The sequence below is a fragment of the Diadema antillarum genome, unplaced genomic scaffold (assembly GCF_040938485.1).
Source record: "Diadema antillarum isolate AM-2024a unplaced genomic scaffold, OU_Dant_1.0 seq00001003_RagTag, whole genome shotgun sequence".
Lineage (NCBI taxonomy): Eukaryota > Metazoa > Echinodermata > Echinoidea > Diadematoida > Diadematidae > Diadema > Diadema antillarum.
This window is the reverse complement of record NW_027271841.1, coordinates 369,632-513,810: the sequence shown is the minus strand read 5'-3', so window position 1 is coordinate 513,810 and position 144,179 is coordinate 369,632. Positions and strand designations below refer to the sequence as shown.

The 144,179-nt window shown below is 39.1% G+C and overlaps 3 protein-coding genes across 3 annotated transcripts; 1 reads left to right on the top strand and 2 right to left on the bottom strand.

Annotated features, from left to right (window-relative positions):
- Positions 1-9,394: 9,394 nt before the first annotated feature.
- On the bottom strand, positions 9,395-20,809 carry LOC139742504 (ankyrin repeat and MYND domain-containing protein 2-like). Its single transcript, XM_071653039.1, has 10 exons — positions 20,692-20,809; positions 18,306-18,370; positions 17,136-17,274; positions 16,316-16,489; positions 15,706-15,791; positions 14,624-14,832; positions 13,919-14,054; positions 12,927-13,055; positions 11,620-11,782; positions 9,395-9,520 (listed from the first exon to the last, which is right to left on the bottom strand). Exons 1-10 carry the CDS (start codon positions 20,729-20,731, stop codon positions 9,411-9,413), a joined length of 1,251 nt encoding a protein of 416 aa, XP_071509140.1. The 5' UTR covers positions 20,732-20,809; the 3' UTR covers positions 9,395-9,410.
- Positions 20,810-23,602: 2,793 nt separating this feature from the next.
- On the top strand, positions 23,603-40,526 carry LOC139742491 (all trans-polyprenyl-diphosphate synthase PDSS1-like). Its single transcript, XM_071653028.1, has 10 exons — positions 23,603-23,761; positions 27,317-27,360; positions 28,098-28,230; positions 28,649-28,782; positions 29,620-29,758; positions 30,443-30,554; positions 36,222-36,331; positions 37,504-37,698; positions 38,810-38,890; positions 40,110-40,526. Exons 1-10 carry the CDS (start codon positions 23,603-23,605, stop codon positions 40,248-40,250), a joined length of 1,248 nt encoding a protein of 415 aa, XP_071509129.1. The 3' UTR covers positions 40,251-40,526.
- A 14,225-nt stretch (positions 40,527-54,751) lies between these two features.
- Positions 54,752-107,300, bottom strand: LOC139742503 (uncharacterized). Its single transcript, XM_071653038.1, has 4 exons — positions 107,202-107,300; positions 71,365-71,803; positions 58,807-58,991; positions 54,752-55,222 (listed from the first exon to the last, which is right to left on the bottom strand). Exons 1-4 carry the CDS (start codon positions 107,298-107,300, stop codon positions 54,911-54,913), a joined length of 1,035 nt encoding a protein of 344 aa, XP_071509139.1. The 3' UTR covers positions 54,752-54,910.
- Between the last annotated feature and the right edge of the window lie 36,879 nt (positions 107,301-144,179).

Here is a 144,179-nt window from a genome sequence, read left to right as displayed (position 1 = left end):
AGCCATTACATATCACAGAAAACATCTGCTCATAAAATTGAATGAATTGAGTGAATGAATGAGCATCTGATAGTGATGATGATAATGACCACAATATCAATAACAATAATACATGTAGTAATAAATATAAAAAAAAATAATCAACATGTACATAAAACTTTTGAGTCCATATCCACTTAATGAGTATCAGTGTTGGCCTCTATTGTCATTCAATGTGGGTGCCCCCGTACTTGGTTCGGTACCTGCACCCCCAGTACACGCACGCACGGTGTGCACACACACACGCAAATAGACTTGCAAAAATAGTTTGGGTTTTTTCGAAATCATGCACCTACAGGTTGGCAAATCTTGCACATTGACTGCAGCATGTTCCATTTACAATGTTTGTGACTACATTGTATTCGCCGGGCATGCCCTGCTGTTGGCACTGTTACATGTGAAACATTCTGTCAATGAATAAAGCACCAAGTTAGATGGTAGTCTTTTACAGGCACATATGCTGCAGATGCACACTTGGTATTGCCCGATCCTACAATCAAATCCCTACTATGACACACTTGGGGATTTAGCAGTGCACATCGACACACAGCTACATGCAGTGACTTGGTTGTACTTTTTCTGAAAATGCATAGTCAGATTACATGCACTTTGTCATTCTTCCCTCTCATGGGCTGGCACACATTTCAAAGTTCAATTGAGGCAAGTAATACCACCATATTTTCATCCCCTGATTTTTTAAAGTAATTCACAGGCACATGTGGGAGTAGTGCCATGTGATTTGGTGAGAGTTGACTTTTATGTATCAATGTTGCACAGTCCCACACGTCAGTTTAATTGGCATCAATATGTTTACAGCAGAGTACATCATACAGCTAGGAAAAATAATTGTTGAATCAACCTCGTGAAAACAGGCTTTTACCCAGGACCTGCACGTTTTTCCCAAGTCACAGATAATTTGGTATAAAGTCAAATGCAGCCTTGCACAAAAGTGAATCAAATGGATATTTTTACTCTGTTTCATCTAAATGTACAGCTACCTTTCCTTGCATGTATTTATGAACTTCATATGCCTAAGAAATTTTGCTGTCTAATCCAGCGAGTATCCAATACAAGAGAAGATAAGAATTATCCATCCTGGACATTACGATATGACAAAAGTCTGAAAGTGATATTCCACTGGCAAGACCTATCTTTCGTGATCTATGACCTTTACAATAGACATCCAGTCTGATGGTAGATGGTGCTGAAAGTTCATTATGATGTCACATACCTTGTGTTAAAGCTGGCAAGAAGTGTGCTTTAAATGGCAACTATCAGTTTTAAAGGCAAACATTATTCTCAGAAGCAGTGCAACGGCAAACATGTCACCTCCTGTTACATTCATGAATACCTGGATTTATATATCAGTCTCAGCAGACACAGCGTAGTCTGTATGCAATGGCAGTAACACATATTATGACACTTAAAGGCAACTAGTTTTCATAAAGCCAGACTTTGTCTACTTGTAACACATCATGACATGCTCATGTCATTGAAACAGTGTTGAAAAAAAAAAAAATGAACACAAATGTGTACCGAACCACAGATATACTGATAGAGGAACAACACAACATATGAAGCAATAAATACAATCAAAAAAAGTTAAAACTTAAATGACAACATTTACCCTTGGTTGAGATGTTAATTTCAATGTCAGATTCCCGATTGATAACAATCACCTTACTTCCTACAGTGCATCCTAAATGCAACCATATTATTCCACAAATAAAAATGAAAAGAAATGTGAAGAGTAGGGATAATATTTGTGCACACACCCAAAACAACATCCACAAAATTAATCATTCCATCAAAGATCAAATAAAACTATGCATGACAATGCATTTCTGCCAAATTGCACAATGCAGCTTTAAACATTTACCAAGACTAGTTAATGATCGCCAATATTTGCCACATTTAATCTTCAAGAAATCATTGAACTTCCCTACACAAACTTTTTTTTTAAAACTTGTGAGTGGTAGTGTGTACACTGCTCATTACATGTACAACCTGTACATGTAGGTGTAACATAAGCACACACATAGTACAGAAAAAATAAGTTAACACAAAATATTTATACACGTTAGCTGCTTTGACAAATAACAGAGATAATACATACACATTTAACTAATAAAAAAGCTCTTCCTCAAAGCTATGTGGTCTTGTTTCAGATCAATAGTGTAACTTTGAAAATGACTACTTACTGAACTGTATAAAGTTGCATTGCCTTCTGCTTTGATGGTATGAAAGAATACCAAAAGTGCTTATCTCCCATAGCATATCAAGGGTCTGTGGTCATTCCTTCTCCTAATGTTACATTCCCACTATCACAATTTACACCACAATTAAAATCGTGGATATAATCATGGAGTATTCATGGTGATCCTATCACATCTTTATTTCAATATCAGATCTTGACTCAGTCATGTTAATCATGTTGATCAAAGGAGAGTTTTGGATGTTTTACAAACATTTGCATGATCAATGCCATTAACTGTAAATAGTGATCTTTGCATCAGATTATGTTGGATTGTAACAAGGTGCGATAGATCGCATTTAATCATTATCTAAATCATGGTGATTAGGATCAACCTTTAGACAAGATAGGCATCAAATGGGACATAAACTTTAAATTTCTGTTTTAAATCATTATCTAAATCATGGTGATTAGGATCAACCTTTAGACAAGATAGGCACCAAATGGGACATAAACTTTAAATTTCTGTTTTGGATGTGCCATTTTCCCATTAACATTGTGATAGGGTCTTACAAAATCAGCACTTGGAAATAAAGTAATTTAAACAAAGAGCATCAAATGAGTGTCCATAATTTATATTAAGTGATGTGTAGTTTTACATATAACAGAATTAAGAGGTTACCCTTCCTTGAAAAGAAAACTCACACATATTCATTTCTGTTAAGATTTTCAGTATTAGTTTCAAATTAAGATATCTAATACAAAAAGAAAAAAAATATTACATTTTCTATTTCTCCTAAATCACTGCTTTTACCTTTCTTTTTATGAGTCTGTTAAACATTGGGAGATCATTTGATTCTAAATTAAGATCTTTTAATGAATCGTAAGTTTAGTGATGACATATATCATTTCCAAAACAAATAGAAATGTATCTTATATCATTGCAATTTTTATAATTGAATATAATTAATCTATCCATCCATGGAGGGAAAAGGGGAATAGAGTCTCAAAATAGTAGTGTAATATCTTCAACGTATAACTCATATTTGCTTTTAATTTACATCACCTCTCTTCAGTAATACTAAATCTTAGTTTATCAATAGTTATGGTTGCTTACACTTTGATAAAACAGTATGTGACACCACAGTGTTAACATGAATTCTACATTTAAATACAATTGAATATAATTAATCTATCCATCCATGGAGGGAAAAGGGGAATAGAGTCTCAAAATAATAGCGTAATATCTTCAACGTATAACTCATATTTGCTATTAACTTACATCACCTCTCTTCAGTAATACTAAATCTTAGTTTTCCAATAGTTATGGTTGCTTACACTTTGATAAAACAGTATGTGACACCACAGTGTTAACATGAATTCACACATTTAACTATGTTTTAATTCAATTTCAATAAATCATCTATTCAAAGGACACTATTGAAAAAAATTCTGACTTTACCATCATCTATTTCTCTTTACTTTTAGCCTTTATTCTGTATGAATATCCAATACTTGTATGTACATGTATACAAAACTGTCAATGTATCCGAGATACATCGACAACATATTCACAATTTGGCCACACAGCTAGAATGACCTAGCAGCCTTTCACAAGGCATTCAACAAACACAACCTTAACACCCAAATCACGATGGAGTGCTCCAGAGAGAAAATCCACTTCCTGGATGTCAACGTATCTAGGAATAGGAATATGCTTTCTACTAGTGTGTACATCAAACCCATGGATTCTTTCACCTAGCAGGAATACAATTCGTTGCACCCTTTGCACACAAAGCAGTTAATTGTTGCGCACAGCCAACTACTCAGATACAAACGCATCACTTCTGACCCCAAAGTGTTTGAAGCAGATGCTATAAATCCGAGGAAACATTTCATCATAGGGAGGAGCTATCCAGTTCGCCTTATAAACAATGCCCTCAAGAGGGTCAGCAAAAGACGCAGAGATGACACCTCTTCAGCACTAAACCCAAAGATGGGCAGACCGAACGTATCCCTCTTGCTACCACATATCATCCACAGGTCCGAAAGTTTGCTTCCACTACCAAGAAGGAATGGGCAAACATTCAGCAAGACCCCAAACTTTCCGCAGCGTTGGGCGAACCCCCCTACATTCACAAAGACAACTGCTTGACAGAAGTACTAGAAAGAAGGTTCCAACATGAAGAAAATTCAGCATTCGTGCCATCAGAGCCATGAAGATCAGCACCAGACAATTTTCTTGCATCTGCATCTCCTGTCTGCTGATGGAATCTATTGACAAATGTCAGAATACAAGTTACATCGGTCCATCTCTGCAGCTTATCTCGAGGAAACAGATCAAGGAAAGAGACAAAAGAGTATGTACCTCAAAGAGATGTAAATCTGTGTGTATGATAATGTATGGTATATTGCTTTAAGAACCTCCCTTATATCTTATGTCTGATATTGAATTACTTAAATATTATAAAGAAAATATTTAACTACTTTAAAAAAGATATTAACAGTCACACACAAACACACACATACAGTGGTGTCCTCTATGTGACATGTATGATGTTTAATGTGTACACTGATTAAGTTTCAAGTACATAGAGACTTATACTTGTATTATGTGGTATATAAGATGTTATCATTATTATTATTATCATTATCATTATTATTATCATTATTGTTATTATTATTGTTATTATTATTATTATTATTATTATTATTATTATTATTATCACTATCATTATCACTATCATTATTATCGTTATTTTTATTATTATTATCATCATCATTATTATTGTTAATGTTATTTACTGTTAGAAACTGAATTATTCTCTTTTAGCATTTCTAATCCAAACAGGAAACCTGTGCCCCGTTGCATAAAACAGTTACCGCTGCGGTAAGTCACAAATCAGCGGTAACTTTACCGGGTAACTTTACCGTAGCTCTCAGGGGTGTGGTAAGTCAGCAAAAACTGCGGAATCTATGTCATTCCATCATGGCAGCCATATTGTATGCCTTGGAGCACCGCCGCGCTATAAGATGAGAGCGGATTTTCCGAGATAGGAGGCATCCTCTGGACCTGTACACCGACGAGCAAATGCTCAAGGTGTACAGGTTCAGCAGGCATGGATGCCTGTCTATAATCGACCGTATAACGGAGAGACTTGAACATTGAACCCGAAGGAACCAGGCAATTCCACCAAGCCTTCAAGTGTTCACAGCACTTCGCTTCTATGCAGGTGGCTCTGTCATGGATGCAACAAGTTGCATCCATGGCATCCACAAATCTACAGCATCGTGAACAATAAGAAGAGTCTCTCTGGCATTGTGCAACATCCGGGACGAGGTAAAAAAATTTTATGATTAATTTCAATATCAAATTCGTCTACAGAGGTCTACCATAGTAGGCCTACTCTACACGTATTCTATCATTACGACTACTGCCTATGATACATACTGCAATGGCCACGGGTGCAGTACGTTGTTGCGTAGGTAACCCTATGGCATGGCCTAGACTAGCAACGCCAGAATTATGCAGAGTAAGCCGAACTGACAAGCTAAAAAGTTGGCAAACTCAATGTAAACATCATGCAGCATGATTTCATATTCATAAATTCAATAATATCGTACTTAGAAAACTACTTTTTATCTCTTAAACAATTACTCTAGTCTTGTAACACTAACTTTAACAGTTCGTTAGGGGGGGGGGATGAGGGGTTATTCCACTCAACACTAACGTTACTGTTTATAATGTTGATGTTGTTACACTGAGTTCTAACGTTACTAACGTAGAATCTACAACATCATGTATGACGTAACTCAGTTAGATATCTAACACAGTTAGGCACAGATTCTACTAGCGGGGTAAGCCATCTAGATCTACTTTTGCATTTATTTCTAAACAATGATAGAGCCTAGAGGAGTAGAGTATCTTAGACGTCTTCTCTAACCTGTTAGCGCTGGGTTAACTTTTTATAGTCTAAATTTTACTGTAAATTTAGTAGACAATCTAACTGTTAGAATACAGGTAGATTCTACTACTGTATATACTATACCACTACTAACGTTAGAAGAAGTTAGAACCCTACCGATACTGTCACTCTCTAGGGACCAGTAGGGTATCTTACGTTACAGCCCTAACAGCAACCAGCAGCCCCAAACGCATAGCGTACTACAGTACAGCCCTAACACTCAAGTGTTAGTTATAACACTAACAGTAACACTTTGTTAGAGTAGTAGACCCCTATACCTTCCGGTAAAATTCTGACATTAGATTCTAAATCCCACTGTCAACTCGAGCTCGCAACATTTATCTACAGACAACTTCAGTGTGATTTGGCAGATTTCTAAAATATTTGTAACTACAAAGTACAACGACTGCACTGGCGTTGGCCGAGTTGAGCTAAGCACACTACCGGTATCTACGAGTGGGACCAAAGCCAGTGTTTGGTAGACTGAACACGGTAAACAGCCAGCGTTAGAGCTGTAAATTTTCGAGCAGACAATTGAAACAAGAGTGTCAGGTGCTATATGCGTCTCCAAAATGACAATTTAACAGGGAAATCACTTTTGTATCACATGAATCAATGATACTAATATTACTATTTACTTACGTTCATTGTAGCAAGACTAGCCAAGAGCAGAACTGCCGGCGTTTACGTGTATTAGTAACCATGAGTGGTGTTGCAGACGACTTCCGACTGCATAGCATAGACTGCACGATTTGGTCCATAGCGGAGCAAATACTGTGCGATCAATGGGATTTGTGTGTATTTTCGCCCGCCTGAGGCTCGTTCAAGAATATTCCAACTGCCAATTACATTATTTTACCGACGGTAACCTAACATCGCTTTTATGCAACGGATTTCATCGTTGATGCTAGGCTACCATCGGTGGTAAGAAAAATGATGGTAACTTACCATCGTTTTTGATGGTAAGAAAAAGTTTTATGCAACAGGGCACTGAACATATCATCCCCACTGATGACTTAACAAGTCGACAACCAAGACACTCAAAAACTCTCTCGGCTCCAGACAAACAACTTACTAACGAGAAACCTTCTGACACCTCAAATGAGATAGTCAATACGTGCATTCTTTCCATGAAGAATATATGCCATAAGCACAGGCTTCACACTACAGCATCACTGCTTGGCTGCTGAAATACTACCTCTGAAATTCCTCTGGACACCATTAAATTCCTTCATAATGACCCACATGCAGCTGCAAAAACCAAATGTTTTGAAGCTTCCGAATCTTCATCTCCTCAGCTCTCCCCCACAGGGCATGGATCCTGGGTGGCTCTCATTTATGACGACAGGTGGTACCCTGGCGTAGTTGAGGGCATCACTGGCTACAAATCTCGTTCATGCAACCCACAGGGTCATCCAATTTTTTTGTGTGGCCACCAAAGAGAATGAAAGATGTCATTCTACAACAGGAAGTACACTATCGCATTGACGAGTCATCACTTCCCGTATCTCAGGAGCATTTCGGAATTGACCGGCTTATCGTCGATATAATCCAAACATTAAAGAACAGCATTTCAAACATAACTATAGATGCCTGAAGCTGCTTCTGGACAGAAAATGTATAGCTATTACATGGCTTTTCGAACTTCAATCTCTGGAGAAGAAAGTAACATACTATGTATGATAAACTCATCACACAGTGTTCAAATGAAGATATAGTATTATGTCACATTATTCTATAACAGTGGAGTGGAAGATCTTAAATTCAAGTATTGAATTCAAGTTCATTCTGTCCTAGAGACATTTAAATTTTGGTGTTATTATATTTAACATTCTTTAGCTTGTGTTTAGGTAACTACAGTTACAATTACTGTTGGAGTATAATTAGCATTTTAGTAAAAGTAAAATTACAGGGTATCTTTACTCGTTACTGATGCTGGAGTCTAGTACCAATTGTTACCAGCAAGTCAAGTTCAAAATATGGAGTGAAAGTAATTATCTCCACACATTAAAATGACTGAAATCTGGTGATACCTATTATCATAATGTTACTTCCTATGTATGTTTTGTACATTGTATGCACTGTCACAGACTAATTTCTACAAATTTTAGGGGTAAACATTATGAAAAGAAAGTGATTTTGTCAAAATGTCACATTTTAAGTTTTCCTTCTGCAAATACTTGCATTTCTTTATTTGATCTGACTACGATTTTAAGTCCATATTACAAGCACTAAACAATTATAAGGATGGAAAGAGAAATCAAATATTTTTATGCTTATACATTAAGAACTGAGAAAATTTATCCTCCATAAAATCTGTTGCACTCTTCATTTTACCTCTCTGTAAGATTAAGATTATTATTACTATTATTATCATTTTATTTTATTTTTCAAGTTAAATGGGAGCTCTAAAACATTTTTCCTCTTAAAATACCAACTATTAAGTACAATGTCCAACATTTCATAGCTCAAAAAACAATTATAAATTTTAGCCACTTTGTCCCTCAGTTACACCACTGATCTGAAGCAAGACCATACATTCTTGTGCTTTTCACACTGTCACACTAGGCTGTTCAAATTGTGAAGATTTTGTTGAACAAGATGTACTTAATTCTGACACATTTCAAGTTTGTGAGACTGATATGAGCAAGGGTAATTTGAAATACAATTCTCAAGCAAGGGCCCTAGCCTCTCACTTTTCCATTTGCATAAACATATCTAATCATTTAGAGGAGTTGCCAATATTTGTAAAAAGTTATTACATGGAAAAGTTAACAGAGAAAATATTCCCCATACTACTGGACAAAACTCAGCAACACCAATGATATCCAGTACTGAACAGAAATTAGACACACTGTGAACAGAAGATTAAATAGAAGTAAATTGAACACCACAGATGCTAATGAAGAGTGAACCCAACAACACAATAAATACAAAAAGCTGTCACAGAAGTAGCATTGTCATCCCGACAGCATTTTGGAAATGTTTGTGAAGAATTTGCTTGTTGCTTTCCCAGTCAAAACCCACTCACCCAGTCACACTGTCTACTCTGAGGTCCCACGATGGCGCCGATCAAAATTGTCCAACACCCGAGAGAAGCCACATTGTGACCTCATTCCCACAGGACGTCCCAAGCCAAGGTGTGTCTCATTGCACCAAACTTCAGGTTCCTTTCAAGTCCATATGAAAGGGGGGGGGGGGGGGGGGGGGGTCTACCCTACCGTTGTTCCTGCAAGCTGCTCAGTCACCCCTTGCACTGTTCCATCTTCAGAGGAGGTCGGCTTGTCACTCTCGCTTGTTTCTTGATTCTTTTCATCAGTACCTAACAATGCATAAAGGACAACCAATGAACTTACAATGATAGCATGGAATGTTGACTTTCAGAGAAATTGCTAATGATAAAAACAAGTTTAGAATTATAGAATGCATGAAGCATAAACATCCTGTGTGATGCAAAAACATGTATGTGGAGGATGCAGGCGCTGTGTAATTCTTGGGAAGCCATACAATCTATGATACAAGAGCTCATGATCATAAACAGGACATTGCAACAAGTATCACAATACAGTGGTCACCGCTTAATCAGAGAAAATCAGGAGGGGCAATTCCGCAGTTAGGTGGACATGACATGGATAAAAGAAATGTGCCTCTTTACCTTACTCTTTAATCTAGGTATCAACTAATGCCATGGATGTTCACCAATCATTAAGGTCTTTCAAATTCAGTAGATTTTATTTTTCGTATTTATTGATTTCGCGAGATCTTAAACCATCATTTAAAATGTACATGTGGGACTGGGGATGCTAAAATTCACTTAAATGCAAATTACAGTGGGTTCCTTTAAAATATTTTCCTCAAAGTTTTGCTAAAGGGTAAAAGATGAATACATTTAAATACTCCAGAAGTCATGTGACATTTTGTCAATTACAAAAGGGTGAAATGACCTGCGGAATTACTACGGACAAATGTAACGTTACTAACCGTAACGTTACTAACCATGCTTTTGGGGGTCTAGCTAGGAAATTATTGGTCGAACTGCTAAAAAACATTGTGTAAACATTTGTTATGATGCAATAATTGAAATTTATGCAACACTTTGTTTGAAGTAACTTGAATTTTTGCACACTTTTTGTTACAAGACATTGATTTTTTTGTCATGTCCTTTTTTCGTAACGTTACTAACCAGCCCTTGTAGTTGCCATAGCAATTCTAATATTTCTTGGATTGCATTCATTCTTTTCTGTATCATAAACCTGGGAGGGATGAACATGTTTTTGACATAATTTTGACTTAAAATGAATAAATTGTAATTTAGTAGTAAAAACAAATATCTAAATTTGTTCAAATGTAACGTTACTAACCGCGGAATTGCCCGGAGACAAGTTTTTCTCCCGTTTTTTTTTTTTCCCTGTGCTCCTGCTTAAGCAGTGGCTGGTACTGGCCTATGCAAACCACACAACATGAAGCCTAGTCTGTGGTCATTACACCAAATCATGCAGTTATTAAACCAACTGATAACCATCGCAAAAAACTACACACGTTTTGACACGCAAACACAAAACACCAATAAAATAATGCCTCCGGCACCACTTCGTGACGGAGGCATAAAAAGACAAAGCAGTCTCATAATTTTGGCAAATGCATCATCGAAACAACCCTTCGATTATTTGATTTAAAAAAAAAAAACCTTTTTAGAGCTCATAGTACACATCAAGTCACAATGCCTATGACCCTACCACTGCAGAAAAAGAGGCGCACTATTAACTTGAATGTGTTAACAACATACACACAATAACGATGATTGTAATGAACACATTTTTCTGATATTCAGGCCTCCGTCTCACGCTGTCTGTCACACACACACAGACACACACTACATACATACTATGTACAAACAAGGAGAGCAAGGGCCGCATGTAAAGGTGACTCTCCGTATCGCACTAAAGGGCTGGTAAGCGCAGGAGTAGAATCTAACGATACTCAATATGACCACCTGCTCTACGTCCTGCTGCATAATGGCAAATGCTTATAATGTAGATTGTGCAATAGGCATAATCTATCTGAAATTGGTTAGAAAATAACCCTGCCGGGAAGGAAAGGATATCCCAGTGATTATTTCTGAGGATTTACTTTTTTTTTTTTAGACATTGATGACAGACAATGGAAGTTTTCCAGCCAGGCTATGTCCCGATAAGGTGGTTTATGGTTCCAATTAAGCGGTGGAAACATCATGTGAAAAATCTGATACATTAAGTTTTGTTGCACTTCTGCGGGGTTCCCACTAAAGCGGTTCACAAGTAACGGGCAAGCACTGTAACCCACCTTGAGCTGCATGGATAGCCAAAGACAAGCTGCAACTCCACCTTCACCCACATGAATATGACCCATGCATTGCCATGGCAACCCCTCCTTCCCACTCACCATTCAGTATCTCCTCCCTCTGCTTGCGGATGATCTCCTCCTTCTTCTCCCGCTGCTGCCGTTCCATCTCCATCTCCTCTTTGTGCTCCTGGGCCAGTCGCTTACACTGCTTCTTGTGGGTGAACCATTCCAGCTTCTGGCACGTCTGGTCACAGTACATCACCTGCCAAGGTCAACGAAGATCACAAATCAACCAACTGCGAGAGGATAGCAGGATAGTGCTTCTCATGTTAGTGTTATCAATCCTCCCTCTTTTGTGGGTTCAATTTGAAATTAGCATCAAACATGTCTGAAGCTTGTATTAGACGTCTATAGTCTGTTACCAGGGACATTGACTTGAAGTTGCACTGCATTAAACATTTATTATTTAAGGCTAAATTGCTGGAAGATATTTAGGACTCTATTTTGACTGTTTCGAGCATTAATAAGAAAAAGCTTTCAATGCAACAAAATGTAGATTCAAAATTGTTAAAATCCCTTGCAATATCCACGTTATATGTGGATTTAAGTTATTGTTCTTTTCAGAGGAGTAAGACATTAGTGCAGAGACAAACAAAAGAATAACCAATACTGCTCTCTAGCAGAGAGTGATGACGCTTTTGAAAACAACACCAGGGCCACCGGTAATATTGTGGAGAAAAAAAACAACAACAGAAAACACTATGAAATACACATCCTGTCAAGTCTGTATTCGCCTGGAGCTCTACAGGATGATGCAAAGATCTGTGACTTTACACTCACACTATTAATTAGGATCTAATCATAGCATGATTACACTGTCTATGTGTGGCCAAAGTCAAATTAGAGAGTTACTTACTTTTTTTTTGGAGGGGGGTGGGGGCAGTTAAGTGGGACAAATCTGAAGTGAAGACATCATCACTTCATCTAATTTGCATATTTGAATATGATCCCTACTACTGTCCACGAAAGACTTTGAAACCTGCAAATTCACTATCAGTTTTATTTTTCTGTCTGAATTTTGAAAGAATACCATTCTCAAATGTTAATTTTGCTGAGTCTACAAGAGTCCCTTTTCATTATGAACCTCACAATTGCAACTTTCATGTAATCATTACATTCAACACAGCAGAAACTAGATATCGACCACTTGGCTGTGAGGCCTTCAATTGTTTATCATGGTTACAACAATCATAGTCACTTGGAATAATCGTACACCTCTCTATCAAACAATACCATAATATCTCTTAATCATACTTTTTCTTCACTCAGTTGTCTCGTGAAAAACAACACTGGATGATTAGGCAACCTGGATGTAATGTTAACATCTCTGTACACTGGGGACTTACTGCTTTGCAGGCTGAACATTTCTTACTGGCCTTAGCCTCTCCACACGTGTTGCAAGGGTTGGGGACCTCCAGGCTGCGTGCCCCATTCACTGCCTGGGTGATTATACCAAGCGCTGTTGGGTCGTCACCCTGAATTGACATGCACACAGAAACAAACAAAGATATTTACAGCAATGGTTTGATAATTTTATGATTATTGCATTTTTTTTTTTTAATTTGCCAATTATGATGTGTTAGGCAATTCTGAGAATGATAGTCACCTAAGGCTTTTAAAGAGAAAAAGAATCAGCAATTACTTTGTTGTCATCTTAAAAAGCCCACTAAACCTGGTTCAATGCATTTCAGAAAAAGAAAAAGAAAATATATATATACAATAAATAAATAAAAAATTATAAAGGGGGAAGCGGACAGGAAAAAACAAATTTGACAAAAGTTCACTTATCACATAACAGGCAGATGTAACATGATGTTAGACCCTTCGTGGAATATTGGAAAACATCTTCATCCTATTCTTCCTTATCAACATGGATTGCATTTTGTAATGATACTTTGGGTGTGGTTTTGAATACATAAGACCACTAATTTATGTCTTATGTAAGAACAAAATGTACGTCATGAATGGACATGCAGCTTGTTTACAATTTCTTTGAAGGAGGAATGACGCATGACCTTTGATGACGAAACCCTATGCATGATATGGCTGCACATTCATCAGTCCAAACACAAAAAAATGATTGATTAAAATTTGCAGCAAACATTCAGAGAAAGCAAATAGAAAAGTACAGTACATTTCACCTCCTAAGGTTAGGTGGCATTAAGACTTCGATTTGACATTTGACATAGAAAATGCCATCTGCATAATCATGTTCAGTTTAAATAAAAAGGGCTTGTCAATGCACGTCAAAACATTGATGTTATTATCGCTTCTGCTATATGTTCAAGTGTAGTGCAATTACGAGCAACTGAGCAGGAATTTGAACCATTGTACTCACTACTTTGACGTTAGCAAGATTTCTGACAATCTGGACAAAGAGCTCGCTCTCGTGGTAGGGAAATTCCCGGATGATCTCACGCAGCATCTTCTCCATGTTCAGCCGCGCTCCATCACTCTCCCTTGCTCGCAAGAGGCTGATGAAAGCACAGAAAGGTACACAAAGGGTTAGAGGTCAGATATAACAACTATGATTGTTCAACCTATTTTTTTTTTAAGTATCAATATTCAATATCGATTCAATTCATTTCTTACTACTCATATAATGTTACACCTAGAATAATAACATTAATTCTTGAACCTTGTCAGTAATAAAGAAACAAAAGAATAAACATACATAATATCATACACAGTAATCATAACAATAACTGGTCAAAACCGGAATCGGGTTGTACAAAGAGAAGTATGACGGAACCTACATAAAAGCAAGTTTCTTGGGCTGTAAGCCCCAAATAATCAGTGTTTATAAATGAGAAACGGAGATTGGATAAGAAGTTCAGACCAGATAAATTAATAATACCAAATGAAGGATACGAGGAATGCCTATATGATAACAACTATAATTAAATCAAATAAAATACAATCAAATTTGTCTACTAGACTCAAGGATTCTGAGGAATTTAAATGGCAAAAAAATGTACATCTACACTAAGTTTTGAAGAAGATTGGTTCAGAAAGACAACGGTTAAAGTGGTTAATTTCTTACAACTTGACAAATTCATTTGTTCCATTCTCCTTCTCCATATTCCACTTGTGGCACTGTCGGACGACCTCGCCTAGGTAATGCATCTTGACAGCGAGGACGTCGTTGGTGTCCGATGCCTTCATCTGCCTTTCGCAGATGTGCTCAAGGACCTTGCCCACCTTGTATGCCTCATTGAGGAGGTTCTCATTCCTCTTCAGGTATAGGACGATCTACATGGCACACACAAAGTTGCATCAAATGGCATCGACGCATATTAGAAAGAATACGTTTTGTTTTCGATGTCAGAACTGGATGAGGGACACAGATTCTAATGTATAGTCAAACTGCTGGTATGCAAGTGCAATTCATGATGAAATCACTTCCTATGACTTTTACCTGCCTTCCTAAAGCATTAGTGCTGGCTGATATTCCCTCAGCAATTGCAGACTAATAAATCAGACGTACAGTTTTCTTTCTTTTTTTCATTACAATCAGTGTAATATATCATCCCTAAATACTAACTATCATTTAAGTCACAGGCTACAGTTCATTTCATCATCACTTGATAAGACTAGAAAAGCACTCAGAGAGTGCAGACCTCTGCCAAGCAGCTCACTTCCATCCATATACACATGGTGATAATCGCCAAATTTTCCAATGATAAAGGAGCCTTGAGTTTACGTACCTCATCAGCTTCCTGCATGCTGCGCGGTGCCTCGAGCAGAGCAAGCGTTTATAGTTTGTGTATGCAAACCTCAAAATACGCGCAGCTTGAACTCCCAAGATCACTGACCCTATCTGCCAAAAGATAAAAAATCCTTCAAAAGTTCATAAAAATTCCCAGATCACTACCAAAATATAATCATCTGTTCCTTGTGACATTTTAAACTTTTCCTGAAAGTGTCATCCAAATTGGTGCACAAATTTGGGGTTACTAGGCAAATAAAAAAATAAACCAACCCTGATAAAAAACACAACCTCCTTGGTGGAGGTAAAAAAGAGAGTAAAGTAGAAATTTTGAAACAATGGAAATAAGAAATGTGTGAATAAGGAAAGCAAGCCAACCACTGAAAGGCAAATGCTGCCAGCAATACAGGCATTACCTTTACTGGGTTGAGGTTGTGCATGAGCATCAGTTTGTGCAGGCTGGGGGCAAGAGCTGGCGGTAGTTTGGACTCCTTCTCAAAACCTATCATAAAGCGTGAAACAAGATCAGAACACACACATGGTGAAGGAGTACGATATGATGACACACCCTATATCAGGGTATCAACAGTTCTGCTCACAAATCCAAGATGTGGTCTCTAGCTCTGATTTTTTTTTCTCAATTCTTTTATGTTTTCTCAAATGCATAGATACGTTATAGCAGTGTTATGCCCTCTACAAGAAATATTATTATCATGTAATGTTCTGAAATTTCAGGTATCCATCAGTCTGCACAAAGCAGTTGAACCATCATTACACATATCCAGGGAGAAGGGTAGCAATTTATCCTTCAATTATCTGATAACACAGTCTAAACACAAGTCTTCATAATTTGAAAGCATGAAGGACAAAAGATATGCATCTAATCATCTTCACTGACATTATACATCCTGTCTGTAAATATTTTTTTTTAATGTGTTGCTACAGGAGAGCTTCCACCATTACAATGCAGCACTGCTTAGAATCACCCAAACAGTCACCCAGTCTAATCAATCAAATGCAGCCTACCTCTGGGCTTTGTATAGTAGTCGAGTTGCTCGCGATCAAAGAAGTTGTTGATGATGCTAACACATGCATGCTGGCCAACAAAGGCAGCCATCTGGGCAGCTGTGCGACCTACACTGTTTGTTGGTGATGTCTTTGCACCAGATTCAAGCATGAGGCGGGTTACTTCTGTGTTACCTGGTACCAGACAACAACAAAAAAACACAACAAAAAACAGAAAGATTAAAAAAAAAAAACACTACCACTGTTCACATCAATTACCCAAACTCTTGCCTCTCTCAAGAGCATACCCATTTCTACATTCACATTGCAGTCCAAGAAGTTATACAAAAAATCAACAACATATTATTTTCCTTGCTCTTGAAGTGTTATATGTAGCAGTGGGTTACAAGGATAAATCATGTATGCATGTACTAGTAACTCCATGATCTGGCATCCTACCTCAGGCTGGAATGGCTTTCTTTCAACATTAAGATTGCGGTTACTTGGACATAGATACACAAGAAACTTGACTATTTTCCCCTTGCTTGTCCTGTCCTTATCTTTTCAAATATATTTCCAAGTAAAAATTATGCAGTCTTGATAAAGACCTCTCTACTGAGTTTGAGGTGCAATAGATACCTGAATCTTTTACAATTCCACAAGCAAAGATGAAATGAGTTGACACATAACAGGAACTACATATGACACACATTGAACCCTTTTAACAGTACAGTGTATGCTGTAACTTTGCTCTAAGTAATCAGCATGATTTCAACAGATCTTTATGCGGGAAATATTTCAAAGGGTGAGCTCGACGATTTAGAGAGCAAGGGAGACTTACCAGAGAGGGCGGCAAACATGAGAGTAGTGTAGCCATTTTCATGGTGGTTTGCATTGACATCGGCCCCATGGGCCAACAGGAGTTCACACATGGGAACATTGCCCTTGAATGCAGCATTCTGTAGTGGAGTCATTCCATGCTGTAGTGAGCACAACAAAGATAATGGTGGATGTAAGTTCAGTGATATTGGGGGAGGGGGAAGTGTGGCAATCCCTCTGATGTACTTTTCTGCTTAGCCAAAAGTCTTCAAGATCACATACAATTGTATGTTATTACATGAAAGTCATTTTACTTCATGCTAAACAAAAATAAATAAATAAAAAATCTAAATGGGGAGATGTAGTTTCTTATGCTATGAAGCCATAATTTGCAGTTTATAGTAGACAGACCTAAATACCAACTATGTTGCTTTTGCAACCAGAATATTTGGAATTGTAAACTACAAATATTGCAGCTAAGTAGGCAATTACTTTAAGGGATCATATCTTTTTGGTTGAGACCTAATTTAAGGCTTCTGAAAAAATGAAAATTAGTTTTGAAATGGCTGAGATATCTAAAACAGAGCAACTGCAATAAAGGTAGGACTGACAGGTATTTTATTAGGATCAGTTTGTTTTATTTTGTTTTTCTTTGTTTTCAGTTTGCTTTTAGCCATTTCAAAACTGATTTTTCATCTAGAATAAATTTTGAACTCCTCATAAAATGGTATGCTCTGTATTATTTCATTTAAAAGTGGTTTCTTGGTATCTCACAAAAATTAAAAGCCCAATCCTCATCTCCACCAATACTATACCATCCCCATAAAATGGACTAGGATAAATGGTTACCTTCTTCTTGGCTAATAACATAGTAAAAGCAAGTATTGCAACATAAAATACAATAACCCAAGAAGAGGCTGTTCAAAAAAAATCATCATTCTCAAGAAAAAATTGTGACATTCTGTTCATCACCTCTAAAATGACAAGTGAGCAACTAGTGCTTACTTTGATTATGACACTCTACCATTCATAGTTACAGCTTTATTTTTATCATTCTATCAACACACAAAGTTCATCAGAGGCAGGCAGTATTGATTATTAATGCTTTAGAAAATGGCATCAGTCTGGAGGCTAAATATAAACAAAACATATTAATGTGATGGACCAGCAAGTGAAGTTTTCCATTACTTACATCATCCACACAGTTGACGGACACATTTGAACTTCCAATCAACTGCCTCATCATTTCAGTGTCACCTAGTGCACAGAGGAAACAAGCATCACAACTTTAAATGGAGCATGCACAAGACATGAAAATTGTTCCAGTTCTCATCACATTTGCAAAATATTCCCAGAACAGCATGGCAGCAGAAGTGTATACAGCATGAGACAGTAACTAAATGATGAACAAGCCTCTCCCCTGACCCAACATAACGTCTCGGCACAATTTATGCAAGTAGTACACTATCAGACAGTAGAGCCCCTCACCCACCCCAGCCATGGTCAATCCTCATCAAGTAATAGCTGCACAGAAACTATTCAATTTTGAACAGATGGTCCAATTTTCCTCAAACTTTCACTGTAGGTTCTACTACTAGTAATGTTATAACCCCAGGGTGCTATATGTGTTGCTGTTGCTGGTGGGGTTAGTAATATTATTATCATTGCATTCAATCAAACCACCTGTATATCATTATAGTTATGGGTAAACTCGGCCTAGCGGGTAAACTCGGCCCCCAGCGTACGCATAATAACAAGTTGTAATGCGCGCGCTGGGGGCTGAATTTACCCGCTAGGCCGAGTTTATACCCATAGAGTGAACTTGTCCTTAGAATGTACATTACACAGCTCAGTCAACGGTCATTGTCTCTGGCAATAGACCTAATCAGTTACACAGATTCTAAAGTTTACTAGTTTTAAAGACAAAACTTATCTTCAAAACAAGCCTCCACAACTGCTCTTTCCACAAACAAGAACATGCGTCATGTGATTTGCAGTGAAGAATGGAAATGGGAAGGCTGGTTCAATATGCAGCGCGGCGCACAGACCGCAATTGGAATCTGTAGATCGTATAGGAACTGAACAGTACAGTGACAGCCTACAGGGTATAGTTGGACCTACTACTACTCATCGACCGCTTTTTGAATGAATACCTTGTATCTTAGAAAATATCCCTCATTTTCACTTTAATTTCATTCCACTCAAGGCAGAAAATATCGCAAATTCATATCCTGAGCTCAGATTGTTGACTCGTACCGTATGCGCGAAGTTCTTGGCAGCAAACACAGGTGACATTTTTCACTGTACACCGGCGCAAGCTCATCATGTTAATCGACCGCCTGTTTTCTCATTGAAAAAACGTAAATCCAGTGAATGGGCAAATATGTGTTACCAACAATTATGTGTATTACTATTATGAGGATTTTCTTCAGCTCTTTTTCCTCCTGTTTCCTCATGTTATTTACCTGTATCTCTCTAATTTTTCTTGATTTGTATTCATGTTCGAATGTTCCAGCGTATTGCGCCCTGTCCCGCGCATATTTGTTATTTTATATGCGAGAAAGCCATTGCGTGAGAGTGGTCGATTAAAATAAAAAATAGGTGGTCAATGAGTAGTAGACTTACATAGTTATCAGAAGGTAGCAAAATTTGAAGTATTTAGGGCCAAATCGTGATATCGGTCCCCTCTCGTTTTGCGTGTGCGTTTCCACTAAAAAGACAGTCTATAAAAATGCCAAAAATGGTCATGATGGAGGCCGGAGGCCGAAAGAAGTCCCCGGCTATGACGAAATTCTGAATGGCGGTGAATGGAGTGGGGACCTATTTCTCGATAACGCCGTATTTAGACCATTTAGATACATCAATTTGCATGATATTAGCTCTTCGTACTACTATTTCAAATATGGATCTAACACACTGAGTACTGGTAACAGTTAAATCTACCCATCATCATTACTTAAACGTTTAAAGGGTGTGTACAGTTCTGGTCGAGGTGAGGATTTAGCTCTTGACGTTTTGTGAGATATTCAGAAACCACTCTATGAGATGTCAAAGAGCATGCAATTCCAAGGGGTATCAAAAGTTTGTGCCAAGATATCCAAAAACAAGGTGAAACAAAGAGATCCTAATAAAGTTGTGGCCTGTAAATTACTGTAGGCCTAGTCTCTTATTAATATTATTATCATCACTTTTTTGGATATCTCAGCCATTTGAAAACCAATTTTCATCAAATAAACGTTGAATTCTTCTTAAAATTACATGCTCTTTCATATTTCATAAGAGATTTCTCATTATCTCACTTAGGAATGTAAAAAACATGAATCCCCATCCTCGGTCGCCTCGTATTCTATCGCATCGCGGAGCTCGGAGGTCGAGCGGCGGAGAGCTAATATCAGAATGTTGTTAATGTTATTGTGATCGTGAATAATCCTGCCTGGCAATCGTTTACACTACCACTGTGGTACTGTTACTATAATAATTTGGTTACTAACGTTACTATCGTGAGCGACACATCTGACTTACCGTATCCACTTGTTAATTATCAAATTTTAATCATTCGCTACGAAAATGTTTCTTACCAGCCTGTATTCTTTCGAAAAGTTCCTTCTTGGCTTCCATCTTGTTAGATTTGGCAGGATCGCACTGATTTCTCGGTTTTCCAACGCTGGGTGATAGAGCTCCAGTGCATAAAATGTAGTGTTGCTCAACCTTTCTGTGGATTCTATTCGCGCACAGCTAGTAGCTAGCTAGCTAGCTCTTACGTACGTTTACACAGAGCGCGCGATCGAGCGAGCTGCGCGCGTGCGGCGCATGCTGCCTGAGGAAGATCGTGAAAAACAACGTTGATAATGATAAGGCCCAATGATCGGTCGGGTTCTCACTGTACGTGCCGTAGGGTAGGTCTTCACTGCTTACATGCTCTCGTGCTTCTTCTGCTTTTGCTGTCTCCGATCGCGACCGACGACAGCAGGAATTTTCTAGAATGTTGTATCGCGCATTCTTGTTCGGATACAAGTTTACACACGGAATATCAATAGTACAAAGTATTGGAAGTTGAGATATGTCCTTTATGACTCCATGACCTTTGACCTCGTGACCCCCAAATTTAATCTCTTCTTTCTTATTCTGTAAGTTTGGTGAAAATCCGGTCATCCCGCAAGTTATTGGGAGATTAGGCCATAGCTTACGTTGTCCTTAATGACCCATTGGTGACCTTTGAACTTCTTTCATTCATTCCTTGTTTTTTTTTATTTTCATTTCCAAACAATATAATGCCTACATGGATACACTTCAAAACGTCAAAAATGATAGTATATTCTTGTAACATATAGTGTCACATGATCAGTAGGATCACATTCTGTACATAGATGGAAATAAAATACTTGAGGGCTGCTAAAAGCGAACATAACAATAGCCAAATACAATGTAGCTATAATACCAAACTTGACAAAACTTTGACCTCATGACCCCCATTTAATTGTTTCTTTTTTTCCCTCACTATCGACCAAAGTTAATTACCCTGCAAATTTTGTGAAAATTCGATCGTCCTCCGTTCTCGAGTTATCTAGGCCTATGGGGTATAGGCCTATAGGCTATAGCCTACCGGTACACAAATTTATGAGTATGCATGAGATAAACATACATGCTGTATTGGTAAACGCACTCTCCGCCGGGTGTAGCTAGCCATAGGTTTCACCTCCTGGCGGAGATGAATTTCAGGCCGCTCAGAAGGTGAGTAGGTCTACAGCTGTACTTGAATCTAATGATGTGATACAGGTGCGGAGTAAACGATAGCTAATACAATGTACTTTCAACATCCTACGTGCTCTAGCAAAATGTAGGCCTTGTGGATCCGGGAAATGTGCACTAGTTGACGCCGAGAAATGTGCAAACGTATAGGCCAATGACGGAAATCTGTGCAAACGGTCACTTTTGCCGGGATATGTGCAAACCATTCACTTCACCGATATTGTGTATCAAAAGATAAACACTCAATCACTCAATCAAAAATAAAATCTGTCTGTAGCGGCCACCCGCCGTATAGGCCTATAGGCCTACCTATGACCTCTAAAAACGATTCCCTCCGAGAGAAAAGGCACTGTGCAAAGGAACCTGAGGCTATAGCGGCCACCTGTCTATAACATCCATTTTCCATCTCCTTTGGTATGGACAGACAGGTTTTACTGAATTAGGGCTTCAATCAAATCTGTCTCTGCATCCAACTGCTTAGTCTACAAAAGCATACAGCTGCCACCTGCCGTATACGCCCACTAAACTATATAGGCCTAAACAATTCCCTCCGTGAAAGAACCTGTATATAGCGGCCTCCAGTATTTGTAACGACCATTTTTTACGTTTTATTCGGTTATAGAGAAGGAGAATTTATATGTGACCAAGGTCGGGGATTCAGGTGCCCTGAAGTCCCCCCCCCCCCCCCCCCCCCCCCCCCCCCCCCCCCCCCCCCCCCCCCCCCCCCCCCCCCCAAAAAAAAAGAGAAAAAGAAAAAGAAGAAAAAAACGGGAAAGGGGGAGGGCAATTCAAATAAATTGAGATTTATAAATTACTATAGGCCTAGAAATGGTGCTTCCTGCCAAGTTTAGTGAAAATCTGTCAATCGGACTTTATCAAGAAAATATAAATGGTGAAGGTTCACACACCGCTTTGATATAGAGTTTATCTACCATCTTTATATACAAAATCGACGAAATATAGTAAATGATCACACATTTCCCGGCGTTTGCACATTTCCCGGTTCCACATGCCTATAGGGCTCCTACCATTGAGCTCTTTTCTCTTCCATTGTTCCAGTGATGGGGGGGGGGGGGGGGGGGGGGAGGGGGTGGGGGCGTGTGACTATAAGTGCTCTTTGCAGACCTACATACAAAATTTTACTTCTATATTCAGTGGCGGATCCGGGGCGCACCGGGCGCCCCCCCCCCCCTCCTAGATTTTGTAAAGATGCATCCCCTTTACGGAATTCCTGGATCCGCCCCTGTTATTCAATTATAACCCTTAAAACCTTTGAATATCCTTCAGAGTAATGGCAGACTGGATTTATACTTGCTGGAGAGTATGAATTTGAGAGGTGCTCCTCACATTGAATTTTCATGTCTTTCTCTTTGACTTTCACATGCTAGTAAATTCAAGAGAAGTGTTAGGGATAATAATTGAGGCAATCACTGGTCTGCTGTTTGATCGTAGGTTTTTCTTCACAAACTGTGGAATGTAGGGCCTGCGGGCCTATAAATTTACGAACTTAAGTAAAAGAAAGCCACTTAGTCAAGAAATCATCACATAATTATTTTCCTCATGAGCTTAATGATGTATGACTTAAAGATATAGGCCCTAGAATACTAGTAGATTTAAAGTGGCTATACTTTTTATCGGAGACAAAGGGCAAATCTCGCTGGATCTTGACACGAGATGGCGAAAACAACAAGGTGTTGTCTGGGAAAAGACTAGTGGTGTGTGTTGGGATGTTACATCAACATGGCCGCGCTCACAAGTCTAACCGGCGTCCGAAGGCTGACGAATATATGTTGGGGTTTGCGGACAATTCGCGCTGTAAAATTGGAGTTTCCGAACAATCGGGGCCTACATTCGTGTGATTCATGTAGACTGTGTGGCTCTGGAACCCATCACTTCTTGGTAAGGATTTTATTGCCTCATTTAAGGTCTGAAATTTCGATCATAGTTTCCGAACGTGCACGCTGTTCGTGTATGTTACACACATGTATGTACATGTTTGCCTTCGTCTTAGCCCGGCCCGACCAGACGCCGCCGTGCAGATGCAGAGCTTCGCACGGCGTTTTTTACAGCGACTGGGCTGTGTATTAAAGGGATTGTACAGTTATGGTTGAGACCTAATTTCAGGTTTCTAACATTTTTTGGTGATATAATGAGAAACCTCTTATAAAATGTGAAATAGAATGTAATTCTATGAGGAATTCAACGTTTATTTGATGAAAATTGGTTTTGAAATGGCTGAGATATCAAAAAAAGAATGATTCTAATAAAGTACCGTGGGACCTAACCCCGGGACGCTCCGTATACACAGTTACACACTGTGGGAGCGTCCTGAGTCAATAGAGTGCTATATCGGTAAGCTTGAAAAACATACACAGTCTGTCACAGATTTTCGCACCTCCGTAGGTTTCGAATATCACGAGGAAAAAACGTACTTTTATAGTATCTACATAAGATTCTTATCTAATTAATACCCTTCGTTCACCTTGTTCTTGTTCACACTGGTCCAATGATCTTGAAAAAACGTTTTTTTCACGGCCATATACGGGTCCGTAGTCCTAGCTCCCCATCCCATTCACCATTTTCGAAATCAGTATGCAGTACACTGCGCACGTAAATATTCATGTGCTGGCGGAGTCGCAATGCGTTTAGCCTTTTGACAAGGCGTGCGCGCGCGCACCCACCCAGAAAGCAACGCAATATACAGCGAGAGGGTTTGCCAACAGTATGATAAGGCCTTGCCACAAAGCTACACGACTTGACGGCCAGCGCATGCGCACAAATCTCAAATCCATTGACTGTATAAGATGTAGTTCTCCCGAGTTCCTCTCGACCGAGTCGCATTTAACTCATCAAACCGAGCAGAAAGGGACTATTGCCAGAACCAAAAGTTGAACGCAGTCAGTCTTCAACATTACATCTTCACTTGTAAGTCTTCATATTGCAGAATTTTTGCGATTTCATATTGATTTTTAGGCGCTATACTTCGCCTGTCATGATCATGTCTGCTACAATGCGCAGCCCCAACACTGCGTGTTGGGGCTGGTCGCAGTTACGTGGGACCCACACTTTATTACTAATATTAGGATCGCTTTGTTTTACTTTGTTTTTTGATGTTTCAGTCATTCTGAACCCGATTTTCATCAAATAAACTTTGAATTCCTCTTAAAATGGTATGTTCTGTACTATATCATAAGTGTTTTCTTGGTATCTCGCAAAAAGTTAAAAACCTAATTCCCATCTCCACCAAAACTGTACTATCCCTTTAACGTTAATATACGTTGTACTTTATACGTCTATGAAAAAGCCGTCTGTGACTGTTTATGAGGCTGAGCTTCAAGGCGCTGAGTGGAGAAATTCGTCCAAAATTTGGGGGATTGTGAATGTCTAAATGCATGTTGTTTAGATGAAAATATAATGTGAATATGTTGGGAATAATATGAAATTCATGTGAATTGGTGTAGAATTTTGTTTGAGTTTGGAATCCCCCTTTTCCCCATAGAAAAATTTAGGGCCTAAATTTAGATCTAGTTGATTAAAAAGAAGAAGAAGAAATAAATAATGCTATCAAGATTGCATCCGGACAATTGAGAGATCCGGATAAAGGGAGGTCGGACTGTAGATTTCTACTTGAATTTGATTTGAACAGTGCTGCACACTAGCTGGCACTGGTCCAACAGTCTCTAGCATGTTAAGACTCTGACCAGTAAAAAACTGTTGCAGTGTTGGACAGGTAACTTTTTCAGGAATGGACCAGTAAAAAAATAAAAAAATAAATAAATAGAAAAGAAAAGAAAAATAGAAAAACTGGGTACTTTTCGTACTGCTGGTCCAACAGACAGGTTGGACCAGTGCAGTAGAAAAATGGGTTAGTGTGCAGCCCTGATTTACATCATTTCATAAAATCTTATAGGCCTTAATTTATTCCAACATGTACACTGGCACTGGTCCGATGGTCCAGACCAATGAAAATCACTGTCGGACCAGTAACTTTTTCAGGAATGGACCACCAGTAAAAAAAAAAAAAAGAAAAAGAAAAAAAGAAAAATAGAAAAACTGGGTACGGTACCTACTGCTGGTCCAACAGACAGGTTGGACCAGTACATACAGTAGAAAAATGGGTTAGTGTGCAGCCCTGATTTACATCATTTCATATATTCCAACATGCATACTGGCACTGGTCCTACGGTCCAGACCAATGAAAATCACTGTCGGACCAGTAACTTTGTCAGGAATGGACTTGAAGAAAATGGAAAAAACTAGGTAGAGTATCCTACCTACTGGTACAAAATGTACATCAGGGATGTGATGGGTCAGACCAGTAGAGAAAATGGGTTAGTGTGCAGTCCTGTGCTGGAATGAGGTATAATTAATAATGTACTAACTACTGACATGGTAACATGAGACGAGCAAGTGGATGAAGGGTAACAGAGATACTGTAGATGAGAGAAGTAGATGTAGTGAAGATTCAAAATACAATAAAACTTCAAGATTATTTTTTAATCACTGTTATTTTGTTTTTTGTTTTAAGTAACCCCATAAAAATTCCACACCCTGTTTTAACTCAACCCCATTAAAAATGTTGTCCTCTTTTAAAATGATGGTACTGATAGGAAAGTCCTCATGGCAGCAAAAGTAGTGGACAAGGGACTTGGAAGTCTTTTCCATAAATCCTAATCTGTACTCTGACCCTGACACATCAGGAGTCATGAGAGTATTCACCTGAACTCTCTTCAAGGGACGCAGTCCTCACGAAACTTAAAAAAATATTTTGTTGTTGGTACCTCCAATGAACTACTTTCATCAAAAACAAACTTTCAAATCACCAAATAAGCTCGTACATTTCAGTTAAAAAAGTGTGACTCTGCAAATGAGCAAGTCTTGGCGGAGAGTCATACGTCATCGATGCACAACTCTTTCCATCGGTGTTCTGCTCGTCATCCCTCGTTATTTATAAATACATGTTTACTATTTATTTTTATATTAATTGTATATATAGATAAGCTTGAAATATTTTGTTTGAAATAATAAAATCACATATTGTCGCATTTTATGAAAAAATCAGATATGATCATTTTGAACACTTAAATTGGTTTTCTGAGGCACGGCTGTCAACTTGAGAGTAGGGCATCAATGACGTTGCACCTTTTGGCAGGCTCTTACACGATCGCTTGCAGGAATTATTTTTTAAAAATCGTGTACGGAGACAATTTTTGATGTCCACGAGTATAAATTGGTGAAAGGTTATATTTTTTACTCTTCTTAATTATCAGTACAGTTGAAATCTCAGGACTGCTTCCCTTTAAATGTCCTACAAAGCTTTAAAGTATTCACTGAAATATATCAAGAGGTATTTAAATATATGTGCTGTTTGAAAGTTAGCATTATACATAACAACATTTCTCTTGTTTGGTTTTTTTCATGCTCCATTGTGTTTTGCCTGTTTGTTTGCTACAGGGTCAGAAAAGGACTGTTCTGTTGAGGAAGCATGCTTCATGGAGGTAGGCAGCTAACACATATTTTGTACTCTCTTTTCTTTCTCAAGATCCTCTCCTTGATTTTTGTGGATACAGGAAATCTGTGGTCACATCACTGCAGATACATGTATAGTATTAATGCAAATTTGATAAGAGGAAAAGGAAATGTATTGGGTTTAGAGTTTACTTCCTGCAATGAGATACCACAATCCATAATGTATTTTCAGTGCTAGTTTTGCAACTGCCCTTTTAAGATTGACTTTACTCACAATGTGGAATAAGCCTAAAAACTGCATATTATTTTTCTTCAACTTCTAATATGAGCAGAAGATGACTACATGTGGAATGTAATTTATCAAATAGTAAGTCATAATAAAAATCAGCTGTGAGGTATTATGTCTAACTTTCAGCGAGCCATTATTAAAACATTACATAAAATCATCAAGATCATTATGTATCAACTCAAATATGCACAAATATGTACAAGTACTTGTGTGGCAGTTGCCTACCTGCACTGGTCTGACTGTCCCTGACCGGTAAAAATCATTGGTGGACCAGTAACTTTTTCAGGAATGGACCAGTAAAAGATGGAAAAACTGGGTACCTACTGGTCGACAGACAGGTCAGACAAGTAGACAAAATGGGTTTGTGCAGCCCTGCTTTATATTTGACAGAAGCTCTTGTTTTTTCCTCAAGAGCTATTCAATGCTGTCCCAGAAGAATACTAAAGTATGCTGCCTTCTACCATATTCCACCAACAGCTCAGCCAGGCTTAGCAGGCAATGGAAGAGGGGGTATACAACAGCCGAGTCAGACCCATCAACAAGGGAGCAGACACAGCCTCATAAGCTGATTGAATCTGAGCTGCAGTCGCTGCATCCGAGTATACGAGAGGTATATGGACAAATTGTTATATTGTTATATTTTGTGTGTGTGTGTGTGTGTGTGTGTGTGTGTGTTTATGCTCATGTGAATAGTGATATATAGTGAAATGTAGAGTAATCTAGTAATTGACCACGACTATTTTTCATGATTAAGAGTTTAAACTCATACCAAGCCCCACATAATTTTGTCCAAAAACGTCTATGCTAACTATGCTTTTTCATAAAATGACTATAACACCCATACTCCACTTGTTTGTGGTGTTTTCTATCATCTCGAGAAGTTACAAGCAAATGGGTGCCTGATTGCAAAACTACACTTGTATGCTGTTGCCAAATGGTTATTTGTGGTTCATAGTTATTATACATACTTTGTGTAAAGTATGAACGATGTTATTTCATTCTCTGTACCCTTTGCTCTTACTTTTCAGGAGCTCTCAACAGCCAGTCCTGAACTGAATGAGGTGTCTCAGTATTATTTTGATGGGAAGGGCAAGTCAGTACGTCCCATGATTGTGCTGCTGATGTCCAGAGTCTGCAATATACACAACTCCATTTCAGACCGGTAAGCCAATTTAAAGTAGTGTGCATATGAACTGTGTTTATTTTGTTTGTTATTATTTGTTTTTGTTGGTTTTGTTGTGAGGGAGTTAAGTAATCATTTCAGTGTTTTCTATATGAGAGAGACATCTACACAGCTTTTTCCTTTCTTGCTGCTTCCCCCACCAATGGCATTGTCTCTGTATGTAGTCATACCGCCACATTATTTTTACTTGTATGTCGTATGTCCTATATGCATTTTTCTCTTTTTGTATCTCATTTTGTACTTTCATGTTTTATTGTATGCTCTGTATATTTTTAATGCTTGGTGCAAAATAAACTAAACTGAAACTGAAACTGAAACTTATTGTCTTAACTATTTTTCAGACTAGGGTTTATTTCATGAGCATGACGTTTATTTGCCCATTTAATGTTTATTCAACAAATTGAGGTAGTTATTGATCATTGCATTGATGCAGCCATGCTGTGTCAGCGTTGTATTTTAAGCAAACTCTTTTGATTTCCTAAAATCTGCAAATTGACTGTTAATGCTCTGCTTGTCGCCAAACAGCAGCAGTTCAGTCGATCAGGGCCCAGGGATGATAAACATTTACTGTAATTGTAACATTGTGATATTTGTGATTATGACTCAGGTTGAGAACTGATGGTGCTGATGATGTGATGCCATGTAAAAAGTGTTTCCTACTGCAGAGCCCTAATCTTGTATGTCCTAGAAGGGATTACCTACTAATGTAGCAAGGATGTTCTGACCCTGAATGAAATAGAATAGTTGTGAAAATAACCCCAGATTTGCTTGGAAACAACTGGGGTTTTTTTTCTTTCTCTCTCACACACAATCCAGGATCCTCGAACCCCAACGGCAGATAGCCATGATAGCCGAGATGATCCACACGGCAAGTCTCATGCATGATGATGTCATTGATGCAGCTGACACCAGGAGAGGGAAGATGTCCATCAATGAATTATTCGGCCAAAGAAAGGTGCCACTCGAAATTACCTACTCCTTCCTGCTTCAAGTTTGTGAAGCCATGTCTTGCAGACATGGACAAGAGGTTTTCCGGTTTCCCTTGGATGTTTGCAAGAAAGCTGTAAAAACTTTCTGCTCTAGGATGGCTTTTGCTAACAACAATGAAACTCAATGTAAATCTGTACCCTTCCTCTTGTTCTTACATGTATTTTTGAGCTCATAGAGACTGAGGTGATATGCGCATATAAATGTGGTTATATTATCATCACTATGAAATGTTGCATGCTAGTGCTATATTTGCAATAATTGTAACAGAAATATCTTGATGAAACATAGCCAGTTATATTGTCTCGATCACATTACTTCATCAAACCATACCCTTTGCACCATGTATATTTGTGAGCATTATATTTAGGGAATCAGGACTCACAAAACAATTGAGCTGGTGGTCAATTTTCCAATTAAGAGATACAGTGACAGTATGAAAAGTAATACAAGTGTCATGCCTTTCCCAGAAACAAACTTTGTAATTGCCTACCTTTAAAGATGATATACGTACATTGTGTTTATCCTTCAGAGCCAGTAATGTAGTATGCTATGATTTTGAAACTTACTTAAGTATTAAAAACCACTGCAAAATATATGGAATATACAGTAATACTAATTATTAGCATTTTATTTTGTTCTCTTACTCTAGTCCATTCTCGCAGGTGACTTTGTCCTGTCCATCTCATCGCAGGCCTTGGCGAGGATAGGAGACCCGGATGTTGTCATAGTCCTGTCAAATGTCATTGAGGATCTAGTGAGAGGTAGGCTTGTAGGAAACCTGTGGCTTTTTTAAATCACTGGTGTGTGTGTGTGTGTGTGTGTGTGTGTGTGTGTGTGTTTGTGTTTGTGTTACTGTCAAGCTTTGAGGTTAATCAAGAGAGTAAAAAAGGAAGAAGACCGAGTTGCAACACAAGGATGTTGATGACGGAATATCTTATCATGGCATTGCACATAGCATGAATGATTTCAGTCGTAATCACCCTGCTATCTTGTACACCCATTGTTGACTAGACATTACAATTAACATAGTGTCTGTATGTTGCAGAAGATGTTATGTGGCATACATCATTGACTTAACACTTCATTAGGTGATACGCTATCAGCGTATCACCTATTGTGATTGTCAAAATTTCTCTCTTTTTTTATTCTTCTTTCTTTCTGCCACATTTTGTGTCGTCAATATCTCAACAATGACATTACGGAATGACATGACATTTTCAGTCAACATTTCTCATAACAATATCTGGGCACAATAAGGTTTTCATGACAGTAACATATCTATGACGTCATCTAGGCGCCATTTTGTGATTTTCGGACCTTGTCACATGATCGATCATAACTTCATAACTAAAGGTCATTTCTGTATCATTTTCGGTGGACATAAAGTTCAGGTCAGGCTCTATCTTAATTTTTAACGCTAGTTACCAAGGTCATCATTACGCGCGCGTTTGCGCGCGTCAAAATTTTAAAAGGCTCAAAACGACTTCCCAATGGGAAATCTCGAAGTTTCAGACAATTTTAAGCGTTTCAAACATTTTCTCGCGTGCGCGTCCGTCCGCGCAATTTCGCGCGCAGAGGGCGTAACCAACATGAAAATGCAATTTTTTTGACTGATTTGGATTTCTGATACTTTGAGTAACAATATTCATTGATTTCCGATCGATTTTGACCTATAACAAAGGAATGCACTGGCGTCAAAATTGAAATTCCGCGCGCGCGTCTTTCTGCAAATATAGTGAAAAAACATGTTTTTGTTTATGTCGCCATAGCTCTTTAAAACGTCTGGTGACCCTATATTTCTATTGCATATTACAAAAGCATATGAATTGGAAATAACGTTTCAAGTACCAATATTGCCAGGAAAACTCATGACGTCATCATATCATCATCTGAAATCAAAAAAGTGGAATTAATTTTTTTGAGGTACTGTTTCTGACATTCATTTACTCGTATCTCTATTGTTTAAGCTTAATATTACCCCAAATTCAGATATGTTTTACTTTGAACATTTGCCTTTCAAGTCCATGTCATGGTTTTGAAATTTGATGACGTCATCATACTTTAAATTGTGATTAAAAGTAAAGAGACAAAATCGGACAAGTTTACGTGTTATGTCTATGGGAGGTGATTTTTTTTTAAACCATGCATTGACTTGACAACGTTTAAGCACCTTTATCTCAGCTGATTTTGCTCCATTTCCTCTGAAACTTAAGTATGTTGTAGCTCAGACAATAAGCTGCAGTCATCATGTATTTTATATTTTAAAATCTCCTCATTAGGTCGACAATTTTGTAGTTAAAAACTGAAAATGAGAATGCAATCTGTACGGAACGATTCCCGATTGTTCTTTGCAACTGGATATTGGTCGAATCCACGCGGCCACTTGTTGGAAGTTGAATAGCGCCATCACAAGTCAACACTGTGACAGTTTCTCATTCGATCTTCAGGACAGCCGTATGGCGTAATCGCTTAGCGGTGTTCATAACGTCATACCGGAAGGAGAGAAGTTCGACTCCCGCATTACTTTTCCCGTTCTTTCTTTTTCTTTTTTTTTCGGCAGTTCAGCTTTACTCCGATATCATTTATCATATTATTTTATCAAGTGTACGTAACCAGTGAACACGGCTGCTCTATTTCCCTTGTTTTGTATTGCAGTTTGGAGATTGGGTTTGCTTCATTAATTTTGTCACACTTAATGTTGTAAATTGCCCTTTGTTACAGTGTCCCGCTTGCCACCTTTCGTTTGCTCTTTCCTTTTCTCTTCACTGGTTATTGTTATACTGTAACAGGATAGGTAGGAACATGTATGTTTAAATAACTTGCAGGAATGGGAGCTGAATGGATTAACTCTAGTCCAGGTGTATGGCGTCTCGCTCATCTCTTTGAAATTCCCAGTTGTTATTGTTTGACCCAATAACGGAGTTGTAGACAGGTTTTATGTTGCTATAGAGGTATCTTGTGCCACATGAGTGGAAGGCATCACTGTTTAGTGGTAGTAATGAACTTTTTCATGTTGTATATGGTATAAAGATAAAAGTTTCACATCCAATCTTCGGTACAGCCGTGTGGCTTTATAGTCACTTGGCGCGCTGCATGGTTATTACACACCACCTTAGGACGAGATGTTTGAGACCCGCAGGACGCTATTATTTTTTTTCTCTCTCTCTTTCTTTGTTTTTCTTTTGGCAGTTCAGCTTCATTCCGATGTCATTACCCCACGACACACAGTCACTCAAGTTCCCCTTTTTTTTTGTCCGAGGCTGGAGGTTGGATTTACTTCATTTATCATACGTAATGTTGTAAATTGCCCTTGGTATACAGTGCCCCGCTTGCCACCTTTCGTTTTCTCTTTCCTTTTCTCTACGTTTGTTCCTGTTACACTGCACAAGACAGGTCGGAAAATAATTTACATAACACAACCGGAGCAAGAATGGCAAATGAATAAATTAACTCTAGGCCAGGTGTATGGCGTCTCGCTCGTCTCTTTGAAATTCCAGGTTGTTATTGTTTGACCCAATAACGGAATTGTAGACAGGTTTTATGTTGCTATAGAAGTATCTTGTGCCACATGAGTAGAAGGCATCACTGTTTAGTAGTAGTAATGAACTTTTTCATGTCCCTCCTTGTCAATTATAGTGTGTTCAATGGGGTTGTGTGTCTGTCTGCCAAAGAAAAGGAAAACCTTATTTTCGTCATGGCTATTTCTCTATACGTAACCGTAGGTGATGAGTATTGTTGGTATCTGAGCAGTGAATAACACAGCATCAGGCTAAAATCCCCCTTAGTTATACGCGCTAAGCGTTCAATTTGATATATCTTTATTTATGTAGTCAATCACTGCTAATGGGGTTACAGAATTATGTTATGACACCTTTCACTGAAAGTTTGTAAAGCAAAGTTTATGGACAAGGCAAGCAATTGTACATGAATAATACCAATGGTTTCAGAGGGAAATTATGGCATACCTAAATGTAAGGGTATCATTGCTTTGGAATTGCTGAGACAATATCTTGGCACGAGGGCTTCCACCTCTAATAACTGATCCCTTTGAAGATGTGTCGGTCACGGGTGATCGTCATGATTCATCTTTCACGTAGAAGCTTCCGTTCCACACTCTTAGTTCGAGAAGACTTACCATCATACTTCAAGTTGTGATTAAAGGTAAAGACTCAAAATCAGACAAGTTGACGTGTTATGTCTATGGGAGGTGATTTTTTTTTTTTAACCATGCATTGACTTGACAACGTTTAAGCACCTTTATTTCAGCTGATTTTGCTCCATTTCCTCTCAAACTTAAGTATGTGGTAGCTCAGACAATAAGCTGCAGTGAACATGCATTTTATTTTTTCAAATCTCCTCATCAGGTTGACAATTTTGCAGTTTAAAACTGAAAATGAAAATGGAATGTGGACAAAACGATTCCTCATTTATCTTTCACGTACATAAGTTTACGTTCCCCACATTTTCTCGTCGAGACGTATGGCCGAGTGGTTAAAGGCGACGTCTCAGAGACGTGAGGTTGCGGGTTCGAACCCCACAAGATCACGAAACAAAATACTTAGCTATTTTACTTTTTTTTTCTTCAATTTTGTATTACATATTCGTCCATGTAGAAATCACGTTCGTATATAAACGCACCTATACACACACACAGACACACACACACGCCATATCCCTCTTTTTTGTGTGTTGGAGACCACATTGCTTCGACTGCAGCAAAATTTTCCAGGTTGACTGTGTCAAACCGATCATAGTATGTAATGACGACGACTGAGGTGTTGTACTTTGAACAATTGTCTTTCAAGACGATGTCATTGTTTTGTAATTTGATGACGTCATTACACTGAAAATTGTGATTAAAGGCAAGGTATGAAAACCAGCCGATTTTAGGTTTTATGTCTGCGGGACGTATTTTTCCCAAGTTGCTAGAAATGGCATAGCGACCTCGGTCGTTACAAGGCCGCTTTTCCGTCTAGCAATGCAATAGATGTTCACACGGCCACGTTAGTTGAGTGGGCATTGACTTTCCCCCTGTTATATCTATACATTGTTGTTTTTATTTGTCTAACCATTTCCGTTCATGACCCGTGGCCGAGTGGTTACAGAAACGGTTTCCCATGCACGCTCAATATAAATTCAAGGTGCCTATATCACATTCTTTTCTTTGTCGATCACAGATGACTGTCATCTGATGACCCCAAGCGTATCACCTAACTCGTCCTCAATGTGACGAGTTTTCATGTCTCGTTCATGTTGTGTCTGTATATAGTGGAAGAAGTTGTGTGAAATACAGAGATGGTACTTCTCAAATAGATTCTTTGCAAAAAGGTCAAGTTAAGACATGGTTGTAATAGTGTACCAGCCGTACAGTGCAAGCCTTATAGTAACCCTTGTCAATGAGTCATGAATTAAGATTGATCAAGGACAGGAGCCAAGATGATTGCATAACTTTCTATCATGTGTCTTCTTTATAACAGTGAAAATATTTACTGATAAGATTTTATCAAAATTTTGTGACATAGTCCTTGGATTTCAGACAAGATTTGGAGAAATAAATGCTGTTGCAGCTTTGCAGAAAATTCTGGAATGTTCATGCACATCTCAAAGCATTTGATGCAAACTGGGTACTAGGGAACAGCTTTTAAGTTCAGGTATCATGCTTGCTTCATAACCAGGCTTGTTGAACATGACTTCAAGTTTATTGAAAATGTTTTTACTTAATTGCATCTCATGAGAAATTGTCTGAAATCCTATCTTCTGAATTTGATTAAACTAATGTTCCTATTCCAAAAATCATTATAGTCGGAGAAATACAGATAATAAAGGAGAACAAATGTTATACAGTTGAACCTCTCGTATCCGGACAAGTCGGGACCGGGGCTCATCCGGATAAGGGATTTGGCCGGATACGGGAGACTCAATGCTTTATACATGTACACATACATACACATGTACTGAGATGTAGCCCATTGTAGTACCACATGTAGTAATGTGTATACTGCAACCTTTTCATTGTTACATTTGGGGATGTTTGGGGATGTTAAAATGTCTGAAGGTAAGCAATTTGGAAGGAAATTTGATGTAATGTATGTTAATCATGTTGGAAGTAATATGTAATACATGTGTGTTTGTGTAGGAGTTCTCAAGGAGTTGGGAATCCCCCTTTCCTCCCGTAATTATTTAAAAAAATCACGGCGAGATTGCGTCCGTATAATAGAGAGATCCGGATAAAAGGAGGCCGGATAAGAGAGGTTCAACTGTATTAGCTCTTGAACTTTGTGTCTGTGGTGGAACAATTAATCCAGGTATTTGGAAACGACCTTTAACCCCCATGTACCTGCTCCTGAAGCACAATCTTAACATGATTAGCTATGAACATGCAATGTACATCATTACAAACTCCCCTGATGTTGTTTCTTATATTTCAGGAGAATTTATGCAACTTGGAGCCAAAGACAATGAGAATGAGCGATTCTCACACTACTTCCTGAAAACGTACAAGAAGACGGCTAGCCTGATGGCACACAGTTGTAGAGCGGTTAGTACATTGACAGTGAATTGGAGAATTGATGAATGTGAGATGATGTTTGAAAATCGTGTTATACCATGCTGTAAAGTTGGAAGATTTTGTGATGTGGAAACCTGGGAATTTTGTACTTTGCTGAACTATCAAGAAAATAATAACACTCAAATATTTAGGGACATATTGATCATGTACAAATTTATCTCTACTCTGTGATAGCATCAACAAGAGAAGCTCAGTGATGTTGGCCCAACTTGTGCAAGTTCTACTTCTACTGTATTAGCAATGTTTGTACCAGTAATGTGCATGGAAATAGACTCATAATGAATACTCCTTTAATGTTTGGAAAGATCTTAATGCCATCTATGTGACGGTTTGCATAAAGAGGGACCTGATAAGCTTTCTGTCACCTAGACTAAAGAGTATCTTCTCAATTAAGTTAAAGTGGATATCTGATTAAAAAGATTAAAGGAACATTCTCCCAAAGAGAAATGTGTTCTAGATCAGTGCACATTTGAGCAAAGCGAGAACTCAGTCGGACATCTAACTCAGTGGGACATCTAACTCAATGTCCACTGCATCATGCCAGCTTTTAATACTCATTTCAGCCTCCCACTGAATGTGAGGTCGTCCTCCAAAAGCTGTTAGAGGCTACTCACTAAAATTAATTCCTACCAAACAATCTGACTCGCATTTCTGTTATATACAAACTTTCCATAGCTTTTCACTGACTGTGTGGCAGTACCTCCTAATTGATTGCTTTGACTGCTTTATTGTTGAATCTGCCTCTGAATACAATGTGTCCAAAAACCTACATTTGTAAATGTAATTAAGTGAAGATGTTGTGGACAATTTTAGCTGCATCTATAAATCCATGAGAGCACCATCATTACCAAGGAAGAAGTCATTGTGTATTTACTGAACTTCCACAAACTATGATTTTTTTTTTGCTCTTCTTTGTCATTTTAGCATTTACAAATGCCATGTTTAGCACAATATGAATGTACGTGTACATGTTTCTTCTCTGTATTATTATTATTGTGCACTACTATAGATATTACTTTAATCATTGTCATTACTATGTTTTATCATTATTTCATTGTTTATGTAATCATTGTTTAATCATTGTGTAATCATTGTTTATGTAATCATTTGTATTTATGTGAATTGATTGGCATGCATTTCAGGTGGCCATGCTGTCTGGGAGCAGTCGAGACGTGTGTGAGATTGCCTACCAGTACGGCCGCAACATTGGCATGGCCTTCCAGCTGATAGACGACATCCTTGACTTCGTGTCCAGTGATGATACGCTGGGCAAGCCGACCTCTGCTGACCTCAAGCTGGGACTGGCTACAGCACCAGTTCTCTTTGCAGCAGAGAAGGTTGGTTGCTCCATCAGCTATTTTGTGTTTCATTTCTGTTGCCATTGGGACATTGTTGAGCCTTGTTAATTTACCCAGGTCTTTATGCTGTTAAAAATCCTTAAAGGGACATTCCAGACGATTTTCATAATTTCACATCATGTAGTACATAAATCGACAACTCCACGTATAGATTTGTGGAATTTATTGTGGTTCTTGAGCAGAGAAACAAAACTTTGAAAAACCGTAAACAAATTACACTGAACAAGGATGATGACATAGGAGGTTCACATATTTCAGAAATGTAGCAGCGTAATTCCATTACAATACCGCTTGCTTGCAAGTTCACTTGTGTATAATCTATGCATACCTTCTTCTTTTGTTCTGCTTCCTTGAGCCCCAACTCATGCATTCTTATGGTGACTCTGCCATGTCATCATCCTTGTTCATTGCAAATTGTTCTAAATTTTGAAAATATTCTTATTCTTCATCCCAATTATCACAAATTCTGAAACTCTGTCCTCAGTATAACTAATTTATAGTTGTTCAAATGTAAAAATCTGAAAATCATCCGGAGGTCTCCTTTAAAGCAAGAGCTGTGAAATAGAGAAAGGGAGTCCCACTCATCCTCAGAAACAGCTTGCTGTGAAAGGGGAGTACACCTTATATTACTACGAGAAGTTAAAGTTTATCAAAGTCCAACAGATACCTCCTCATAAGCCAAAATGCTTGAATAAGCTTATATTGCACTTTGACAAGGCTTTACAGACTTCCCACTTTGTATGCAACATCTGGCATTCAACTGCCAGCTAATGATTTTTAAGAAATCTATTGTGTTGAATATTCCTCTTGTAAAGTTTACTGTTATATCATAATAGTCCATAGACCTAATACAAAGACAAATACAAATCAATATGAATGTAGTCTTGTGCAAAAAAAAAATACATCATGAGAGTTTTAGTTTGATGGAGTGTAATTGTTCTGTTCCATTCAAAAGTAGGACTATGCAAAAGTAAGCCAATTTGAAATCGAGCGTATTTTGTGTTCAAGAGTTCTTTTGTGCCGATCCACTCTGTGAGCACTCTTCCAATATGAATATTTAAAGACTGGTTTATCTCTTTTCCCTTTGTAGTTTCCAGAACTGAATGACATGATCATGCGAAGATTCAGCGCTCCAGGAGATGTGGAGAAGGCAAGGGAGGCTGTCGCAAACGTAAGCGAAGGGTTAATTCTTGTATGTTATTTGTTCAATGAATGTGCCATCCCTCATCTGAGTGGATAAGGGCGATGCTTTTTTTTTTTTTGCCTGTGATTGTTGATTTTGGGAGGGGAGGGTTCTTTGAAAAAAAAACAAATGAAATAGCAAACCGTGGTGATTGAGGCAACATGTTTTTTGTGAATCACAGGACTTGTTACAAATGGGTCAGAAAACACTTGCCTACAGAAAGTTGTTTCAATGTCAACCATCTGCTGTTATTGTTTTGATTTCCATTTGAGTTCATGCAAGGACACGGAGAAAGGTCAAAGTTGATAAACAGACCTAACGGAACTGATGCTTGTTTTGCTTTTAGTGACGTTTGTTTTAAATGGGTTATGTGCTAAAAGAGGTATCAATGAAAAAATAACCATTGTTATCTAATCATTCCACCACACTCATCCCAACTTGCCTGTACTGAGCAAAATTTGAGTACCATAGTGATTAAAAACCAATTCAAATGCACTGGTCCATACATCATACATAGTACAAGCTACTTTATGAAATCATCCAGGTGAAATACAGGTTGCATAATTCTGGAATATTATACTTGTTTGTTTTGTATTAGAAGAGTAATCAGTCATCATTGGGTATGAGTACTCTTTTACTCTTGTTTTTGTAGGGTTTTTCTTTATTCGTAAATGGTGTCTTTATGTTAGATATAGATGTTGCTTTTCATTGATGCACCTGCATTTAGTTGCTAATGAATAAATTGTTGAACATTTTCTAAAGAGCTTTGCACAGATGTAGTACAATGGTAAACAAGAGTGTCAAATTTCCTTTGAAATATATCCTGCAGCTTGAAGGGATCAGCCATTTGGTGTCAAAAGTGGATAATGCTCAAGCATTTCAGCAAGACAGTATGAAAGTTCTTTTTGTCAATTTGCAGACCTTAAAAAAACAGTGGAGTCAGCTATGTGAAGATCGTGACCCTATCAGCATTTGCAAGCTACTGATGAAAGACAATTTAATTTCCGTTGCAATATTGATTCAAAGGGCATGACAAAGCATTGCTGCTGAGAAGTATTTTTTGAAGGTTGGATAATGTTAGCCTTTTTTTTATCTCTTCAAAAGTTGTATCAGACATCACGAAAAACACAATCAGGTGTATTTGATTCACTAAAATGAATGCCAAAAGACTCATCTCCTTTATTTCCTGCCTTTTACTCGCACGTAGACGGACAGTATACGACAATCCCGTTTCCTGGCGGAGCAGCACAGTCGAGAGGCTCAGCGACAGATTGAAAGGCTGACCGACTCGCCAGAGAGGCGGGCCCTCGTCTACCTCACTCAGGAAGTTCTGTCCAGGCAGAAGTGAAGGGATGAAGGACCAGGATCTCACAAGCATCTACCAATCTAGTCCCACTCCAGCATCTAGTAGGACACTGTAGGCAGTGATATGAGTTGGAGCTATTGAGATGGGAGTCCTTCCTCCTGTTGGCAACTCAGAGGGAGTTTTCCTCAGGTGTTGGTGAAAGTGGCGCCAGTGTGTAGATGCTCTGAATTTTTTATTTAGCATTACAGAAGATGTAGATGCGTCTGTCGGAGTGATCCATCAGATCTTTAGTGCAGTACCCAGAGAGAACCTGAGAGATGTGCTCAGAGAAAGCCGGCACTAGTAGAGTGTGTTTGTTTCTGTATCTGTTCGTTGAAATGAAAGTCTTCTTCAGATGAAAGCTGTCATGTATGTTATCTGTTGTAGGTATGACATTACATGAGTCTGATGTTGTAATTCTCCACACAGTGATGATTGAGTCATTAATGTTATCCATTTACTCATTATTGAACAGACCATGAATTCTTTCAAGAATCATACATAAAGCTCTACCTCCCTGCCCTCCCCCCCCCCCCACCCCCAACTTGGTCAGGATCACCTCTGTGTAGCCGTGCAATGATTATGTGCTATACTGCCTTTTGTGCTTGTTTGTGAAGTGCACATACTTCTTCACACAGGCCTCTATTCATACCTTGATTCCTGACATTCTCACCCAGTGGTGGTGTCTCACATACACATTTGGTAAAGTTTGATGGCAATGTGCACACTTTATGTGTATGTGAGAAGAGCAAATAGACAGACAAGTGCTCTTATCCCTAGTGGTCAGAGGTACAATGCTGGAACTTTTTCACCTTGCTGCCATCATGTAAAGGATGATGATGATAATAATGGAACTGTATTCTGACTAGTTGAACATTCAGCTTCCCTAGGGCCACCAAATTTTAGTGCTGAAACTTGGTGAAGACCATGCATACTAATCATGCAGATGTTATTGTGGTTTTATCATACCTGCTCACATGTTCATTTTGTGGTGGCTACGCTAATACATTTGTGGAATGTATAGTACGTGGTAAACAATAAATAGTAATGAATAAGAGTGGAATGTGTCTGTGTGTATATGCACTGGCCTTAAACTAGTTCTAAGCATGAATGACTATGAAGTGCTTTGAAACTGTTTGGTTTCAAGAATGAAGACCTTCAAATGTCAAAGATTATGCAAAACATGGACAACTCTTCAGGCTCGTCAAACAGTTGACCACACAAGAAAATTTTCTTTTTATTCATGGTAAAGTTTTGGCCGAGAATCCTTTTTGGAAAGACGTTAAGATGTATTCACTTTGTAGCTAATGCAAATTCATACTACATGAGTGTTCCCTGCCTGTCTTTGTTTATATTTCCTATTTGTCTTTCCTATTGGGACCTGATATTACTATGTAAAGAGACGAGCATTAGTTGTGAGCAAAGCAAGCAATTACCAGAAACTTTGTGTGAGAGGAGTTATCAGTTAGAAATGATCCAAATGTTCTGTGTTTTCACAGACGATAACTTTATTTTCAATATAAAGCTCTTAAGGCCTGGATGTTTAGGGACTGCTGTGATACTGTAGAGAAGTGTCAGCTGTAGTAGTGGTAAATATTGATTTTACATTTTTGTTCATGTTTTTACTGATGAAAGTGATACCAACAGAGAATAGTGATTGTATAGCATTGGTGTGTTGCTATGAATGAAATGATCATTTTAAAGTTGACTGAGATAGTTATGAAGACTCACTGAGTTAAGAGGAAACATACCTTAAGTGGAGATCAGTACTGTAAAGCAAGATATTTTCGCAGCATGAAATTTTTTGCGAATGGGAGCCAATGGCCTTTTGCACAACTGGAAATGTTTCGCGAATTGCCACTAGCATTCAGTGCATATAGTGTAGACAAGAACTTTCATGTGCATTTTAATTTTGCGAATCTTGGCTTTTGTGAAATGAAAATGCACATGAACATTTCTTGTTTTACAGTATTCTTTGGTGATTAAATTCATGTGAAAGGATTATCATACGTTGACAGAAATTATTTTCCTATGTATTGTACCAAATAGCTGGATATTGTCCAGTCTTTTGCAAATTTACTTGATTGTACTTAACTTTAGTGATACATAGTTACATAGTTTTGTAACAAAGCATTTGTTACCTAGGTAGAGAGTAGTATCTATGCAACACCATCTTCATCCCAGAGAGAAGGCCCGACGGTGAAAATTAGCAAAGCAGGAAAGAAATGTAGTCTACAATGTTAAAATACTTAGATACCCATGAAAAATTCATGTATGTGCTAGTAGGTACTCATTTGAGTGAAGTTTAGGCTAGTGTAACTCAGGACTATATCGTGCAGTATTCTATCAATATTTGCTATATCTCACGCCCTCCCCTCTAAGTCAACTCTTTGCCTTTTTTGTTCTTTTTTTTTTTTCATCTGTACCTCCGGACAATGTGATCAGTTTTGTTGTTTTGTAGGCATGGATAGACCCCTCTCTGTACTGTAGACTCTTGTAGCTGCTGCAGTCATCGTAATGAGATTGTACAGTGAGCTGCTAGCAGGCATTGATGCTTCCGTAGCTCTGTGTGGTTAGGCAGGCTACTCTGTCACATTCATAACTTGCAGTCATCTATTCTCAATGCCTATCTCAGGGTTCTTTTGATATGCATGAACTTCATCCACAAAGAGGCTTGTGTCTTACCATGCAGTACAGTAGACAAAATCAGCGTCGGGTATTAAAGGGATGGTATAGTTTTGGTTTAGATGGGGATTCAAATTTTAACATTTTGTGAAATAACTAGAAACCACTTATGAAATATTGTAGAGCATACAATTCTTACAGTAGTTCTAAGTTTATTTGATAGAAATTGGTTTTGAAATGGCTGAGATATCCTACAACAGTGATATCAATAAAAGGCGAGTCCCACCTTTTATTAGGACTGCTTTGTTTTTGGATGTCTCAGCCATTTCAAAACTGATTTTTCATCAAATAAACTTTGAACTCCTCTTAGACTTGCATGCTCTTTCATATTTCAGAAGAGGTTTCATACTATCTCACAAAAAAAGTTGGAAACCTCAAGCTCCATCTCAACCAAAGCTATACTATCCCTTTAAGAGCAAAGCCCTGCCATTTGACAATGTCATATATAGTATACAGAGCTGCCGTGTCTTTCCAACTTTACAGGAGGCACCCTGAAAAGTTGAATTCTTTGTCATGTTATGGTAAGAAAATGTAAAAAGTGTCCCTGATTTGAGAACTATCTGTTCGTACCAAGATTCATGTAATGTGCGAGTAACCATTTGATTGCTCTGTGGAGCCTCCCCTGGTTTGCCTGTGTGAATGTTGGTTGCCATGGTAAAGCCTCACTAGTCTGCCTCTCAGACTCCCTGTTGACCTCATATGCCAAGACATTGTGTCCTACAGGGAAAGGGAGATGTCGAGGTTAAAACTGACTTGTTTGTTGATGTTTGGCATTGTGCATTTTTATATTTTTGTTAATTTGTACTTTTTTTCAACTGTAGCAGAACATTTCTATGATAGCTTGACCCTATTCTTGAGAGGTAACATGACCCCCCCCCCCCCCCCCCCCCCCCGCACCACTCATTTATGCAAAAACTAGATATTCTTTTCTCATGGCTGAACATGAAGGTATTTGTAGTTTATTTTGACACATGCTGTGTTGATATTAACTGCTCTCTTCACATGGAGTTTGATTGGAGTGTGGAAGACTCGCCAAGGGGGGCTACAACCACCTCTGATTCCAACCTGAGGAGGTTGTCCCTAGCTGGGTGCTGTGCCCTGTACTTACAGCTTGATTTTTTTTTTTGTCGCTTCCGACAGGATTTAGTCTACCATTATGTAAAATGTCATTACACACCCGTTATCATTTTAGCAGTCTTATTAGGAACTGGTCTGTCCTTCTTAATGTGTTAAACAGAGTAAGGCAGTTTTTCAAATGTCATGAGATTAAAAAAAATAAATAAATAGGTGAATGTTCAATGCTCAGAAATCAGTACCCCAAAGTACTTGATCGAAGAAAAATTAGAAGGTCAATATCCATGTACATCATACTTGTCTTCTTTGGATTGGGGGAGGTTGACCCAATTTGACCATTTCACAAAGACTTGAGCTTGTGATTTATAGACACAGGACAGAAATGTTTTTACTGTGTCTTCAAGATAGGCCACTTGATTTTAAAAGGTTGCTACGTGAAGATGTTAGTTCAGTGTGTGCTATAGGGTTCAAAAAACAGCGGCTGAATGTCACGGGAAGGGTGTGTGCCTGTCCCACTTGTTATCAGCACCTGCTCAGGCATGCAGGGCATGCTATACATTGCCTCATCGTGTTCATGTGTGCAAATTTTGTGCGTGACGTTTAAAATTGTGTGTGTCTGTACTTAAGACCTTTCTGCAGTTACATGTATTACATTGAACTGCCACAAGGCTATCAATGATAGTCTACTCGGTGATAAAGGACTGTCATTTCTGCTGTAACGTACATCACAGGTGATCCTGCCAGTAAGCATTCACTCCCAAGCTTGAGAATTGCAGCATCTTTTAAGGAGATGATAAAAAAAAAGAAGAAAATGGTGATTGCCCAATTTGGTGTCTATGAATTTGAAATTTAAAGTATGAAAAAGAAATGGTTCTTGTGTTACTTCTACTCAGTCACAATTACACACACCAAAGATCACAGATACAGTGTATATGTGTTGGGGGAAAAAATCCCCGTAACCTTGTGCAACCACTATGGTTTAACAAAGGATAAGTGCATTTTTGTCTTTGTGTGTATTTGTATGTGTGTATGTGTGGATACTACCTCTAAAGACCCCGTGTGGAATGAGCAATTTGTTACAATCCAAATTTTTATCATTAATCTCCTGTCTCAGGCAAGGACGTTATATTTTCTGACCAGAGTCAGATTACTTTAGGCAATATTTTTATTGTCTGAAATAAGCGCGGATGATCCCAGTTCCATCACTGGTTATAAAATAAATTCAATCAAATTGATTTGAACAAGCTAAGTGTGTTTCATGTCATGTCTGTTAGCTGTGATTTGAGAGTAATTATATTATAATGTGGTGCAAGTTGTTTTTATGTCCTTTACTATTACTTTTTATTTTATTTTGGTGTGAGGGAGATTAGTGTCCAGCCATAATTCATGTGATCATCTTATCACCATGGAAACTGTTGTCTGAAGACATTGGCTTCTTGTGCTAGAGAACCAATAGTAAGTTTTTGTTCAACTTTCTTTGTTATATAAATAAACAGGTTGCCTAGGTTGCCTCCTGGATAAAACAGGAGACACAAGGCTAAGATAAAGGACAATACAGAATAACATGTAAGTACATCTTACATGATAAAAGACCCACTTAACAATTACAGTTACATAATCATGAACATATTAACAAAAAGTACATTTATACACAAACAAATTATGATATACAATGTTAAATTATAAAACATACATTTCTATCTTAATGATATAATCTAACCATACTTTCAATCTGTGTGGACAAAGCAGAGTGAATAACTCCACACGAATTCTAGTGATGTTAGACTTTCCCCACCCCTTTACTTCCCCCCCCCCCCCCAATACAGGATGCCACAGAGAATAGAGAAATACTGGGCTGTAGAGAATAATAGGATTGTTATACGGTGTTGATGAACAAGAGTAGATGATATGATATAATATGTACATAAAATTTTGATATTACAAGTACAATATAGAATACAAAATCTGATATTTGCATTGTAGACACCGTATTCTGAGTTTTGGGTTTTTACCTGTGTTTTAAAAAAAGTGATAATCGTGACTATTTTAATTGACTATTTTTTATGATGGGGAGCAGGCAGCCCTTCACAACCCTGGCTGCCCGTTAGTCAGGGGCAATCATACATTTCGCAGGCATCGCGCAATCATGTACCCAACGCTTGATGTGGCTGGTAAAAACTGATCAATACTGGGAGATAATTCTGTGATAGGCAAAGTATGTCCACGTCTACTTAGTAGTTTGAAGAAGAGGAAAGAGAAACCGACGGACTATGTTTGAATAGTCGTAGGGGTGGGGTGGCAGTGTATTTCGGCTGAAGAAAATCCCTGTGGAGTCGAAGGAATACCACTGAGCAGACTCAATGTCAATGTCACTCCGTAAGAGATGTGTGGCCTGAGGCGAGTGCCAATCAGTTCTATGAACCAAACACAACTTTTTCTTTGAATGCATTTTTTTTTTTGGGGGGGGGGGGAGGGGCGGAGGGAAGGGAGGGAGAGGGAGATGAGGAATAATTGAGGGGGTGTGGATGACATATAGCTAAGATGAGCTGAGGATCGTCGTGAAACATCTATAAGGGCAATAAAAAGCGTTTGAGTATAATCGAGGATTAGATTATCATACAACTTATGAAAATAAGCAAAATGAAATAGGCCCCAATGAATATTTCATAACTCGTTCTATTTTGTTTTCTTTTTGGGTTTTGTATTTTGTTTTTGTTTGTTAGTAGGAGGGCTGCTTATGTATCGTTATGATGATGATAGATGATATACCTATATATGACATGATGAACCTATATATGGCATGATTTTTGCTCTTTACACTTTTAGAAATGCATGTGGTCAATGTCCACTCCCCCCCCCCCAAAAAAAAAAAACAAACAAACAAACAAACAAACAACAACAACAACAACAGCAACAACAACAACAACAACTTAAAGACAGGCCTCTTGCTATATTATATGCAGGGGCGGATCCAGGAATTCCGTAAAGAGGGGGCGCGTTTACAATATTAAAGGGGGGGGGGGGGGCGCACGCACCCCTCCCCCATTTTTTTCTTTTTATTTCATTTGTTTCAACAAAAAATAAAGGGGGGCGTGCGCCGGTTGCGGTCCTCCCTGGATCCGCCCCTGATATGTGTACAAGACACAACATATTATGACAAGATAATATGTTGTGAGACATATTATGGAGATCAACTGTGTCATATCTTGATGATTTTCTGGTTCCTAAATGCGATGCGATCTAAACTTCACACCTGACAGTAAACTTGGGTTCAGAATAAGTGTACGATATAAACCCAGTCTAATCAGTCCTGGCATTACCAATCGAGTGTGTCGTCATCACCTGCATGACACGTTTGTGAATGAGAAGCAGGGGCGGATCCAGGAATTTTGTAAAGGGGGGGGGGGGGGGCGTGACTAATATTTCTGGTGCCACTTCCGGGTTTCATTTCATTGTTTTTCTTTTTATTTCTTTTGTTTTTTACGAAAAATAAAGGGGGGGGGGTGCGCCGATTGCGCCCCCCTCTGGATCCGCCACTGAGAAGACTGGTGACTACTGGACTTTGGGCCGAAACAAATCAACAGTATATGATATATGTTATAAACATTATATTCATACAAAATGCTCATGAACGGTGAAACAGAAACGCGGGTTAGCGAAGGACAGAAAAAGGTTAGACGACGATCTGATTCGACATGCCAAAAATTGGGTCTCACCAATTACTCCATTTTCCCTGTTTTTTTCCGCAAACGTTAAGGTGAAGCAAAATAAATGTTGGGCTAACATTGGCCAAGTCAGTATTTTTATCTCCCTCTGCCTTTTCCCCTCTCGTTCTCTGCATGCCCCCCCCCCCCCCCCCCCCCTCTGTCAATGGGGAGAGATTTTGCCTGTATTTTCTTTTGCTAGACTCTCTTCTTCGCTGCTGTTGTTTCTGCAGGCCTCACGGTATGTGAAGATAGAAGTGAATATAATTAGGCCGACCCGCGGGGCGAGATTTGCCCGATCGCGCAGAGATGCTCGCGCTGAAGGGAAAATGAGTGACTAGAAGAAGCCAAAGAAAATATTTTCCCACTTTTATTTTCATTTGGGGATGTCGAGAATGGCAAAGGGAAATCTTGAAAGCCTCTTTTGTTTTATTGATATGATTACGTCTGCTCCAGAGAAACGGTGGGGAAAAAAATGTTGCAGGCGCAAAGTGGAAGGCTTTTAACACATGTCACTTTTCAAGCCCAGGCCAGACAGTAGCACTGTTTGCGTAAGAAGTAGGTTCGGGTAACCCTTATGTACATGTTATCTGTTTCACAATGTCTTCTCTACTGGTGATAAAATAACCCGGCTTTCCTGCAAGAATCCAAGTCCTCATTTATGGGTCTCATCCCAACCTTGAAATGTATATACACCTTTGCTTTTTCGTTGTCGACGTGCAGATTACGCTAAAAAACAAAATAAACACCATTTTTTCTTTAACGCCGCGAGCTCTCGGAGTGTTTAAAAAAGCCGGCCAATTTTCACGTTTCACACGCAAATTATTATTACCATCGGGAACAGAGTCAAACAAGAATAAAGTACTGTTTGAACAAAACTAGGCCCTTATAGTGACCTACACTAGTAAGTGATCAATGATGTCGATCAAATGAAAAGCATGGACATGTTTGTGTCAAATCCAGTTTACGACTGACACGCCCCATTTTTCAAAATGAGGTCAAATCAATAATCACACAAGGAAAGTTTGAGGAAAAGACAAAAATCGAGTGTAGCAAGCGACGTTACTAACAAACACATGCGTTGTATTGAATACTTACGAACACACACACACACACACATACACACACACACACACACACACACACACACACACACACACACACACACACACACACACCCACAGAGTATGTCTTTTTATTCCATTGATGTGCATTATAGGACCTCAAGTTTAAACAAAACAAAACAAAACAGAGATAACTGAGAATTCACCATACATTACACATAAGCCCGTGATGTTTATTTCATTTTTGTTGTTACGTGTATTTATATTGGAAACACTACGGTCTCCTCAGTAGGCCCAGGAGGTGGTCCCACTTGCCGTGGTGGGTCCCTATCTCTTATTGCATTTTGGTTATTCGTTCGTTCAGTTTTTAAAACTAATGTCTCTTGCGTATTAAAACTGGACAAGGGGGTCGTTTTTCATTCGACTTGATACGCACCGTTAAAAAAAAAAAAAAAACGTTAAAAAAGCGTCGAAGGGGCCTGTTTTTAACATTCGGCGTCGTTGATGTTTTGCCTAAAAAGGTTTTTATTTTCTATCACAATTTAAGTATCCTACTTCACACTCAAATTAAAAAAGAAAGAAATGTTTGGCATTCACTACTAGGCCTTCATGTAGTGTCGTGGATTATACACAAATAAATCTGACATCAGATCTGTTTAACTTCATTCGTTATCGTATTTCAGGAAAGTGTAATTTTATTGTTTTTTTTTCTGACTAGTGTAAAGAGCATTAATTCAAAATGCCATTTAGCATATTGTTTGTACTTGATACCACAACGAAATACGCCATTTAGCGTATGTGACGTCCGTGGTGACGACCTACACGTATGTTTTGTGTGACGTTATCTTTGGGTGCCGTAATACGCCATTTAGGGTGCATTTCTGAGGTCTGTGGACGCTGGTGGGCAGCACATTGTCTGAGAGCGCCCCCCCCCCCCCCCCCCCCCCGTGAAACTTAACATCAGATATAACTTTGCCAATGTTGAAAATGGGATTTATATCGACTTAGTGTTTAAAAGCCAACAGATCATGAAGAAAGAAACCTAGAAAATTCTATAAGTTTGGAAATCTTATGTATGAACTGCTTTGTCTCTTTGAAAGCACATTTCCAATCTGTCAATTTCGAGAGTAAAAACTTGTCAGTATAAACGCATGTGCAGTTGCGATAAAACGATTGTAAATGACATGATGTGCGGCGATGATGTCAGCAGATAACATGGAACATTCCATCGTGGAAGAAGCCTTAACTGCAGGTTGTTCAGTGCTTTTCTGCGGGAATGGGGGAGGGGGTTGAGTTTGGCACCATACAATGTGGTTGGTTGTAGTTACATGATAGTGTCATTGTACAAGTTTTTGAAACAAACTATCATTTCTATTGTAGTCTTAGGCGACTTTTAATATATACCTGCGCATTCTTATAAAAAGTCTACCTCTCTGACACGACACGCTGTACTAAACATGAATTATATATATATAATTTATATATATATATATATATATATATATATATATATATATATATATATATATATATATATATACAGTGTCCCCCCAAAAGAAATTACAAACGGATTTTCGCATCGATAACACCCAATATGATTAAACTGTCCAAATGTTGCTTCAGGGTCTTAAAATATTTCATCGTAGCTCTATTTTGCAGAAAACCCCATTCAATTTGGTTGAGCTGTCACAGAAAAATGTGGATTGATGTAGAGCATGTCATGAGTCTGATTCTTCCAAGTTTAGCACTTGAATGCTCTTGGAACTGCACATTAATGTGTAAACACAATAGACAGAACTTGGAGGAAAGAGATTCCCGACATGCTCTACAAAATTCCTCATTTCTCCTTGACCACTGAAGCAAATCGAATGGGGTTTTCTGTACGATGTGGGCAATGAGTTATAATTTCATACCGTGAAATTGTATTTGGATTGATTCACTATTCTTAAAATTATCATTGCGGAGGGTCCCACTGTGATTTTTTTTTTTCGGGACATACGGTATATATATGAATAAATAAATAAATTTAAAAAAAATAATATATATATATATATATATATATATATATATATATATATATATATATGTATATATATATATATATATATATATATATATATATATATATATATATATACATACATATATATATATATATATATATATATGTACTTATGTACTCTGTGTATAATATCGATGCGATCAAAGGCCTACGACGTCATAATATCTACGACAGGATACCTCAGGCAAAGGTAATGTCCACATAATAACTTTATTAATCTTTTTTGAAACACTAGAAGAACAAAACAATTTGTAGGACAGCAAACAAGTGGTCAATGTATAAACAGGGGGTTTTCGGATCGTACAACAATCATTACTGTACAATACGCTTATTCACATTTTGTAGACTTCTTGTCTCCTGAACAGTGAGAACAGTGAATATAATATCATGGTTGGGGGAGGACAAAAAGGTACGGAGATAAGGTATGTTGTTTTGATACACTCGACTCAAGTACTATACGACATTTCAGTATTGCATTCGGTACTACGTTCCTACGACTCGCAGCGATTCATAATAGTTTCTGCATTTACACTCTGTTGCTGACTTTTGAGTTTGGTGTTAATTGCTTAATAGCAGTAATTATACCTTTCACAAAACCAGTATGAGACATATAAGAGATACAGAATAAGTTGTAAGGAAAACGACAACTAAGACGAGCGGACAATAAGAGACAAAACAGTGCTTTTTATTCCGCGGAAAGTCTCTAAATCACACACAACACCGAGTGTATGTACATGAGAAGTACTAGTACATGTATCTAGGAGGGCGCTATGGTATAGTGCAATGGTGATCAGGTAGAGCTCGATTTCAACCAGAGCTAACTCGTAACAACTCGCTCAATGGTATCTGAATTGGTACGTACACGTATTTCTGCCCATTGGTTTCACGAACATCGGTCGACGGCAGTATCGACAGCAGAACAAGGATCAGAGAGTTTCTGGAAATCGCATGAAAACATGTCGCCATTCGCTCGAGAACGATTTTATGTACTACAGGAATAATATGTCTTAGCAACCCTATATATGGTGTCGATGATCAACAGTATAACAAACTGAGACAGACACTGTGGTATCATCATTGCAGTAAATGCTTTTAAAGCCTTACACCTGCATGGAAAATGACAAAGACCATTCTGTTTGAAGTTTTGGTAATCGCTTTTAAGAACATTTCGCATCTTACCTCATATCTATTACGAATTTAACCTGTCAAGACTAGAAATAAAAAAGACAATGGAGTACTCAATTACACTATACTTTTTTATATGTTAAGAAGTTTATTATGAAGGTGGTAGAAGTTTACCAGGGTTTTCTTACCATTGACCGACGTAAAACTGATTGATATCATTATCTCTGAAGAGCAACAACTCGGCAGCTATTCATCTTTATACGGCAATCATGACAAACATGGCGACAACATTATTATTTGCTTTCGTCAGAGAAAGAATCCAAATGCACTTTTATCTTCAGATATAACTTCCTTTTGGTTATAAGTCAGAGTCGGGGAACGACGCACAATAACTTATACTGTCTTCCCTTTTCGCTGTGTTTTGAATACCCCGATCAAAGATAAAAGTGTCCGTTTATTTTATGTCTGAGGTCAGAAAGGCTACATTGTATTTATCAGCCTTGAATTCATTCCAATCCAATATGATTATTCACATAGCCCCGTCATACATAGAGTTCATAAATTCATTTTTCGATGGTATTATGCTGAATATACTGAAGAACTGAAGATGAAAGCCATTTTCCGCATGATATTGTCCACTTCGACATTATGTACCAAATGAAACATATTGATATTCCTGAATGACGCATTGTAACAACGCCCATATGCCCTCGCCACAATCGTCAACTTTGACTCATGTGACTCTTTCAATGCAAGGTTCCCATATTCTAATAATAATCTGACGGCCATCCATATCGTACAATTGTCAGAGTATTCGAGCAGATACGCTAATCTCATTTCCATATATACTGACACTGTATCAAAAAGTGTAATCCACCTGCTATCTTCTTTAAGACTCCATTTCTATGCGAATTCCTCTTCGAAATTGTACGTGACAAGAGATTAATTCAATTTTTATGTAATAGTTCGACACAAGCCAGTTTCTCCCTTTTTCGTGTCCTTACAAGAGTGTTGATCAAACTATCTGCACAAAATTGTGTCTTTGTGTTAATATCTTTAACTCACGAATATTATGGATTACAACACTATACTACTCGATAGTCACTTGGGACCCTGTAATACGAATCTGCCATTAGTATTACATCGTGGATGTGGCGTCTTCCATAATAATTATATAAATTGATGGAAAAAATGCATGATTATCGCGCCTGTCCTCAGTTAATGATTGTGCACAATAAACGTCATAAAGATTTAATTCCATTGACCTACTCCCACGAAAAATACATATCCCTATAAAAGTCTCTCGGCCAAAAGTAGTCTTTAAGAATGAAAAAAAAAAAGGTACGACGTTAAGATAAGAAACTTTACAGAAACGTCTACACCCCGGATGGTATACACACTTATTTCAAGTAACAGGAAGGTTGCTCTCCAACCTGAACACAACAACACATTACGGGTCTATAGATCTGGTAGAAACACATTCAAAACAAAAATAGTGAGAGAGACAGATTAACTACCACAGTTTTCTTATGTTTTCCTCAAAGATATATTACAAAACGTTTCCTCTCACAAACTCGGGTGTCAACAAGAGTGTTGCGAGATAAAATATATAAATACATCCTCAGTACTAGATATGAATTTAGTACCTTGTTTCTTCTTATGGCGTAGAGTACAACAATTGTTGGAAAGTGAAGTGGAGAGTACAGTCTCAATAGTGCAAATAAGAAACCATGTCCCACTTGGGAAATGATAATACTGTGCATTGTTTAAGGACACCATGCCACGCCTGTCATAGCGACCTACCATTGATTTTAACGTCGGTTTACCTGTTCTCGTGTTAGTTTCGTTTATTTGGTTTACAAATGCCATCCAGCGGTCAACACTCCTGCATATCTGATAATGGCAGACTAAATTTTCAGAGATGCTACATTTGTTATGATTACTGCAAATTCAGCTTCGTGGATCCCACCACTTCTACTGTTGCGTGGAGTTCTGACATGAAGGTTCAGCAAATTGCTGTTCACATGCGCAGTGATGTTGTTCCACGTATACAAGGGACGTCAGCAATTAATGGGAGATAACACAAGGGTGTTCTGCGTGTAACAATCTGGCTGATTAATACGTCACTCTTTGCGTCACACTGTGACGCATTGCACCGTATGCCAGGTTATCACTAATCACGACTTTAAATCTGGAGGCTAAACCGGCAAGGGTTTCGTTCTTGTCTCTCCGAAGTACTTTGGCGCCCTCTCCTTAGGAGAAAGACATAACTTCTACTCATTGTAGAGCCGGAGTCTACCCGGGTTTTCTACATACATATCATGCCAAGACAAATGGAACCAGAACCTGGTGTGTATCTCACAGGAATTTCTTGCTATGTCTTGACTCAATGGCGAGACAGCGAGATAATTTCCGCTGATGTAACTTTTTAACGAAATATTTGATTTACGTCCTTTTAACTCAGATTGCGGCGGACTGTCTTAAAACTATTACAAGTGTGAAGAATCGTCCTGTCGCTTCGTCTACCTCAGCTTGGCTTGAATTTGCGTGCGTCTAGACGATGAGGTCCAGGGTAGACGATCCATGATGAGCATTCATCGCTCAGTATCGGCATTCCACCTCCAATGAAGTCACGTGATAGAGTTAAGGACAATGATTCTGTACTTTGGTCTTGCTATACTCCTATTATACGAGGCTATAGGTCAACCACTCGAGTTCATCAACCATTCACACCAAAAACACAAATCCTGCATTTTCGAACCTTATCACAACATCTTTACCATGCACATCTTCAACTCTAAACCCTGTCAAGTACTATATAAAAAATCAAAGAGTTTCCAGTCTTGCTACCATTTCACATTGCTGGATCACTCTCTTTCTCTCTTTTTCTGCTAAAGTCATCTTGTCCATATTTTGTCAAAGTTTGTAGAGTAAGTAAGAGTTTTCGGTTCAATCATAATCCTCTTTAATGTCCAGTGGATGGTGCGGCGGACTATTTGACTCGCCGTTATCCGACCCGCCGTAGTTACTGACGTCCGAACCGCCATCTAACCCGCAGGCGCTATCCGAACTGTGATTGGATACTATGCTGCTGGCGTTGGCCAAGTTACCCGGAAGTGTATTGTTCAGTCCCGTTGAGCTTCCGGGTGGCAGGCCCAATTTGACCTCCATAGCCTGAAGACGCTTCTCTGCTAGCTCCCTTTCTCGGGCACCCTTGCACCTCTTCCACTTCATCCGGCGATTCTGGAACCACACCTTCACCTGTAGAAGGGGAAAAACCCAGAACATCATCAAAGCAGGATGATCATTATGATAGCTTAGAGAGCATGTTAGATTCAACGACTCTTATCACTGGGGGGTCATCCCTCGAGACCGACACTCACGAGTCATATGGCCCACAAGCTCGACACTGAAAAAGGTCCATGAGTCATACAGCCCATGAGCTTGACACTACGCACATTATGCCTCGTGATGTAATGTCTGTCTCGTGGGCTTCCCCCCCCCCCCCCTTTCTTTTGTCTAATGTCGGACTCGTGGGCCTTGTTCGCATAGTGTCGGGCTCTTGGGCCTTATAACGACTCCAGGGCTGTATGACTCATGGGTGTCGGACTCGTGACGTGCACCCTAATTTTTATGTCTCTGACTTCATCTCATTCTTTCGTGGAGTAGAGTGCAAACCCCTTTGAACCTCGAGAAACAGTCACATGCTCTTCAATAGCATCTCAACACTAAGAGAAATCTCCTAGCCTCTGAGAGCGGAAAACCAAGAAAGCCTCGTACGACCTATACAATATAGACTTAATTGTTCATCTTAAGACTGTTTTTGGCTCTTTCCCGAAGTCTCTTGCTTTAACCAGCCTATCATTGGCATCTCTCTTCATTATCTCTGATAGTACCCTCGATTTCAAGCCATTCTATGCTGCATGCAACGTGGTTGCAACTGTTGCCGGGAAATTGGAGGTTTAGGTGAATCTTTTCGAACATGCAGCATTCTTGAGATATGGCGGTCAATTACATGGATAAAGAGCTATTTATGGCAGAATTTAACACAGTTCAAGCAATCCCAAGACTTGGGAATGGGATGTGATACACTTTCTGAATGCCTAAATATCAGATTTCTCTCTAGATTCAATTATTACAAATATTGTGTAAGGACAGCATCATCTACTGCTAACATATGTGGACATCAACAGTGTCGACAATTCGCATGTTTGGAGGTTTTTATGATGAAAATGTCATTTACATGATGGATGATGTTCTCTGTGAGAATATCCATGAATGCTTTGTCAGAGGTGCCGAAATCCACTGCCAATTATAGATATGTAATACGGAAATTCAAAATATCTTATCTCAAACATAATAATCTAATCTGCTACTTTTATCTTCTATCATAACAAGCACACTATTATATTTGAAATTTTAATATACTGCTTCCATTCATCGAATAATCTTACTCGACACTATTGCGTCGAAACCATTATGCACTGCAGTTGTAACAATTCAACAACTTTTCGCCGTGTTTCTTACTTCAATAAGAACAAACCAAAGTCGGTTAGCTTTACAGTGTATAATGGCAGATGAGATTGTTGGCAGTCAGTATAGACTCCGCTTTTATTGGGGATTTAACAAAGCCGGGGATGAGAGCGAGAGCGATCAATGTATAAACGCAGTGCGACAAAACCCTCGTAGAATTATTTCCATGTGATAATGATTGACCTCTATGATCGAAGGCTGAATATCATATCGGTTAAACTATCATGTACAAAACGTCTTCATCGCATTGCTCTGTCAGACACGAAGTAGTGATTAGCCATCCTGATAATAAACTACAGATGGCGCTGTAGATTGTAACTTCTCGCGGCGAAGTGCCGTCCCGCTGCGTTCCAACGCCATCTTTCGGATGCCCCGCCAACGTCAAATACTATCCCAGCATAATGCTTTAAAAAACAAATATCTCGACATGTTTTGACCCAGTTTTCATGAAAAGGCACTGAAGTCCCTTTCATCCTCCCGTGCCAGCGATGTGTAGACAGCTGGAAAGTAATCTAATAGTCTGTCGCAGGGGACGGTCTGGTGGTACATATACCGCACAATTGTCTATTTGAAGTTCCGTGACGCGGCATTTCATGTGTTGCAGGGTGAAAAAGAAAAAGAAAAAGATGTCGCCCGTTTTTTGTTTCTGTCTAGTTTTCATATTACATCCTTAAACTCTACTACGGCGCTCCATAGTTTTCATATTACATCCTTAAACTCTACTACGGCGCTCCATTGCGAAGCTCGTAATCTCAGAGACTTTCTGGGGCATTACTACGCCGTTTCATCGTAATCTCTGTTTTGAATGAAATCTGCGGATTATAAGATGCCAGCGATGCGAACCATTATGAACCGGCCAACTTTTGGAGCCAAAATAACGCGCGGGAGATAGCTGAGTCTGACTGCAGGTGCTTAATATATTCATTCATGATGAACACATCCTGTCAAATATTCAGGATCATTCTAAATCCGGGTCACTTTACTGATGATGATCTAGGCCTAAATGTTTTTTTACAGACAGCCGTAGAAATGATTATTGTATAATTTGGTACACAGCAGTAGAGCAAGGCGACACGTAGTTTGTAATGGGAGTTTATGCTGCCCACGTAGTAAATAAGCAATGATACTCATCGACTGAAAAACCTATTCAATATAATACAGCTTAGTTTCTTATTTATTCTTTTTGCTTCTTCGTCTCTTTTAGAGCATGTAAATATATTCCAATTCTTTTCAAACCTTTCAAAATCTAGTCTGTCACTCTCAGCTGATATAATTCATGCTGGTTAAGTTATTTTAGTATTCCATCTTTTGGACAAGAAAAGTCCAACTCTATATCATAAACTTCGAAATGATTTTAAGAAAGATTGTTATCCTGATGTTGCTGTCGTCTATAATGATGAGGACGATGATGGTTGCAATCGTCCTCACTATCACTGCAGTCATCGTTATGGTATCTATTTCCCTTGTTTATCGTTTTCAAGAAAAACACGACAAGTTAAGGCTAATATTATTCTCCCTGCCGTCTGAAAGAGGTAAGTCAAGTGCTATTTCATTTTGGTAGGAATATGAAAATATGCTGTGTTCTCTGAACATGTTCTTGATATCGTTACGACACTGTAACATCATAAACTGTTGTGGTCTTCTTGTTCAGTGACGACACATAGATAACGGATCGTCTGATTTTCCTCAAACCTTACCGATTCGTACTACGCATAAATTCAGCAAGCATCCAGTGACTCTAATATGAGGTGAATTCCCTTTAACGTGACTGTATGGTGAGCCATATCGGTCCGTGCGCCTGGTGTTAAAACTCTATATTCTATCCTCCCTAAAATCAGTTGTACTAGGTACAGTATTGATTAAGTGTCTTTTTCTTCTCTGATATATTATTGTGAGTGTATAGCCGTGATGGAAAGCTGCCTTACACAAGGACAAATAAGCGTCCGGCTGTATTGCATTATAGCACAAATCGCACGGCTGCAGACTGGGGTAATGGAACAGTACATTAACATGTATATATGATTTCGCAAATTGATGTGCGTGCTTCCCTTTGAATATTGCATGAGAAAATTGCATATGTATAAAACATATTATCCTCAATGATGATTTGCTGATGAAGACCTACAGCAACATTGATTCAAAGAAAGAGATAATAATGAGGGCAGAAAATTGTGATTATATATTCTAAAATTACAACCCAACTTTCTGCCGTTTCAAACACTTGTTTTTGTTTTTGTTTTTGTCTTTGTCTTTGCAGTTGTTGGAGGGGGCTGGCATGACAAAACAAGATCGTGATCGTCCACGATACCAACCTGTCGCTCGGTGAGGTTGAGTGTGACTGCGATCTCGTACCGCCGCAGTCGCGTCAGGTAGTTGTGGTGGGCGAACTCGTTCTCCAGCTCTCTGATCTGCTCCTTGGTGAACGCCGTCCGCTCCTTGCGCGGCTTCGTCGAGAGGTCCAGCTGTTTGTAGCCGCCCTGATCGCCCGGTAGATTACCTGGATGAGAAGGGAGAGACAGGTTGAAGAGAGAGAGAAATATACATTAGTTATCTTTTAGCCCCATTTTATAATATCATGCATGTGTGTATTGTTGCTTATAATATACGCTTTCAAAGTGACAATAGCCACAGTGGCCTTTACAATATAGGAAACAAGTGAAACGCCATTCCATGACTTTTTTAAATCAAATTTTAATTTACTTCAAAATTAAAAGGCATATCACTTTAAATCATCTGAGGAGAAGAAACAAACCAGTAATAGAATTTTGTAATTTAAAATTTTGACAAAGATCCATTGATTTAAGCTATTGTCCAGTAAGCATCATCACGTACATACGAATAATAACATTTAAGGAGGATGATTGTAGTACATTGTAATTGCCTGGTATTTCTTCTCGACCGATTTCCCATTTTACACTGATACACGATGCAATACAGCCCCCTTTCAAAACTGTATGGACTACATTTACACCCTTTCTCTGAAAATTGATATCTATAGTCTCTACAAAGCTTCCTCGATTTCTAATTTTCGTGAGTTCTATGCTAGGGGGATCCACTCCATTTTCAGACTTGTAAACTTTGAGGAATATAGAGTGAAAGGAGTAGAAACAGAATGGTGAAAGTTTCATCAAAATTGGTGGAAAAGAAGAAAAAGGATATGCGAAATAAAAAATGTGGTTTTGTCACACAGTATACATATCACTGGGGAACATGTAGCGGTGATATTATCGCCTTATGCATCCCCATTGGTTTATGTATACGATAATTATAGAAATCACAATTTCGGTCGATTATTTGACAACAACCTTATTTCCCTTGAAACATTATCAATATGTTGTTTACCAACAAAACAAAAACCCTTCTGTTATCAATTACGTCATCGTTTTCGCAAAATTTGTATAAATTTAATGGGTTGCGAGCAATATCACACTTTCGAGGAAACATTTACATCCAATGTTTAAGCCATTTTTACGGTTCTGTTTGATTGGTTTGTTTGCGTTTCTACGCTAAAGGGATCGTATAGTTTGGGTTGAGACCTAATTTCAGGTTTCTAATATTTTTGGTGAGATGATGAGAAACCTCTTATGAAATATGAAAGAGCATGTAATTTTATGAGGAATTCAACGTTTGTTTGATGAAAATTGGTTTGAAAATGGCTGAGATATGCAAAAAAGAGCGATTCTAATAAAGTGTGGGACCCACACTTTATTACGATCGCTTTGTTTTTGGATGTTTCAGTCATTCCAAACCCGATTTTCATCAAATAAACTTTGAATTCCTCTTAAAATGGTATGCTCTGTACTATATCATAAGTGTTTTCTTGGTAACTCGCAAAACGTTAAAAGCCCAATTCTCATCTCCACAAATACTGTACTATCCCTTTAACTTGTCAGGGAGTGAAGTTTTAGTCGACCATTTTGCTTACTGCTTTCTTTCTTCAAGATTTTCCTGTCATCTTTAAACCATGAGATAGCACATTCATGGCAAATGCCATTCCATGACGTCGAAACGACGAAAGGTAGATCCGAGACATTCATTTATTTATCTGGCCTTCATGGAATTTGACGACATTTTCTACTTTGTCTTCAAAAAGACATTATTTCGAGAGAGATGATTTATATCTGAAAGGAATCATATCCAGAAAGAGACGTACAAAAGATGGAAAAATAAAATCTTCGAACCACAGTTTAAAAGTCATTGTTGTTTTCTTCTCCAATGCACGTGATGAACACTAACTACCATGAAACTAAAATTTGCGAAAAATACCGTGTTTGACAGCTACCGAGATGTGTTTACAATGACCTAATATCATGCCCCATTTCGAGGAATGGATTGATTGGTACATTGTCTACCGCTAGAGCTTTGTCCAATAAAATGAAGACAATTCTCAAATTCAGCTACATATTGTCATGTGCACAGTGATGACAAAAAGTGAACTGTACTGTAAAATGCTTACAAAAGAACATAATAAAACATGTGTGGAAGGGGGAAAACGCGGAAGGGAGGGGTGAGGGAGTGTAGATTGACAGAAAAGGAAGGAGAAGAAGATTGTTTGATGAAAATGAAAATATGGGGCCAACATAACAGCTAGAATGTCACGCATTTTGCGACCCCGTATGTCCATTAGTGAAGCTGCTGATGTCAGTGACACTTGGAGCGCGTCTTGGGTGTTCCTCTCGGCCGAGCGTGGCGGGCCGGGGATGCGCTGTGCGTTGGTCTGTCAGCACCCTCATAATGGTGACGCATCGCGGGTTAAAAAAAAAATAATAATGATAATAATAATGAGAGCCGATATAAGGCTCGACGCTTGAATATTACTCTATTGACAGCCGCTCATGCATTAATCTTAAGATTCTTTATGGCCATCAACTCCATGATATAAATATTGAACAACAGATCAACACCGTCTGAAAATAAACAAATTGATTGCAAGCTATTTCGATGCACTTCATTGCAAAGTGTATGTTGATGTATACGATTTATGTTGTATGTGACTCGATGTAGAATACGAATGAGCTGAGATAAAAGTTGATGATAAGAAAATAAAGTATCCGCTGGATCATCGCTGAAAGTGAAGACTGATTTATGGAAGTTATAATGCTAATGATAACAACAACAATAATAGTAATGAAAATGATAATATCAATGATATTGGTAGTCATAAGGATGATGATGATGAAATAACCCCTCACATGTTATTATAATCATAAGATAAGTAAAAGTATGAGTAAAAGTATGAGGGGATTGCAGACTACAAGCCCTGCTTTTGAGCAGTCCTCTCCATTTCCAACATATTTTTAGGCATTTGTCTTAAAAATTACAAAATTGTACCAGTGTTCATAATTTGTTTTTCATTGCACTTTAGTGTTATATGTATTCAAATATTGTAATCATAATGTGTTAATCAAAAACAGTAACAATGACCATGATAATAACGATGACAGGACTTGTGACATTATATACCTATCATTCTAGGATGTATTCAAGTTTTAACAACGAAAACATATAATCACAGTCCATAATCACTGCGACATTTCACTCTCCTATATTACGTGGGAACGGCAAACTTTGTGAGGGCAAACTATGCCAAGTACATAATAATCATCGGGTCAGCATTGTCGGAACCAAAGTGCTGTTACCTTGGCGATCACCTCAGCACTTATTAGCCGGCTGAATCCCCCGCTTCCTCCCTCACCCTTCACCTCTTGCCTAAATGTTGTCTGCTGAGATCAGGGGGGCTTACAGGGGGCAAATTTGGGCAATCAGCTGCATTTCCACCAATATCCGGCATCTGTAACACCCTCCGGTCTTCCCACAACCATCTAGCCGCTGACATGTTCATGGGCTTGGATTGGCAAAGTTTGGCGGTTATTCTTTATTATATGCGTATAAATTTGCATGTTTGTGACGTGTACACGTTTCCGGTGCCTTACGACAGAACAGTCTTTCACCCCCCCCCCTCCCTTTTTTTTTTTCTTATAGCGAGACATAGAACTACATCATCGACGAGAGGTTTGTTTCTTTTTCTGATCTGCTGGATTAGGTTGAGCAAAATAGCAAGAGAAAAATTGTATAATTAACGGTTTCGCTATATTTTATGCTACGCATTCAGAGGTCTAACGTTTCCGTTGTGGAGAAGATAGTTTTGAAATGTGCTTTTTGTTCGGGATCTCCGGGCGAAGACCATGAAGACATAAAAAATGACAAATTGACAGTGACCAGTACAAGTCTTCGAACCATTGCATCCGTTACCATGTTTGTTTAAGATTAGTCACTTTTTCTTACGTGCAAACCAAAGGTAAGGGTGGGGTATTTTGATCCAGAATTGGAATTAACGTCTCATGGCTTTATACTTGCAGAGGGAAAAATACAATACATGAAGAGACGTTGGGGTGGGGGCAGACAATGGCAGGCAAACTCCTGTTGTATCACGAGGGAAAGTATCGTTAGTGAACTCATTCACTCAACAAGATCAGGACTACATCGACATACCGTCTGCTAGTTGATGCTGTTCCCATCAAAGAAGTCGTCATTCATTTGAATATCAAATTTTACACCATGTAGGACCCTACTCATACTTGTTGGGTATTTTGTAGCAATTACGATATTTTAATGAACTATTTTTTCTTTTCTCCCTTCCGTCGATATCGAGTCAATTTGTGAGAGTCCAACCGATCTCGATCTGCACATAATCATCTGACCAGCTTGACTCGGTATATCCATGGAGGTACCTCCATGGTATATCCAAGGAGGTACTAGGCAAGCTTGCCTAGTACCTCCTTGGTATATCTGAGCAGGCTATCAAACAGTGTATATCAAATATAGCGAGAGAGGAAATTCGGCCTATATCATGATACTGCCTATAGTCCAATATGAGACAATAAGATCCAGATCCTGCCGGCTTGGTCTGATCAGGGAGGTGGTCCTCCTTAGTCTGATCATGACCTCTACAAAATAAAGTACCAAGTACATTTTTTATTCGTGTGATTGTTTGTTGGTTTGTTGGTTTGTTAGGCTCTGCTTCAGTCGCAACTACTTTCGGCACTTCCCTGCCCCGTGTTTCCCTTCGGTGCGGGCTCTCACTGCAAGTATAAGTACGAACTGCTGTAAGGCAGACTAACTGAAATAAGGCTAGGATGGCACTCATGGATGCACGGGGGTCTATTTTTTGAAATGAACTTTGGGGAAAGTGCAGTCGTTGATTTTCGTCGGTATCATCATAACCGTGGACCATTTTCCCCCTATCACAGTCGCATTGTATTTTGTTTTTGATTCACACTCCACCACATTTTTTTTTGTCACTGATGGCACACTTAATTGAAGTTAGCAGAGCGCCTATCGTGATGCTGCACGGAAGATTATTGGCGACTGTGAACAGCACGGTAGATGTTCGATGGGCGGTTTCATTATCATCGGATATTATTATCAGCGGCGGGCTCAAAAAAGTGGCGGGTCTTCCGAGCTCCGAGGAACCGTGAATGTTGTCGGCGCTCGCCCGCGCATTACTCGACAATGTAATGCAGCGAAAATTTTCCCGCCGTTCTGTGTGTAACAGTAATCATTACCCCAATGCCAGGCTCGTCATGTAGGGCGGATCTTGCGCGTTATTGTGTTTGATTTGTTTCCAATTACACCGAAAGAGATACACCTTAATAAAAACCACCAAACGGTAAAGGTCTTACGTTGACATGGAAATATTTCAATGATATTGGCACGATAAAACCCTCGGGGCGAAATACTCTCAATATGACGATATTGAGATCTATACTAGGACCCTACCGCCAAAAATCTGTGCCAAAAATAGAGGTTACACAGCACTGAACGCTGAATACGAGCAGAAAACACACACAGAACTATGCGATGTCATTCACATTACATGCATCCTGCAACAGATATAGGACCTATGCAGTAAAGAACGAAGGACACAGAACCTGTTGAAAAACGCCATAATGTTGTGGCTATACAAAATTGATGAGGCACGTGTCAAGCAAGGAGGTATAATACCTCCTGGTATCAACTAAACTCCAGATCATTTCACGACGGGCGTGCCCAAAAGCCTACAATCGTAAACACACACAATTATAGTTATTTTAGTATTCTGCAGTCACTCCAACGAGTCATCGAAAATCGCCACAAACAAAAAACTCGTTAAAATCGGCGCAGTCTGCAGGCAGAGAGGGGGACTTCTCTCTCTAATTGTCGCGCGTAATTCGATCTGAGGGGCCGACGCTGGGCTGTTTTTACGACGCCCAGACGCATTAACGCCCGTTCCTTGAGGGCAAAGGGAAGTTGTTGAGGTGCATTTCCGTTTTTATTGATGCGTTTTTAATGAGTAGGTAGCGGCCATTGTTTTTGTTGTGTGCCGCTCTTGCGTGCTACCGCTCCGGGAGTGTACACGACAGTAAACGAAACGAGCTTATCGCCCCGAGACCGCGCTTAGTTTGAACCTTGAATGAACATCCAGTATTCGAGGGTATGCCCTTTTTTTTCGAGGAAACAACCTTTTATAAAGATTTAAATACCCCCTTTGATTGTTACGCAATGCTCCATTTTCAGTCATGAGATGTGGGCTCAACAACTGCATATAACTTTATAAGCAGTAACCATAATGATACCAGGGAGGTACACCTCCTTGATGATACCGATGACGTCATGAGAACAATTCTAAGGAACCAACTGTACTTCTGTTTCCCCGATAGTCTCCATCAAGTCTCCATACTACGAATCACTGCTCTCTAATACTGATAGCCTTCTTTCTCCCTGTGTGTCGGTCTCTAGCAAGTTTCTTTTCGGTCTCTGTCATTCACACTGCCTTTTGCAGATGAAACAAAAACCCAGCATTAGTGCTTCAAAATAGTTCTAAAATTTGAGTTAGGGATAGAAACAGGCAGTGTAAAAATTTGAACCAGTAAAATTTAAACCAGTAAATTGTTTAATATACAAAACGTGAACAATAGTTAAAATAAAATGTTTCCAGACTAAACCGTCTACAGTTATGGTTTAATGAGGAAAATAGAGATATCTCCTTATATTTTAGGGTTTATTGCAAAAATTTCATATGATAAAATGTTTTGTGATACAAGTTACAACTGACCTACACAAATGCATCAAAAGTGATATCTTGATACATTTTTTAAATCACTGCTCCCAAAGGTAAGCATGACCTTTAAACAATGATCGAGCTGTAAGTGTAATGATACGTTTATTTTGAATCGTCCACTCGTGCAATGTCACGAAATATTACCTTACACAACAACGTGACGGTCAGATGTGACAACATAATGCTTACATACAGTGACAAGTACAGACCCACGCTGTGCCTAGAAGGGGGTGGGGGTAGGGGGAAAATACATCCTGTCGGTTATTGTTTGGCCTTTGACACCACGGTAGCTCCAGCGGCGGACACGCGCTATTTCTCCTCGCCGCTTTCCACATCATCACCATCGTATCAGCGCTTTGCCAGTATCACTCTAAGAGGATTCGCCTTTTTATTCGTCGGAGGTATACAACGCAACAGCACATCCCTACCACAAGTCGATAATGCGTGAAGGAAATCCAAGCAGCGTAAATTTTGCCGAAACATCAAATCCACTCACAATCAAAATTTGTTTTTTTTCTGTTGTTTTTATTTCATCGTCTCTCATGCTGAGAAGGCAATTGTAACAGCAAACAAAACAAACTAATTTTATGCATTTATTTTTTTATCAACTTTTCTTGAGTATGTTTCGGTGTATTCTCGCTTCTATACTGAGAAGACAGTTCCATATAGAAGTTATTTCTTCTGCCGAAGATCTGCTGCAGAGGCCTACCTAAGATTGAAGAGTAAAAAAGCAACATCAACCAAACAGGATTCACAAAGCATTTTGACGGAAGCACCAACTCCTATTTTTTTTCCATAGAGCGAGGTCAGTAAATCTGACAAATATGCCCACTGATGTCCTCTGTCCCTTGTCAAATTTATAACGCCTTTATTTATTTAACTCTCAGCTATGAGCAGACGTCAACGTCACGGTATGAATTCTTTACGAGCAGAGCGGAAGGAGCATTGAGGCACAGAAGATTGCGACCGGCTTGTATTACGCCATCTTCGTTCAGCTCCGAGTAAAACTTTTCCATTGAAAGGTTTACCTCAAGCAAACCGAAATGCCAGAAATCTCATTAACTGTATTTTTTAGATAAAGTTTGGAAGTTCGGCAGAATTTCAACGTTTCAAGTGTTTTTATCCAAATAGTGTGAACTGGAAATTAGATGAGTATTGAAGGTGATAATGATGATGACGCAATCGCCTCAGAAGCCTGCCATTGAACTTCTCACACATCTACACATAATGCATATCCGTAATTATCTTTTAATAGAATATAAAACAAATCAAATGCTGTGCATCTAATTATTGTGAAATTGCAATGATTTACCAAAAAAAAAAAAAAAAAGACGACTTTACAGGGGAAAGAGGGTTGGCGTCTTTCCAAGTAAAAAAACAAAAAACAAAAATAAAGAAGGAAATTCCAACGAGCAATTCGTAATTATCCTGTGTATTGCATGACACTAGATAGGTCAAAATAATACCCTAATCGGGAAGGCTTTTGCATGTCTATGTTGCCGATACACGAAGAGTAGTTTCAGTTTTCAGTGAACCTCCTTGTAGAAAAGCGGAGATTGGGCAGCTCCGTAGTTGCTGTGAATTAGTAACCAAACTACGATTTCTTGGGTATTGTGAGTAAACCAATGAAAGACTTCTGATGCGAGAAAGCATCGTCTCATACAAGGGGCATAATTTTGTGTTACCTTCTCAATCGATGTCTGATCCAATCCATTTGAATAGCACTCCATTTTCTTTGATTTTACTTTATTTGATAAAATCAAGAGCAATATTGGTATCTGTACAAAATTACACAAATCAAGGGTATTTATCTGTGACAAAAATATGTCGTTTCATCACGCTTTGATCATCACAATTATTGTAAATGCTATTTGTAAATAGAATAGATTGTTTACTCTTGGCTTTCAACATTATGCCCTATCCGAAAAGTAGCGACGGGTAGGCTATCTCGGGGCGAACGCAAGCTATTCTCCACAAAGTCAGCCGGTTCTGTAACATTCTAATGATCTGTACAATTTCACCTGCATGAATTTGACAGAGCAGGAATCACGCACCTTGAGGCAGCGTTTTGTTTTCTGATCGTGGTACATGCTGAATCGTGTACTGAATACTGCCGCCAAAAAGGAGGGAAAAAGATGACATCCCGAATTCTGTTTGAAAAACGTTCCTGACCGACTTTCCTGATGAGATATGATGGATAAAAATGATTGTTTCATCGAGAAAAGAGAGAGAGAGGGAGAGAGAAGGCGCCCGAGAGCTGAAGGGAATTGGTGATTAACGGCGAGCTGTGGTTGAGGAGGATAGGGTCGGCTCGGACGGGTGAGTTACGGCGAATGGCTCGCCTGAAATGAGGGTTCTCCAGCCATTGCTGTTAAAGGGCGCTGGCTGTTTTACGTTAGGCTATCGTTCTTTCATTCCTTCGAATCATTCATGCTGTTTATTTTGCTTATTTACTATATTCACGTTTTTTGTTTTCCTCGGAGGAGGGGAGGAGGTGAGGTGGAAAGACTCTTAACTACGATAGACCTTCTTTCCTAGAGTGAAAATACGTCTAAATTATCTGTATTATTATAGTTATAATCCGTGGCATGCGCATGTTCATATTTCGATGCCATGTGTCAACTGAAGAGAATTGCCAAGTCTTGGTTATACAGATTGCTATGAAAAGTCATTCCCAAATGTGTCTTGTTGTTGATTTTTTTTTCTTTTGCAATCGGCTTTTTTGAGGAACTCCTTTTCTTTATTTCACCGCCTTTTCCGCGTCACATGTTCTCTCACTATCTCCTACCTTCACGTTTTGTCCCTCATGTAGGTCTACATAGTTAAGGCGTTGTTTTTATTTTAGTTGTGGTTATTAAAGACGCAGGTGTTGGCGGAGAGATATCTCGCCGTGTATAGTCTAACTCTCTGGAGACTCGTTGTTCTCCTGTTTCCGCGGCTAATCTGCGGCGAAGTGTCCACCACAGAGTGGAGACACGTTCGCTTATCTCCCCAGCACGATTTCCTCTTTCTATTTTCACGTATGAGGATAAAAGCTTCTCCATTCGCAGACGATCTGATCATATTTCTACAGTTTCCGTCTAATTTTGAGCTGACAGTCCAGGTCAAAAATTCCGACGCATTACATCAAGCGGAGAATCAATTGCTCTTTTGTCCCAATTCCAGACTTAGTTTGCAATCATCAATTATATCCATATTGATAATCAGGCAACTTGAAAGTCATCTTCTCGGAACTGTTCACAAGGTGACTTTTTTTTAAAGGTGTGTGCCTCGTCCGAGACGACATTAAGGTGTCCCTTTAAGCTCTGTCGTTGAGGGACTCGTTAAAAATTTGCTCCGGTATTTGCCCCGATCGTAACCCGCCGATACGGTTCACTGTCTGGACTATATTTCTTGGTATCGGGCAGGAATTAAGATGACAAGAAGTCATGCCACTAATCTTTCATCCCGATATCTGTCTGTCTTCCCCGTTTTATTTATCATACTGTCCCTTTCTATATCCAATTTTCCTTTTTAATAGAATCGCCCATCGTCTGCTTTTCTTCATGCCATGTTTTCCAACATTTTCTCTTCAAATATTACCTACCAAAAACTTATATCATCCCATTCTGACGGTTTGTTGTACTTTTTATAGGTAGGTCTGAACTAGGCTAAGGTCTTTTCTGACGATGAACGAATGCATCGTTTCTGACAAGCTGGAAAGTCAGGTCCATGATCAAGTATCGACAACAAAGGTTTTCCGACAAACAGAGGTTTTTTAAAGCTTCTGAGTAAACTACATAGATAATTCTGAGATGTTTGTCGGAAAATAAACGAGTTGCCTCTAGAAGACGACGGAGTTGACGAAATGGAGAAGAGAAAATGATAAATGAATACAGGAATAAGCGAGTAGGCGTGTGCGTGTGTAAGAGAGAGTGTGTGTGTATGCTCAAAAGAAATAAAAAGAGAAAAAGAGGTGGGGGGTCCTCAGTATTGTAATATATATTACAATATTTCGAGAGTAGAGGCGGAGTAGACATAGAGTGAAATAGAATTTAGCCGTCGAGCGCGAGCTTTACCTTGCACAAAGGGTATTTCCTGGTTTCGGGGCAAAAACTTGGACACAAGATTTCAGATTACTTTCTTTCGGTCGTGTAATTCACTGTTTTGTTTCCTGATTTTGTAAAATACAATCATTCACATTTATGATTTATATGAAAAGAACGTAATTGGGTGTCACCTCTCAATGTCACCGATGGCACTGTACGGGCCTATCTCGGATTGATAAAGACCAAGGATATGGAGTGGTTTTATGTGTGAGCGCATGTCTTCCCCCACATCGCATCCAGCCACAAGTTCTACGACTTTTATGAATGCCCGTCACTTTGAAGCGTAACGTTCTGAAACAGGTGCACCTAACATCCGCGGCCCACACGAATATGACATAATATTCCAGCAAAGCAAAATATACATCCTTTACTTCCCTCCGGGGAATAACTCTAATCTAGTAAAATATGGGATGTCGGTCGCAAAACTCCCCGCTCCTATCTTTGTAATCCCCGTTCTCTCGCTTTTACTTCCGTATTATTTACGGCTTCCTTTCCCGTTCTATTCTTTATGGACGTAGTAACAGGTGGTCATGCATAGGCTCCCGCGAACCACGGTATCTCTGGACCGGTCACGAAAGCTATTACGTCTAGTTTGTAGTAATTAGGTGGTTCATATAATTCGCTTTTGATTGCAAAGTGATATGTACAACGTATCTATTGTGGGGGAAAGCGCGTGCATGCCTGGTACCAAGGAGCAAATGGAAGAGGAAGGGCGAAGGGGTACGAGAGAGGAAGGAGAAAATATAATAGGAGGAGGAGATGGTGAGAAGGAGATGTTGGAGGAAGAGGAGAATGAAACGAGGAAGGAGTGTTAAAACAAAGGGAAGGGGGGACAGTGAAGTAGGTGGAGGAACATAGCAAGGAGAAGAATGAGGAGCTATAGGAAGAAGGAAGAATTCCAAACAGGATCAGGACTATGATGTAGCAGACGACCGAATACCCCCTTTCATTAATTTTTTGCCGATAGTCTTTTTGTTCATTTGTCTAGATTTTTTTTCTGTTACTGATGTTTCCTGTAATTAAAAACGAATCTATCTACTTGCCATAAGTCTGTGTAAATAAGACTGCGAAAAATGTAGATTATGACGGTTAAAAGCAATATTGCCGCTACTATAAGGCATCGACAACATTGCCATTATTTTTGTCATCATCTGTCGGCTATATCTGAAGCTATTGGAGAGGATGGTTTAAGCTTGGTTCACTTTACATATGCAAAATTGTATGTTACCAGCAATGCACTACTTTAATTTCTTTCTTCTTCTTCTTCTTCTTCTTTTTAAATAAGACAAGTCACTCCGGAAGTGCTCTCATGGAGTAGATGCTTGTATCAACTGAAGCTACTGTCGTCGTGTAGTGAGCAACACTCCATGTGCATCCAAACCCTCGGCAAGCTACAACCTTGTTCTCAACATCAAAATATCTGCAAGTCGACAATGAGGGCGTAAAACAATTTCAGCGTCGATTTATACATGACTGGTAGGTCACTTGCTGCGATCATAATCGCTCGCATTTTTTTCCCTATTTGACGTATGATTTGACGATTTGACAAGAAAAAGAGTCAGTCTAGTAGTTGACCTATTGAACGTGAAGCAATTTGATATTCACAAGATAAACATGTAGGTCTAGCCTGGAATTTAAGCAGAAAAAATGATGGACAATTTCATTCCAGCCGTAGTTCTCACCATTGCTATCTGGACTTCCTTTCATAGTGAGGTCGTCTGCGCCATTTGTTGTACCCTGATGGTGTCCTAACGCCGTGGGCGAAACAATGGGCGGACTCGATGCTGTAACGGGGGGAGAAACTCCACCCCCTAAGCCACCTCCGCCGCCTCCGCCGCCACCGCCTGCGCTCGACGACTTGAGTCCGTCCAGATCGTGTGAGATATAATCGGAGTGGGACGTCGGGTGGTGCGACGAGGGGTAGATGCGGTAGCAGGACGCCGGAGTGTGAGGGGCAACTCCGCTGGAGTGCAGGCTGCGTGCACTGGCCGTGGTCGCAGAGCTCCAATCCTGGAACTGAGGGTGATGTGTCGGAGCCTGGTGGGGGTGGTGAATGCCAGCCGTCTGGGCAGAATGGTAGGACATGCTTGACAACGGCATCCCCGAACTCCCAAGAGGACGCTGCAAGAAGAAAAGAATCAGGAAACAACGTTGAGTTACTTGCTATAATATCATATCCATCGACTTTTCTTGAAAGTGTGTAGGTGTGTGTGTGGGGGGGGGGGGGGAGGCGTCACATCACAGGCCTACATACACTATTCACAGTAGCTCCCACTGGTTATACCAAGGAAGTAATAGGCGAGCCTAGTAGTATTTCTTTGGTCATACTGAAGTGCTGCCAGTTAACGAACAATCATGAACAAAAACGGCTAAAATTTGACAGAGAGTTGCTCGAACGCTTTTCTTCACGAGTCCACTCTTTTCATGATCTTGCATTCAGAAAACTGCATTTTTTTTTTCATTTTGCCGGTCGATAATACTACAAAATTTATCAATTAATAAGTCGAGATTATTTACTCTTGAAAAAGAGAGAACGATTGTATAGCACTGTAATGTCTCAATTACATTACAGTGAATGACGGCGTTACTGAATTGCTGATTGAAGATCCATCTTCACATTCGCACAGCTATTCATTCATTTTCTAGAGACGTTTTCATCATCGAACAGAAGCCATTCATTCAGTGATAATCAAATCAACCAGTATGTCAGAACCGATATTTTCCACGCCTTGAATGAATGCATAGTGACATCATAAATACTGCCAGACACTGCCATTTGAAACTTTGTGTGACTGGTAACCGAATTCTGGCTGCCTGATCGAAAAGATAGGAGACGTAGGAAAGTCGTAGACTCATGAGATCATGATTACATTACCAAGTATTGGGTGAAGGGTACATAATTATAGATGAATGTGCCGTAAGCTTCAGGCACCAAGTGTACAATGCACACTCGGAGTTATTGAAGAAAATACGCCTGCCGCACAAGAGACGTCACAGTAATAAAAGAAGATAATTATGGTCCAAGCATACTTGCTGTCCACATTCCTATATTATGCTATTGAATCGTCTTAAAGATTTCATATCAGTCTTCTGACGTCACAACGAAATGAAGAAAACAACACATTTGTGTCTTTTGTTGTTTGTTACTTTGTTTGTTTGTTTGTTTGTTTGTTTGTTTATGGTGAATTTGTAGTTTATTCTGCTTCAGTCCAAAAACAAAGCCGTCACAGAGTGCTGTAAAATGTATTTTTTTGAACGATTACTTTGCCCCTTTTCATATTTTTTGTTTGCTTTTACCTCGAGGGATTGACGCCAAAAAAAGAGAAAAATTAACGCACGTCTCTAATCAACACAATGAGGTCATGCATCCCGGTAGAAAAAAAAAAACAGCTTACAATCGCCATTTGTAACAATCAAGTCACCGCTGGTGTTTGATGGTAACGAAGTATAGCATTGTGGCTGAGAGCATTTACTGCCAAGGTTGGAAGTTACACTTGGTCGATGTTTATATCATGGATCGGGAAAAGAGGCAATCAGCGGGCTGCAACATATTCACTCATGCAATAGTCAATATTAACTACTTCCTGTTTTCCCTTTCAGCTCCTCGTTTTCCTTTTTTTTTTCTTTCAGGAGAGCTTTCAGGAAAATCAGTGGAAATGCTCTCTCCGAAAGAGTGGCAAATAGGGGAGAATTTTCTGGTACGGGTGCATCATCGTAATGATTGGGTCCGACGCATTTGTCATCTTCCTGAGGAATCAATTTTGGTGTATTCTTTGCGGCAGAGAGCATAGCGTTAGAGGAAGTGGGATGAAGAAAGGGAAGATGAAGAAAAATGGAGAAAACGATGCAAGATGACAGGAAAATATAGAAAAAGGAAGTCAAAGAAAAGAAGACGCAACAGAAGTGGAAGGAGAAAGAAGAAAAAGAAAGGAGATCACCAGGAGGAGGAGGAGGAAGAGGAGGGGGAGGAGGAGGAGGAGGAGGAGGAGGAATAGAACGGCGAAGAAAAAGACAAACAAGGTTCGTACAATTATAGTTATATTAATGTATAAAATATTACTAAAAAACTGTTTATATCTGACGAATTGAAATAAGAAAAAATGGTGAAAGACCTCGGGACAATGTGAGAGAGCACCATTCACCTCTACAACCTTTCTACTCTCAAGTACCTCGAAATTCCTCACCAAGACGCCATCTCGCCTGCCCCCATCCATCTTCTCCTTCCTCCTCCATCTCACTACACCGCACCCCTCCCCCTCCTCCTCCTTCCAGCTCCCACCCTATCTTCCTGACCCTTCCTACCCCCACCTCTAGCTCTAGCTCCTAACTCCACCCCACCCCGAGTCTCCACCCGGTTCTGTTTTCAGCAGGCGGCTCAAGAGAAATTTGTATCGCCTTCTGAAGCGATTGTCGTCACGTATGAATCATCGGTAGCGAGGTATGATAGGCCGACCCCGACAGGGGTAATTCACCTGCTCTACTTTCATCACTACCCGTCTCATCAAGCGAACCGCATCATCCATTCATCCATCCATCTGCTATGTGTCTATCGACGTTGCCTGCTAGCTCTAGCTATGGTAGGTCGGTGGGTGGTGTTCAGCGATGGTGCCCTGGTGAGGGGGTCGGGGTGGTGTCATGTGCTCTTGATGGCGACAAGTTCATTTTTTTATTCCCGGTCATGTTAGGGATGGACTAGGAGAGCACCGAGTTTGCATCATCATGGTGTCTTCAGTGAATGGCCAGTAGGTGTGGTGAAAAACATGATGGAGGGTGGGGTGGGGTAATGGTAGAGGGTTGTACTGTATAATGTCAGCGGCAACACACATTTGCATCGGATCTTCCTATTATACCGACATAGCTTTTGGCTCAATGCCTTGATGAGCAAGATCACGCAGAATTGCTGATTTATACAAATGATACAAGCAATAAATATAAAGTAAATACATCGGACTGTGATATTGAAGAATAATCCCATGTTGCAAATCCTACACCCATTATTATAGCAGACGGTGCAAAGAAACGTCCATCGTTTGACCGATCCTCTCATGACCAATCAAACTGGACGAATAACGCATAGTCGAGGTTCCTTCTTTTTGGTATGGTTATCGTTGTGTCTGACATGAGTTTGATAGCACATTCACGAAGATAATTATGACGTCCTCGGTATTTAGATGCTACATTTAATACATTGTCTCATTAGCATACAGATGAGATAAATGTTCGTAATGTGAGATTGCATCAGTAGGAACATTTCGGTGACACGCCATTTCTGTCGGGAGTGACTGGAACTGTACACAAAACGTGCAATACCATGCAGTTATCGTTTTGATATCTTTATGCTGCCCTTCATATAACATGTAAGACCTATACAGTGTATAAAAATGTCAACAATATCGGTCTTGTGCCGCGAGCCTGGAATACGGAATTTGCAGCTTTGGGGTTTCGATTTCGTAGCTCTTTGTACCATGGAGCTATGCGCGTACTATGACAGTCTTGGTGGATGAGTATGTGAAGCGCATACCACAATATCACCAGAGAGTTCGACTGACATTATTTTTTTTTCTTTGAACCATGTGACGTCACAGCACCCCACAGGACTCGGCACGAGAACTAAAGATTTCTTCTTTTTTTTTAATCCCACTCTGGAGAATAAGCTTTCTGCAAAGTCAAACATCATTATTATCGATTAAGCCAACAGAGAAATTTTGCAATCCGCAGACATACTACAAAATCTTTTGCTGATCAACAAATTATATTAATTCTGTATTCATGAACTCTCATAGCGATAAATACAATATGATAATGTCTAAAGTCAAAAGGTGTATTCTATTGCTTTTTAGGGTAATTCAAACACCAAAAGAACAAACATAAACGTAGGGCGTAATGCAATACCATGACATGATTTTGGCAACAGTCGATTTTACGTACCATGTTTCCATCTCATATCAATTAACGATGAACATCTAATACATCGTGACTACCGTTCTAGAGTACCAAGATGGACATAGCTTGAATCTCTATCTTTCGTTTGACAAGAAAAAGATGCGCAAAAATGTAGTCGTTTTGGCTAAAAGCATATCAGAGATTGGCAGCACTTTGTATAAGGCTATATACTTCTGTACTTGTCAAAAGATTTCTGATTGCGCCTTTAACTGTTCACACTAGCTGGTCACGGACGAATCCGTGAGCTTTAGTTCCGTCACAGTTGCCCAATTAATCTGTCCCCGCGGCTAATTACGTCTTTTTCTCCTCATCACTTCGCATGGTTAACAAACACGACTAAAATGTGAGGCCGTTATTAGCTGCGTATGATAGCAGTCATGCGTTGATTTCTGCCTTTATCACAATACGTGCGCTGGGGCTGTTGCATCCTTACGTTCCCGAGCGAACTCGATTTAATAACTTCATATCTGTCAACGTCACCCGTATTATTGACTTATACTTTCTTCTCATACCCATTCGTTGGATCCCGTCTACTAGGCCACTGTGAACTAGAAATATCGGATTCCACGTGGTTGATTTTTGTTTCTTTCTATATAAACTCAAGGATTGCGTCGCTTTGGATGATAATTTTATGTAGAATTTATCGTCTTATTACGCGAGACTGGTGTCCTGAAGCTTGAATTTGTTTCTGCGTTGTGTTGGACTAGTTCCACGAGAGGATTTGACAAGCGCTGTTTAGTGGCGCATGATTACACGTCTCAAGTACCTATATTTGCGAGCACACATTATACAGACGGTCCTTGAGCAAAGCCATGAATGGGTTAGAGGTCGGTGTTTGAAGGGAAATGGAAGGCAATTAAGACATAGCCATTAGTTTTACCTTTAATCATTCATTTATTTTTGCATCTTTCTATTATGGACTGAAACAATAACGAAAGTCGTTTAATATTACTAATGTTTGATACATTTAATAATCTTGCGTTGAACCCCGATCGTAAAATGCGTGACGTACAATCTCTCAACGAACCTGGCATTGGTACAACTGCGTTCCTTTTACATCTTTCAGTGGAGAGAAAGATTAGATGGACATTTTAATTGCATAAAATATGCTAAAATTCAAAGGAAAAATGCAAATTCGAGAATGACAGAGGAGCTTTATTTTCTCAAGTTTGTCACAAATTGCAGCCATGAATCAAGGATTCAATTACAAAGTAAACAATAAGTAAAAATTATAATGAATAATAAATAGAGCTCACTCATTACATGAATGAACAGAGACTCTACCTCATACGAAAACTTACAATGAACAGTTAGATTACAATAAACAGACAAAAAACACAAAAAACAACAACACGTGGTTTCTTGACTTTTTGTGGTTAACTACAGGGCCAAGTGATGTAACGGCAACAAAACAGAAACGTAAAAGAAATATAAAATGAACACATTACAATAAAGTATAGGAGAATCATATTCATGACTAATCCTTTGATTTAGATTTTGGTTTGTAAGTATGCTCTTAATCGGGAAGAGTATTATGATCATTTTCTTGCCAGTTATGTCTCAGAATATGCAAACGCACATAAAGACAGTCACATACATGGATGATAGTGTGATTTTTGAGGAGGAACAACACAGTCATGTACCCACGTAATTGCGTAACTTCACACACAAAAAACAAAGTAGCAACTCGTTCTGCCGCATGTTCCCCCCCCCAAAAAAAAAAAAAAAATACAACGGGACCCTCCGCAATGGTAACTTTAGAAATAGTGAATCAATCCAAATGCAATTTCAGGCTGATAAACTATACTTATACTTATTACTCACAACTTACTGAAAACCCCATCCGATTTGCTTCAGTAGTCAAAGAGAAATGAGGAGTTTTGTAGAGCGTGTCAAGAATCCCTTCCCTCCAAGTACTGTCCATTATGTTCACACATTATGCAATTCCAAGAGCATCCAAGTACTAAATTTGGAAGAATCAGACCCATGACATGCTTTACAAAGATCCACATTTCTCTGTGACCACTTAACCAAATTGAATGGGGTTTTCTGCAAAACATAGCTACGATGTTATGTTTTAAGACCCTGAAGTAGCATTCAGACAGTTTAATCATACTGGAAGTTTTCAGTGCGAAAATCCGGTTGTAATTTTTTTTTTGGACATACTGTAGAGTGTGCTAAATGGCAATACAGCTCAGGTGAACCGTTCTGTCATAAAGAAGCATTACTTCTCACAATCTATTCTTATTGGCTGATAACGCCATCTCGTGTTGTTTGCAAACCACGTTGGGCGCAAAAGTCCACATTTTAGGCTGGAATTTTCCGACGATCCCGCCTTCGCAAAGGCAGCAGGTTTCGGCCCAGGCTCTCGCATATTTTGTGAATAGAATGAACCCTCCCGGACTCGATAATATCGTCTTACGAGATACACTGAATAGATTGGTAAAAATATCCTTACAACTCCCAAAACAAAGAATACGGGTTTCCGGTATCAAGTAGTTGATGAGGGGAAAGTACCTGGAGACTGGACATGCAGAGAATTGGAGGGGGTGGGGCTACATTTTGTGTCGGTGTCAATTCACAATGCACGTGCCATTATGCGATTGTAAGCATAGTAAGTTCACCCATATAAAGACAGAGAGGTCAAATTTCCGTAGAAATCCTCTCGCAGACATCACAACATCTAAACTGCGTTGGTCGCGATGTCTTACATCAAGCTAATACGGAAGTTCAATCGAGCCCAACCCATTCGTCCTCCGTTTACTTACTGGATTTCGTATCGCGTTAAAGTTCTTCGAGGGAGGGAAAGGAGAACAAACGAACAAACAATCAAAAATCAAGACAAATAAGAGAAGAATAGCGTGTGCCATCTCGGAGAATCACGGAAGTATCTCAGTTCCTTAACCGCCGGTCAAGAACTTAAATAAAGCTGAACATTGATCAATTCAAAGATCATGATAATTATAATGTATTATGCACGTATTCTTTCTTTTTCCTCTTTTTCTCCATAGATTGGGAAGTCAATCTAAAGTGGTATTAAGTATTATTGAAAAAAAAGAAACAAACTAAGAATACTTCAAAGTACAATCCAATGACACTGTGCACCCGTTCACACGAAACGTGTGGACAATATGTAGGGATTGATCGTGTTAATCATGTTTCTTAGCCTCGTCGAGCGCCATCCCGAATTCGTGTTTCCCATGCACCCACCTACAAAGAAAAATACTCGCTGTACGTTTTCGTTGCAGCATAAGTCCAGGATTTCTTAGTAAAATTTGTAGAGCGGCTGCATATTGGAATTAGAACGTATCGCTCTTTAAGCCCGCTTGGAAAGAAAATATTTGAACGTCGTTTGGCTCTTCCGTTTTTGCCTGCTCTTTTGATACTTGTATTGTTTGGGTTGAATGTACTGACAGTCAAAAACAAGTACAAAACAAAACAAAGAAAAAAAACTAAGAGCGTTATAGTTGCTGTCGTCACGCTCTTTAGGAAAACCACACGCTCAATAATATTATATATATATCCCTCGCGGATTGCGCAAACTTGCCACTCCGCTTCCAGTCAGTTCAAGGTTCTCAGACCAGGCCGTTGTCTTGTTGCTAGGCAGCGGGAGAAAAAAGGGAGGGGCCGAGTTAGCGCCTCCACAACTTCCTCCGCTGAACACGCGAGCTCCCGGGTGCTGGGTTTTTTTGTTGTTGCTGTTTTTTTTTTTTTGTTTTTTTTTGTTTTTTCTGGCATAGCATTCGGTGGTGAGAAAGTCATCGTCTGAAAAAAAAAGAAACCCTAGCAATCTACTACCTCTATGAGTCAGGTACAGTTTAAAAAAAGCAACAATTTAACCCAAGATTTAAAAAAAATAATACAAACGATTTATGCCTGCCATAGCTTAACTTTAACGACCTTTCCAGGAATAATTTCAAATATCTCACTGAAGCAGATAAAGGCAAATTTGTACATAGCTATCAGAAATACATCACAAATAATATAGTTTAATCTGTATTTTTTCTGTCTATCTGACAAGGAGAAATGAATCCCATATTCTAACTACGTATAGGCCTGAAGACTTTTACGAACGAACTGAATTGAACTCTCTTTTCTCTGTGATTTAAAAAGGTTCAATTGTTATCTCTACGTCATTGCGTCATGTTTCCTCAGTCTCTGATGACTGATATCCCTACATAGGTAGGTCCTTCGAATGATCAGTCGCGACTTGTATAGCTGTATATGTGAAGTGTTTGTTATCTATAGGACTCGGCAAGATTCAAAGTGAGTGGGCGGACGCTGTCTCGCGGTTCATCGTGAGAACCGACCAAACAGTTTGAGTCGCGTGCATCGACCACATCTTCCTGCATGGCACTCCAGTGATATCTCTCTTATTCGTGCCTTTTTCTGTTTTGTTGTCTTTTCCTCTCTCTTTTTTTTTTAGGAGGGGGGGGGGGTGGTAGGTTTACCCACCACTCGCACGGAAACTTCTCTGGAGCTACTGCACAACGAGGAACCCGTTCACGTCTCTTTATAGTTCCTTCTTCAATACCCGCCTAAGATTTTCGAACAACTGCATCCTATATACACACACAAAAAAGTCATGTAGTTGCGAATAAATTAACCGAATAATTCTCTCGGAAATCAAACGGAAGGATATTCATGGTTTCTGACCACTGTGAGAAGATGTCAGTCACTGCATGGGAGAGCTGTCGGAGCAAAACTCCTTAAAAGTGTGTGGCAAAGCGTGATAGCGACAATTATCATCTGTGGCAGCGTTACTATTACTGCTAATAGTAGTAGTATACAGCAGTAGTCGCAGAAGCAGATGATGATGATGATAATGATATTGAAAATAATGATGATGATGATGATGATGATAATAATAATAATAATAATGATAATAATAATAATAATAATAATAATAATAATAATAATAATGATAATTATAATAATAACAATAATAATTTGATGATAATAATAATAATAACAATAATAATTTGATGATAATAATAATGACATCATAAAAACCAAAAATCATCATCATTCACTGGAATACTTATGGTTAAAATAATGCTGCTGATAGCCATATGGGCAATGGTATCTGCCGAACAACACTTTTTGCATTAGCGTCAAAAAAAGATACATTTACAAAAGCAAATATGTCTGGATACAGTACACTCTTTCAGGAAATTTCGTTCATGCCGGCCTACTGCCTTACCTTTCTTGAAAAAAAAAATTCAAATATTTCAAAATTCTAACTAATTATAAATGTTTGAGTTTCTTTTCTCACTACATTTATGAAATGATACCAGGGGAGTTTAATAGCATTTTTCTTTCATTGTGTGAATAGCCAAAGTGCGTGTAGATGGTGCGGGAGGTGAGAGAGGGGACGAAGTTTAGACTAAATTTTAAGTGAGAGATCACTAAAAAAATGAGCGACATGGAACAGTTTCTGACATTTCACTTAAATTCGACTCCTTCTAACCGAAAAAGAAGGATGCGACCTCTAGACCTGTGAAAATAAAGTAATGCCTTGTACATGCAGCTAACACAATCTTTTTCGTTGAATTAAAGAGGCAAGGTGTTTATAGGGAAGCCCATCACTGATGAGCGAGAGACCGAAAGACGCGACAAAGGACGCTCGCCCAAAGTTATCTGGGTCTTCTTCGACCGTGCTTCGGTGACTATTCGCCCGCCAAGTCCCAGCCTCGTTCTCCTCCTCCCATAACGCCACTCGGCCGCGCAACTCTCCTATTTCTATAAAGCAAACACGATATAAGTTAAGTGTTGACGGACGGGCGGCAAGCCGTCAGGTCGGTAGAGTGCGCGCTCTGTTTTCATTGTAACTATTTTATGTTTTCCCAACAGCGCACCCCGATCGCCCGGGTATTTTCCTTCCCTCCCCAATGCCGCGATCGTACCGTCTTTGGTTACAGAGCTTCGAAGTAGTATTACTGTCGTCGACTAGAGTTTTTTTTTTCTCTCTCTCTCTCCTTCCCCTTATTCATTTGAGCACGCTTCGTAAAAACGACACTCCAGCCCGGCGTCTACGTTACTATCAGAGGGGTATGCGGAGTCTACGTATGGTCAGGGAGGTGTAAGATAGGGGCAAACCAGTATCAAACTAAGCCAAATGACGGAGGGAAATATATCCACGCGTTCGTTTTAAAGACGTTGCACCAACCGTGTCTTATGTAATCATCATCATTGATGGCGTCCATGTTTGAAATAGAATCACAAGATTCACAGAATCTTAGAATCACAAAAATCACGAAGGGCAGCTTAATGACATGACATTATTCACTGAAGTACAGCGACAAGCTTTGAATGAAAATTCCACCCCGCGTTCAGAGCAACAAACCGAGCAGTAAACGTTTTCGTCATAATGGACATGAAATAAGAAAGTTACAGAATTCCAAGACCCTAAAGTTTTCACGAAACATGGCCGATAGAAACAAGCGCGTATGCAAATTAGGAAAAGTCACCTCGTCATAAAAATAATGTTCCCCCTTTGGTTTTACATCACCATGTTTGTTTTTCATAATGCGCCTTCCGTAACTCCGCTCCTTAACAGAATTAGCATTGCAGAATCGTTAGCACCAGTTGAAAAAAGAGGTAGATTATCTTTTATAGGGAAAACATACCAACTTGTAGTTGATATTTGTGTGCCAGCAAAGTGGAGGTTTGTGAGATCACGACAAAATGACGTCATGGATTGCGTTCCATGGGAAAGTGACTGATATCACTGTTATGGGGGAGAAAAAAACAACAACAACCTGAAATCAACTTTTACGCTAGAGGTGCTCTTTTATCAAGCTAACTTGAACATGACGTAGTTATTGTTATGGAGAGGACTTTCATAAGTGTGGGATATTGACAGCCCCACAACACTTTTCTAATGAAAGAAATCTCATTTTCACTGCGGAAAGTCAAACCATGTGCATGATTTTCTTGTCTTCGTTTTGATTTGTGTTTAATTCTTTTATGTCCGCGCTGTACACTTTGTAGAGATCATCTAGTGTTAGGCATAAACGGGGCTTCTTGGAATAGATCCCTGGCACTGAAAGAGACTTATATGAAAGAAAGACAACATGAAATATAAGGCAACATCAGGAATCTTACTCTTAGTTACAAAGTTTTCCGGTGGTAGTGTATCAGTCTTGTGCCTGATACAGAGACACTATGAAGAGAGGAGAGAGGAGGTGGGATAGAAAAAAATTACAGATGGAAAGGGAGGGAGAGGAAGAGAGAAAGAGAGAGGGGGATAGAGTGAGAGATAGAAAGACAGAAAGACATATATAGAGAGTGAGAGGAAGGTAGAGAGGGGGGGGGGGGGATATCAGCGAGGGACGCTGCTGGCGGAGGTGAATACCCCCCGTATTTGCACGTGTGGGATTAAGGCAAATCTCCCTCCATGAACTTAATTGATTCGACTCGAGAAGAAATAACACGCGCTTGATCTTGGTCAAATATTAGTCTGAATTCATTGTTCTCCCGGGCTCCTTGCTCCTTGCCTCTGACATTGGGACGTCTCCTTTCCTTTCGTGGTATACCTTTTATATTTTCTCTTCTTCTTTTTTTTCAAGCCTTAATGTGTGTACGTCAAGAGATGACAAATACATCCTCTAAAATACACGGTATCGCAAAACAAGGCAAAATAGAAACACATAACCTCCTGAATGAATAAAAATCACTCAGTCAAACGCCTTTACCTTTGTGAAACAGATTGGTCATTAAATGTGCGTTTATTCGTGGTGGTATATATTACGTAATCGCGTTATCTTCATAAGATCGTAACTAACTGCATATACCGTACAACCGCCGACACAGCGATCGAGATTGTACTTTTGTCCAGAGTAATAAAGGTAACGATACAAAGTAATGATGATGATGATGATGATGATGACGATGATGATGACGATGATGATGGTGATGGTGATGGTGATGGTGATGATGATGGTGGTGGTGGTGGTGGTGGTGGAGGTGGTGATGATGATGACGATAATCACCCATTGGCTAGATGACAGGAATAGCCATCCGACACAAAAGTACTGCTGTTCTGTGTTTTGTGTTGATGTCTAAATCACAACACATAAAGTCTGACGGTTTGGATAGAAACAATATACATATCGCCCTATACAATCATTCAAAGTGAAGCAGCGAGGCTCCCCTTCTCACCCTCCCTTCTAACCATCATATATACACACACACATTCACGCATACACACAGATACACATGAGCAATCCTCGTGTCACCCCGACCGTGTTCCTGACAATTTACAATTTACTGACATCGCACACCGTAATCCACTCAAAGCGAAGCTATACACTTTCATCACACGACTTTTCCAAAGTGTACATAATATGGCCACATCCACACCTCGTGTGTTTCCGGTTCTATGACGAGAACTATGTCCGTCCCCAACAACTTCGCCCCGACGGTCGCGTGAATTACATATTTTCGCCCGCGAATGATGGATGATAGAGTGGACTATTACAGCGCAAATAGCTGTATCAAATTCAGAATTGGGTGTGGAATGCGAATACTCCCAACGCCGGGCAAGTTCAAGTTATCCCAACTGTGCATATAATACTTTCCGTTTCAAGGCTACTCCACTCTTCAGTGGATTGATACTCGTAGTGACGTTACTTCGTGATGATAATGATCATACAGATTATGATTTGATATCTTAGTACACATCACGAATTTTACCGTCTTCCAATGTTCCAATGTCAATTATACAAGAGCGTAAGCAAAACATATGGAATATTCAAGACCCTCCTCTGGTTCAACTCTGAACATCGCACTAAGAATCAACTAACTCTAGAATTGAACAAGCTGCACTATTAGAAAACGGAGGGGTGCCCTCTTATGCAAACAAAATCTATGATAAATACTCAATTCATTGGCTACATAATAATTACACTTGTAAAACTCTGCTATGTAAAGAATGCTTTAATCTCTGCATTCCCTAGCCTGTGGTCCTTGCGCTTTTTAAACTGGAATCGGTTTCGAATTGACGATCTTTTAAATAAAAATGAAAATACTAGTACATTTTTGAACGAACATGGATTGCGCGTGTCATCGCCTGACAACATAAACTTTTGGAAAACAAAGGGACAAAACTTTAGCATCATAGGCTTCTACAGCATGGATAAATGGCCGACGTTTTGACATGCAGAAAGGAAAGTACACACGAGTTCAACAGAACTACGGATCACATTGACAAAGGCAACTTTGAAGGAAGTTCCTTCAGTCATTTCAAGAAAAAAAATTGAGGACAAGTGCCACGTGGGAATAATGCTTACTATACTATAATCCACTATAATGCCTATAGTTAACAACAACAAAAAAACAAAAAATAAGAAAAAAAAAAGGGTCTGTAGCTGCCTCTTCCCCCGAGGAAAGAAAGAATAGGTCTATCTCTTCCATCGGTCTTTTGTTGCCCTTTTTCTTCTGTCAAAACAAAAGGTAACATTGGCTGTTTCCCACGAGTGTACCGTCTGTGACGCTGCCTGCTCTGTTCCGTTCGAGCTGACTAAGACCAAAGCTTGTGTCGGACTTAAAACGCCGGGCTAGTAGCACGCCAGGCTCCGCCCTCCTGTACACTACACTTGCGTCTGTTGAACTTAAGTCACTTTCCTTAAATGACTTTTCTATAAATCGGTTAAAAGATTGGCACCATTTGGACACTTTTTTTTTTTCACTTCAAAGATTCCATTTGGAGCACTAAGTAAAGATAAAAAGATCTCGTGGCCCAATTAGCATTTTATGAAATACTGTTTTGCATCGTCTCTTCACTTATCAACTAAAAACCTCAGGAATATACGAATATAATTATGTGGGAATATTTAAATATATATGTATCATCGTCATGAAAAGGCATATGAAAATTCATTGGAGAGACAAAAGAGGCTTGGTTTGACTTAAGGGTACGCATCACAATGATGGGGGAAGTTATCGGGACTTGAAATCGGGGTTTTAGCCTATGGCGTCAAGGCTACAGCCACTTCTACTATATATGTTCAGAGACGTATATAGGCTCAGCATCGTTCTGACGTAACAGCGTTTTGACACATTATCTTGCTGACCCGTCATGCTTTGAGGGATAACTCGCTTCTCATTAAATCGCGAAGAACAGCACTATTATCGAGCCATGCCATACCTTTCCGATGTTCATCACGTGACATGGAATCATTGCAAAGTTCGCGTGTTTCCGAAAATCCTACACTATCCTCTGTTGCTCAGGGTTTTCCTCGCATTCTTTAAAAGCAAAAGAACTAGCGCGTTTCGGCAATCGTGAAAAGATATCGTCTATCCTGACTGGGACTAACATATCATATCTGCATGTCCTATTGTATTTGACAATATAAAATTACTAATATTCCTTGTAATTTCTCTGAAGGGATTGTTTGACAATGCACCATATCTTTAATCTTCCCAGGTGAACACTGTCACCTAAAAACAAAAACGAAAACAAAGGATGTATCGCACATTTCTCACTAGGTTTTGTTTGCGCTGTCTTTGTTTTTTCTGTTTTGTTTTTGTTTGCAAGGGCTTTGCTTGTTTAAATATGCGTATTCAGGGGCCCAGGCCAATTTAGGTTTCCTCCGCAACGGTGCTCCACACGCTATTCCATGTCAACCAGCCAAAGAGACGCCTGGTCTTCCCGCGCGAGCTTCCGGCCACGGCTGCTATTGCTTCCCTCTAAAAACACCGGTCTACTTTTGATCCTTTTTATACAAATTGTTTCACACCTATGCCGAAGAAGGAATTGAGGCTTAAGACGAATTCCTCCGTGATGAAGAAAATTCTGAAGGAAAAAAAAAAGTACTAGTCACCTGTTCAAGGTCGACCTGAATATGCAAAGCCATACCTGGTTTGCAATGATATGGCATCTCGTGAAAATTTCAAGATCTATACAGGACCAGGGCTGAGAAATATAAACAATGAAACAATAGCATTGGGGGGGGGGGGGGAAACACTTAGATCTGATTCAGTCGACAAAAGAAGAAGAGAAAGCAAAAGTTTAACGTATGACGCGATAAAGAAATGCTGTAGAAATATAGGATATGCTCGTATTCATCCTGAAATGATGTTCATTATTTGGATGAACAAGAAGCCAAAGGTGTTTCATAAGCTATGATTATTCTCATTTCGTTCATGTCAAATTCATGTTTAAATCTATTTAAAAAAAAGGATCACTGACGAGCAGCGGTCAAATGCTACGAAATGTGGAATATTACCTGTCCACCACCTCCTTGGAACAACAACAACAACGACAACAACAAGAAAAACAAAGAGGGCATTCATTTTTCCTCGAGAAAACTTTGTAAAACGCTGGGAGGACTCCCGCTGCTCCCACGGGCCGGATTAATGACAGACCGGGTGAATATCGCTGCTGGCTGCGGATTCATCACCCCTCGATCCCCCGGATAATCGCGGGAAATCGTTGGGCTTACCCGCCGTAAACTCGGCCCGAAATTGTTACTTCACTGACTGCATTGTCTACGCTCTTTGTTGTGCTGCCCTGTGCTGTCCTATAGTGTGTGAATGTGTGTGTGTGTGTGTGTGTGTGTTTGTGTGTATGTCTACCTGTCGGTCTGTCAGTGCGTCAATCTTCCTCTTGCAAGAGAGAGATAGAGATGAATAGATAGATATGAGAGGGAAAGAGGAAGAGGGAAGGGGGAGGGTAGGCAGAGTAGGGGGTGTTAATAGGCGAGGGAGAGAGAAGAAAAGCTCTGTACATTAGAGGCATTACACGGCCAAGGCAGCAAGATGACTTTGAAAATAAAAACAATACAATGCGATTTAACTCCACGTTCAAGCTGGCTTAAAAAGAAAGTAGAATCAAACAGACAAAATGAAAGAAGTTTCATAAAAATCAGACGTAAAATGAGACAATGAATAATGATGGAACTTGCAAGTTTCAAAATAAATGTTGACATTTGTATAGCTAACAATGATATTGATTGCAAAATACGCTAATTAGATCTCTCCCATCTGTTTGCACACAAACATGGTTAAAATCATGTTGTTGTTTTTATCGTTGATTTAGCAACTATAAACAACACCTTCTCTCTTAAAAGTCATCATCATCGGGTATACAAGTTACGGCACAACAAATGGTTCCTAGGATACGGGCGCGTTTTCTTCTCTGATAGAGGCTGTCTGTTACATAATCACCTCTGCAGTTTAGTAATGTCGTGGCTACATAAGTCACTGTTTCCTGAAATTATTGTGAATGTTTTAAGTTCCATAAAGTTCTTGCATTATGCCTATTTTCGATCAAGCTTTTACCTTCACTTTATTTGATTATATGCTATAAATTCGAAACAACTTAAATGAACTGATAACAACCTCATCAACATAATAATAGCCTCTCATTTCGACTGCCCCTGCACCAGCCCAACCACTGGACACTCACTAGTTTTGGAATATCAATTTTAAGAATGGAAAGGAAGTTCAAAAACCACAGGCATTCACAATTCTGTAAAATATTCATGAGGAATGAAATGTAATCACACAGTTTCAGATTTGCGCAAATTGATGTAGTCGTTATAACTCTAGCACATTATTGGACTTGATTTTTGTGGAATTATTTCGCGTATTTTGATGCCGACTTTTGTAGGTATTCCTCGCCGAAGTCGAAGAGGTTCAAGTTGAGACATCAGCAATATCAAGAAAGGAAAAGGACATACTACCCCCCCCCCCCAAAAAAAAAGGTGACCCCTAGGTCGTGTGCTGTCCCAAGAGGTCAAAACGAACCGAACCCTCGAACCAGCATCGAAATAGCGAGATCACATGATCCGAATGCCACATTCTCCCTCATTGTGTCATTCTGCTTGCATCCGCTGATGCCCTGCGAGGGCGACTACTCTACAACACATCCATACCATACCTATATACGACGAGAATAGCAGGGTTAATGGGTCTATAGCCTCACTGCAAGGCGTTTGTCACATGTGGCAACCTGACGAATTGCAGACACCGTGAGTTTATTTTTTCAGATATTAGAGAAAGGTACATATACAATTACAAGGTACATGAAAGGTCAGATAACCAGAAAATTTTCGCATACTGTAGACCTGGTCGCCATGGATTAAGCTTTCTTATTTCCTGGACAAATTTTCTATGTCACTGAAGTCAGACCTTTGAGCCCTGTTTTGATGGTAAGCAATCAAATGAAAATCGATGTTATGCATTGGGGTGCAATATACAAATAAGATGTGTTCCTTCGAGTTACGATGCATAATCGCTTATTATTACTCACAACAACAACAACAAAAAAAAAACCATCACAACATAAAAGTAGCCACTCTGTTACATTGTGTATATCCACGATAGATTAAGAATGAATGTGCTGTATTTACGTCTGTGTTTCAATTATATTGCAATAAATTCTGATTGAAAGTGGTAGCCTATACAAGACTAATTATATTGTGAAAGATAGCAAAAACAACAACAACAACAACAACAACAACAACAACAAAATGAAACAAAATACAAACAACAGAGTATATTCGGTCGAAAAAAGGGTTACTTTAATTGACTTGTAGTTGTACTGTTTTTCGCCTCACACACAAGTGACAATTTAGTATTCGGTATATATACGTGCACTCGCGAACCTGCAAGACGTGATGTACGAAAATGTACTTTCCTGCCAAACTTGGTAACAAAAAAGTCATTAGAACAGACGATCAAGCCATCACTATTCTCAGTTGATTATTTTCACGTCTCTCTACTTGTTTTATGAATTAAACCAACTCTCCATTCAGGATGACATGGAAATTATCGTTTTCCCCCTCGTTGTTGTCGTTGTTGTCATTTTTCAACGATTCCACCCAACATGTAAGCCATGTTTCTAAACTGTCTACACATCCGATGGAAGTAGGTGCGAGAAAGGGCTGAGAAGGGAGTAGAAGTAAGCAGCTGCCATTCACCGCCGCATACGTCTACTCACGTGATCTGCTCTCATCACGTGACCCCGTTCAAGGGGAGCTAATCTCTTGCTGCTGCCATGAAGCTAGCTCCATGCTGCAGCTAACGATTCACTCAAAGGCGTAATATAATGACACCTGGGTCTGCGTTTGCAGACTATGATGGCTTTGTGGCTTCATCAACCTATACAAAATCTCGGAAACATTATCATTTTGAGCAATGTTCGTACCTTGTCAAGACAGAGAATAGAGCTTTAAAGGGGAAACCGTTTCTATGGTCGCAGGGGTGTACAGAGCACTTGTCGTAAAGAGTCAGGCAGCCTTAAACAACAACAACTTTTAATTTGAAAAGTCTAGACGTGCCATTCTAGCATTAAGAAATTATGGTGGCAAGGCGCCAGACACGCATGCTCGTAATTCTTGTGAGCCCGCCCTAAAAGAAGAAGAAGAAGAAAAAAAGAGCTTGAAATGAGGGAAATGAGATCGGGTAGTTGACGAAAGAAATTATGTTTGTCGACGACCGCAGTTCAAGGTTGCATTTGAATTAGCACCCTAAATCCGTTTATCCCGATTCAGGATCAATAAAGAAAATTAAAGATTTAGGAAGTTATTAAGCAATTTCCTCTCATCATATTGGCCAAAAAGAAAAAAAAAAGGGGGGGTGAGACCACGGAGCACGCTGTTTCGGTCTCGTCGCAAATTAAAAGCAATTTACCGAAGCGTGGCCCAGTTTGCCTATTTTCGTCACAAGATGTCAAGATATAACGACTCATTTTCATTCATGATACCGCATCCTGTATAATCACAAAAAGAAGAAGTTTTTCGTCCTCATATCATGCCCTGAAACTACCAGATCTCGGCGCACATGTCTCTCACGATGTTTCAAGTAGACAGATTTTTGGAAAGCACGCTGGAATTATACGAACGGTGTAACAGGTGCAGTGCATGCACTCCACCGTCAGTTGACACCTCCCGTCTATGAAATATCTCAGTTTTAGCAGATGGCCATACCTATGAATTGTATATCATTATAATGTATATATAATATATACACTGCTGATAAAAATTAGAATAAGAATAGGGGGAAGTACTTATAAGACTTATAGGGATCAGAGATGCACATTGTACGCAGTTTGATGCTGGCGCTAGATGTCAACCATTTGATTACAGTAACTGAGGTCGATGAGCAATTACCGTATAATATCGAGTCAATCAATGAGTTCATTATGACGACTTCACATGAAATTAAACTTTCCTTTCTTGTCGTGGGCTGGGATTGGGTGATCAGAGCACTTTGTTCAATAGTGTAAATAAATATATTGTTTGTATTATGTCATGATATGATATGATATGACATTATATTATGTTATATCATATCATATTAAATTATAATACATTACAATATATCATATTACATTATATTATATTATAATTTATATTATATCAAATTACATCATATTACATTATATTATATTATATTATATTATATTATATTATATTATATTATATTATATTATATTATATCATATTATATTATATTATATTATATCATATTATATTATATTATATTATATTATGATTATTATATTCCATTATTACATGTAACATGTAGTACATGTAGGCATTATATTACATATACTATACGCATGTGTTTGAATACATTGTATAATATGGTGTGTGTGTGTGTGTGTGTGTGTGTGTACGCGTACTTTGGTCATGTGAACGTCATTTCATTTCATTTCATTTCATTTTCATTTGATTTATTAATTTCCACAGGCCACTATCATTTCAAGCACACGCTTACGATATGTGGTATGATGCATTTTTCACCTTATAAACATTCCCTTTTATCTGGCGTCGTTTATCATCGTTGATAATAGATTTGTAACTTATGTTGCGCTGTATTTTCTTTCGTCCGCAATGTTGAAAAATATTATTGATGATGTTATTTTGTATTGAAAATGTTTAAAGAATATTATTCATGATGTTATTTTGCATTGAAATGATGAAATATGCAGAAATAAAGCCAAACAAACTAAACAAACAAATCATACAGTGTTGCGTTTACAAAATCCATCCATGACAATGTAAAGTAACACAGTCTTCACTATTTCTGTAAGGGGGAAAGTATTCACTTTGATTCTCTGTAAGTTTGGTAAGACAATCTAATCTATCTCCCTATGTGTTGGGGCTCAAGCGATTTGTGCGATTATAATAGCGCGACATAACATTCATACATCATATTTGCATGCATCCTTATTCTCGCTCATGCTATTGTACGAGAAGGGGGTTTGATGGGATGGGTTGACCGATCACGTGGTTTGCAGAAGAGAGAAGGAGAGGTCTCACTGTCACACGTCACGTACTAGGGTATAGAAAGTGCAGCCGGAATTCTAATTTTCGTGGTGAGCCTCGAAATGCACTCAGGAAACGGTAGCCAACTGTTGGTTACCTCGTTACATCGAGAAACCCGGTAACCGCAGTTCGGTCAGAGTAAATAGCAAATAAGCAAATTAAACAAAATAGTCACAGGAAAAAGCATGCCGTTTATGAATAAACACGTTGCCGTTGGTTATTAATAACGTCAAATCGTTTCTGCGCATGGATGTGCCACATGATGGAGTCTTTCAGAAGTAATTCCAAAAGATTCAAAGAAGTGACAACATCTGATTAACACGAAAAAAAAATACTTTGCCAACAGTGTTTGCAATCGGCGTACACAAACAAACAGAGAGAACCAAACATGTCAAGTACAGGTAGATTAAAAAATAACAGTATATCGTCCTCGTGTGACCTTCAGTTTCGCAAAATATCTCCTTGTCAGTGGAACGCGAGCAATGGTGGGAAAAGAAATTATGCCAAATGCGTAAAACAGATACTGTAACATACAGATGACATAAGTGTACGTGGGCGTATGCTGGCGTATGAAGTCAGTTTGAGAGGCCAAAGAACACTTTTGATTTTATTGTACATGTATTACACTCCTCAGTCATGCTTACAGGATTGGGAACAGTATCAAATGGTAACATGTAATCAGCATGTTTGCCTAGCTTTGTTTTTGGTTTTAGTCGTTTCGTATGTGTGTGAATGATCCTCCTTGTCATTCGACCCTTGCAAATCCTCCCCTCTCATCCTTGCACATCCCTCCCCTCTCCTCCCTCCGCCATTTCTCCTCCCCCTCCCCGCTTTGTACTCCAGCTGTGATAGGGAGCTGAGAGCTGAGCAGACGACATACGAAATCCACATAGGTTTGCTCCCCCCCCCCCCTCCAAACTTGCACACTTGTTTCTCGATCAGCGAGAACTTTAACTAGCTTAGCAGTACTTAGCGTGGATTTTGTCTTTGGGTTTCAGCTGTTGATACATTGGCGTTTGTGTCACCATGCGTTCTGTAGCATGTTTTTTAGTGGAACACTGTTTTCCATCATTGTGATTATTTACTCTTTTTGTTGCCATGACAAAGTGCATTGTTTCTTTTTTACGACATCATTTGTGTATAATATACTTTATATTGTATTGAAAAATCCTTTATCGGACGAGTGTAAGAGAAATGAAAAAATAATTGTATCACTTTGGATTATGTCAACTTTTTCTTTTCTTTTCTATGTGATGATGGAAATAAATAAACTATTGAATATTGAAATTGAATGTTGGCGATCCTATATGACATAAAACATCTAACACTCAAAAACCAAAATAGGAACAAAACAAAACAAAAACAGAAAGGCAAACCTTCCTTGTGTTAAACCTTCCTTGTGACTTAACGCCAGAGGAAACCTCTTGGACTTCTGCATCATCCCATGTACCAGATACCATAACCTCTGACAAGGTAAATCACAGATGAAACATCTGACCTCAAAAACCAAATGTGATGAAATCCATAAAAGCATTGTTACTCGAGTTCCAATTTAAAGTTACTGTTCAGTAACATAATCACGTTCCTGTCCTTGGTGTTTGCTTGCTTTACGTTCTAATTTGTTTTCTCTGCAATATATATATATATATATATATATATATATATATATATGCGTGTGTGTGTGTGTGTGTGTGTGTGTGTGTGTGTTATGTGCATGCACTGCGTTTTATCAATGACACACAAAGAAATATCATCACACTGTCAATCCAGATGAGAAATTGACTTTTCGTTATAAACTGGATTCCAAATCTCAATCTCAAAGTGCTATTCCAAACCAAACCTTCAAGTTGCCTGCTAGAGAGAACACAGTTCATTTTATAATGTGACCAGTGTCCCACAGTGTAATGTGACCAGTGTCCCACAGTGTGTCCCACAGTGTGTTTAATGTGGGTTCTCAGTGTCTCACCATAATACAGTGTAAGACGACAATGTGAACACAGTGTGTAATCAGAAGGTCTAGGGTTCGACACACTGCGTTCGACTCTGTGAACACACTGTTAACATACTTATGGGACACTGTGTGCTATCAACGAAATGAATGGTGAAATTTACACACAAAGTTTCACATGCGTTTTGACGGAAGGGTGATATCATTCGCAACCGCATTTATTATCATACAAGTTAGCTGAAAGAAGTATGTTATAAACTCACAGTTCTATTAGCTCGTGAACAAACATAATTTCTTACAATAATTTTCCCGATAATTTAGTAACGCCCTTCCGCTCTTTCTATATACGTCATTATTGCAAAGCTACTACAACATATTGACAAACTTCGCCATTTGATTCAAAGAGTAAATGTTTTCCCTTTTTCTTCGAGAAGAAGAAATTTAGAGAAGATTTGTGTACGTATTAACGACGGACTTAATGGCGTCATCAACTCATCTTATTTGCATAATATATCCCTGCCATTAGTAATCACAAAAATTGAACACTTCTTTGAATTATTTCGGTTCTGGTTTGGTCGAAAGTCCTACCAATCTGTTTGTTGGACTTAACTCTATTTATCAAAGCCAACCTAAATACAATATCGGCTTGCGCTTTAATCGATCTCTCCGTGAGAGGGCAAGGGGCAAGTTGAGTCACATCCCGAAGACTGTGTCGGCGTCTGCTCGCACGTTGGCCATGGCGTTGTGATGGTCTTTTTACACGGAACAAAGAGGACTCTCATTTGGGACAAATTTCCAGTCACTGCCACAGAATCGTGAGGACTTCAATACACCTATACCAGATACAGATAACCTGCTAGAAGCTGCACGCGTTTTACAGAAAGCATTTCTTCTTTTTCCAGTGTATGCACCACTAAAGAGGGGAATTCGTGTTGCTAGACGTGACTGTGCATACATAGTTATATGAATGATTTTTATGTGTAATGCAGCTAACACACACACACACACACACACACACACACACCCGGTCTTCTCTGGTTCACTAAGACCTTCGAATTTGAAATTTTCGTGGACTGAAGAAGAAATAGTGGCCCGAAACCAAAGGAAACATAAAATATCATTTTGAATTCTATCTGACTGTCCGATCGGGCTACCAAAAGATAACCGCTTTGGAAACTAATGGTGGTCCGACATCAATTCTAAGTGGCCCTGTAGGACCCTACATACATTATCTTTGTTTATTTTTCCCATTTTTCTTATATCTACACACCTTCAGTACCGCGAACTTGTGGGAGATCCAATCTTGATAGACTGGGGCTTAGATCTCACCGGCCCCTGCTCAAGACACGAAATCCCGCCGGAAACCATATGCCAGGTTCGGCAGTCGAGAAGATCTATCAAACGGTCGAAATTCTTACATTTTCATTTTTTCATTCTCTCTCCGCCCGTCTGCCTGCGTCGATAAAAACAAAATCACACTTTCTAAAAGTGAACAGGAATTCGCGAATAACAAATTATTTTTGGTGAGAAATCGTCGTGTGGGTGTAACAGCAGATCTGGTGATGGAAACAGGCCTAGTCTTCTGCCAACAGACCCTAGCCAGTGCTATCTGCTTGTTCGTATATAAGTCGACAATGCCATGGTGTGTTCTATATGAAATGGTGGCGCCAGTAAATACAACATACTTGTAGCTGCATCACTGCACGTAAGCTACTTTACCACTAACCAGCGCGCCACAGTGTCCAGGCGGCGACGGCTATCTGCCGTGGACGACGAGTAAGCTGAAACATCCGTCCATGATTGTGTGTTCTGCGGAAACAGGGTTGAGCCGCGCCCGATTTACTTCAGTGACAAACTGCCATTTCATGACTGGATGATATCGGACGTTTGAACATTGATTAACGCAGAAAATGGTTTGGACACGGACACAAACACACACACACACACACACACACACACACACGCACACACACACACACAACTCATACACACAAATATACCTATCTACCTATACCTACCTAACGACCTTACTACACAGTTTTACTACATTATGCACATGTACATAGTACATTTCGTATATACATAATGTATTAGTACACATAATCTAAGTACGCATAGCTCAGTACACACACACACACACGTAGGGTCCTATAATTATAATATACCTACACAGGGCCTGCATACATACTTAGGTTATACAAAAATACCTGTATTATGATGATGATGATGATGATGATGATGATGACAATCATCATCATCATCATCATCATCATCATCATCATAATCACAATCATACATACATGCATAAATTGCGTGTAATCATGATGGGGAATTTGGAGCGGGATCCCTACGATTTTCTGTTACATCTACATGAAAGGACGACCCGTTATGATAAAGCATTTCACTGCTTGTGACCAGCACTTGAAATAATAGTACACGACGCTTCATACCAATATTCCGAAGACCAAGACCGAAACGGATAGCCCCATCTAGCGGCAGGGAGACAGTACGACGAAAAAGTTCACATGCGGTGCTTGATGGAATCGGCTCGTAATCAGGCTTGCAGAAGGACTATAATATTCCCTGCGGGAATACAAAACGGAAGCTAGTGTGTGGCATTTCAGCGGCACGCTGTTCATTTCTCTATAAGCTAAACGTTGAAAGAGCTTCTGGTTTGTTACAAAAGCAAGCAATTTCACTCTTAATATTGAACTACCTCACTAAGAATGAAGGATTTCACACGAAAAATAAAATCGATAATTTCGAAAAGTTCATCCGCACCCCACAAACAACCCAACATTGTTCCCCCTGCCTTCTGAAACAGGTAAGCGGAGTGGTCTTTCAATAAAGGGACTGCTAGAAAAAAATAAAATATACTTTTACGTTGAATTCTCTTTACATTTTCTTTATATCGTAGCTATACTGTGACATCACGAATTACTGAAGTATTCTTATCCACCGACGACGGTACATGGATCTAACAAAAAGTATATAAGAATTCATAACTTTTGTACGACTTATCGGTTACCCGGTTTTCTCAAACTTCACTGATGTGCATATCCATATTTCTGCATTCACTTAATCCACTTATCTTTGGGATACATGCCCCTGTGAGAGAGGACAGCTACCTTTAATTGGGCTAGTGAGGTCGAAGTCTGGAAGAACCTGTTGATATAATATTTGGAGATCATCTTTGAGGAACCGAAATTCCCTGGTTTGGTGGCGACGATGGAGTCTGCCTCAATCGTGACAAACATTATTAAGTCTTGTTATACGTAGATCAAACTGACACTAACATGGAGGTACAATTATCTTTCTCCGTAACAAACTGCCTGCTTACTTTCTCATATTATATAATAAGATTATCAGTAACATTCGGAGATCTTGTCTGTACTCTGGATCCCCATTATTGAAGATGGTGTATCTTATCCTTTTGTTTTGTTTTGTTTTTCAATTTATAAGGGTTGTTAATTTATAGGCCTACATGGTTCATTGATCGTAAATATCTATGAAGTCACAAGTTTCTTCTTCTCTTGGTTCACTAATCTCAAACGACTTCCCTGCCTATTGCGGGGGGGGGGGGGGAAATGGCGCCAAAAATAATACCAGATCTCTGGCGTGGTATGTTCTTTTGCTTTAGCATTGCTCTAATGCTTCTTCGCTAAATCCCCTATAGTAAAGAGCGTTTCCTCGGAAACATGTGTCCCAATTTTTGCGCGAACATTTAGCGCCGATCCTCAGAACGGTCTTCTGGCTGCAACGCAATCTTTTAAAAACATCTCCGAGCTCATCGATAACGACTTTAAGCAAATTTTGCTTGTAATATCTCGGCAAAAGGTATGTGTGGTTCACTTTTAATGTGCGCCATCACTGAAATAAAAATCCTTGACAATGTTAAGAAAAGTTCTTTGAAAACATTCATCCTGCATGTATTTGAAGCAGTTTGTGCCTTGTTCACTCTGTTGAAGTTTTGACAATTCTCACATCTTGTAACTCTTATATCATTATCATCAACACATGAATGTCTTATAACTACGGCTTTAGTCGGGCAGAAGCGGTGTTAACAGTAAAATATATCATACGAATTTCTTATTCAACGTTTCTTTACTTAACTACCAAAAAAAAAAATACTGCACTGATTTCTTGTTCGAGGACATGACGAATTCCTCGAAAGTCATCAGCCATAAACATGAACCATTCAGCCTGAAGCACAGAAAGTGCGTTGTTGTTTTTTTAATAGAAAACAAAAGGAACTCCTCGCTAGAGAATGAAGCATGTCATCAGTCCTGCTTTCCTGGCATAGCTAAATGGAACGCTAATTGGTCATCACATTCGTGGCAAAACAAAAATAATAGAGCGCCGCTATTCGCCGAAAAACAACAAAAAGTCAGCAATCAAAATTCGCCGGCTTGCGCGTCCCACGTGTAAGCCATCCATGACCGCGTCTACTAGTCAAGCTGGTCCTGATTGAGATTTACCGAACGGGCAAAGGATAGGGTGAAGAATGGCGGTGAAGGGGGGGGGGGGGGGGGCGGTTGACGAAGATGAGTTGAGTAGTGGAACACGCTGTCTATTTACATTGGAAATAAATACAGAGACCCGAGAACAAGAAACTGCTTGAGGAAAGTATATAGCGTTGGTGATTGAAATAATGAAATGATATACAGCTCGCAGAACACGAGGCGTCTTCCGTGCAAAAGACTTCCCTCCTCTTCGTCCTACGCTATCACACGGACCGGTGTGCTATTTACTATTGTCAGAGGGAGGTGTGGGGCTCTACCTTACCCTCCCTGCTATTATGGAGCTCAATGGGTGAATCATACCGACCAGTGGACTGTCGTCATTTCATTTATGTGCATTGTTGTCAGATATTTTCCAAAAGACCACGGTAGCCAAGAGAGTACTGAAAAACTTTACGAAGGATGTGCAAATGATCGAATAAGATCTCTGTTTTTGTACATCATCAACGCATCTCCATAACTATAATCAGGGAGGTGGAAACTTTCTACCCCCCTGCTATAATCGTACATGGTTAATGAGAGCTTTGAAGGTATTATCTCAGGTCAACGAAATACATACAAAAATATTCTCTTCCTACCCTCAACTTGCGGTACATAGGGGGCCTTTATAATGAATCTTATACTCATATATATACTTATATATTTTTATATCAATTGATCGCATGAGTGTTATTGGTGCGGCCCACTGTTGGACCACGAAGCTCTTTCAGGTGGGTTGCGATGTCAGCCAGAAACGAAATAAAAAGGTTCGCATTCGATTTAACTGGGTATCGGAAAAAACTGCAAGAGCCAAAGTGGGCCTTGGGTTAAAAAAAAAAGATTAAAAAGCGTGGTCTTACACGAATTGACCTCCTCAACACAGATTACGGACGGACAGACGAAGTAGATATTTGCAAACATTTCCCCCTCCCTTCCTCTCCCATCCCTCCCCTTCCCTCCCCCCCCCCCGCCCCACCCCCTTCTCTAGGACCAGGCAGTCATAACATAACATTGACACCCCACCCTCGTAAGCTGCTTCTTCCCTCGACCTCTGCCTCCGAGAGCCGAATGTCTTGCCCCGTTGTGGTGCGTCGCCTCCGAGTATGAGTCGGCAGTGATGTATCGTCCCAGCTGGCTCTGCGGGCTGACTGAGGGGGGACGAGAAGTTTATTAGCACTCACCGACCGGCCAATATTTACGTCTTCATGGCTATCCCCCCATACCGCTCATTCATGTGCCAAAATCAAAATAAATCCGGCCACACACGAGAAATGAAGACGACAGAATATGGAAAGCTGGATCGGAACAGGGCAGTCGACCATAAGTGTGGGTTTTTTACGGATTCTTTGTATTTGGTTGCGCTGTGTCGCTTGAGAAGAAGAAATCAAAGAACCTAGAGACTAAAGAGCTGCCGTCGATCTAAGATTATACAAAATCAAGGGTACTTGGCACTCCTCTTCTGGGGTTTTCCAGTACAAATATATCACATGCAGAGCTATTTACCCCGAATACAGACCAGTACGTAACCACAGAAGTTGTAAGAATTTATGTTTTTGGAAAGGGGGATATTGACAAGCACGAATATGGAGAAAACCATCGGCTGCCCTTCATGTGACAGGCAATGCGTGGGCACGCGAATACTTCCTCCGAGCGAAATGGATACGATTTTTGACGCGTCTTCGTCTAGGACTTGGGAGAAGGCCATCGAAAATATAGACAGTGATGATAATCATAGGAAATATAATCATACTTCCTTTAAAGTGCTCACTGCATTCATTTTATAAACTTATAATGAAACTAATCCCGAAGAAATCTTTCTCAGGCATTCAGAAACCTCTACAAACAAGTTTCTCATCCAGATAGACGTGGGGACAATATTCACCCTTAAAAAAGGAAACAAATTAAAAGATGCAGAGCTATTTACCCCGAATACAGACCAGTACGTAACCACAGAAGTTGTAAGAATTTATGTTTTTGGAAAGGGGGATATTGACAAGCACGAATATGGAGAAAACCATCGGCTGCCCTTCATGTGACAGGCAATGCGTGGGCACGCGAATACTTCCTCCGAGCGAAATGGATACGATTTTTGACGCGTCTTCGTCTAGGACTTGGGAGAAGGCCATCGAAAATATAGACAGTGATGATAATCATAGGAAATATAATCATACTTCCTTTAAAGTGCTCACTGCATTCATTTTATAAACTTATAATGAAACTAATCCCGAAGAAATCTTTCTCAGGCATTCAGAAACCTCTACAAACAAGTTTCTCATCCAGATAGACGTGGGGACAATATTCACCCTTAAAAAAGGAAACAAATTAAAAGATGCAGAGCTATTTACCCCGAATACAGACCAGTACGTAACCACAGAAGTTGTAAGAATTTATGTTTTTGGAAAGGGGGATATTGACAAGCACGAATATGGAGAAAACCATCGGCTGCCCTTCATGTGACAGGCAATGCGTGGGCACGCGAATACTTCCTCCGAGCGAAATGGATACGATTTTTGACGCGTCTTCGTCTAGGACTTGGGAGAAGGCCATCGAAAATATAGACAGTGATGATAATCATAGGAAATATAATCATACTTCCTTTAAAGTGCTCACTGCATTCATTTTATAAACTTATAATGAAACTAATCCCGAAGAAATCTTTCTCAGGCATTCAGAAACCTCTACAAACAAGTTTCTCATCCAGATAGACGTGGGGACAATATTCACCCTTAAAAAAGGAAACAAATTAAAAGATGTGTAAAATTCAAATATGAAATGTATCAGCCTGCAGTGACATTTTTGCTTGATTCGTGCATGAGAAAAGTAGAATTAAGAGTGAGCCTGCAACCGTCACACTTTCATTTAGAAACACCCACACAGCTTTCTTACGGAATATTGTCTGAAATAGGAGCATGCAATATATGCTGCATGACCTGAGCGAAAATCACTTCTGATGAACTGACACAACAAAATTACAGTGCCATGGACAAGCATAATTATTGTAAATGGATTCCCATTAATAACCATTACACTTTTACTGAATTACTCACTTATATCATTGAATGTTCAATAGATTGTTTTGATGCATAATTACAGTATAATATTATGTGATTTGATCTTCGTTTGAATTGGTGTTTATATATAGGTTTAGTTATCTATACGGGAGGGTTTCGGGATTTATTGAAGCATAATCTCACAACTTTTGAAAAAAAAAAATATACATGACTAAATAATAGAAAGTAGTTCGATAAGGTAAGGAGAAAAAAAAGAGATCGTCAACTTCCCCCTCGCAATATGGGCATTTTTATGGGATATGGCGCCAGTATTTGAGTACGTCATCAGCGCCCTTTCTGATGCAATAACGGCCAAAGTTGATGCCATTTCATCTTCAGAAAGAGGAAAATATTACCCATGTACCATAATGTCATCTACGTGTAAATGACAAGTATGCCTATTAGATACAAATTAGTGATCATTATAATGTATATATATATATATATATATATATATATATATATATATATAAGATGAAGTCATTGCCTCAATCAATTCCGTGTGAAAATGCACTTACTATAATCCCCGTTTCTTTTTTTCTTGCGCATTTCTTTCGTGATGGGAAATATTATCATTAAAACACATCGATCGAAGTCTCTGCCATGAATATTTCGTTTGCAAGACGGTAACATTTGCATGAAAGGAGTATTTTAACCATGTTAACGGTATCATTTCATTAAGTAAAAAAAAAGAAGAATATCATGTGTAAGAATGTTGTCAATTACAAGAGCCTGTGCTGCACAAATATCACAATCCAATTATTTGCACGAAGAAATGCCGAATTTTGCGTGAAATTTTGTATACAGATTATGACATTTCTGTAGCGTCGTGTGTTAGATAGAAAGCAAAACACAACATCGACTTCAGCGGACAGTTATATTGGCGTGGAAGTTTCTATTTTATCATTTCCTTGCGGTTTAAGATCATCTCGAATGCCGTCGAGAAAGGGGGTTGGAAACCAATCAAGGTCTAATCATCATCATTAGGTCACTTTTTTATGGACTATGGATGTGATATGAATGGTATCAAATTTATCTCTTTCTAGTATAATGATATTCGCAGGGATAATACACTGCGTTATAGAGTTTCCCCCACAACAATATACATGACTGTTGAATTTGATCGACTCTGAGCCACATTATAATTTTAACCCAGTGAACTAATCACTCCAGTCATGCAATCCACCAGCTTAGGAAATTATTGCCTATTCTGTAATCATCAAGAAACTGATGTCTTCTTCTTGTTCATTTTTTTTTTCATTAGGTAACTTACACATCTCACTGCGAGATGCTCCGTTGTTATTCAGAAGGATATTAGCAACAGTGTCTAAACTTGTTACTACAGATAATTTGAAAGAGACATTGCTTTACAATACTAAAACAGAGAGAAACGCTTGGCCAAAAGCTTCGGCAATTGCAAAACAGTGACGTGGTAGATATGACTAGATATAATAATTTAGGACCCTGAAACTGAACGTCTACCGACAATCAGTAATAAGTTCACGAGAGATTATCACATTAATGTGCATTTCTGCAGGGTTGTCAAACAGGAATAAACCGTTTCCTGTGAGCTCTCCTATCATACGTCTTGGCGGAGACGTAAGATCGAGACGTTCAAAAAAACAAACAAACTACAAAGCCACTCACTTTCAAGTTCATAAAGATCAATAAAGATGAAATCACATCATACAAAGAAACAGAATTCCACATATTCTCATCTTCTTAGCTATGTCATCATTATTTTATGAAAGAGCACTTGATTCCCTTCAGAAGGCAGGGAGCACAATATCCACTGCATCATACATTATCTTATGTCATGCCAGTAAAAAATCAAAGGAAAGTCAGCTAAAAGTGTACTCTTCGTCAAAATAAAAAAAAAGATGTGGATTTCATTTTATATTTTCTTTACATCGTTCCACACTTGGGACATTACGAATTATTATAGTCTTCTTACCTAGCAATGACTTCACATGGAATTGACCAAAACTTAAAAATTGTATAACTTTTGAACAGAATGTCGAATCTTCCTCAAACTTCACTGTGCTCTACTACATTAGCATTCATTAAACGTACACTTTGCTGGGGCAATTGCTCTTTAAGTTTACTGAGTTTATAGATCACTGAATATTAATTTCAGAAAATCACGTCCAGTACACGGTTTCATGAAGCGTTAATTCCATTACGATCCATGGCCAGAATTTCAGTCGTTCATGCACTTGTAGGCCTACAACATAGCGTAATAATGAGAGCATGTTTTGTGACAATGCCCTGGAATCATAATCTGCATGGCTAGAAGATTGATTAACCCCTTTACGACCAGTCCCTTCAAAAACAGCGATGACATATATTATAATGTAGGGCCTATAGAGTACGTTTGACAGCAACACAAGGGAGTTAAAGAGCTACTAACAAGTCCGTGATATTGGAACATAAATGCTCATACACACAATCTTGTCCTTCGAAGGTTTACGTCATTATAAAGTCTCCACCATCCAGTGCGTGTGGCTGTGATGAATTGTCCATTCTCTTATAGTGCTGTGAGGATTTTGCTTGATGCACTATTGTTGTCCTATATACTGAACAGTCAAGTGTTACGCGTATACACATAATGATTCTGGATTTGTGTGCGGGTGTGTGTATGTTCCTATGATTATAATGACCATGACTATTTTAAAATCGAACGCTATGTATAAATTTATCATGAAGATAAAGACAGAAATCGATCGTCATTGTGCTTCAAAATGTTCGCTATTAATAGGGTATATACTGCTGATAATGGTTACAGTAATCTGCAAATGACAATATACAGGTTTTTATATACGGCGTCTGGATATCCAGTAAGATGTTATTTATCCATGATGAGTCATTTATCTATTTGATAAGTATCTATTATTGCTGCTCCCTACATTTTCAGTGTCTTTTTTTTTTGGTGATTGCAAAAAAAAAGTATTCATCAAAGAGTAGAAAGAAAACCACTTAAATTAAACTAAATATGCCATACATGAACTGTCTTTGATTAATGCCTCGATATGGTCTGATTCTATTTATTCGGGCGAAATTTGCAGTGTTCTGGTGCAGCTAGGCTGTGCTGTGTAGCAACGCTTGCTATCATGAGTGTCATGACCAAGAAAGAAAAAAAGGACTTCAGAGATATTTTTATAAAAAAAGAACAACCCTCGACCTTGAGTTTTGGTTTTGCGAGGCGGGAGGAAATTTTTGTAGGGATACCGTGCTTGATGCCAAACTCTGGCGGATGTACCCGGCTATAAAACATCACGATATTCGAAGGGTAAATGGTTTACGAAAACATTGCTAATGTACGGGCAAATGCGAGCATTTCATAGCAAAACACGTTCGAGTTTGCGTTCTCAAAGCGAAACAGAGGCATGAGTATTTCTTTGCTGTAATAAAACGACCCTAGGATACACACTAGGAAACCACGGAGCTACAACAGGCTAGCTCCACGAATAGACTCAGATTTGGGTTTCTTCCTTGTTTACCTGTGTGTCGAGATGTTGACTCGTATGATTGTTCGTGATCGTTGTTACTGTTATCGCTATCGATCAGTGTCATTCGGGTAACAGCGCAGCAGTTATTAAGGCAATCCAATCGTCACCATTACTCTAACCCTGTTACATGTACAGATGCTCAGAAAGTTATCACAAGACACACTCGGCCTTCTCTTTTTGCCATGATGTCTTCGAGGATATTGCTTCTTGCGAACATGAGTTGGCGCCAAGGGCACATACACCCTTGCATCGTTGTAGCATGGACCCTACGTCCATGGTTGTAGATTGCATGCAAAATGAAATTCGACAGCTATCTGTATACTATGCCTGCATGGCCCGCTGAGCTGCACACAGGCGAGGCTCCTTGCTTATGAACACCGCCGCACTATTATCACCATTGCGTTGTCACGACCTCTAGTCGTCATTATAATAGCAGCAATATAATGCAGCAATAATGCAGGACAAACATGAAACAAACTGTTTGCTGCTACTGGAAATATCCACCCCAGTGACTGTGATCATACCGCACTAAACACCTCATAGATTTGCCCCTTTCATAGCCGTGCAAAAGAAAACACAAATCAAACATATCAGGTATGATAGCATTGCACTTACTAATACTACTTATAAATTCATAAGAGACAGCTATTGAAAGGACAAGTTCTTTGCAAGCTGATCTGACGGATAAGGACCAGCATTGATGATTTCATTGCTCATAGTTGATTTTATAAATGTTAGCACTAAAACTGGCAACGGTTGATTGATGACGTTGCGGAGTGAATGATAATGACTGAGAGCGTGAGAAAACCAATAAAATTGGAATATTATCATGTTGGGTCAGGAACGTCAGAGGATATACGTTGGTCAAGCTTTATGTTTTCTCTGCCAACACATTCCCAGTGACCAGTACCTTATGACCCTCGAAGTGACATCAAAACAAACAAAAACAAACCAAAAACACTCAGAAATGGCGCCATTTCCATCTGCTTTTTGACCACAATGATGTCAGTCTTTCCTTTGATACCTAAATCCCTCTTAAAGTTTCAACCTGATATGGTTTTGAATAATCCGTGGTCCACTAAGGGGAACTATTATAATACTAAGATTGGTGGGATAAAGACAATGAAACCTTTCAGTGGATCAGAAAAGTGAGAAAACTCATAGAAACAGACGAGATTATAAGGCGCGCAATACTACAGTTGCCTCCCCAAGCATGCACGTGTCATGAAAATACTTTAGGATCAATGTTGTGACAGACTACACACACACACACACACACACACACACACCAAACAAGACAAATTCTGATGAACTTATAATATAGACAAAATCATATACTTTTGTACAATATACCATGTACCACATGCACTATACAAACCATATATAACATAAAAATTCTGACATCCAAGCCCTGAGGACTAGCACCTATATCATGAATTGCAACTTCATATTAAAAGTATCACTATGCTGCGAATTTTTGTCATACATCACGCTTCGGATAAAGGGTTGTACTGTATAAGGAGAGGGGAAAAAAGAAATTCAGTCTGGGGCTTATCGGGTGTGAAGAAGAAATTGGACACATTAATGTTAAGGAACGACTTAAACACCACAAACTAGGCATTTATCAATCAAAATATCTGCGATATGTAAAAGGAAAGGCAGGAATTTACACCACGGGTTTATCGAACATAAATTTGGAAGTGGCAATATAAAGTGATGTAAAATACTTTTAAGTCAGGGTTTATCGAGTATGAATGAGAAAACGTCAAATCACTGTAAGACTTTTCGGCGTGTCCGGTCGCTTATGATTTATGTGGAAGAAGGAAAAAATCAGCCAAGAAACTGGAAAATCGGCGATTGCAGTCAACAAATATGTATTTCACGAGAATAGTCAAAGCAGACTATAATGTCAATGGTGTGTAGTGCGTAGTGTTATAGTATTGGTAGTGGTGCATGGTGGTGATGGTGATGATGATGATGATGATGATGATGATGACGGCAACATACAAACAGAATTAGCCTTCCAGCCTTTGCCGTTGATGAGGCTCAGATTAATGACTTCCCGAAATTCCCGACCTGCGCCCGGCAGCGAAAATCGCAAAACCTGAAATCAGATAAACAAATCACCTGCCCCTGACAAAACCATAACACATGGATTTGCAGTTATGCTTGTCTAACATAGATGTGTCGAAAGCAGGAGCAGTCGAAGGAGAGACGGCCTGCAGTCTTCTTTGATATGGACTTCGTCCCTGCAGTCCGCGTGGAATGAGCAGCAGAGGGATGAGCTTACCTGGTACGGTGACTGATGGGCCGCGCTCGGGATCGCACCCGGGTAGTGATGGTGCAGCATCGAGGCGCTGGTCGGGCCGTAAAGAGAATGTTCCATCATAGCGACTGCTGGCTGGTATCCTCCCGACGACGGTGGGGGAAGTACTGGCAGGGTGACGGTGGAGAAAGTATAGGGCGACCTCGGGTTCCTCGCTCCTGTTCTGTCGTGAAGCTTAATTTGAGTTGATCGTCGACAAAATCCTTTGATTCTTAATAGTTAATATCATCTATGCGTTTCAAACCATTTCAGCTCAGATGTGACGAAAATTAGAAAAGTCACGATGTTGTCCATCCACGGCGTAGTAGTATAGAGTTCGTCTATCGTATCAGATGTCGCCCGAATAAATTCCGGTTTTCGTCTGCTCACTACGGAATAGCCCAGAGACAGCCCGGGTGTGGGTCCGCACTGCGGGGAGGGATTGGAACTACTACTCTCTGCAACTCAGCTGCCGCGTCTGATGTCTCCAGATGCGTAGACCGACCGCAAAGTATCACGTGCGTTTGGCGACAAATAGTGGCACACTGCGCAGAAAGTTGTGACCACGAGAGAGAAAGAGAAAGAGAGGGGGAGAGAGAAGGAAAGAGACACGCGATGGAACGACCAAGTGCTGCGGTTTACTGTGGGTTGAGTCCGATCCACACCGAGTGGTGCTAGCGAGCCAGCGAGTTCAAGTTGATGATACCTTTTCTTCTGCCTTCATGGTTTTCTTGCGTTCTTTCTGAAACAATCGCTGTTGTTGTCGTTGGATCTTACTGTTATCCTGGTCGAAACAGGCATCCACATACACGCGTTGACCCTGAAACGTAAAATGCAACACGAGAAGGTGTAAATAAATATACAGCGATTACACAAATGCAGGTATCACATCAAATAGATTCCACTTTGAATTTTAAGCCATCCAATATATTCATCTTTTATTGCAGCGTCGAGCAATATCGAAAGTCATACAAAGGTCAGATGGTTTCTTTCATTTAACAGGAGACTCTTTTTCTTTGCATCAATCTATACACAAAAAAAAGCATGCTCTGCACGAAATACTTCTGTTTTAATAGAAAAAGGGCAAATTGTGGAAAAATAGATCAAAGATTGACATTGATGAGCAAAGGTAATACAGTGTACCATCAAGACCTGGAAGAGGTCGTACAATCCTGACCTGCAATCTAATAACACTGTGTATGTAGGCCTATGTGTGTGATTAGTGTGCTTTTTTATACTAGCCTGTCAGTGACAGACACACAAAGGTTGTTACTGAACTGCCTTATACAGTAGTCAGCATGGTTGATGGCAACAGCATTGATAAAGGGATAAATGACGTCATCAAACCTGTATTTTTTAGCCCTTGTTCTGAAAACCACTGCTCGAGTCCACGACACATACACTCTTGACTTTGTAGCAAATGACAGTGATAATAATGATAGTAATGATGATAATTCGCATAACAGTTTATTTACGAAAATGTCTGTCATTTTATTATCTGAGCTCTTAGAACCCAAGATTTTAGTGCTTTCGTGCCGACATGGTATTCTGTCTATTTTCGCCTTTTCCTCCTCTCGTTCTCACCTTGATTCCAATGGGTAGATTATGTAAAAAGTAACGACTTTTATTCCTAATGCATGAAGTTAGGTTCGTTCGTTGTATTTTGACAGAGGAAGTTAGTTTGGATTCGTTGAAAGTGTTAGTTTTGATACCGTCATAAATATGTTGACTCTAAAACATTTTCTTTTAAATGACGTATAGGATGTGTTTAGCAACTTCCGCGTCAATGATTTAATACAAGTTTCTCGTTGACTTTCGTCATGAAAAATTCTCGTGTTATTATTTTTCGATTGTTCGATGCCATAGAGGGCGCTAATCATTCTCAACCGTGCAAGTCCCACACTGTCCCAGGCTGTACAGAATACTTTAGCACAGTGTGTGACGAGGGTTTCACCAAATGTGGTCTGAACAAGTAGTTATCACTATGAAACTTTTATTCATTCGAATTTATACTATCAAAAGCGAAACTAACTTTAGGAGATACATATGGGAGAAAGAAAATGCAAAGTTTTTTTTTTGTGTGTGCGTGTGTGTGTGTATTACCATGTGTTTTTTTCCTCCACCTGTTCAATATGGCATTAAAAAATCACATTGAACAAACAAACAAAAACAAAAACAAAACGTTCGTGGGTTAAAGGAAACGACGTGGTCTAGGTTGACCTTGATTCAACCAAGGGAATGGAACTCAATTATTAATGTTCACGCTAATCTAAACAATGGTTCCGGAAGCACTTTTTCTAGAAGAAATTATGTGTGTCAGAGGAGAAATAGAAAGAAAAAGGGGGGGGGGGTGGGGTGGGAAAGGGAGCGAGAGAGAGAGAGAGAGAGAGAGAGAGAGAGGGTGAGAGAGGGAATCTCACCAAAGATAGATTTGTTGGTATTTTTTGTAAACATGTGTAAAGATCAACCTTCATTAGTTTCCTGGAAGACAAACCACATCAAATCTTAAATTTCCTGAAAGTGCAGCGATTGCTTCATAATATTGTCAAATATTGTATTAGAATGTGGATTTTTTTTCTGTAATCAATACCAAATGTACATAAACTATAAACCATTGTCGCCACAGTGTTCTTTACACTCTTCGTTAACCCGCAATGCAAAGAATCTAGAATGTGTCTACGAAAAACAAAACAAAACAAAACAAACACCCGAACAGCTGGTATCAGAATTCCTCGTTTACATTATTGATATGATACTAATAATTTGAATAAGGAAGAATTGATAATATTCATATTTCACAATCATGTAAACAGTGTATGAGATAATGATACCATTTTAAAATTCTCAAGTTCCATTCTGAGAATGAATGAAAACTGGAAAAAAAAATCATCACTTCAGAAATTATCTTAATACAATGACTTAGTGATAATAATCATATACAAATATACCAGGCCTCAGAGGTTCTGGAAGCAACTATATTAAATGGGCTAGTCAAATACCGGTTATAGTGATTGGCTAAACATAGTCACGTAATGGAGGCACATTTTGTTATGTTCGCCCATGGGCAGAACATTTTTTTAATGTTCTCCCTTGGGAAAACATTTTCACGTAACAAATGACAAACGATACCAAACGATTGAACGATCATATTTTTACGCAATTGACAGGATACATTTGCCGTGAAAAAGCAGATGACCGTTTCTTGTAATACGTACGAAAGTGTGATTTGACTTACCCGTATAATATAACAGATGATGACTTTTGTTATCGGGAACATGTACCAAACGTTCCACTATCAGGGTTTGAAATGTTATTTCGGGAGGCTTTAAGTCCCTCGACTTCGTCTCGGGACTTATAACCTCCCTCAATAACATTTCAAATCAAATCCTCAATAACATTTCAAAAAGTCGGGACTTATAACCTCGGGACTTATAAGTCTCGGGACTTATAACCTCCCTCAATAACATTTCAAATCAAATCCTCAATAACATTTCAAAAACATTCGGTATGTTCCCTCCCCCGCCAGTCATCATCTATATAATGTGCATGAGGTGACTTCAATAGTGCTATACCTCGACCTCAAACATTCTATCATTCATAAAGATTGTTGATGGAAATTCAAATATATAACTTTAACAATATTCTTATCGTCTGAATTATGTATATGTAAGAATGTAAATTATTCATACGTGAAAGACAAAGAGCCGTTATAAGATTTCTTGATAAACCCCGTTAACGTAACCATTTGCACACACACACGCACACACACACACACGCATATATATATATATATATATATATATATATATATATATATATATATATGTATATATTCTCCTATTCTCTCTCTCTCTCTCTCTCTCTCTCTATGTTTATTTGATTTGATTTTGATTTTACTGTTCCACATCTCAAACACAAATAACATGATATAATCGATTGAACATAAGACTGGACATAGCGTCGTAATTAAAGAATACAAGAGAAGACAATTTAACAAACATGAAATGTGGGGGACCTACTAAAAAGCAGAGCTTGTAATATATAGGTCCCTATATAGATGAAAATGTTGGTCTTCTTAAACAACCTAGTAACGAAAACTATGAAAGGAAGGAAAGGGACGTAAAGGAAAAGAGAGAAATATATATATATATATATACATATATATATATATATATATATACTCTTAAAATCATGCATGTTTTTATTTGAACACAATCTGAGTTCACAGTGAATTACCGAATTCCAATGGTTGAGTGTATTTACGCAATTCCGAGCAAATCTGTTTTTGTGTTTGTGTTTGTGTGATGCTTGGCAGTCATTGTGTCCAAAGCCGGGTCTTATCAAACTTCAAAGCAAAAAGTACCCTTCAATTTTTTGCCTCCATTAAAATATACGATCTCTAGAGCTGATGATCTTATAAGCAGGTGCTAACAAACTAGTCACCCTATATAGTCCAACAGGCAAGGTTGAGAGAGGTTGTAAAAGATTCGATCAAATAAGGTTACCATGATTATTGGGGTTGGAGTGCGCCTAACTTCATGCGATCACCACCCCAACTCATTTCCCGCGAAAGGAAATTTCCCCCAAATTCCCAAAATTCTGTGAGTGCTGAAATATTAGTATGTAGAACATATGAAAATATGGAAAATTTGTGTGATAATCCATTAAAAAGTTATGAATGTTCAAACTTTGGTTAAATCCATGTCACATAACTGTTTGACAAAGAAGGCTACGCAATTCATGATGTCGCAGTTGTGGAACGATATGAGGAAAGCATAAGGAAGATTCCAAATATTTTAACTTTTCTAGCAAAAAGATGTTTGACTTACATCTTTCGAAGGCAAGGGGATTAATGTCACTCTTAACATATTTCAGTAAGTCAAAGAAATGTGTGTTTTTTTTTCATTCTATTTTTTAAATTCTCATGAGGCCTAATCTCGAAAACAAAGAGATTGAAAACATGGTCACAGATGACGACCTATATTTAATAACGAAAAGTTAGTAATAACAGTGTTCAATTATCAAACGTGCGCAATTGATTTGATCCCCTCAAATGTTGGATCAAAAAGTCTCATTCAAAGACTTACGGTAAGGATCTAAGTAAGAACGTAAATGAAAAAAAAATCAAAATTAATGATTCGTAGACTGAAAGTGATGGAAACAGAGTAAAAATAATCGCGTTCGATGAAACGTTAATTATAATTACATATAATTACATATAAATGTACACGCCTGTGTTCATATGTGTGTTCTATATAGAGAGTATTAGTACGAATTATAAGACAGCATGGTCTATTGCCATTAGCCTATACATTCTTGCCCAACTCATACCGAATACGAAAGAAATAAGATAGTTTAATCTAATAGTCTTTCATGATTTTTTTCCTGAAGATTAGCTCATTAGAATGATAATGATAATGTATAATAGCTATAATAACCATTATAACCTATTCGTTTCAAAGACTCGTTAACTCGCGCAATTTTTTAGAACATGATTCTATGTTTTGTTTAAAAAATGATAGTTCGTTAGTTTTAATAAACAGTCTTACTGTGATAATTCCTCGCGGGGTGACACATTTTTCTGGGAACCAACTCACCCTTCTCGAATAAGGGTTACTTGACTCACAACTTATGACGTCACTGATTTTCCAGTAGAGAACGATGACTACATCGCGATGCTATGCCTCTGAGATTAGAAGAAGAAGAAAAAAAACAGAAACAAAACAACAACAAAAGGGGCAGTGTTTTCTGCGTTGGTTCGCTCACCGGGTCGCGCGCTAAAAAATGATTTACAGCAAGAATTCTTTCGCGAACACAGAAGTGAAATGAAGATTGATGGCAGAGATGACGCATCTCTTGGTCACTGACAAGTTCATGGGAGCAACATCACGTTTGAAACAACTCCATCATACTCACACGACAGGTACTGTTATATATAAGGGACACTTTGCTCTGTTTAAACCCACAGAAAACAACAGCAACAACAACAGTATCGTTTCCCCACTGCATGTGAAGCAACGTAAAACGAAAGAAAGGCATCGGAACAACGCAATGCAGCAGCATAAGTAACAGCAGCAACATCAGCAGGTTTCTAAACAGAAAACATTTCTACGAAAGCCTCTTCTTCGCCTGACGTGTTTCAAGGGTAACATACCTTCCCTTGTTAACTGCGGCAATACAATGTACAATCGCCTAATCCTCACTTTTCCCAGTTCAATGTTATGTGTACTTGTGTACGCAATAACATTTCAGTCGAAACCAAGTGTGTTGTTGTTTTTTTTGTATAGGCGTGTCGTCACCCATACACACATTACCAACCTGACGGTTGTCGGTTTTTTTTTCTCTTTATTGTATTACCTTCGAATACTTTCTACCTTAAAATTGCAATATATATCACCATCAAAATCAGAAAATTTGATATGTTCATTGTAGTGAAACAAAGGAAACGATTTTCACTTCTCTAAATCGTCGGAGTATGACATTCCTTGAATAGGCGTGACTGTTCGAGTTGGGATAATGGTTTTCAAAGTACATCTACAAGACTCGAGTTGGATTAAAAAAATCAACTACCGTACTTAACCAATCTTTCTAGTGTTGCAAAAGCACAACTTTTATTGGGGTGTTACGGGGAGGAGTAGGACGGAATAAGAGAGAGGGGGAGATAGAGAGAACGAGAAAAACACAACAACAGAATAAACAAACAAACATTGGTCCGGGCTATTAGCCACCTTTTCGCATTCAGCGCAACTGTCATCTAATATGAATTTCACATTTGGAAGCTTAGGGGGGCTTAATTTAGTTTTAATTACTCCCTCGGGGAGTTCGCGGGAGTGAAACATCCATCAATGAGCCTACAAAATACCCAGAAGCCCTAGCGAAAGGGACGATAGCTCTTCGCTTTTCATTGTTTTAAGCCGGGTTGATGGACCGCCATTACGTGTCACGTGGCTCTTTACATCTGGGCTGACACTTCGTCCCATTGCTCATTAGGCTCGTTCGCTGCTAATGGCGTCCATAATAATTCTATCTGTTCTCCCTTAACAATCACTTGCATTACGCATAATAATGAGACTAGCAATGGGTTTACACATGGATATCACTTATTTAAGAGTCCTCTAGAGAAACGCCAACACTATATATCTGCTTCCTTCGTTGCAATATCTAGAAGAAGAGTACCAATTAAACATATCGACGACAATAATTTCAGACAATTATCACCTACAAATTGGCAATGCAATCATCTCGTTGTGATGGATAATGCATATTGACCGACCATTACTTTATCCTTCTGGTGGGGACATTATCTTGTGGTGTGCTGCTCATATCCTGACCTCCTTTTCTATCCAAGGCACGCTATTAAAGATACATTGCCAGCCGGTATAACGGTTTTTGTTAAAGTTTGATACAGAGAAAACAATATCCGAAATGAATATATGATTTCTCGACGACCAGTAGTGTCCAAGGCGGTGCATCTTTTCTTTGTAAAACTTTGTGAGAGTGAACATATGGTGCTCCGCGCAATAATTCTTATTTTTCTGTTTTCTTTTTCTTCACAGTATTATTGTTGTCAATATAATATCCTTGACGGTGTGTGCATAGGAGATAATACTTATATACAAATAAAGACTTCCGACCTCCAGAACTGAAAGAAAAGACGCAGAGAGCGTCAAGTATAGACCTGATGATATGGGAGTTACCGTAAATATAACAAATTCTTCTGCGGTGTCTGGTGGCCAATCATGTCTTAATCATTGTTAATCGCAATTATTTCTCGACGGTGTTAGCGTCTCAGGTTGTTTTTTTTTTCATATAAAGCAATTATGGTCAATGAGTTGTGTTGCCATTCATCGGCTCTATCGCCATGTCATGTACAATTCGTTAATACTTTACTGACTTTTTACTAATTTCTAATGACAAATGTGCTCGTGAAAGATGCACCCAAGTTGAGGTAGAATTATTGAATAGCCACCTGCGATCAGATTATTACCTGAATGAGGCAAAGTGATAAAGAATGGAACTTTCTCGGGTGAGGTTCCAGTTCTGTGTTCGGTTTTTGTAAGAACGCAACTCATTGACACGTATAATATTTTGCTAGTAATTGTTGTGTGATGTCATGGTACAGGTATATGACATGAAGGTTTGATATACATTTAGAAACAGATTTTAAAAATTGAAAAAAAAAATCCTTTTTCATGAAATAGTCTGTCTTAAGCACACTTAGTATAGAGCATGTCGAGGGTACACTGCAGAAAAGTCCGGTGTTTAAGATATGAAACACCGAGCTGGTGTTAAATTTCCGGTGCTCATTTATGGTGTTAGATTAACACCTCCGGGTTTCAAAAAAAAAAAGTTTTTCGAATAGTTTTTTAGTTACTGTTTTTCTTGTTGATTTTAAACTTCAACAAGACGATCAAGAATTTTCCGATAAAGTACTTGATTTAAAAAAAAAAAAAGGTTCGAACACATTTACACCACAGTAGCACCAGTTGGTATGGTCTCCTAGTGAAACTGGACGGATGTCATACCATTGACATTAACATCAGCAATATCAAATCAACACCATTCGGTGTCATTGTTGAATTAACACCAGCGCAGTGTCAAAACTATCACTAGCTACAGTGTCAAATTAACACCACGAAGTGCCAGGTGAACTCTTTTCAACACCATCACAACATACTTTCTACACCTGTGGGTGTGGTCCTCTATTGACATTTGATCGGTTTTAGATTTAGCACCCAGGGTGTTAAATCCAACACCGATGTTTTTGCAGTGTATTTTAGGGGAAATGCACATTTGAATGGATTTGTTGTTCCTTTTTTGATGGGAACTTTCTCACAAAATTTGCTGTGGTCAATTTGTTTGAGGTTGGGTTCCATTCTAGCCCCAAGACGCAGTCTTTTATTAAAAATCAGCAAATTCGATTTGTTATACGGTCGTATAAGACTGATCAAGATATTGTACCATCATTACGTTTTTGAAATACAGCGTCATGTTTCGTCGATAGGAAACTGGATATATGCACTTTTTAGTGCACTCTTCTTTTCATTGGAATGACATAGTTCGCACTGCTAAAAAAATCGAATAAGAAATAATAATGGTAAAACTAGAATGATGAAAGAATGGTGATAATAATTATTGATGATAACACAATAATATTAACAGTAGTAGCAATAATATCAAATAGATAGTTAAAATGACGATACTTATATTACTACTACACAATATGTATTGTATTACTACTAGTATCCGTAGTGGGAATGGCGCCTACTGATAAGCGCTTTTCAATATTTATACCGTAGAAACCTTGTTAAATTTGTCATTCAACTGTACGAGGTAAAACCAAATAAATTTCTGGGGGAAAAAATGGCTGCATTCTCTTCATACCCAGCAACCACGGAGTCCTACCTCGTGGATACCTACATATGGGACTTACGACCTACACCGGTGCCAATGTGTATTTATTTCACGTTAGTGAAAGATGTCGGAAAAGCGGTGACCCAAACCCTCGAGGATTAAAGCGCCGACGAACCGTGATACCCCTGTGGTTCTTTTGTTTCTTCTTGAGATATTTCATTCATCGTCGTTTCTCTAAGCCAGAAATTTCCAAATAAACGTTCGCGGGTCGCATGGCGAGAAATTTTAATTGCACTTGAAGAGCGAAGGGGACTATAAACAAGCAATCGCGTTTACGGGTTTCCCAGGGACCCTTGGGTGCGATGTAAGCGTTAAAGGGGGTTGCTATTTTAGGAAGAATTCATGGAGAACTTCTTTCCGTTCAAAAATCGTTCTACGCGTCCTCTTTATGCTAATAAAAAAAGATAGGGAAATTAAACTAATGATATGGATCTCATGACGAAGATTCTTGTAAGATTAGTATAGTAATCATCGTGTATTACTTACTAGTTACTTAGGGCACCAAAGCTAATATTTAGATCTGTCTGCTGGAATTAAAGGAGAAAGTTGTTTAGGTTAATGAAAGAAAAAAAAAAGATTAAAGAAGGAGAAACAAAGATTGACAAAATAAGACTTATAATAAATCCCTTCTATGTGTGTTCATTTAATCTCTTCCTCACAATCAGACAATCAAAAACGTCGCGCCAAACCCATGTTACATCTGTTTAGCTAGGAACAAAGAAATGTTTGTGCACAAAGAATGAATCACGTGTGGCTGGTTATTTATCAACGTCATTATTTACACATATTTATTGTTGTTGCTGTTGTTGTTCTCACTTCACGATGTCTTGATCCTCAATTTTCTTTTTGTTAGCAAGACAGGGGAAAAATATAAAAAGATCCCTAGGAGAAGGGTGAGGGAGATAAAGTCCGAAAATTTCTGGTTTTTGAAATATCATTTTATCATGAAGTAGGATCAGATATACGACGTGAGAATGGAGCAAGCTTCTAGACCCAGCCAATAAGTCTTGAGACAATGCACAATTGCTTGTGTCGATTCAAAGCCAGATCCGCTCAGAAACATAATAGCATGGATATCCGGATATCCGACGACTTGATCCGACGGCGGAGGTTCGGCGCCACCCAGCGCTAGCCTTGAACTTGTGGCGTCTAACCGCACTGGAAGCAGTAACAACTGGTCAGCGCAACGCTACAGATCAAAGCGTAGAACAGGGAGGTTTCCACCTTCCTGGACAGACGCAATGGCCTTCTTCTCTCCAGGGGGTTCGCATGATGCACTCATTAGCACCCATTGTTTGTACAACAACCGGTCTAAGGTCTATGCTGAGTGTAACAGCGGCAGCGGGTCAGTGCAGTGATAGTAGTGTGTGTTCTCCTTTCTTTATCTATCGATTCTGGAAATGGATCTTCACGTATAGACGGCGTGTCGATGACTTAAAACGTGCTGCACTGCGCATGTGATGTAGGTCAGCCGAGGACATCGCTAACTAGATACTAGAAAGGTGGAACATCTTTCCACCTCCCTGGACCAACTACCGATATCTCGCGTTCATTTGGTCCATTTCACTAGAGTAACTCAATGTATGCATGAATATTCATAAATTGATCACGCAGTAATATATGAAATTCGCTTGGCAGATGCCAGTTACGTTCAGACGGTGATCCTTAACTTCGAGGACAAGCTTACTTCGAGGATACCTATAAAACGAGGAATGTTCGCTTGCATTTTAATTTCGCGAATTTCGCGTGAGCCAAGATTCACGAAATCAAAATGCACGTGAAAGTTCTTGTCTACACTATACGCATTGAATGTTAGAGGCAACTTGCGAAAATTTCATGCCGCGAAAAAGCTGTCGGCTCCAATTGGCGAAAATTTCATGCCGCGAAAATATCATGTTTTACAGAGTAAGCTTGTAGTTAAGTATGGGGCTCCAAGTGTCGCATGGTCTCTTTCGTGACGAAATGGCCATTTCGATGAAATTGTGATTTCGTTGACAAAATTGTCGTTTCGTGACGAAATTGTTATTTCTTCAACGAAACTGTCATTTCGTCGATGTCGCTTGTTAACGGAAAAAAAAACAATGAGATACAGAGAACGAGACCATGCGACATTTGGCGCCCAGTACTTGACTACGAGCTTATCCTCGAATTTAGCTTATTTTTGAAGTTAAGGATCACCGTCTAAACGTAACTACTCTATCTACTCAACCGTTAAGTATGAAATCATCCCTTATGGAACAAACACAGTGTTACCACACTGTGTTCACATAGTGAACTATGTGTAAAATATGTGAATATACTGTGTTTACAGTGTTGTCACAGTGTGAGATTACAAACTATGTGGTTCACCACATACAACCCATATAGTCATACACAGTTACCACAGGTTACCACATAATAGTCACAGTGTGTTACATGCTGGAGTATGTGGGCATGGTGTGTTCATAGAGCTATCATCGTATGAATTTTCAGACTAGGCCTATGTGGTTAACCACATACTTATCATATGGTGACATGCAGTTACCACATAATAGCCACAGTGTGTCACATATTGCAGTCTATGGGAATAGTGCCTCCACAGAAATATCACAGTGTGAAACGATGGACTATGTGGTTTATCTCCCACTAGTCACATAGTAGTTTACAGTTATCACAGCTACCACATAATAGTCACAGTGTGCTAGATGTTTCAATCTGTGGGGAAGATATGTTCACATAGTGCACAGTGTGTATTAAAGACTATGTGACGTACACCACATGCTAATCTCATAGAAATCACAGTTACCGCAGCTTACCATATAATGACCACAGTGTGTCACAAACTGCAATGTGTGAAATTTGTGTTTCCACAGAGTCCCCACAGTGTGGAATTTTTGTCTATGAGGTTCTTCACCGAAAGTCACATAGTAATCACAGCTACTACAGCTTGCCACACAAAATCCACAATTATGTCACATATTGCAGTATGCGGGAATATTGTGTCCACCGAATTGTAACAGTGTGAAATTCTAGATTATTTGGTTTCTCACCTAAAAGTCACATAGTGGCTCGTCACCACAACTTACCACAAAATAACCACAGAACCTTTCACATGTTGCAGCATGTTTGGAATGTATAGTTTTGCAGATTTGTCACAGCAGACCGACCCAAAAGTGATTGGGGAGGGGGTACAATGTACGTTATAAAGTGTTTGGCTTGGAAAAACATTCATTCACAATTTACATGAGATACGGGATATATATGTGGTATTTTGGGACACATATCACAGGACAATTATATACCGCACTTCAGTACCACACAGGAGTACCATACAGCAAAACCACACAGTATCGCACAGCAGTACCACATAAAAGTACCACACGATAAAAGAAAATATCATAGGATATTTCTGTGGTAGTTTTTCACATATACCACAGGACTACCACAGGACAATACCAAACAGCAGTACCACACAGGAGTACCACACAGCAAAACCACACAGTATATCGCGCAGCAGTACCACATAGCAATACCACCAGGCAAAACCGCACAAAATACAATAGAAAGTAGGGCCTACTACAGAAAAATTTCACAGGATATTCTTGTGGGTTTTTTTCTTGACATGCTATACCATATCACAGAACAATACCACACAGCAGTACCACACAGTAGTACCAACTGGAATAAAAAGCACAGCAAAACGCATATATTCCAGAATCTCATTAATAGGTGAGTTATGCTGTGAATTATGACAATTAATTGAAGCAGTACTTAACCTGTCCTATTCTCCTACAATATTACCTATTAAGTGGGAATGCTGAGGTGCAGCATGTGATACTTCATGTGGTATTTCTGTGGTATTCCTGTAATGATACTGTGGTATTCCTGCGGTATTCCTGTGGTACAGATTTTTGCATAGCTCGTGAATATTCATAAAAAGCATCCTAAATTTTAGAAAATTCAAAAAATACTTCTAAATTCGAAGTATTTATGATGGGATTTCCTTTGAACTATTGTCTAATAATGTTATGTTATACCCAGTATCATACATTTTGTTATGAAAAGGTAATTTCATATTCAATAGCAGTGTTATCCAGTCAGTAACCGTGCCTTCATGCATTACAAATATTGACATCTGATGACTATGTAGTGACCACCACAATGTGGTGGACTATGTGGTGACTGCCACAGTGTTGTAGACTATGTGGTGAATACCATGGTGTGGTGGGTTATGTGGTGACTACCACAGTGTAATGGACTATGTGGTTATAACCCTGTGGCCACAGTGTGTGAGACTGTGGTTTGATTCACAGTGTATTTAATATGTGTTTTAGGCCATGTGGTAATGCTATGTTGCAAAGTGTGGTAACGCTGTGTTTCACACTGTGGTAAATACAAAGTGTTACCACACGTCCCAAAATCACATATTAAACACACGTCATGTGTTCGACAATGTGTTACACATTGTGTTCCACACTGTGTTTGACACTCTGTGCCACACTGTGTTGCACACAGTGTTACATAGTGTGGTAAAACTGTGTTCTTTCCATAAGGGATACCTTAATGGCCAACACATTATTCTGTCTATCGGACTGTGCATATGCTGCTCAATTCGGGAGCGCATATATAAACAATGGTGAAGAAGTGACGGTTTCATTCCCCCATTTTCTCCCCTCCCCACCCAACCACCAGCTCCCCCCCCCCCAAAAAAAAAAGGGGGGGGGGCAAACGCCACTTTTTCTTTGATTATTTGTGTGTGTGTGTGTGTGTGTGTGTGCGCGCGCGCGTGTGTGTGTGCGTGAGTAAATTACAGTGAATAAGGGTATATCCAGTGAGGTGTTCCCACCTCCCTGGTTTATATCTGAAGTGTCACCAAGTTGCGAGACCGCAGAAACAATATGAAGTACATCTTGTTGCTGACTGGATTTTGATAGAAGAAATCAAGTCCTCTGCAACACATTATTCGACCGTTATATTCTTCGGCAAGAATTAAATTTCGGAGGGAGTGTTTAGATGTTTCTATTGTCAAATCTGATTAGAGTTGTGGGGCCTTTCAAACAAGAAACAATGTCAAATTGTCAATCCATATCCTGCCTTCTCTATGAGAATGATAATAAGGTTTATCATCGAAGATGGTTGCTGGGGATCGGGAGTGGTTTAGTTAATGGGTAATATCCGCCATTCTCGTTATGATTAGAGAAAAGATTACCCGCCATTTTCAATATCACTATAGAAAAGAGCGATGTCTTTTTATTACACGATGCTAAATCCATGAAACAGACTTCGTATCATTAATGTAGACTAATGAGTTCTTGGATTAAGTGACACAGTCTTTCAAATCTGATTGTAAATTCACAAATTGATTTTTGCGCCTCATCCATTCAGAGGCAATTTTCTATCCAGATCGGAGTCTGTCCGTCATTTTTGAACGGAGCCTCCGATCTTCTCAAACTTTCACAAAATACGTCATTGATTTGTCTGCATTTACTGAATACAGACATAAATTATCTTTTATATCTTTTTCGGGGGGGGGGAGGGGAGAAACTTAAATAAACACATTCTTGCAGTTAAAGCAGTCGATGAGGAAATCCGTGTATCTGCCAGTTTAAGGGAGGGATCACCGATTTGCTTCTCCTCGGCTCCCATGAAAGTGAGACGGCCCCACTCCCTTAGCAACGCATCCTAACCGCCAAACGGTATATTCTTTTAGCAAACTTTCCGATGAGTCCAGATGAACGACGCCAAACGTCTTCGTCTGCTAACAGATGGTAGCGCCGAGCTAGCTGACATGTGTGCGCCGTGGCCCCGCTCGACTACGGCTCTTGTTGGCGCGCGGAAACTGCGTGAAGGTCTCTCTCTGCTCACTCCCGCCCTCACAGACGGACCACATCTGCCGTGTATCCTTGGGGATTAGTGACATTTTTAACACGCATCCATTCTCACCGTCTCGTAAGTCCAAAAGGACGCAACTCCACTCCAATGCTTCCCCCGGAAATTCCTCAACAACAGTTCATCTTGTAGTGGAAAGTCCACGGTGACGATCAAACGCGGAAATAGCACCATATGTCCGAAAGTCCCTTATCAATAATGTGAGAATACATTTGGAACACGACCCATCGTGCAAAAAAGCGACTGTGATGTGCATCGCGAGCGCTTTCTCACACTTGCAATCTTCTTGCAGGGATAAACTTCAGGATGCTGTAGTCTTCTCTTCTTCTTTTTTTTTCTCCTGCTTTTCTCTCCCCTCTTTCTCTTCCCCCCCCCCCTTCTATCGCTCTCTCTGTAGCTATGTGTTCCCGTATTCCTGTGGTCTTAGTTCTACAGTGATATGCTTTTAATGTTTCGCCGCTTGCCGTACTCAACTATGTACCACGAAATATCGCGAATTCTTTACATAATACACACCTTGACATTACAAAGGGGAGGGTGGCTTTCCATGATGTTTGTAAGTGGCACGGTCTTAAGTCGAGAATGTGGTTACGTTTATTGGTTCAGTCTACCGAGATGTAGGCATTTCATTTTCCCCTCTTTCTTTGCCATTCCTTCGATTGGAAGGAATATTACGTTTCCTTATCTTCAGACGAATCGTATAGATATCCCTCTGAGTTGGTATGGGGGGAGGTGTCTTTCACAAGAGTGCAGGCCATGACAGAGGCGATTTGACCAACATTATTGAGTGCTTTTTTAATCACGAAAAGTATAAGTATATTGGGGAATATATTAACGCCAAACAGCATAGCAAGCAGCCACAACCAGGCATACTTGAACAATGTAATAATATAAGAGCAATAACAACAATAACAAGAAGTTTTTGAGCGCTCATGCCGAGTTATCATTCATTAATGGTGTTTCAGAATATTTTTTTCGAATCTCTCAACAACAACCAAGGCAGGATAATATCCGGCTAGAATCATTTCAAAGTGATAGACAGTAGTTTAATGAGGACATGGATTTACCCTCTTCCGGATGTTACTTCCTATTGAACTTCCTTTCGAACAATATTTAGTACAGTCCGTGGCTAAAGGACTCTAAATCGATACAATTTTGAATGCTTCATGAAATTCAATGTGGTTCAATCGTAGAGAGAATTCTGATTTCATATTTGACATTTGATGTCATGGATAGTTATAAATTACATAATTATATTATTGATTGAAAGATCAATAATCACATTTACATTCTAGGATTGCTTTGATACGACTGCCTTAAGATATGGTCGAGGGATGACCCCCCCCCCCCCCACCCCAACCCCACCCCATCCCTTCACTCTGGAACAGGTATATCATCATTCATCGGAACGCGGCAGAGGTAACATGACACTTCGCAGTCTTGTCTTCGCACCTTTTAGGATCCATCTCAACCGCGTTTTCTCTTTCCTGTGTATTATCGCTCGGCCTTGCAGCTTAAGTTTGTGTATTATAACAAGTGATGGGGATATGAACGCGGGATTAGGCGGTTTATACATCAACCTCGATGACCCAGTAAAATGATTGTAGCAGAAAGAAGGAAGAAGTCACAGGTGCCAGCCGAGGTGAGAGAGAGGGTTGTGTGAAGGGGAAAGTGGGGAAGGAAGGAAGGAAGGAAGGAAGGAAAGAGGGGAGGAAGGAAAGAAGAGGTAAGAGACGGGGGGGGGGGGGGGGCACATTTTTTCACTGACCTTGTTATATGCAGTTGAAGCTGCAATGAAATTCAAGGCAAAATGGTTCCGGGTTAAAAATAGCATGTTGCATCTACAGTCCTGAACGCGTTTATAAGAGAGTGATATGCCACTTTCTCACTGCACGATTATTGCATGTTTTCCCAGCGTTATGTACAAGCAGAAATTTGACATGTAACTAACACCAATGGCCTTACATCTTTTGGATATTTGGATATTTCAAAACTGTCCAAACTCGCTATGGAGTTGTATGCAAGGTATGCAATGACACATAAAACGTACACACTCCTTTACTGGTGGAACTTTGCTTGGTATTACTTTTTTTCCATATCACATAAAGCATCTAATCATGACATAACTATTACACTTGGCCTAAAAATTGTTAACACAGACGACCTTTCCAGCCTTGTCACCAATTTGCGTCAGAGATGGTGAAAAGAATGAGAGAAAAATGATTGAGAATAACAGAGAAACGGTTGGCAATTATTTGACGTTATGGTGACCCTGAATCAACTTTTAATCAATGCTGGAAGAGCTTTCGTGCCAAATTTGCTTTGGCGTCGTGGAACAAGATACAAACATTCTTATTTTGGAAATACGAAGACGGGCCTAAGCTATCTATGTAAAGAGTTTGAGCAGCACAGTGTCTAATGAAAGATTTGGAAGATGAAAAGTAATTACTCATGTCTTTTCATAAAATCGTCGCTTTATGACACGCTCTTGTCCTTGTGACAAACCATTCACAGGTCAGAAATCTTTGCAGCGAGTTCACCCTTTCTGCTCTGTGGTGGCGCTGTGTACAAAATGAAACATTTCAGGACCTACACCTCACATAAATTACGCTGAGTCTTTAGTGCGTGGTTTGTGTAAATTAGTCTACGATTATATCGAGTGAAATGAACAGGTATGAACAGGTATACCTGCAATATCTGTGCTGAGTTGTTGGTTTTTTTTTGTTTTTTTTCCACAGAGTTGCAGCCGCAACAAGTCACAGCAGACGTCTATACCGCGCATATTATGTCGACGGCGTTCGAAAGCAATATTCACGTGAGAGTTAAAAAGAACCCTATGAAGGGAACTCAAAGGGTACCAGCAAAACACAGCAATACCAAATGTTTTTACAACAGCGTTACTGAGATCAAGGCACAATTATCCCAAAGTGTTTTTTTTTTTTTTTTTTTTTTGGGGGGGGGGGTTACATAACAGAAATAAATACGATCAGAAGCTCTCTTCCAGGACACAAATTTAATCTCTTTTTTCTTCGCACGGGAGAGAGAGAATGAGAAATAAAAGAAAATTCGCTCGAGAGAAGGAGAGAGCTCGCCATTTCATTTCAAGTTTTTGTTATCACTGTTCAGATCTAGGAACTGAGCAAGAATGTATCGTTTACAATTATGATGATGATGGAGTATTTAGTTATCTTCGTTGGAAGCACATGGATGACTGTGACTATAGTGACGATAATGAATGCTGATATCTAAATGGTTCATTGTTATTACGATGGTGATGTTGATGATTGTAATTATTATTGTGATAATAACTATTGTCTTTGTTGTCATTATTTTATCATATATATCATCATTATTGTTATTGTTGTTGTTACTATCGTAAGTATTATTTCTGTTATTGCTGTTATTGTTACTTTGGATTACTTTCATTATCATTATAGTAATAATGATAATGATGATAATAATGATAACAACTTCTACTAAATGAATGACTTAAGAGATTGAAATTTGCTCTTTGATAGGATCCTCCGGGCAGGATTTTGTCCTGGAGAGGCATAGAAATGCAGCTTTTCTATATTAGCTGTATTTAGTTGATTTTAGAAACATTTTTCCTTCCAATAGGTAAAAAGGGAAGAAAGCATGAGCATGCAGCATTGGTTTCAGGTAATTATTCCTAAATGTATGAACGTTGCGTTGATGTGCAGATGTCCTTTTCGATCAATTTTTTTCCCCTCGCGATTTGAGGGAACTATTTCTATCCTTTATCTCTCGATATTGATAGAGAGAGAGAGAGAAAGGGAGAGAGAGAAAAAACAACAACAGTTGCTTGAGCTCTGGGCATATTACTTCAACATCATGAAGACAACATCATATTAGTTTAGTGTGCACCAAAATAGGCTCTATATAATGTATAAATCATGTTCTAGCGAATACTCTGAAAACGAATAATAGCTCGGTCACAATTATGGTTCACATTTTAGTACAGTCCTTTTTTTATCATTATAGGCATTCTCCGCTTCCCTTATTTGGTATAATCAAATCACCTGGTCTTAACTTTTATCCGTTCTCCGTTTCTCTTTCACAAACACTGATTACTCGGGGCTTACAGCCAAACAAGCTTGCTTTCATGTAGGTCCCGTCATACTTCTCTTTGTACAACCCGAACCGACATTTCGACCAGTTCATTATAATTACTGTGTTATATATCATGTATGTATACTGTTTTTGGGGTTTTTTATAAATACTGTGTTATATATCATGTAAGTATATTGTTTTTTGGTTTTTTTTTTGTAATTATTGTGTTATATATCATGTATATATATTGTTTTTTTGTTTTGTGTATTATTGCAAAGGTACAAGAAATTGTTCTATCAATATTGATATATATGAGAAGTATGAAATAAAATAGAATTGAATGTGAAAGTTTGAAATTGAAATCTTGTCTTCTGACATATTTCATGGCTGTACTGTGTGATCATATATAAAAAAAATAACCCCCAAACCTTTAATCATTTATCCTACCAACACCGTTTCAACCAGGCCGGAACTGGTAACTGTTTTTCTCATTTGATTGTTCATTTTTTCCCTTCTCTCCCTTTTTCTCTATAAGTTTATATACATTTTTCTCTCTTTTTTCTCTCTTTCTGACTTCGATTGCGCAGTACTAGGATGGTGGGGCCAGGTGCTAGGTTGAGGTGCTAACAATCGGAGTGGCACAGCCGATGATTCTCCGTGACAGAGCGCCAGCGTTTCGCTGGAAAATATTCTTGGCGGCGTTGATGTGACGACAAACATGCCGGACGCAAAATAGACCCGCTTGGCAGGGTCGCGACGCCGCGTCGCGTTGGTAAAGGACCCCTCTCACAGTCTCAACTTGTACTGGACAAGACGAGAATCGTGTTAGCCAAAGTCATTGGAATGCACAAAAATCTCCATTCACTCCACCAATTCCCTACATTGTTACTTATATTTACCTTCTAACATTTTATTGGCGTCAAGATAATTACTGGTGGTAAGGGCCACTAAACAGTGAGGCGATAAACATGCGCAATGAGTAAACGAATAACTTTCATGTCTTTCCGAGCTCCATGCATGGTTGATCAACGACAAAGTTGTATATGCTACAAATTCCCTTAGGTAAATTTGCTAGCAGCATCTCGTCTAGTTGAGAAGCGACGAATTTGCTTCATACTTTCATAAACAACAACACCAACAGCAGCAAGACAATCTTCCGTAATACATTTACGCATATAGTGTATAGTATATGCAATCAATATCGTAATACCGTATACTATAGATGCAGGTACCCTGTCCGATTCAGATAATAGACTGGACTGACAATTTCAGCTACCATTGGAAGCGATACCACGTGTATTATTCTCATCTCTCGCGCAACCTGTTCTGTCGATATTTGTTGTCCGACACTATCACACGTCCATGTCTTCACTTTGGTAGATCAATTAATGATTTTGATCACCGTTTCCTTCTTTCACCTTTAATACACCACGAGGTGTTTGGGTGAGGTTAAACACATTATTGTCCCACATTTATCACAATTTGAGCGAATCTGTAAGATAGACTACAATGACGATAAAAATTGCTTTCTATGACTACATACGGCTACAACGGCTTTTCGTCTCGTCCTGTGGTACTGAAAGCGTTCAAAATCATGAACAACATGTAAATAGATACAAAACATGCCTAGTCAAAAAGATGATGACAGAAATTGGGGCAGAAAGATAAATGTCCTGGGGAAAGATGTAACAAAAATCATCTTCTTATCATTTAATTGGCATCTCGGCATTTTAATTTGTATCTTCCATTGGAGAAAATTAGATTAAGATTTACAAATATTATGAAATCTGTACAAAATAAACAAAGGAAAATATACAATAAAATTTCCGAATTGCGAGAGATGTTTTTGTCTCCCATAATGTAATGACAATTCATGAATAAGATGAAGATTTAGCTATTAAAATACTTTTGAAAGTTCATCAACAGAAACCAACTATCTTATGTGGTAGAAACTCGAAAGAAAGATTTTTGTTTTTCACTCTTCCTGAGTAGGCCTACATTCTTGCCTGTAGGCCTACGATACCGCTACACCGTTGATCATGAAGTTCGACAATTTGAAACGTGGTATTACATGGGTGGGCTGATTAACTCGCCCACTAATAAATAGTTCGTATACACCATCTCAACTAACATCGAAAGCAATGCTGATATACTATAGTGGATGATAGTCTATGGTTTTATCCACAGCGATAACTACCGCTCCGTTTACTCATCTCTACCCCCAATTCGCCGCCAGTTTCGTCAGATAGAGTAGGCACAGACTGGTACCTAGGATGGGATCTCCCGTGGATGTCATCTGTAGTATATGGGGTGTTTAAGCACGCAGGATGATTATATCTGTGCTTTTATTTACATCTTTCTTTCAAAAACCATACTATATTTTACACCACCCAACTGCTAGAAGACAATTATTTCGGTTACCGACACCATCTCCCTGTTCTTAACGTAGCCAGCTATACAGTCGTCACGACATTGTGTTTTTGTTTGGTTGTTGTTGTTGTTGATGTTGTTTGGGTTTTTTTCAGAAGAGGGATCGAGGCTTGATTTCTACTTTGCGGTTCACATGGCAGGCAGAAACGCCCCAGAAGGAGGAACGACCAAGGTCAAAGGTTATGCATTGTACAGGGGTTCCACACAACCAACCACGGTGGAATACATATATTTCCTGATCAGCGCCACAATAATGGCGGATTGTTCGGGAAGGAGAAATCAGGCTTTAAAGGGACTGTACAGTGCTGGTTGAGGTGAGGATTCAGGTTTATAACATTTTTTTTTTGTGAGATAATGACAAACCTATGAAATATGAAAGAGCATGTAATTTCAAGAAGGATTCAGCGATTATTTGATGAAAATTTACCTTGAAAATGCTGAGATATCAAAAAAAAGCGATCCTGTTATCGACAGGCCAAGACTTTTATTAGGATCTCTTTGTTTTACCTTGTTTTTAGATATCTCAATCATTTCAAAACCGATTTTCATCAAATAAACTTTTGATTCCCCTTAGAATTGTATGCTCTTTAACATTTCATAGAGTGGTTTCTAAATATCTTGCAAAACGTTACAAGCTGAATCCTCACCTCAACCAGTACTGTACGGTAGCGCGCAAAAAATAAATAAACAAGTAAATAAAATCGGAAGCTATTTTTCAGTATAGAATGCAACAAAAAGTGTTCATGACTAAACATTTAAAAAAACTCATCAGCTTTGAATGAAATCAGTAATGATCGCAGAGGAGTTATAGCATAATAAAAGACACAAAAATAGTTTCGATGAAAGAAAAAAAAAAACCCGAATTGTATAAGCTAAGCATCTGACTTCGTTCTTAAAATATGCAGGCATGCATCATTCCCGGAAAGACATGAAATTCAGTTATTACTGTTCGGGTCTATAAAGAATTGTTGTGGTTGTAAATGAATGGCATATGTTTTCGTCATTGTCAGTCGTCGTATATCTGCTTTTTATAGACCATGAATTGATGTGAAGTCCCGAAATATCAATAACAGTCCAAGTCATAATGTGAGAAAAGGTGATAACAAACAACCAGTATATAACCGGAAAATGACATGATACGCATACAAAAAGATATCACAGAAGTTTAAAAAAAAAAAAAAAAACTTGTTGGGAAGAAAAGGAAATAACCCTTATCTACAATAGGAGATGAAACATTAGACAACGGAATGGCAAATTTAACACAATCTTGTGGGGTATAGGCCAGGGTATATCATAAGTTAATGGACATCTTTACTGGCTCTTTTGCTATTGCATGATCACTACTTGGAAGTCGACTGTCATCTTCCTTCAAGGTTGATAGGGAAGAATCAGCCACCCTACGCAGCCACGCCTGGCGAATAACTTTCACTGGCTCACTCTTACGAGAAGATGACGACCCCCATTCATAAAAAAACAAAATAACAAAACAGCAACCTCGAGCCTAAATCCCATTGACGGGTATGTAAGCCTAGGTTTCCCCCCACCTTTGAACGATATTGCAAAGCTCAAACATCATAAGACACTCAAGCGCTGTATAATGCTATGAAGGGGAGCGTAAGAGTAATCACAGTACAGCTCCAGCCTGGTAGCTGTGAGCTACACAGCTGTAGGAGTCATACCAAATATCTATAGCCGCTTTTCTAGTTTCCTCTCTCCCTCTCTTTCACACACACACACACTCTCTCTCCCAACGCCCCTTATTCTACTTTCATATGATTATTTAACGATAAAATGTCTCGTAGTAGTGTGTGTATATGTGTGCAAAAAGACAACATCCCGCTTGACCGTTATACCAATTAAAACACTCCCATCAGCTACTGCCCAATTTCGTGAACCTCTTTTTATTGTTACTCCAATTCACTTTGTTATGACACAAGATGATTGATTCAGAATTCATAAAGTCATCAGTCTAACGGTACTGCAATGACAAAATGTCATCTATAAAGGGATGAATCAGATTTTAGCTCCTGCACTGGGCAAATTTTAGCTTACATTTCAGTTTTTTGTTGAAGTTAGTATTCGATTAAAATTTTATTCATACCAAAGAGGAAACTAGTTGCGTAATGGAACTTCATAGATCATTTTAGAAAATTTCCAGTGAAAGAAAAATGTAAAATTACATAAGCTTCGAAGCCTATAAAGAACCCTTTTCCTGGCTGCACGTTATCGTGGCTTTGTATCACATTTAAACAAACATTGGAGAAAATGGTGCTCCACAATCTATCCGTCTAGAATTTTAAGTAAAGATCAATATGAGGCACTTGTACGGGTTCTCACTACCGTTCGCATTCTGCTCCCTCGATTAATAGCATAAGAACATTGTTAAGATAATATATGATTTTAATCGTAATTTGTATTCACGTGAATAAATCAGTTAAATTCAGCATGTCTCCTCCATTTTCAACAATCTTAGTTTTCATTTTAATTCACTATTCAAAATGGTTACAGTATTCATTGTGAATTCACAGCATTTTTCTTGGTTATCGATTTTGTGTTACCATTATGTATGTAAATGTTTTCTGTTGTTGGAAATGAAGCAAAATGAAATGAAATGAATGAAATGAATATGTTGACCGTGATATGGTGAAACAGAACACTTCGTTTTATCCATTGCCATACTTTGATTTGCACTTTACGCCCCAAGGCCCAATGTTAGTATTCCTATATTCTTCGATTAATACAAGATATAATAAATGTTATACATTTCGCCTGCAACAGAGGCTACAGGAGAGGGCGAGACAAAAATTACAATTGAAAATGTGTTTTAAGCCATATGTTTGAATACATCGTACTGAGTTATCTATTCTCTTTCACTCTATATGTAACTATAGTCTATAGCTAATTTACATTCTGAAGGTTCTATATATATATATATATATATATATATATATATATATATATATATATATATAGGTACCATTTGCAGATCTACGCTTAGAGTGACGAAATGTAAACCCAATGAACAGAAAGCGCTGCAGAAATATCGGTACGAGTCTACCACTATTTAGTTGTCGACAACTCGCTCCCCGATGTTCTCTGTCTTACCCTTGTGATAGCAGGTCTTGAAAACCCTCGGCAAATGTCGAGCCTCTGACCTACGCTGATTCCTGGCGTCGCGCAGTTTCCCGGGGCCCTCTCCCCTATAACTGACTCTTGCTGCTATACAGCCGACTACCCGTCTATGAGAAATCGAGATGCCAGTCGTTTCGGGTACCAGCACCGCGCATAGCTCTCAGCTGTCTGTTATTCCAGTGAATAATGTTTTTGATGATAAGTGCAATTCATCTAATGGGTATGGAATGATAATTTATCACTTCAAGCGTACAGTCAACAGAAATATTTTCACAGGTGCAGTATTGAGATCGACAGGCATAATAATGAACATTTCATGGTCTTTCAAGGATAGTACACACATTTCGATTAAAAACACAACAACAACAACAACAACAACAACAACAACAACAACACACACACACATTTACAAACATAACTGCCAGCAATATATACCCCGGACAGGCTTTATATGAGCAACATTCCAACGTGGTATCATGAATATGATAACTATTGTTAGGTTTGTTCTTACTGAAAGATGGGATTCCTTATACATCAGTAAGTTTATATTAACTTAAAGATATAGATTCCTCGTTTGATAGGGAAATGGTTTATCGATTCTAGAGTTGGCGATACCCAAACACTGACTAACTTAAAGATGTACATCATGAACAGGAAGCTTTTGAATCCACTTAGAGGCGTTTGTATCATCACCAGTTAAAAGAAAACTCAGACACTTTGCTTACTGTTCAAACGCCTTGGCAAATACAAGTTTGAATTCAGTTTTGATCCAACTCGCCAAGTTGTTTTGTTTTTGTTTGTTTGTTTGTTTGTTTGTTTGTTTGTTTGTTTGTTTGTTTGTTTGTTTGTTTGTTTTGGTTGTTTTGTTTTGTTTTTTTTTTGGGGGGGGGGGGGGAGGGGGGATGAAAGAGGGCTGTCGGGAGACATATTATTTTAGAGAAGAAAAAGAGTATAGTACCAGGCACGTTGACCCAAGGTACATCCTTTCAGAACTTTGTAGAGGGGTTTCGTTGTTGTTGTTGTTCTCATGGTTTCTGTCATTACTATAATTATACCGTCACTGCTGCTGTGCCTGTTCTTACCTCACTACTCTTTTTTTCTAATTTCTACTTCTGCTTCTCGCTCATCTTCTTATTATTCTCTTTCTTGTTCTTCATTCTCCTCCTCCTCTTTTCTTCTTCTTCTTCCTGTTATTATCGTTATTATTATTATTATTGTTATTATTATTATTATCATTATTATTATTACTATCATTATTATCATTATTATTATTATTATCATCATTATCACCATTATCATCATTATTTATCAATAGCATTATTATCATTATCATTATTATTATTATTATTATTATTATTATTATTATTATTATTATTATTATTATTATTATTATTATCATCATCATCATTTCTACTACTTCTCTTTCTTCTTTCTAAAAATCAACCCTCTTAAGATGAAAAAAAAATGAGATCGGAGAGAAGGCTCTTCGTTAATCTTCCTGCGGATTTCATAGCCCTTATTGTAAAACGGGACGTATTTCTTGATGTAGGCCTGCAAACAGAATCGCAGAAGTTTGTGATTATTGTAATCCTAAATGAACATGTCGATGTTACTGATGTGAAACCGTTGATGAGTGGTTATGTTGGATACGTAAATGAATGAATTTTAATGGATGTTTTGCTGGAAATCAATTCACAAAGCTATACGAAGGGGAAACTAATGCGATGAATACTTATTAAATCAAGTTTAATACAGCGTAATTCAAAAGAGAAGAAAGTGTTGTGGACTTTTCCCCTCCCGTTCAGTAGAAACAATCGTAAGTAACTTATTTACCTATTTCTTCTCACCTCCCTGGTCAGACAAATTGTCACGGGTGACTTCAAATATGATTTATGAAAGGATGTGACTTGACCAAATTTGTTGTAAATTTTAAATTCTCATTCATTCATTCATTCATTCATTTATTCATTCATTCATTCATTCATTCATTCATATATTTTTCATTTCCAACAAAAACATGTAGATATATTACAGAAATTGAATACAAGTAGCCTACATAAATTTCATCATAATATTTCATCATAGAGAGGCCCTCACAGGAAAACTGGTCAATATCTTCCCAATGGATATGTTATTCAATATAATATGATATCTACACATTTATGCTTGAATAAAAAAAAAGATGATTATATAAATTCAGCAAAAGTGAGACTATTGCCCTGAAAGACCTTTTCCTGTTGATGTTTTCACGTAGAAATAAAGTACATGATAATCACGCCATGTTTCTATATACACATACTGAGAGGAATAAAAACACAACAACAATGTCGAGTATTTAGAAGAAAAAAAAAACCTTGCTCGTCTCAAGATCAAGGCTGTTGACGTTATCCCATTCAGAACTGTCACGATAGATTACTTGACAAGAATGAGAGAAAGGGGTCCGCGAAACAAAAGTAATCCAAGGGAATTGATAGCGTGCAAGATGACAGGGCGAGAGGGCACGGTTTATGAGTGAGGTGTGATGACGCGTGCTCATTAGCCCAGTGGAGGGGAACACGTCCTAACTAAACATTGTGACCCGAGGATAATTTCTTGCAATATGATTTGCGTGTGATTAACCCGCCAATCGGCCATGTCAACAATTACAAGTACGCAATGTCGATGCACTAGCTGGCTGGCCAGAGAGCGCAAGGCAAGGACGACCCCGGGAGCGCTAACACGCAACACCGTGGCGAGGGAACAGTTCGGCGAACTGACGCGAGATGTGTCCCGTCTTGTTCGTCAGTCGGTGTGTTTTTGCAAAGATACGTCCATTTTGTACGATCTGGTTTTGGTTTTGTCGCACACGACGCACAAAGAAGGTGCTGATGACAGCAATAAGATTTAAGTGAATGGTTATGATGATGATGATGATGATGATGATGATGATGATGATGATGATAATGATGATAACAGCAAAACTTTAATGGTACGTGGGTAAGCACAAAAGAAGTGTCGATATTTGATCATGTAAGCAAGCAATCAAATTCGACCACGCATTTTGTTTACGCTTCACAATATGACAACGTTACTTTTCAGGATAAGCAGAATGATATTGGCACTTCCAGGGCAAATTTTGGATTTTGGATTTGCCATAAACCTCCTTCGGTAACAAAGTAATGAAAGCTTCTTCAATCAGGAATACCCCTTCCAGTGATGATACTCTTTTTGATAGCATCGACATTTGGAAAAGAGCACTGCATAAACAACCCGCAATTCTCTGTCCCACCGTTTAAACGAAGAATAAAAAGGAAAGGAATGAGATAAGTCATGACTTAAGTTTGTGATCACGTGACAGAGATGAGAGAATGCTGTCAATGTTTGGCGAACTTTCGTCCAATCAGTGGTCAATATTATGAAAATCCATCGCTGACCTTTGAACCCTGACACTGTTGTTCCTTTCATATTCTTTTGTCGCTTCTGGCTATATGCTCTGAAATTCTCCAAAATTGATGTATTAGTCCTTAAAAAGTTGGGTATGAATTTCATAGCTTCACTCCCATCAGTCAATGCCAGGTAAACTTTCAAAGACACGGCGAATTGAAGTTGTAATAAAAGTGACAAAGTTAGAACATAACTCGAAATCTTGTCATACAGGGCAAATACTAGTAGCGTGTTTCCGTCTCGGCTGTTTTGATTCAGCCCCCCCCCCCCCTCTTTTTTTTTTTAGAACCCATTAGGCCCGTAGCATAAAATCTCTACTCCGCAGATGAGGAGCGTGATGTACTCGGACGTTGATGTGCACACGAGAAAATCATCAGCCCGTTGTGAAAGTCATTACAACTGTCAGCCGAGCTATTAAAACGTACCATTAACAAAGTGAGCCCGATGTTACGCCACCAATATTGAGAGTGAAACACGTGGAGAAAGGGATGAAACAGAAAAAAAAAATGAAAAGATTTAAAGACGGGGGGGGGGGGTAGACTTGTACCCAACATCGCAAATATTAGGAGCTTGTCGCAATCAAGCCGATCCACGCTTGTGACACTAAGAATTAATTCCTTAATAAGAAGAGTTGGACAGTAGAATGAAGAAGTAGAGCAACTTTGGAGTAGAACAAAGAGAGGGAGAGAAGAATCATAGAGAAATAAAGAGTGGCGATCTATATAAAGTATAAGGAGAGAAAGGAGGAAGGGGAGAGGGAGAGGGGAAACAACTACGACTAATCTGCTAAAAAGGGAAATCAGGTAAGAAACTTTGAAAGAGAATGGGGAAGCAAGTGAAGCTTGATAAAATAACGTTTGCCGCAATAAAGGAGTTAAAGGAGACACCTTATATGCGATGAGATAAAAAATTACAAAACTGATGTGGATGGTAAACTGATTATGAAAGAAGACAAACTGTACACAGACACATACATTCAAGCAACAAGGCAAGAAATCTAAAGATATCTATAGACGGATATCACGCACGTGCATTAGTGTTTTGCTCACACTTTGCATGTAAAGAGTTAAAAAGTAAGAAAACACAAAAATTAAGGGAATATAATAAAACTGTTGGCTCCAAACATATGAAAATAGGGAAAAGGGGATTAACGTTTTACACTAACAACCACCATGCAAAATATATGTACAGGTATATGATCTTCAAGAAAGAGAAAGACAGACAAAACAGACAGAGAATGTGTATGTGTGTGCGCGTGTGTGCGTGTGTGTGTGCGAGCCTGTATGTGTCTGAAATGCAAGAAGATAGATGACACTAGGCAGACAAAGAGAAGGGTAGAATTAATAAGTTTTTGAGAGACACACCTGATAGAGACACCAATTAGTGTGAATCATTTTTCTCGCTCTCAATTTCCCCCTTCTTATATTCTTTCTCAATCTTTCTCTCCCCCCCCCCTCTCTCTCTCTTCCTCTTTTTCCCTGTAAACAGTTTCAATTTACCCAAATTCGTGCATCCCTCTCTCACTTTTTTTTTCCCTCTCACCTTACTTTTCTTCTTCCCATCTTCTGTCGGGCTCTTAATTTTAAGAGCGAGAATAGTGACGGCAGCAGCTAGCGGAGCGTGGCAGCCGTTCGCTTCTCGCCCTTGTGCGCCGGGGCCCGACAACTCTCACGCGATGTGGCGCCCCCTGACCCGTGGCCAATGCCGTACCAGCCATGCGCACTTTTTTTTTTTTTCCCTCCTTATAAACACCGACGGTCCTCCCGTTTTTGTTTTTTATGTTTTCATTCTCTCCTGTCAATTATCGCTATTTATTCTCTCTTTAATCTCCAAATACACACATTGCGATTGTTTTCTTGATGCACAAAATGCAATTAATCGTTACGTGGCTGTGCATTTCTTTTCTTCTTTTTTTGTTTTTTACTTTTTTTCCTTTCAGTCCTGTTGAGTTCACACATTAGGAAAGTGCATATCTTTATATCTTCATCTACACTGAGGATGTTTTTTTCTGTTTTTCTCAAGAGAGATGCACTAATCGATAGGTAGACGAATGGATGAATAAGTTAAGTGTAAAAGAATTATATAATAAAACAATATATACATATGAATTTGATAGATGTAAATATATAAATGGAAAGATAGATAGTTGGATGGATAGACAGATAGATAGATAGATAGATGCATACATACGTACATACATACATACATACATACATACATACAAGCATACATACATGCATGCATGCATACGTACACATACATGCATACCTACCTACATACCTACATACATATATACATACATACATACATACATACATACATACATACTTACAGAGAGAGGCGGGACAGGCAAAGAGATAGAAAAGGAATACATAGAAACTCCTGGCCGTTTACATCAACACCTTTTATTCATTATAAAGGGCGAGTAAAAAAAAATGTACGAATCAGAAATGTAACTTACTTTGATAACATGTGCGTCTGTCTAGAAATGAAACTAGTGTTATGAATTAGCAAAGAAAATGTGATTCCATAGGGATGAAATCACGAAAAATGGGATCCCGATGGAATCTCATTTTCTTTTGCTCATTTTTCCACTAATGAATTGTATTCATTTCTGGTCAGTTTCCTTCTGTTTGCATTTTTTAAAATGAAACTAATAAGGTATTGATTCAGAATCTATAAGTTGGTATATAGGTTTGGAGAGTACCTTCATCATTACAGAATAAAATTCACGAATATAGCTTTGGTTCTCTAAAATGTTTCAAAGTTTGCCCCCTTAACAATTTATTTGCGAATATGATGATAGGTATCTCCTTAGCCCAATCCTTTTGAAGACTTGTATTCGCTTAGAATATTCCCAGTTTATGACGTGTGTCTGAATTGGTTGTCTTTACAGTGACATGGAAATATGATATACGAGTGTATGAAATTTAAAGGGACCATAATGAACAGGGGAAAACTTGGGCAGTATGGATCCATGTGATATAGATTAGGACGAGACTCATGTAGACTCTCTCTACAACTTCCTAGGCCACTTGAGTGGGAGGAAACCAAGGTAGGATCTTGATTCGATGAGCAGCCGCAGAGGAAAGACCCTACGTTGTAGACGAGAAGTAGTGGATAAAACAGGAGCGTGAAGATATACACGTGCATGATTTTGGGCGCCATGGTTAGGTGATTACTACAGACCGTTCAACCCTCTTCCAGCCCCCCCCCCCCCGCCACACACACACACCCGAACACACAAATCTCACAATCTATACCACCACTATACTTGCAACATTGAGTTTTTCGAAATCGTCGGTAATCGAGTTTCGACGTTGATGTATCTCATAGGTCATCGACAAAAGGAATAATAATTTTTCAAAGGAGACGGAAAGAAGAATTCGATGTCTTCCGAGAAGCGGCCAAATTCAGTACTCTCACTAGTTGCAAGGCAATAAGTGATAAGAGGTAATGTGTTCCTACGATTTGGTCCTTGCAACCTTGTGAGGTATTGAGGAAGTCGACAAGTGTTAAAACGCTTCATTTGCGAATGAATCTGAAGGTTGAAAAAAATGACAACTACCGACACGCAGAAGTTATTGAACAACATGTTCATGTCATTCATATTGCAGACATCCCCCTGTTGATTTTAATGCAGGGCGAGGTATCGTTATTATAAAGTCATTCGGTATTTTTTTTTGTCTTAAATCGACGTGAGATTCTCTCACCTTCTAATTGTCTCTGCTGTATGCGACTGCTATGCTAGCCTCGGCCCGTAAAATTGGTGTCTCTTACGTTGATTTATAGTGACAATAATCACGATTATTTTAACGGTTGGCATCGCCCCCTTAAATTCATGAATGTTACTTTTCATATTTGCTCAATGTATAGATTTTTTTTATAACCAAAGCAAGATTTATCCGATTTCCATCTCATTATGCGCGACATTCTTTATGCAATATTTGCTTCTTTTTGTCAGGATGGACCCTAATTTTGTTCTTCAAAATATCGAATGTATATAATAATCGACATTTTTCACAAAAAGTGCAGTGAAAGTTAAAACGCGGGTCTTGTAGAGCTCTGTACAGAGTAGACAGAAAAGGAAAATAAGCGAAGATGGTGAGAGAGATCCGAGGCCAAGAAAGAAAGACAGTGAGAGAAAGACAGAGTGAGTGAAAGAGGGAGGGGGGGGGGCACTGAGAGATGGGGAGAACGTGAACTTTAATCAAACAAGAAATTGACAGTGTCATTAATAACATGTCGGGAGGGGGCAAAATCTCCGCAGCGCCTAGTTTGTCACTGACAACCTCAACCCCGAGTGACATCACCTGCCGACGTAACAACCAACAATCTCCCCCTCGCATTTATTTGCCTTCGCCAAGGAGCTATGTAATTAGCTTACGGCCAATTTGTCTCCATTATTCATCTTGAGCTTAGGGGATATTTTCCCCATCTTTGCTCGTCTTCCATGGTTTTACTCTTTCTTTCTTTCTCTTTCCTCTCTCCCTCTCTTACGTTTTTTTCCCCGTCTGTTTCTTTTCAGGAATGTTAAGTCGCTTAAGATCTCCGACAGATCATCAGAGCGTCATGGGAAGAAATGAGGTGTGCCCACATGGCACGGAATCACTTAACGAGTAGAGGTCGGTATGGAGAGAGAGAGAGAGCTAGGAAAGGTTGGGGTGGGGTGTCGGGGTGGGGCGAGAGAGGAGGTTGAGGGGGAAACAAGAGAGCTGTAAGAGGGATGAAGACCAAGGATGTAGTTAGCAAAAGATGCAGTCTCTTCGTGGACAGGAGGATGCGCAGAAGATGGTGATGCAATTAGGCCATAACGCTAAACCCGATTCGATCGGTTGCCATAGAGTGAACTTGGACCTTACTCTACGGCAACAACAAGAAAAAACATCAATACAATGGAACATGATCCATCCCAAAATAAGCTACAAGAGTTTTTTGTCCCGATGACGTGTTGCAAAAACGTTGAAGACAAGCGACCGCGAGAAGAAGTGACATTTCGTTATAATAAGATACTATTTTCTATCTTCGCGAATATAGATACTAGTAATTTACCTACTGATTAAACATAGGAAGACAACTGAGTGTTTGTGTGTTTTTTTGGTTTTTTTTTGCAAATAGTATTACACCGCAAAAACGTTTCGTCTCAATTTTTTCGATAAAACCCAAGCATTCGTCACAGTGTCTACCCTAACATAAGTAATGTACTAATCGTTTCTAAAACTTTGAAACAAATCTGGAACACAACACACATTATTCAATTCTTCGGTAATTCAAAGTTCATGCGAACGAAACTTTCAAAAGTTAAAATAACGCAACCGACATTTAAAAGGGAGTTAAGAAATGGTCAAGTTCCTTAACATTAGCAGCATCTCTGAAATAAGGAATAATGATTTCAACGAAACGCCTCAAATTTTAATAGGACGCACAAGATTCTATATGTGAGATGGTGACACGCATTGTATCACCTGTGTGAATAGATACTTGAAGTTACCGCTTGAATGGTGCTCCCCTTAACACGATAATTTGTATCGATTAAATCCGAAATCAATTGCAAGCATCGATCGTGCCCAATCGATAATGAACCCCTCATTGGAGGGGGAGGGGCAGAGAGGGAGGGGTAGGGAGGGAGAGGGAGAGAGAAGGAGGGATCGAGAGAAGGGGGGTAGATAGAGAGGGAGAGGGAGGGAGAGAACGAGTGTGTGTGTGTGTGTGTGTGTGTGTGTGTGTGTGTCTGAACGTGTGTGTGATGCTCGCTTCAAAATGTCAACATCTAAGGGAGACGTACGGTTAACGGCGGCGCAGTGAAATGATAGAGAAGACGACAAGCAACAACTAAGGGAAATATCTCATCAAGGAATTATCACTCTGATGGTCCATTTTCGTCCTTCTCAGTCATTTTACATTAAAAAGTGGTAGTGGTTACAAAAAAAAAGCAACAATATTGACAGCATCGACTGCAGAAGTGTACTGTCAACACTTAACAGTCTTTGTTAGTTGAACTATAGCGGTGTAGTAGGAGAAGACAAAAGCATCCCTAGTAGGAGTGTGAAAAGAAGGTGTTACAAGGAGGATAAGTGGGGACAGAAAGCATCAGTAGCAAATCTATTGTGCCATAAAAAACACAGCACAAGCAGCGTTGGTAGTAGAAGAACTATACCAATCAGTGTATAGTGGGCAGCTCAGTATTAGCAAGGGCAACTTCAGAGGCTACAGTGTCGGCAGTATTAGTAAATTTATGTCAAAGAAACAACTTTTCCCTTCCACAAAGTTGCAAAGAAACTTATTGTTATCATTTTTTTTTTGCAAGCAGAAGAACCTAAAGATACAACAAATATATGCACAAATCAAGATGAAATTTAGAGTCACTGTTTTTATTTTCCCTGAAAATTGCCACAGAGAACGTTTATGCAGACGTCTAATATCTACAGGTTTATCATTAACTGGCGAATCACTTTTAAGACATGGTCATATCGAAATGAATGGAGGTTCGCATTGTTTACAGTCTTGTTGTAAAAAAAAAGATGTCGTGTTACTAAAATCGTAATGCACTTACTTCAATGCAGAATGTAAATGTTTGTCCGTTTTGCGAAATAACAAAATAACATAAATGAAGTAACAAATAATAAAGTAGCTTGAACAATTTCTCGAAGTTCCCTCGGTCTCCTTTTTCCCAACTTTTCTTCGCTCCATCGAGATTCTTAAGAAAAAAAAAAACTCGATTTCGCGGGAAAAGTTAGACAGTAATTTCGTTCTTATATGGTGTCAACCCTACGACGATGATAGGGATAAAGAAACTATAAGAAAATGTAGAGTTCTTTGGCGGGGCGAGCTGTTCGGGCAGACGACCGAGACTCCCTCGCAGCACTTGGCGCGCTAATTCGCGCGGAATGGCGAGCCCGGAGCTGTCAGCTCCAATTCAGACGGGCGATGCATCTGCTCGTTAGTGCAAAAAACAGGCGCGGAACAGATGCTGACCGGCTGCACGGAGTTGGACCAAACCTTCAGACGAACCCGATTTGGTCTCAGACCCTCCTACATGTATGTCTCCACACACAAAACTTCACATCGGAGCTACGACTGTTCCAATTCACTTTCGATATTATATTCTGACATTTCTGCATTTTACGTCTAAAACTGGCGCACATACCCTTAAAACAGCGAACAAATCAAACCAAAGGTAAGAAAGCATCCACATCATAATGGGCTGCATGCCGAGAAAAGTCACATCTTCAAGAGATGGGACAAGTCGGAACTCGTCCTCCCACGATGTTTGTTAAAGGTTTTGTCAAGTTTAGAACATCTTCAGAAAAGAGCAAGCCTCAAGAAGGCCCACACACATGTGCATCAGCACACACACGCACACAAACACACACACACACATAACAGTATGAAATGTCTATCTTTGCGACAAGAAAACTAAAAAAAACATATAATAGGGAAGATAATGAGATGCCACCAAAAGAACCCTCCAGTCTTCACCCCCCCCCCCCCCAATTTAAGATCCACGCAGTGATACCCCGTTGACACTGAAGACAAGCCTTACTCTGACTGGTCAACGCACTCTGCCTCGACCTCACGTCTTGAGAGGAGAATCCCACAATGCATCATCACACACCTCCATCGCTCAACCTACGCCATATCAGTAGAAGACGGCGCTACAGATGTTTACAAGCTTTACGCTACAGCATGATTCATAAATCAAATAGAAGACGGCAAACCTCCCAAGCTTTCACGTCACTCAGTGACATCAGTGAGAATAGACATAAACTACTCACGATTACGTATGCACAAGCAGAGATAGGATAATGTGACACTCTGCCCATGAGAAACACAGTAATACAAACTACTTAATAAATCATTCCCAGGCAAATTCGATACGCAAAAACCTTTGCTTTCCAGCAGTCTTTATTGGCGCCCTTCACCTCCACGACAAATTTATCATCCTGGATTGTCATCGAGATTGAAAGCCCAGTTTTTAAGACTCTTCGCTGAACAGACTCGACAGCTTCTCTCGTCTGGGCTAGAATTAGATTTCCTGGTTTCTCCGAATACGACTTGTTGACCATGATATTCCAAATCATTCATTGTTACGAGAAAAAAAAGTACACACACAGAAAATAGGAGTTCCGTAAACAACACATTGGTTTTCTCGAAAAAGAGACACAGCTTATATATAGACTGCTAAGTTTGCTAGGTGTAACGTATTTACAAGGCCTATAAAAATAATCATGAAATAACATTTTTGCCAAACTAGCTCTGGTTTTCCTAAGGACAAGGGAAGAGTGCTGGTTGCAATACACACTCATAAACTTTAATATCAGTCACGTGAATTACCTCTTCAAGGACCTTGAGTTATAACACCCTGATCATTACGTATATGTGGCCACGTACCATTGTTTTGTCATAATTTTTGTACTTTAAATTTTTCTTAAGATTACTTGGATATGCCACACACAAAACAAAACAACAACTGTCAAAACCAAGATCCTGTCGATGATCATCATCTAAGAATTAATCTCATATCCACATCTGGGAATCTACACCTTACAAGCAATGCTTCAATGTAGATTCCACATGTTTCACATGTTAAATTGTCTTAAAAGCTGTACTTTGACAATTTATTCA

What these genes read in the sequence shown, in the direction of transcription:
- LOC139742504 (XM_071653039.1), bottom strand. Translation starts at nt 20,731, where the DNA reads ATGGAAGCCAAGAAGGAACTTTTCGAAAGAATACAGGCTG. An exon ending in ACAACCTCAACCCAGTAAAG is followed by an intron (nt 14,833 to 15,705) that starts GTAATGCCTGTA and finishes TGTGCCATGTAG; the next exon opens with ATCGTCCTATACCTGAAGAG. An exon ending in ATCTTGCTAACGTCAAAGTA is followed by an intron (nt 13,056 to 13,918) that starts GTGAGTACAATG and finishes ATGTCAATTCAG; the next exon opens with GGTGACGACCCAACAGCGCT.
- LOC139742491 (XM_071653028.1), top strand. Translation starts at nt 23,603, where the DNA reads ATGGCCGCGCTCACAAGTCTAACCGGCGTCCGAAGGCTGACGAATATA. An exon ending in CACAACTCCATTTCAGACCG is followed by an intron (nt 28,783 to 29,619) that starts GTAAGCCAATTT and finishes CACACAATCCAG; the next exon opens with GATCCTCGAACCCCAACGGC. An exon ending in CAAGGGAGGCTGTCGCAAAC is followed by an intron (nt 38,891 to 40,109) that starts GTAAGCGAAGGG and finishes ACTCGCACGTAG; the next exon opens with ACGGACAGTATACGACAATC.
- LOC139742503 (XM_071653038.1), bottom strand. Translation starts at nt 107,300, where the DNA reads ATGATGGAACATTCTCTTTACGGCCCGACCAGCGCCTCGATGCTGCAC. An exon ending in CCCATCAGTCACCGTACCAG is followed by an intron (nt 71,804 to 107,201) that starts GTAAGCTCATCC and finishes TTCTTCTTGCAG; the next exon opens with CGTCCTCTTGGGAGTTCGGG. An exon ending in TCAACCTCACCGAGCGACAG is followed by an intron (nt 55,223 to 58,806) that starts GTTGGTATCGTG and finishes CCCCTTCTACAG; the next exon opens with GTGAAGGTGTGGTTCCAGAA.